At 48.3% G+C, this 143,077-nt stretch overlaps 1 protein-coding gene across 10 annotated transcripts; it reads right to left on the bottom strand.

Annotated features, from left to right (window-relative positions):
- Window positions 1-31,427: 31,427 nt before the first annotated feature.
- Window positions 31,428-91,302, bottom strand: AMOT (angiomotin). Of its 10 annotated transcripts, none has more exons than XM_043974552.1 (16): window positions 91,087-91,302; window positions 84,938-85,042; window positions 75,909-76,058; window positions 73,510-74,482; window positions 72,068-72,142; window positions 67,257-67,701; window positions 61,932-62,076; window positions 60,211-60,303; window positions 55,742-55,887; window positions 44,692-44,841; window positions 43,722-43,915; window positions 40,985-41,053; window positions 37,364-37,480; window positions 36,467-36,699; window positions 33,427-33,912; window positions 31,428-32,925 (listed from the first exon to the last, which is right to left on the bottom strand). In XM_043974552.1, the coding sequence occupies exons 4-16, from the start codon at window positions 74,421-74,423 to the stop codon at window positions 32,828-32,830; spliced, it is 3,165 nt and encodes a 1,054-aa protein (XP_043830487.1). In that variant the 5' UTR covers window positions 74,424-74,482; window positions 75,909-76,058; window positions 84,938-85,042; window positions 91,087-91,302; the 3' UTR covers window positions 31,428-32,827. The 10 variants fall into 10 exon arrangements, with proteins under 10 accessions (XP_043830487.1, XP_043830488.1, XP_043830493.1 ...); XM_043974553.1 differs by having other exon boundaries at window positions 73,543-74,482; window positions 84,938-85,045; XM_043974558.1 differs by having other exon boundaries at window positions 33,427-33,651; window positions 36,551-36,699; window positions 84,938-85,045.
- Between the last annotated feature and the right edge of the window lie 51,775 nt (window positions 91,303-143,077).

Raw genomic sequence — 143,077 nt, forward strand, 5'->3', positions numbered from 1 at the left:
ATTGCCTACTCTGCAAGAGCAAAATCCTCCAATTGTCTTCAAAACAGTCAACTTCCCCCAAACAAGATGGAGGAGGTGGAAGTCTGGGCAGAGCACAGGTTTCCCCTGAAAGCCAATGCTGTGATCTTGGGGGGCATTGGAAGGGTCATGGATAAGCAGGCAACCATTGACAATGGTGATTAGGATAGTGAAAGCCTCCAGATCAGGCCATAGGAGGATTGTTTGAAGGACTAGGGATAAGAAGATGGAGTGGTGACTTAAGAGCTCTCCTCTAAGATTACAAGAGGGATTAGATTGTTCTGCTTGGGCCCAGAGTGTGAGGGAAGGGGAAAGGAGGGGAGGGGAGGGGGAAGTCACAGAGTAGCAGATTTAGGCTGGCTTTCAAGGAACACTTCTTATCCCGAAGAGCTGACTTAAAGTGGAAGGGGCCGCATGGGGGCTTCGAGGGGGGTCAAGGAGGATTATGGAACCAAGGACCACTTGCATTTCCACTGACTAGAAATCTTTCCTTCTTCCCTCCCTCCCTCCCTTCCTTCCTTTCTCCCTCTCTCCCTCCCTCCTTTCCTTCCTTCCTTCTTCTCTCCCTCCCTTTCTCCTTCCCTCCCTCCCTCCCTTCCTTCCTCCCTTCCCCCTTCCCTCTCTCCCTCTCTCCCTTCCTTCCTCCCTCTCTCCCTCCCTCCTTTCTTTCCTTCCTTCTTCTCTCCCTCCTTTCCTTCCCCCTTCCCTTCCTCCCTCCCTTCCTTCCTTCCTTCCTTCCTTCCTTCTTTCCTTCCTTCCCCCTTCCTCCCTCTCTCCCTCCCTCCCTTCCTTCCTCCCTCTCTCCCTCCTTTCCTTCCTTCCTTTCTTCCTTCCTTCCTTCCTTCCTTCCTTCCTTCCTTCCTTCCTTCCTCTAGGTCCTCTTCATCCCCCAGTGACAGGGCATCTGTTATCTCTTGCTCTGGCTCTCCCCCACCCTGATTTCTGGTCCAGAGACAGAAGGTAGGCCTCATATTCAGATTGGGCAGGCTTGGGGGGCAGCTAGGTGGCACAGTGGATAAAGCACCGACCCTGGATTCAGGAGTACCTGAGTTCAAATCCAGCCTCAGACACTTGATACTTACTAGCTGTGTGACCCTGGGCAAGTCACTTAACCCTCATTGCCCTGACAAAAAACAAAACAAAACAAAACAAAACAAAAAAACAGATTGGGCAGGCCAACTAAACCTCAAGAAAATGGTCAGTTCCAATAAGGGAAGCACCAAGGAAAGACCTGCCTAGCCTGCTCTGGTGCTGCCCTGGGAGCATAGTGAGGGGAAGGTAATGGATTTAGTCTACCCTCTTCATTTTACAGAGAATGAAACTGAGGCCAAGTGATTTATACAAGGTGATACAGGGAGTAAGTTGTAGGATAAGGATTTGAACCAAGACAAACTTTATTTTCCTAACAAGTTTGCTTAATAGCATTTCCTCCTAACTGGTCTCTCTGCCTCAAGCCTCTCCCCTATTCAATATACCCTCCACACAGCTGCCAAAGTCATATGCCTAAAGCATAGATCTAACTATGTCACTCTCATGCTGAAGTAAGTCCAATGGCTCCCTATTACCTCTCTTTTCAGACTCATTGCACATTTACCTTCTCACACTCTAGGCTGTGGCCAGATTGACCTACTTATGGATCCCTGTTTACAACATCCCATCTCCAGCCTGTGGGCCTTTGTACAAGCAGTTCCTCATGCTAGGAGTGCCCTTCCTCCTCAGCTTCATCCACAGGCCCTCCCAGCTGTCAATGTTGCCTTGCCTTTGTATTTACTCTCTGTATAGTGGCTGTGCACCTCTTGTTTTCCTTAAGAGGATCTAAGAGGGAGACTTGCCACGTTTTGATCGCCCCGAGCACTGTAGTAAAACACCTGCCCTAGAGCATACATAACTTCATAGAGTCTGGTGGAAATGAGGCGTCCCATCCTAAGTTCTTCAAGGTAGCTCTAAGCTAGGCATGGTCCTGGGGCTACCCAGCTTCCTTTCAAGGCTTAGAAGAATAAGGGGGTAGATGGAAGCTGACTAGCCCCAGAGAGTTGACCTTGTGTAAGTCTGAGAGATGACCCTCCTGTGTCTGAGTCTGTGTCCGTCCCACGCTGCCTTTGAGACACCCAGCCATGGGCAGACTCCTAGAGAAGGGGTTACTGGGTAATAACTGCTCCTAGCACACTCAGGGAAGGTAATAAACCCTGGATAATGGAACTTCTAGTACAGACTCATTCTATGACTCTGGGTAAATCATTCGCCCTTTACCTATTGCAGATCTTCCATCTAGAAAATGTAGATGCTAATCTCTATCCAGTTTTCCTTCAAAGGAGCCAAGTTAAAGGAACCAGAAGAACAAATAGATTATAGAGTGATAGGAAGGAAAGAGGCCTTGTTAAACATTGTCAGACCTACCTACAGCTGCTAGCACTGCGCACCAGAGATTTCAGTCAGGAAAAAACAGGTAAATGACACTTACTAGCTGTATGACCCTGGGCAAGTCACTTAACCCTCATTGCCCTGCAAAAAAAGAAAAAGAGAAACAAGGAAAGACAGAATGTCACAGTGAAAAGAGGACTTGATCTGGATAACGATGGCCAGAGTTGGCATCTCACTGCTGCTACTTACTCCAGTGGCCTTAGGTAAGGTCCTCTGGACTCAGTTTCCTTCTTTGTAAAATGAGAGAGTTGGATTCCATGACTTCTCTTTCATTTTTTTCTTTTAATCAAGTTTTCTTGTACAAAATGACAAATACAGTAATGTTTTACATAATCATACATGTATAACTCATATCTGACCGTTTGCTGCCTCAGGGAGGGGGAAGGAGAGGGAGAGAAAGAGAGGGATCACAATTGGAACCCAAAATTATAAATAAAAATGTTTATTTTTTTAAAAAGAGAAAGAATTTTGTCTTCTAAGGACACAGGATTGGATTCCATGACTTCTCATGACTTCTCTTCCACCTCGAAACTGCAGAGGATGAGTGTTAGTCCTATGTGGGTAGGCCCATCGTTGTCCATTTCTTTCCCTCTCTTGTCCACCCTCCACAAAGTACCTCCAACATCCAATACAAACTTGTCATAACCCTAACCCTAACCTTTCCACATGACCTTTCTTCTCTGCCTCTAAAACTATTTTATATTTCCTTTGATACTAGCATGTAAGCCCAGTGAAGGCAGGGGCTGCTCTGTTGGGGCTTTGTCTCGCCAGGAATGAATTCAATCGAACAACTCTTGGAGAGCAGTTCTATAATGGGTCATGACCCCTACTTGAAGGTGGGCAGATTTGGGAAGGGAAGCAACCTGCCATGGGGCACACAGAGCTAGGAAGTGGGGAAGCTGGATACAAAGCTAGGGTTCCAGACTCCATATCCATTGTATCAGGTTCCTTCCCGTGCTATCCAGTTGATGCTGTCATGATCAGGGAAAGGTAGAGACTAGCACATGGGAGATCACCAATCTTACCTCAGTCACTGGGCAGCCAAGATCACAAAGCTAAGTGTCAGAGGTCGAACTTGAACCCAGGTCTCTTCACTTTAAACCCAGTGCTCTTTCTATTACACCACACTTCAGACAATGTTGATGATGAATAATCATGGGATCTGAGGACCTTAAAGATCATCCTATCTGACCTCCTGTCCAGTATAGCCCTGACAAGTGTGCTATCTAGCCTCTGCTTGCATACCTTCAGTGACAGGGACCTCATTACCTCACAAGGCAGCTCACTCAATTTGTAGATTGCTCTTCTTGTTAGTGATTTCTTCTACGAAGCCAAAAACTACCTCCTTGCAACTTCAATCCAATCTCACAAATATTTATTAAGCTCAACTGAATGTTAGAGGAAAAATTAAGGCCACCCATTTTCTGTCCTCTGTGACCAAACAGAATGAGTCATACCCATTATTCACAGGACAGCTCTTCACACATTTGGGGGTAGCCATCTGCCCCCCTCCACACTTCTTCAGTTGAAACATTCTCAGCTCCTTGAGTTGTTCACATTAAAGAATTTCAGAAAGTCAGACTTAGAAAAGGCCTCAGGTGTAGCCAAAGTACCATCGTGATGGCTATCCAAGAAGAAGGCCAAGTTTGGGGCTAGAAAGCCTGGAAACAGCTCCATTTGTTAACTGTCACTAACTAGTCATTGCCTTGGGGTACTGAGGGCTGCTCGTTGGGGATCCCCAGTAGCAGAGAAAGCCACAGCAGGGTAGGTAGCTGGCCAGGAGAGCTGTGGCCATCTTTGAGAGGCTGAGCTCATGACACCATGGGAACCTTTGAGGACCATCAAGGGTTGGGCCATGCAGAGCCATGAAGAAGAGTCTCGGTGGGGTGTGGCTAGGTGGCACAGTGGATAAAGCACGAGCCCTGGATTCAGGAGGACCTAAGTTCAAATCCAGCCTCAGACACTTGACACTTACTAGCTGTGTGACCCTGGGCAAGTCACTTAACTCCCATTGCCCCGCAAAAAAAAAAAAAAAGAGTCTCGGTGGAATGCAATCAACGCTATCAATCAACCACCCAACAAGCATTTATTAAATATTTATTATGTGGTAAGGGCTGGGGATACGAAGAAAGGCAAAAGCTCAGTCTTCACCCTTGGAGAGTGTAACTTCTAATGGTGCTAGGGGAAAACATGTGCGTAATTCAGTAAGTACAAGCTATGTAGAGACCAGATGGAAGGAAATCCAAGAGGGCACAGTCTTAGCATTGAGAAGGACCACGAAAGGCCTCCTGTAGAAGGTGGGATTAGAGGCAAGTCTTGGGCAAGTTTCTGAAGAAGCTGAGACTCTCCACTCAGCATCTTAGATGGCTGGAATCTCTGAACTAGCAGAGGCTTAACAGTCTAACCTGCACCTCAGGGGGGAATCCCTGCTAGACCTACAGGATGAGAGGTCATCCAGATTCATGCTTGCAGACATCCACAGAGGGGCAGTCCACTGCTTCCCAAGGTCATTCTTCTTTACTTCCATCCTGAACCTGCAGCCCTGTACCGCCCCCCTCCCCCCATTGCTGTTCCTAGGTTTGCTCTCTGGGAACAGATGGGACAACTCTGTCCCCTCCACATGACAATTCTTCAAATCTTTGAGCACAGTCATCATGCCCCACAACACTTGAGTTTTCTGTCCTCCAGGCTAAACATCAATGTTCCTTCAACCCATCTGCACATGTCATGATCCTAAGGCCAAGATGGAAGAGCACTGTTGAACCCTTTCAGAACATCTAGTCCATCTTTAACCCATATAATGAAAGCACTATGAATATAAACCAAGAAAAGCAAATCCACTCTCTTTTTGCTCATGGAAACCATTCCCTGTTTCTTGAAGTCTTGCCCCAACTGGGTCTCATCTTCATAGCATCAGGTCAGAGGCAGATCTCCCAATGACAACCCCCCCCCCATCCCTCAGGCTGGTGGGTTGCTGACTTCCCCTGACAACGTCCGGGGCTGGATGTGTGCCTTGTGGGTTTTGACATAAGCAAAAGGCTAAGAATAGAGCAGAGGATTGTGTGAAAGTAGAGAGCTAAACCAATATCTCCACACAATCGTGGAGTACTGCTGATGAATGGACCAGCTGTTCTTAAGGAAGGTCATCCACTCTGACTGAAGCCTTAGGATATCAGACTGGGTGTTCAATTCTCAGCAGCTCCTTCCTAACCCGTTTCATCTCAGGGCAAGGGCTCAGTATGCTAGCTGAGCATATGTGGTACCTTGGAGGGTCTGGAAATGGGAGATGATAAATAGGCACCACCCAGGGGGTCCCCAAACTCAGAGTCCCATGGCCTAAATCCAAGTGTGGAGTGAATGCCACACTTTTCCCAGGTTTCCAGGCAGCCCCGACACCCCTGGGTTTTGTAATGTTTCTCATTTCTTCCACACAAAGCAGAAGGTGCTGAGAGAGAAATGAGACAGAGAAGGCCCAGAGTAACACCCTAGCCCCCAAGAGAGGTGCTGTTCTTCCTCAAAAATGCTTTCTGCATCTATTCATCATCACGGCAAGTCGCTTGACCTCATGTTAGGTGTCAGTGTCCTCCCCTGTAAAATGAGTAGGATTTGACTCAGTGACATCAGAGGTGACTTCCAGTTCTGAGGCGGTCAGACCTTGTCAGCCAGGAATCTAGAGAAAGGACCTAGGGCTCAAAGAAGACAAGGTAGAACAAGGACAGTTGGGGTGAGAAGGTAGGTTTCCAGTCCCAGATCTGACATTTGTGAATTAAGATACTGGGCAAATACCTTCCTCTCTCTGGATCTCAATTTCTTCATCTGTAATTTGGATTAAATTATCTCAGTGATCCCTTATAGCAATAAATCTTAGGATTGCCTTTTTAAGGCCCATTAATAAGGAATTTGTATTCTTAAGAGATAGATAATTTTGTGCCACCTTCAATTCCTGAAACATCTGGGCCACAGCTGGGACCTTGGTGGTACTATCAGGATTCTTCAAAGTAGATATCTGCTAGGGAAATGGAGTAATAGATACTTTTTGGTCCTGTCAGTCTCGTAGACAGCCTCTTAGAAAAGGCAGCAAGGGAGATCAGGGGGACCCCTGATTTGATGGACTGGGACACATCCCATGGAACTGGATGTGTCCTCTGGCTTCTTGCTAAGCAACAACACCCCATTTTCTAGTATCCACCAAAGATGATGGGTAACTGAGTACCAAGATAATGGACTCATTGGGGCCTTTCCAGTCTCCCCCTAGATAGTGTCTGCTCTCCCAGATTACCTACAATTTACTTGCATACATTGTCCATGTATGTAGTCGTTTACATGTTGTTTCTCTTATTAGATTGTGAACTCCTTGAGGATATGGACAGTTGTTGTCTTTCTCTGTAATTCCAGTGTTTAACACAGTGCATGGCACATGGTAGGGGTTTAATAAGTGCATATTGACTTGACCTATTGAGTGTAGCAAGGGGGTGCTCAGGGTAACTTGCTGGTTTCCCCCAGACAGAAGGGTAGATTAATTTCCCCAACTCTTATGATTCAGAGAGGGGATGGTTGCTTCTGTCAAGGATCCATTTTCTTCCAACCCTCTTTGATGCAGTCCCTAGTCACTAGGGACCAAAAAGGACTTCCCTGTTCTTTCATCATTCTTTATTCATCTCTGCCTTAAGTCCCTCAGTTTTTTCCCAGGCCATTCCCCTGCACTGGAGAAAAAAGGCCCCAGGACAGGACCTTGAGGCACACTCATGGTTAATAGGCATGGCATGGATAAAGAACCAGAAAAGGAAACTGAAAAAAATGGTCAGACAAGTATGGGGAGAACCAAGAGAGTGTCACTAAAGACTGGAGAAGAGACAGTCCCCAGGAGGAGGTGGTGATTGCCAGTGTCAAGAAGGATGAGGACTGAGAAAGGGGCATTAGGTTTGGCAGTTTCTTCATTGGTAGGTACTGATTGTCATCTTCATTCTCCTCCAAGCTGCACTTAACTTTCTGGACTCTTTCTTCCATGCCTGAAATCTCTCTCTACCCCTGGACTTCACACAGTGGAGCTGCCTCTGAAGCTTGTCCCTCTAATTGATTGGTTCCTCCCAGAACTTCCATTTTAAGGAGGGTACCCAGGCCAACAACTTTAAAACACACAATTTCACATTAAAATAGAAATTCTGAAAATCAAAGAAAATATGTTTAAAATTGAAAGCAAAATAAGTTGATTGAACTAATAAATAAAACTAAGGATTCTTTTTAAAAAGACAACCCATTATTTAAAATTTGATTTTCAAAAAGAAAGATGAAAAGAAAAATTTTAGAATTAAAACTAAAAAAGGAGAATTCACATAAACTAATAAGAAAAAAATTAAAATATTAGAAATTATTTTTCTTGGACTCTTGGGTCACATGTACAACAAGATAGTGGATTTGACATTTTCTCTGATCCCCATGACCTATCAAACCTCTTCCAAATGGAAATTAGGAACCAGAGATAAAGCAAATTCAGTAATTTCCATGATCAAGGACATTAGAATCCAGAAGAATGTTAAAAAATCTAAGCCCAGGAACTGACACTAACTGACCCTGAGCTCACTCAGCATCCCTCTCCCCACCTCCCACGCTATTGGCATCACAGTCAATAACCCAGGAACACAATGCAGGCTTACATCAAAACCAAGCCCCTGCACCCTGTTCCTCTCTCCTTCTTTCTAGTGCCATAGAAGCATGGGCTTTATGCTTCAGAAGTTTGCTTGAACTAAAACAGCCAGCTTGGCCATAGCTCTTCAAGAGCAAAAGCCTGTTGGGGCTGCAACCCAGAAGCACTAGCACTGCAAAGCTCTGAACTGCTCATGCTGAGGAAAGCAGGCTCTAAACTTCTGGTACCAGGCCAAAGAACTAAGGAACAAAGGGAAGTTGGGCAGGTCATGGGGACAGAATGCCATGCATGTGGGTATCACTGCATCACTTCACCAAGCCTGAGGGAAAGAGCACAGCATCCAGCTGGGGCCATTTCTGGCCACCCAAAAGTCAGGTCAGGCAGAGACTTAGGCTGGTGAACCATGAATTGCTGAGTGTGAAATTCAGCCCCTAAGGGAAAAACAAACAGAGGGAGAGAGACAGGAAGTGAGTAATAAGGAAAACAAGGGAGTGGGGAGTCGAGACTGAAATTACCAAAGATTTCAAGAAGAAATCTCTAAGACCTTAAACATAAACAGATAAATCAACAGGGAAAACAGTAACAGAAAGAAATATAGCCACCAGATCTAGTAAATGAGTTCAAGCATCTACAAATAAATACTATAAAATGAAGGAAAATGATCAAACATTTGATGAGGGCAGAGCCTAGGATGGATACCTTGGAAGCTTTGATTGTATAAAGAATACATAGAAAAGAGAGAGGCCAGATGATTATAGGTGTCATGAATCAGAGAATGAGGTTCTAGAGTAAATTTTTTAAAAGATGGATAATGAAAAGAGTGAGAGAAATCCTTTTTGGAAAAGGGTACAAAAATGAAATTGGAAGACTAATGAACAGGACTGGCTAAAAGGGAGAAGATGAAGCGGGAACCTACTTGACTAACTGAGAGAAAGAAGAGGAGGAAGAAATCTGTAACCAGATAAAAGCAGGAGAGGGGGAAAAATGAGGAGGGGAAGAGAGCCAGTGAGAACAGGGCCACCTTAAAAAAAAGATTAAAGGAAAATAATTAAAGGAACATAATACCATGTTTATAGCCAAAGAGGGGAGAAATAATAATTTCAAAAACAATTTTAGAAATGGAGGAAAATATAAACTCAACTCATAACACTTTAAATGTGAATGGATTAAACAATTCAATGAAATGAAAAAGAGTGACAGATTGGTTAAGAAAACAAAACCCTACAATCTGTTGCTTACAGGAAACACATTTAAAAAACAAAGACATACACAAAATAAAACTAAACTGAGAATGGAAAAAATATTTACTATGTATCAAATGAATCAAAAAAAAATCAGGAGTTTTCTTTATGGAAAACAAACATTCAAAAAATAAAAAGGGACAAACAAGGAAACTATATTGTTTCCTGAAAGAAACAATAGACAACAAACAACTATCAGTAACAAATTTATATGCTCTGGATGCCTTAGCACTCAAATTCATAAATGTTATGGGCCCAGAGCACCCCAGAAGCTCTCTGGGGTACATCAAAGAAACTTCTCCTTGAGAAACTAATCCAAAGGACAGAGATAAGTGGAACCAGATTGCTGCAGAGTTAGCTCCTGGACCCCCACCCTTCATTCTAGTCTCCCTCACCCCTGGGGAGATAAGATTAGGTGTGGCTGCTGCCTTTGTGGCCTGAGGAGCAGAGAGATGGCTTGAGAGATCCCAACCACCCCATACCCAACTCCTCCAAGCCACCACCAGTGGGAGAGGGTCCTTGCTCAATAAGGGAACTTTCCACAGTCAGACTATCACCTTATCAGACCCCCATCAGTCCTCTATAAAAGTATCTGCCTGTCTCCTGCTCAAGGAGATTGGTATCTCAGAACCACACTCTGTGCCATGCCTTTCTCCCCATGAGAAGTCCAAGGATTTCTCTCTTGGTTTCCTTTCCCCTGCCCCTAAATAAGCTGCTATCTTATTCCATTGGTTTTATGTGCAAGAGGGTGTAATTCTTTAAAGAGGAATTCCTAAGAACCCCAAACCCCCTCCCCTTATTTTCCATACATCATAATGATGGGGGTAAAAAAAGATATAGTGGGGAAAGATGCCCGAGTGATGTGAGATAAAGAGGAGGGGAGAAGGAACTCTCAGTAAATAACCTTATTTTTTTGTTTGAGAGGGCACAGTGGGAGTCTTGAGGAGACACGAGGTTTGGAACAGTCACTGTGGGGAATGGGAAAGTGTACTGATTAGAGAAGGATTGGCTTGCTGCGATGAGGGCCTACTTGGTGTTATATAACATAAATTTGTAGTGGACCCTGTGGTAAAAAAGTGAAAGGTTTTTTAAACAGTCGGTTAGTGATAACTGAAAGACGCCAGTTATCGAAAAACTTTCACTTTTTTACCACAACCCCATCAGCATGATTTCATGATTTCCTCTAGTTCCACTTAGCAGCATGTGAATAGGATCAAAGGAAGAGCCTGGTGGAAGTAACCCATGGTTGAGATTTGGCAAGGCAGGGTTGGTGATTGAACTAGGGGGCAAGGGATTTGAGTATTCACTAGAATAGAGATGAACTGGTTTACCAAGAGGTCAAGAAAGAAAGAAAAAGGAGAAAAAGGAGTAGCCTGCACAGTGTAATGGCCTGTGTGGGTGGAGGAATATTGGAGGTCATACTGATGACAAAGACCAGGGTTAGGAGTCTTAAGGTGGACATGAATAAAGAATGATAAAAGCCCAGGGAAGTCCTGCTTGGTCTCTAGTGACTAGGGAGTCAGAAGAATGGGTAGAAAAGGAGCCCAATAGTACCATATTTCAAACTATACTACTAAAAGAGGTCATCAAAATGACTTGGTAATTGCACATATATAACCTATATCAGATTGTTTTCCATCTTGGGGAGGGGGGAGGGAAGGGAGGGTGGGAGAAAAATTTGGAACTAAAAATCCTATGAAAACAAATGTTGAAAACTATCCTTATATGTAATTGGAAAATAATACAATACTTTATTAAAAACAACCCCCCCAAAAAAAACCAAAACCAAAATGACTTGGTATGGTTAAAAAAACACAGCAGTCAATCAGTGGACTAAATCAGATATATAACATACAGAAATAAATGAGCAGTCACTTAGTGTTCAATAAACCAAAAGACCCTAGCTCTTGGGGTAAGACTCACTATCTGACAAAAACTACTAGGAAAACTGGAAAGCTATGTGGCAAAAATTAGAATTAGCCCACCATCTCTCACCATATGTCAAGATAAATTCAAAATGGAGATATGATTTAGAAAAAACAGGTTACATTATTACCAAAATATAGAACCAAGTAAGAAATTTTCTGTTGGATTTATGGATAGGGGAAGAGTTCATGACCAAACAAGAGATAGAGAGGATTACAGAAGATAATTGAACAATTTTGATTACATAAAATTTAGAAGTTCTTACACAAACAAAACCAATGCAGCTAAAATTAGAACAGAAGCAAGTAACTGCAGAAAGAATCTCTGCAGTAAGTTTTGCTAATAAAGGTCTAATATAAAAGATTTATAAATAGCCAATTCAAATGTATAAGAAGAATAAGAGCCATCATTTGAGTATTTATTTGATCAATGGTCAAAATGTGCAAAATCCAGAGAATAATTATACAATAACAACATTGTAAAGGCATTGCAAGCCTTGATAACTATGATCAATGCAGTGAGCATCCATAATTCCAATGAGGCAAATGATGAGGCAGGCTACTTACCTCCTGAGAAAGAAAGGTGATGGACTCAAGCTGCAGAATGAGGTACACACTTTTAGACCTGAATCTGAGAATTTGTTTTGCTTAACCTTTCATATTTGTTACAAGATTTTGTTTTTCTATGCTAGGGATGGGGCAGGGAAAGATGGAAGAAAGTGGAAAATGAAAAGTAATTTTAAAAACAAAAATAAATGTTAATTTAAAGCAAAGTTTCAAAAAGGGAGTTATCTAGCCCACAGACTACCAAGGACAAAAGTTATCTTAGAATATAGAATTTGGAGCACAGAACATAGGATGTCAAGGCTGGAAGGGCTTTAAAATATCACTTAGCTCAACCTCCTCATTTCATAAGTGGGTCAACTGAGCCCCAGAGAGGAGAATGGGTTTGTCCAAGGTCCCAAAATGAATTAGTGACACATCTAACACTTAGACTCAAGGCTGATTGTCAGTATAAAGGTCTTCAAGAATGATTGTCAATGTGAAATCCAAGGCTACATTAAATCTATAACATTTGTCAACTCCTGAGGTCACTTTATTTGGCTTTCTTTCCAACTTTTACAAAGGAAACTGTTCCACAGCAAGAGAAATGAATTCTTCAAAGCCTTCTCTCAATCATAGTCCAGTGGGGGTTGTGGAGACAGGCAGGACAAGGCTAGGCTGGGGGTCTAATTCATCTCTAGTGACTGAAGCCTCTTCCTGTTGTGAGAACCCACACTTGTCTGCCACTTGGTCCCTTGGCACGGGAGGAGGGGCTCACCCCAATTGATGCCTTTGGAGTTCCTCTTTGCCTCATTGCCTTATTTTCTTCTGGGATTAATTAGAAGTAGGGGAAATAGTTGTGATATTAACCCAAGTTAAGGATCCCCAAATCCTCCCTTCTCTAGCTCTGCTTCTATAGGACCTTGCATTCTGGGACACTTTCTTGCCTTAATTTGTCCTTTGGTGGCTCACCAAAGGCTGAACTAGCTTATCCCCATCTATACCAGATAGTTTGTTGATATTCTATGATCTAAGGGCCTTCCCCCTTTGTGGGTTTCAGTCTCCTGTTCTGTAGAATGAAGGGATTGAACTAGATGGTTTCAGAGGACCCTTTCATCTCTGACATTCTCTGACCATTGCTTCATAGGACCATAGAGTTGGACATGGGAGAGATGTTAAAGATCATTGAGTCCAACCCCCTCATTTTATAGAGGAGCAAACTGAGTCCCAGAGAAGGGGATTTACCCCAAATCACAAATAGTAAACAGCTGAGATAGGATTTGAAGCCAGATCCTCTGAGTCCAGCCCCAGTTTTCCTTTTCCCAATGAGCCCCTTCTACCACCAAGAGAAGGCTTATAATGTTAATATTATTTAGTTGGAAATTTTTTGGGGGGAAAAGGGAAAAATGGAAAGCCTTACATGAAACCATAGGGATTTTTATTTTAGCAAATGGCTCCCTCTTGTGACCAAAGGGAGGATGACTTGGTAGTGAGAAGGAAGGAAGGCTTGGTAATATACCCGGACTCTCCTAGACTCAGAGCTACATTGCAAAGACCCAACTAGACAAATGAACAAAGCTTAGGCCTTCACTGATCCATGAAGTTCCCAACTGAGTGTCCTAGCTACTCATCAAGTCTCAAAACCCAGATAAACAAGGAATTGTGTGTGATGCCCTCATGGGACAAGCCAAGGCCTTTCACCATTATAGTCAGTATCTTCAAATATGGCACCCAAAACTGAACATGATACTCTCCCTGGGGGTTAAGGAAGGCAGGAAAGCAGAACTCTTCCCTTCCTGGTTTTGGACACTAGACCTCTATTAATTCATTCAAAGTTCACATTTACCCTTTTTGAAGCCACATCACCCCACTGGGCCGCATTGAGCTTCCACTACACTGAGACCCTTGAAACTTTTTCATATACGCTGCTTTCTAGCCACCTTCCCATTATCTCATATTGATGCAGTTGATTAGTGAACTTGATAAGAATGACAATATCTCACATTTATCTAGAGTTTTAAGATTTTCATAGTGTTTTTACTCCATTATCTGTTCTGACATTCACAACAACCCTATATTCTCCTAATTTTGCTGATGAAGAAACCAAGGCCCAGACGGGTAAAGCGACTTGCTCAGGGTCACAAAGCTAGTCAGTATCAGGGAATTTGAGCCCAGGTCTATCTGATTCCAAGTGGAACACTTAATTCCACGCTCTTTTGTTAAGAACTTTGTAAGCTTATTAGACTGGTCCTATGTGCAAAGTGGAATATTGGAACTAAAATTTTTGAGAGAAGCTCATGATCCTAAATTGGAAATTCCTTGGAGGCAAGAATGATTTTGGTTTTGTCTTTGTAACCCCAGTGCCTGCCCAGAAGAAGGTCTGGCCTATAATGGGTATAATAAATATAATAAATCTTCATTGATTTATTGACAGATTAAAATAACTTTGTGAACAAGATAGAGAATTAGACATTTTATCTGAGCTTTGTGACCTTTCCAAAATGGGAATTTTTGCCAGACATATAAGTAATTTCAGCTGTCTCTAAAATCTAGGAAATCAAGAACCCCAAATTAGGTAAAATCTTGAACTAGCGACAGAGAAGGCTGGCCCTTAATCCCTACTGGTTTATTCATCACCCCTTTATCCACCACCTACCATGATCTTGGTAACAGGATTGCAATACCAATTCAAGAGAATGTAAAAGAATTGAAGTCTGCGCCCCCCATCTTCCCTACTCTCAGTGTTGAGGAGAGGCAAATGGCAGAAATGTGTTCAGGCTGCAATAGCAGTGAAAAGAACAACAAAACAAGAGGACTGCCACAAGCGAACATGGTCAGAAGGCAGTGGAACAGAGGGAACTCAGATCTATACCCTGACCCACCCCCAGTTTTCCCAGTGTCACAGAGATCCAAAATCTAAAACGCATAAATTTGCTCAGGCTACAAAAGCAGCATAGCAGCACGATGTGTCTCCCAGCCAGAGAGCTGAGGAACAGAAGGAACTAGGACAGGACACTGTGTGTGGGACTGTGTGGGACTCCAATAAGCCTAAGGGAAAGTTCTCAGCGTCCAGCTGGGACCAGTTCTGTCCTTCCAGAAATCACCTGTGACAGACATAGAGGGAGGGGAACTATGTACCACCCAGCATGGGAGGATGCTGAGACTGAGATCTAGCCCCAAGGGAAACACCAATCAAAGGGAAGGGGGTGAAAGTGAGCAGCAGGAGAACAATAAAGAAAAAAGTTCGAAATTACCAAAGATCTCAGGAAATGAAAACTCAATTAAAGAACATGAATATAAGTAGATAAGCCAGTTGGGAGGCTATAAACAACACAAAGAAATATGGCCTCTAAATCTGGGATAAGAATCCAAGCATCTAGAGTAAATATTACAAAACAAAGGCAAATGAATCAACATCAGAAAAGGCAGAGAACCCATGGATTCCAAAGAGAGCATGGAATGACAGCAGGATGTTCCTGAATAATTCAAGAGGAAAATCAGAATTGTGAAAGCAGAATTTATGGCCTGCAAGGCAGAAATAACAGGTAGAATAGAAAAACTTTGATGTAGCAAGTCTCACCAAAGAACCAAAAAGAGAATAATTTATTTGGAATGCAAATCCATGGAAGTGAAGGACAATTCAGAAGAAGAGAAACAAACAATAATAATGTAAAAAGAAAGCATGTTCTTCATGCAAGAAAAATATATTGATTTCACAGAGGTAACTTTAAGATTCTGTTTTCCAGAAGAACATGACAAGTCAAAAAGCCCAAACACAATAATGTAAGAAATAATGCAATAAAATTGCCCAGAACTTCTGAACACAAAAAAACAAAGTACCAACTGAAAGAATCTATATATTTCCTCCAGAAAACAAACAAATACCTTATTCTGAATGGAAACTCTAAGATACATGTTGGTTAAATTGAACAATTGCATCAACAAACAACAAATTCTGCAAATGACCAGGAAAAAGGCCTTCAAAAATAAAGGAAAGGAAATTGGAGTAATGCAAGATTATTCCGCACCCATCAGAAACCTCAGGAGGGAATGGAATAATGTGTTCTAAAGAGCAATGGAGCTCAAGATGCAACCCAAGGTAATATAACTTGCAAATCTGAGCTTAACTATAAATGTAAAAATGATACATTCAATAAAAAAGAGGTGTTTAGAAGCATTCCTAGAAAGAAAACCAGACCTGAGGAAATTTTGAACACCTCAGACAAAAGAAATACAAGAAGGATAAACAAATACAGCAACCAAAGATGACGTTGACGACAACAACAAAATAATACCAGAGAAATGATTAAGAGACTTCTTTCTACATGTACATAAAAAGACAAGGGTTAAAGCAGGAATCTTATAGAAATGATAGTGGAGAAACAAGTCTGAAGCATCATGGACTAAACACCCTGCCTACAGATGACTCAATGTGTGTTGCAGGACTAAATTATAGAATGGGAGGGCACATAAAAAGGAGAGGGGAGGAGGAAGAGTTAGGGAAATATGTGGTATACCCTAATTGAGTCAAAGACTGGACAATGAAGGGAAAATAACTTTGCTAATCTCTTAGCAATAAATCCTACTCGAGAATGACAAGGAAGTAAAAGGAAGGATGGAAAAAGGGGGGGATATTTTGTTTTAGTGGTTAGAGGGGGTACCACTGATGAATGCTCCTATGGGAGAAGAGAGATAAACTATAAAGGCAGCTAGAGATTTTACAATGGGTATTATCTGAAAGAATTTGGGTACTTAGAAACTACTCATCCTACCTCAGAAGAAAGAGAATCAGAGCTCCTGGGGGCAACTGACACCCAGAAGAGTGGGAGGGCATAGACCCAAGAAAGAGATTTTAAAACAAATGGAAAAATACAAAGGAGAGAGCAAAGGTCATAAATGAATTGCACAATCAGGGATATAGGAAGATTCCTACCATCAGACAATATCCTCTCTGTAGGAATAGTTATTTATAAGAGTGAGAGAAAACAGAGAAAGGGGGAGGAAAGATCTATAAGGCAAAAAATAGAAACTTTAGAAGAGGGAACCCAAAACAGGTAGCTCAAAAGTTATAATTCCATGAGGAATATAGAGACTTTAAAAAGTAAATAAATATAAAGACCACGAATCAAAGAATATAAGTCTAGACTAAACAGAAAGTGAATAGAAATAATGAAGAGAATGAGGAAAGAAATCCTTTTTAGAAAAAGGAACAGAAAATTAAAATTTTAAAACTAAAGAACAAAGAAGTTGAAGGAGAGAAGAAGAAAAGAGATTCTACTTGACTAGTTAACTGAGAAGGGGGAAAAGGGAAGAATGAATACCTAGACAAAAAACAAGTTTAAAAAAGGAACAAATAAGCAAAACTCCAAAACTAAGGAAAGGAGTAAGAAACAGGAGAGAGTGAGGTTTAAGAGTAAGGGGAAGAGAGCTGGTGGAAATAAAGTTCTTTAAAATAGATTAAGATAAAACGATTGAAGAAGCAAAATACTGTATTTACAGAGGAAGAAAGGAAACGAACATAATTTGGAAAAACAAAACAATAGAGACAAATGGAGGAAATATAAACCTAACTATCTTTAAATATGAATGGATTAAACAATCCAATAAAATGGAAAAGAGTGTCAGATTGGATAGGAAAATACCCCCCTACATGATCTATTACTTATAAGAAATACATTTAAAAAATAAAGACATACATGGAATAAAAATGTGGGACTAGAAAAAATGTATTATGCATCAAATGGATCCAAAAAAGCAAGTGTTGCAATCATGCTATCAGAAAAATAAAAAACAATTATTAAAAAGGGATAAACAAGAAAACTAAATTATGCTGAAAGGAACCACAAACAACAAATCAATATCAATATTAAATGTATATGCTCCAAGTGTCTTAGCATGTAAATTCCTAAAGGAAATATTAACGGAGCTAAAAGAAGATACAGACATTAATAGTAGACAATAGACAGTAGACATAGACGATAATAAGAGATTTCAATGTCCCTTTCTTAGTTTTGGACAAGTCTAGTAGAAAGATAAACAAGATAAAAAACAAACAAACAAAAACATGGTTTGCATTATATGCATTAAATAAATGTAAGAGCCTTTCCCCCAAAATATGGGAGTAAGGTAAGGATATCCACCCTCCCCACCATTATTTGATATAGTTATGGAAATAGTAGTAATAGCAATAAGAAAAAAGAAAGAAATGATATGTGTTAAGATAGGTAAAGAGTAGGAAAACACTATCCATGTTTGCCTACATTACTTATTGCTTTACTTTGCAAATCATAGGGAATCAGCAAAGATACTAAGACAATAGCTTCATCAAAGTTGCAGGTTACAATATAAAACCACAAAAATCAACTGCATTTGTATATAATAACAAAATCCAAGAAGCAATAATAGGGAAATCCCATTCCAGATTAGTACAAAATGCATAAAGTTATCTAGGGATCAAAGTACACAATAGACATAAAAATCCAATTGCAAAGTGCTCTGTAATGAAATAAAGAACAATATAAATAGCTGAAGGAATATTCAGTGCTCATGGTTAGGCTGTGCTGCAATAATAAAAATGATACTATCAAAATTAAGTTACATTTTAATGATATACCAATCAAATTATGAAAGGGATACTTTTCAGAAGTTGATAAATAATAACAAAATTTATTTGGGAAAAAAAGTTCTAGGGAAATTTTGAAAAGAAATAGGGACAAATGAAGAATAGCACTTCTATACCTCAAACTATATTATAAAAAAACAGTCAGCAAAGCCATCTGGTATAGGTTAAAAAAATAGAGAAGTAGATCAATGAAACAGACTAAACAAAAAAGAATGACAAGCAATGGAACTCAATAACCTAATGTTCAATAAACCAGAAAACATATACTTAGGAAAGAACTCCCTATTTGATTAAAAAACTGCTGGGAAACCTAGAAAGCAGAAACTAGAATTTTTTTTGGGGGGGGGGCAGAAATCAGATTTAGACCAATATGCTACATGATATTATACAATGTAGCCTTACTATTGAAGATCATACTTTTAAAAAAATTCAAAGAGAAGCACTGATCTGAGTAGAAGATGTATTCTTTTTGGGGGGTTGGTGGGGCAATGGGGGTTAAGTGACTTGCCTAGGGTCACACAGCTAGTAAGTGTTAAGTGTCTGAGGCCAGATTTGAACTCAGGTACTTCTGAATCCAGGGATGATGCTTTATCCACTGTGCCACCTAGCTGCCCCTAGAAGATGTATTCTTAACCAAATTAGGGGTAGAATCAATTACAAAAGATAAAATAGATAACTGATTATATAAAATTGAAAATCTTCTATGCAGACAATTTTAATGTATATAGGATAAGACAGAAAGTTGTTGAATGGGAAAAAACAAATTTGTATCAAATTTCTCCAGTAAGGGTTTGGTATCTAAGTTATATTAACAATTAACATATATATATATATACATATATGTATTTATTCATACATATACAAATGCATGGACATATGCCAATAGTCATTCCCCAATATATAAGTGGTTAAAGGATATGAACAGTTGGATATGAACCAACAACTATGTGAAAGAATGCTATAATAATAATAATTATAATAATAATGTAAATTAAAACAACCCTTAAGTTTCACCTCACATTCTACAAATTGGAAAAGATGACAAAAGATGACAAAAGATGGCAATAGTCAATTGTGGAGGAACTGCTGAAGATGGGCACACTGGTGCATTGTTGGTGGAGCTGTGAATTTTGGAAAGGAACTTGGAACTGTATAAATACAATGACTCAAATGTCTATACTCTTTGACCCAGAAATTTTGCTACTAGGCATAAATATACACCAAAAATATTTATTTCAGCACTTTTTTCATAGTGGCAAAAAATTGAAAATAAAGTAGATGAAAATCAATTACATTACAGGCAACCAGATTGGAGTACACAAATGTAATGGAGTGCTGTAAGAAACAACAAATATGATGAATGTGGAGAAGCGTGAAAAGATTTACATGATCTGATGAAGAGTAAAACATACCAAGCTTAAAAAAGAAACCAATATACACAATGACTATCTAATGTAAATAGAAAGGATAGCCACCAGAAAAAAAAAATCAGAAGTGAATGTTACAAATTCCAAGTTTTTAAGGCAACAAGCATTTAAGTGCTAAAGACAAAAGACAATCCCTGCCCTCAAGAAGCTTACAGTCTAATGTAGGAGTCAACAACTGTACAAACCAGATATAGACAGGATAAATTGGAAATAATCTCCAGAGGGAAGGAACTAGCAGGAAAGGCTTTTCGCACAAGGTGAGATTTTAGTTGGGATGTGAAGGAAGCCAGGAGGCAGAGATGAGGAAGGAGACCATTCAGCCATCAGACTGATCTACCTAAAGCACAGGTCTGATGGACCATGTAGCTCCTTACTATCTCTAAGTTCAGATAGAAAATCTTCTCTCGTCCCTTATGATCAGCCACTGCTTTTAGGAACTTAATCACAAAGGTGATGAAGAGTTGTTGCTCTGCCACATTTTCTCACAAAATGTAATTGAAGGGGCAGCTAGGTGGCACTGCAGTGGATAAAGCACTGGCCTTGGATTCAGAAGGACCTGAGTTCAAATCCAGCCTCAGACACTTGACACTTGCTAGCTGTGTGACACTGTGTGACACTTAACCCTCATGGCCCCACACACAAAAAAAACAAAAACAAAAAACCCCAAAATGTAATTGAAGGCTTGACAGGAGGACTCAAAGTGAGGGCCATCAATTAAAATTTCACAGGTAAAGCTAGAAAGGCAAGAAGATGTGCTGGATTGGGGAGAGACTGGAGGCAGGGAGACTGGCCAACAGGCTATTGCAATAGTCCAAGGGGGTGGGTGGGTGGCATGGCCCCAAAACGAGATATTAGAAGACCCCCCTACTCCTTTGTAGGAGGGGTGCACCAGCATGTGTGTGGGTAGATGTCTCTGTGTATATGTTTTGGGGAGGAGTCCATGGATGTGAAATATTGCATATATTTTCAGACCTTTTCTATGTATTTATTGGTTTTGCTGATTTTTTCTCTCCTTCCTCTTTTTTTTCTTTAAAAATATTCTCTGTTATAGCAGATGTAGCTGGAAAGGAACAGGAGAGAGAATTGGGGGGAAATGTAGATGATATATAAACCAAAGATATCAATAGAAATTCATTTTTGAAAAGAAAAGAAAAGCAGAATGTCTGGCCACTTTCAGCACCCCTGTCTTTTGCCAGGATTACCCAGAGATTCCAGAGAGCAGCAGATGTGGGGGATGTAGTGCTTAGCCTAAAGTGACCTCAGAGACTCTTGTTAGCCAAGTGACCTTGGGCAGATCACACTTCCTATCTGTGACCCTTGCTTTCTTTCCTCAGCTAGGAACTGGGAATAATGGCACCGAATGGATTTCCCAGGGCTGCCATGAGGATTCAATCTGACCATGTGTGAGTCACGTTGCAAACCTCAAAGCTCTATATAAATGTCAGGCATTAGAATTAAACAGAAAAAAAAAAGAATTAAACAGAGACTTCAGATCATTTGCCTCATCTGGCCCAATCCCTTCATTCTACTGATGAGGAAACTGAAGTCAGGAGAGAAGGGACTTGTCCAAGGTCACACAGCAGTACATGCTAGAGTTTGAGCCCTCTGAATCCCAAAGAAAGCAGGGCTCATTCACATTACAAGGAGCCTAGCAGGGGTCAGATAGGTGTCGCAGTGGATAGAGCACCGGCCCTGGATTCAGGAGGACCTGAATTCAAATCCGACCTCAGACACTTGACACTTACTAGCTGTGTGACCCTGGGCAAGTCACTTAACCCCAATTGCCTCACCAAAAACAAAACAAAACAAACAAGTAGCCTAGCAGTCTCAGTACTCCCACAGAGGGAAAAGAACACTGGACTTGACCTCAGGAGACTGGGGTTCAAGCCCTAAATATAACACCTACTAGCTGTGAGACCCTAGGAATGGCATTTATGCCTGGAAACCTCAGTTTCCTCTTCTGGCAATTGGGTATGGAAAATATTTGCACTCCTTAACTCCCAGGGCTTTTGTGAGGGGGGTTCTTTGGAAAGCTTCAAGCACCATAGGAATGTAAATGATCATAAGGTCTCTGTCTATCCTGCACCTTAAATTATGGAATTGAATGGCATCTACTCCTCCACCGTGACCTTTCCCTTCCATCAGGAAGTGACCTTTCCCTCCTCTGCCCATAGTTTCCATGGCCATAAGGCGTTCAATTGGAAAAAAGAACTGATGCGGATGTCTTTTGTTTTGGCATTACAGCCATTGCTGATATACTCTCAATTCCAGGGAGCCTTCGCTCTTAACAAAGCAAAAGAAGGACAAGAAAGTGATGGATGGAGTTTACCAGAGAATGTGCTCTTTGCTCACACCTCTCAGGAGAAAGGAGTGCAGTGATGGCCTCTCTCCTCAGGATTGTAGACATGGTTCTTCCCCAAATGGCGGCACCAGTTCCGCTGACCCAGATGAATGTCTCTCAGTGCCAACTGCCTTACTCTCCTGAGAGCCAACTCCAGTGCCCTATGCAGCTTTCTTCAGAGCATCCTCTTTTCCTTGACTTTGCCTAGGATGAAGTGGATTAAGGCAGCTAGTCAGGCCCTCCTGCTGAATGGAGGCCAAGTCTAGGGGAAGCAGCTGAATTCGCCTCCAAGCTGGTCAATGGAATTGGCCTTTGGAGCCAGACCCCCGGCACTGGGGTCTAGGAACCATCAGGAGAGAAATGCGATGCCTGGAGGGTTCAGCCACCACAGTCCCTCAGGAGCCAGGCCAGCATTCAAGGCACGTCCCACCAACTCAGGAGAGCTTCTGGGCATCGACTGTGATCAGCGTGGGCCATGCTGGAATCAGCGGAGGGGTACCAACATCCCCATTCCTTTTTCTTTGTCTCATGTGCCCTTGTGTGCCAAGAAAAGGCCAACAAAAGCCTGAAAAGCTGGCTTTCAATGAACCAGGCACCATTTCAGTGGGAGCTGCCAGCCCTAGCCTCAGAGGAGACATGAAGCCAACGCTGTCGGAGTTTATATTGACTTCAGTGTTCCAGGCTCAAGAGAGCCGGAAGAGACACCCCCCCATACACTCCCCCCTCCCCAGTCCTAACCAGTTCAAGAGATCGTGCCCAGAGGGTGGAAATGATGGGCAGAGGAGAAAAGTTTACTTCCTGATGGAAGGGAAAAGTCAGGGTGGAGGAGGTATATATTCAATTCAATTCCATGATTCATTAAGAGCCCAATTCTAGGCGGGAGATACAAAGACAAAATCCAAATCTCTGCTCTCAGGAAACTTACATTCTTTTTGTTGTTGTTGTTGTTGTGTTTGCGGGGAAATGGGGGTTAAGTGACTTGCCCAGGGTCACACAGCTAGCAAGTGTCAAGTGTCTGAGGCTGGAGTTGAACTCAGGTCCTCCTGAATCCAGGGCCGGTGCTTTATCCACTGCGCCATCTAGCTGCCCAGGAAGCTTACATTCTAATTGGATGTTGGATAGGATCATGGGATCACAGATGGAGAAAGGGGAGCCACCTCAAAGATCATCTAGTCCAACCTCTCATTTTATATGGTAAGGGGAAACAGAGTCCAAGAGGAATAAAGTGATTTGCCCAAGGTCACACCAATCCAAGGTTTGAACCCAGGTCCTCTGACTCCAAGTGGAGGATTGTATCTACTACACTATGTAGGGGGAGAGAAAGGGGGGGGTTGCCTTGGAGTTCCCCTTTCTTCCTGGGCCACTGCTCTTCCTCACCCCCATCTCTTCTTGGTATTGGTGTAGACCGTGTCCACACCCTCATCAGCTCTCCTGGAAGCTCTACCTGAGCCAAGGTTCTTTCTCCCACCTACTCCTGCAGCTGTTCCCCATTCCCAGTAGGACTTCACGAGTTCCCATCCTGACCCCCATCTGACTCCCTTGAATTCCTTGGGTGAATCCCTAAAGTTTGCAGGAGCCTGTCAAAGGAAGGGGAGGTGACCAGTGGCCATAGAGGAGCATGTTCCGAGAAGGGCCTGGGTGCGCTCATTTCCCAAAATCTGATGGGCTACCATCTGGGTTTGGTCAGACCCCAGTCTGAGCCACCAGGCACAATATCAAGTGTCTGCAAATGGCTTTGAGCCCCTGCTATTGGGTCCCAGGAGTGATGAATGGTTGTCTAAGTCCCCTCTGTTTTATAGACAGGGAAAACAGCTGGCCAGAAAGAGGAGACTGGCTCAAGGTGTCTGACTGAGTTCAGAGGAGGAGGGGGGTGCGACCTCACTCCTGAGCCCCACCCAGCCCTTGGGTCGCTCCCCTCCAGACGCAACTCCAAAACTTCTCTTGGGGACCCTGTCCTTTCTTAGGCAATGGAAGAGAAGTCCAATGCCTGACCAAGCTCCCCCACTCCCCAGGGACCAGGAAAGGCCAGATTGAGACCTGAATGGAGAGGGTGAAGAGGGTGAGGGGCAAGGACACCTTCCCAGAACAGAACCCAGCCTCCTGTGTCTGGCATTCAAAGCTCTCACCATTGTCCAATACCTCCTGTGCCCTCTTGCCCCCTCTTCCTCACCATCCCTGCCACTTTGAATGGCCTCTCCCCCATCCTTCCACCAGAGGAAATCCAGATCCAGTTTAGGACCCACCTCCTCCAAGAAGCCCTCTCTGATTCCCCACACCCTCCATGAAACCTGGGAATGATTTCCTTCTTCCACCTCCCACCCTCACCCCAGACACTCGAAGGTTCCTTGAGGGCATCTACCACTTGCTTTGTCTGGCATGAATCTGGGCACTTGATATGGGGACTGCAAACATCTTGAAGGCCCACCAGTCAGCTGAGTGCTCTGCATCCAGGTGTAGATGGCAGAACCTTCGGTCTCATTCTTTGGACTGGGGACTCTAGAGCTTGTCAGATGTCTCTCAGCTCTCCCATCCTAGGAGCCTTTATATGGGAGGGGGCTCCGTTTTGAAGCGGTGAATGCACGACACGGGTATTAGTATTCTGCTGCCCCTCACAATGGGCATCCTGCCACCCTTGTACATCCACTGCCCAGAACCCTAGCCTGGATTGCTGGAGAGGAAGGGCGCTCTGCACGAACCTCTGAAACTGCACATCCCCTTTTCATCAGATGAGGGGAAACTGAGGCTCCACAAGGGCAAGTCCCACAGTGAGTCCCCCGGGGAGCAGGGCCTGAGGCCCCGGGGTTCTGCCCTGGAAGTCTGTGCCTGCGGACATGTTAGTGGGCCCACATGAGACAGGAGCTCAGCCTTAGGACCACTGCTCCCAGCTGTCTATCCGCGGAGCAGGGACTGCTATTGAAACCATATGAGCTGAGGGTTTTTTCAAGGAGGGGAACTGAAACCAGATGCCCTGGGAAGGAGCCCAGGGAAAAATCTCCGGAAAGTCTTGTTTTCAGTTAACTTGAAATATTTTATTGGCACAGTTCCTGTTCTTCCCTCCGCAGCCTTCCCCTCCTCCATCCCCTGCATCTGCGTGACCCCCCCATCCCAGCCAAGCCTAGTTGGGGGGGGGTGGGAGGATGGCTTGTCTTGGCCTGGGGGGTGGGGCACCAGACAGGCTGGTAGCCTACAGATGTTCTGAGTCTCTGGGGCTTCCTCCCCCCCTGCCCCCCAGCAGTCTTGGCCCCTAGGAAGGACAGTGCTTCTATCTGAATAGGCAGCCACATGACCTCCTCCCCTTCAGAAAGCAAAGCCTGCTTTAAATCGTCCATGATTTCATTTACTCATCCATTCATTCAACAAACTCTGATTGAGGGAGGCCCCTCACCTCAGCTGGAGATGATACCCCCTTGCCTCACCATTCCCCCCACAGGGCAGTGCATGAGCTCAGTTCCATGTCCACCCCTGATATTTACCACCTGCGTGACCTTGGCTGACTCTGAGAAAAGCTCCCTGGGCCTCAGTTTCCCCTGCTGTGAGGTGCCTGCCTGCTTGCCTCCTGGGCTGTTGGAAGGGGAGCAAATTGTGGGGAGATGCTGTGAGGCCTGGGTCCAGCTATTCTGCCCAATGCTGGGCAGTACCTGTTCTCTAGCCCAGGAAGCTAGCCTCCCACTGCCTGCCCAACTGCAGGCTGTGCCGATAGGGCTGGGGGTCGATCTGGGGGGCTTCTGAGTCCATGCATTAGAAGTCCGAAGGCATTTTCCCATAGAAAAAGGGTCATAAATGGGGGTTAAGTTACCAGGCTAGTAATGAACCTGTAACAAGCCTGAAGTCGTAAATACTAGATTTCAGTCTTCTTTGTGATCGGCTCTCTCTGAAAAAATACATTTGGAATTCCTACTCTGGATCCCAGGAACAAATCTCCCACTCGAGGTGGGGGCTGGACAGAGTGGGTAGTGTGGTACAGCAGGAAGGTGGCCAGTCTGGAGTCCCAGGTCCTGGGTTCCAATCTTCACTTTGCCTTACTAGGTAGGTGACCTTGGGCAAGTCATCTACTATTATTCTCAGTTTCCTCATCTGAAAATTGTAGGGATTGGACCAGATGAACTTCAAGGTGCCTTCCAATTTTAGGTCCTTTGGGAAAAAAATATCAATGTGAGTCTACCATGATAGGCAGAGGGCCCTAAGAGACTTTGGCAACAAGGTGCATTGAAATCCTTAGAAAGCAGATACAAGATAATATGCTTTGTGGCTAATCCATGTGGCATTGGGAGAACAGTGCCCATGCTACTTCCCAGCATGGCCACTTCCCTTCTCCCCCTCCCTGCCATGTTTAGTGACTAGAGAGTTAGTGGGAGCCAAATAGCTCCATTGGGAAGCCCAACTCAATAGTCATGTACCCTAAGAAGTCTTTTCTTATCTATCAGGCACCGTGTAGGACTCAGACAGGACTAGGCTAAAAGTCTAATAATCCCTGCCCTCAAGAAGTTTATATTCTGTCAAGGGAAACACTATATGTGTATGCATATGTGATATATACATACATGTATATATATAATACACACATGTATGTATATATGTAAACACATACATACACATACATACATATGTGTGTGTATATCGACCACACGTATATGTGTGTATACACATGGGCAGGTATACAAAGGAAACAAAACGGATCCAAAGCAATGTAGAAGTGGAGTATGTACCAGGCAAAGAGATGGGAAGAAATGGAGGGCTGTATGAGGAACCATATGGTGACCAAAATGACTGGATTATAAAGTGAATGAAGGGGAGCAGGTGATAGGGAGCCACTAGAGTTTCATGAGCAGAGGATGGATTGGAGTGGGGATCCACCAGCAGCTAGTGCAACAATCCAGATGGGAGGAGGTGATAAGGGGTCATAGTCTGGAGACACTGTGGAGGCATTAACCCACAGTTCCTCCAGCACCTTAGAGCCTGGGCCATCGATTGGGGCCCCTTAGGTAGTCTGTCTGGGGAAGCCTATGGAACCCCTTCTTTTTTTTCTTTTTTGGAGGGGCAATGAGGGTTAAGTGACTTGCCCAGGGTCACACAGCTAGTAAGTGTCAAGTGTCTGATGCTGGATTTGAACTCAGGTCCTCCTGAATCCAGGGCCAGTGTTTTATCCACTGCACCACCTAGCTGCCCCCAGACCCCCTTCTCAGAATCAGGTTTGTAAATGCATAAAATTAAAGGATTCCAAAGGAAACCAAAGGCTGGTGAAAATAAAGATAGCATTTTCCCCCATCCAAGGTCACAGAACCTCTGAAAGCTGCCCTAAGAGCCCTGGCCTCTAAGGCCCACCATCCCAGGACTTCCTCCCTCCTTCCTTCCCTGACACCTCCAGAGATGGATGCTTCCTCCCCTCCACACAGGTGCAGATGGGCTGGGCAGGGTGGGGGCAGGCAATACCAAGCACTTCTCACTCTCAAATAAATGTCATGATGAATGCAGACAAAAGTCCCTATTAAGTCGTTTAGGAGCTCGGGGGTGGAGTCGTGGGGAGGTGGCAGATCTCCACATCCCCAGCCAGTTGTTGCCAGCATTAAGGACCTTCAGGGCCTGCGTTTGTGGTGAGTTCAGTAGGTCACAAGGTTTCCAGGACCTTAGAGATCATCCAATCCAAACCCTCATTTCAAAGGGGGAAACTGAGGCCCAGAGAGTGGAAGCTATTCGGGGTCACAGGCTGGATGGGACTTTTAGGACCACTGAGTCCAACCCCTTTCTGTAGCAGAGGGTAAAAACTGAGGCCCAAGGAGAGGAATGTGACTTAGAATCATGGGATGTTCAAGAGTTGAGAGGGACTTTAGAGGCCACTGAGTCCAATCCCCCCATTTTATAGATGCAAAACTGAGGCCAAGAGAGGGGAGGTGCTTTAGGATTACAAGTTATCATGGGTGGAAGGTATCTTATTAAAAAGGATACAAAGAGGGGCAGCTAGGTGGCGCAGTGGATAGAGCACCAGCCCTGGGGTCAGGAGTACCTGAGTTCAAATCCGGCCTCAGACACTTAGCACTTACTAGCTGTGTGACCCTGGGCAAGTCACTTAACCCCAATTGCCTCACTAAAAAAAAAAAAAGAAAAAAAAGAATAGAAAGGAGGGCAGCTAGGTGGCACAGTGGATAAAGCACTAGCCTTGGATTCAGGAGGACTTGAGTTCAAATCCGGACTCAAGACACTTGAAACTTACTGGCTGTGTGACCCTGGGCAAGTCACTTAACCCCAATTGCCCTGAAAAAAAATAGAAAGGAACTTTAGAGCCTATCTGGTTTCCCCCTTCATTTTACAGGGAGGGAGCACAGGTTGAGTGGGAGCTTAGAGACACTGAGTGCAAACCTCTTATGTGTCTGAGAGGGACACAAGACCCAGAGATGGGGAAGTCCTTAGAAGTGTCTGGGATATTGTTGTTGTCCTTTGATCTCAAAGAGGACTCAATACCATGACTTGCCGTGGATTTAAGGGAGCGCTGTGCAAGGTCATCAGCCTTACTCTCTCCTCAAAAGTCATCTGGGTCCTGTGGCAATATATACATCAGGACGACTGGAGATGTCCCAGGATTTTTGAGACAATTAGGGTTAAGTGACTTGCCCAGAGTCACACAGCTAGCATCTGAGGTCAGATTTGAAGTCAGGTCCTCCTGACTTCAGGGCCAGTGCGATATCCATTGCACCACCTACCTGCCCCGGGATATTATGGGTAGGACATTTGAGATCAGCTACTCTAACACCCCCATTTTAATTTTTGATATGGAATGGCTAGATTCTCTTGCCCCTGTTTATAAATAAGGGAGTCAAGGCTCCCAGAGGGGATGAGACTTGCCTAAGGCCATGCAGGTAGAGAGGAGTGGATCTGGAATTTGGCCTTAGGCTCTGTCGGTCTGGACCGTCCAGCCTTTCCCCCACCAGCTCCAGTGACAAATGAGAACATACATCCAAGCGTTGTTCTGTGGACATTGGCGATGTGAATTGTCATTCGCGCGGAATTCCGTTGGGTTCTTTGCTCACAGGCTGCCCACTCAGCTTGTTTTCACAAGGAGAAAGCCTCACAGTGTGAAGAGCTAACTTGCTCTGTGAGTGTGGGAGGAGGGCACACTGATTTGCTTTGTATAATGACCTCCTTCAGCCCAAACTTCTGGACTGGCATGAGAACAAGGGCATCGAAGGGCTCCTCCAAAACGCATCCTTCTCCATTTATCTCATCGGGTCACCAAACAAACCAGTTGGCCATGCCCTATGTTAGAATGGCCTACGGGGCTTCCTCATGCTGGAGCCACAGTGTGGATGAAATTGGGAAGGCACAGGCCACTGAGGCCTTTTTGAAGGAGGCAGTCGGGTCACTGAAGAAAGAACTCACCAGTTAGCAGAGATGCACAAATTAGACCCCAAGCAAATTTCTAGAGAGCTTTTATTGGGTGGTGTTACCAGGACAGAACAGGATGGCGTTAGAACTAGAGATGGTGAAGGATGGCTTGGGACGGGAACAGGTGTTAGGGGTCAGCCCACCGCCCAACTCCCTCCTTCAGAAAACACTGGCAGTAAGAAGGCAGACGTTTTAAATAAACATCCTCAACACACACACACACACACAAAATCACAATTTTTTTAATTTGAGATTTTATGACTACTAGATAGGATGATATAATTTATAAACTAGTGCATATGTACACACTTTCAGAATTAAAGCTGCCTCATTCATTCGCAGAGTTTCTAAGGGCCCTTTAGAAAGCAAAAGCAAAAAGACCCCCCCTCCCCCCTTCCCTCCCCCTTCCCCTCTCCCTCCCCCCTCCCCTCTCCCTTCCCCTCTTTCCCCTCCCCCCACCCAAAGGGCAGCCAACATCCACCCCAAACTTTCTCAACAAGACTTAACCCTTGGGTTGCATCCAGTGGTGCTTCCCACGATCCCTTGGCTTTGTGCCCCCCTCCCTCCCTCCCCTCCCATCCCCTTACCCCGAAACTCAAAAAAGCAGCATTAAAAGTAAAGCCTTCATTAACACGATACCAAATTCAAAAATATGCACTTTGCTTAAAACAAGAAAAGAAAAAGAAAAGCCCAAACCCTAAAATACATCTATTGGATAGAAGTCGATTGGAGAGAAACATTACTGATAAGCGTTTTGTATTGAGCTACTCCGGACCAGTGAAGATGCTTGGTCCATGGGTTAGCATTGCCTCCAAGCTTCCCTGATGCCCCCTCCCCCCCACCCGCCCCGCCAAGCCCCAGTCCCCAGGAAGTCCTAGTGAAGGTGCCAGAGAAATGCATAGATAGGTAGGGGCCAGAGAGAGGGCCCCGAAGTGGCCACTAACAAGAAACTTGAGGTTTCTCCCATACACCTGAAATCAGAAGAAACAAGACCCATTTCAAGATCTTTTGAAAGAGAAGTATTTAGGTTCATATAGACAGCTGCTGGTGACAAACTGGGGCATGGGGGGCGGGGAGTCGTGGAGGCCCCACTGAAATTCTGAGAAATGCCCTCCCTGATCACCCAGGTGTCCAAGCCAGCAGAACCCCTCTGCAATTCTGGGACCTTCCGAGAAAATGTAGGAAAAGAAAAGAAGCTGACTTTGTGTGGAGGGCTGGGGGGCGGGAGAAGCTGACTGTCCTGGGAAGCTTTTCCTTGAACTGCTGTCACATTAGGAACAAGAAGAACAGCTACATTCTGGCGGTTAATGGAGCACATGACCCAGAGCTGCTGAAAAGCTGTAACCAATGCTGGGGTTCCACTAGGAACTCAGAGAAGAGCCCAGGAAGTACATGGAGGCGCCCCTAGCCTAAAGCTTTTACTTGGAGGAGGTTCGGGGTGAAGGTGGAGAGAGGAAACAGGAAGTGAAGGAGACATGGCAATTCCAGCAAACCCATGGGGAAGGCCGGCAGCCGGCCGCTTCCCCCCACCTTCCCTTCCAGCCCTGGCTCATTAAAAGGGGAATCCTTGCAGAAGACCCCCGCCAACAAATAGAGCAGTGCAGTCCAGTGGAAAGAGCACTGGCCTCCGTTCCAGTTTCTGCTCTGCCCTGGGCTCTCTATTATGACCCTGGGCACATCACTGCTCCTCCTCTCAATGTCTCCTCCACCATTAACAAAAAGCGAGGGGGGGCAGCTAGGTGGCACAGTGGATGGAGCACTGGCCCTGGATTCAGGAGGACCTCAGTTCAAATCCAGCCTCAGACACTTTACACACTTACTAGCTGTGTGAGCCTGGGCAAGTCACTTAACCCCAATTGCCTCACAAAAAACCCCAAAAAAACAAAAAAACAAAAAGCGAGGGATGAACTACTATGGAAGGTCTCTCCTGGCTCTAAGGTTATCGTATGTATGAATAGATGCATGAACGTTATAATTATTACGGTGTCCGGAGCATGCCTATTCTTCCAGCTGTCTGGATTGGAAACCCAAACCCCTTTGCCCACCCCCACCCCCCACCCCTCCCCACTGCAATGACTGGGAAAGACATTGCTCCTAATGAGTCCACCTCTTCATTCACAGGGCAGGGACCTGCTGTGGGGAACAGGGAGGCCCTCTACCAACTCACAGTTCTAGGATGCTTTACAATGGATGAAGCACCTGCCCCACCAGAAGCCTGTGAGGTAGGTCGTGCGGATGAGAAAACGGGCTCAGAGAGGAACAGCAGTTTGCTCACAGTCATACAGCTAGTAAGTGTGGGAGCTGGAATTTGAGTCCTGTCTCCCACTTTCAAGTCTCCCATAGCGCTTCTATCTGGGGAGAATGTCTTTGGTTCCTACCCTCACACCCATCTCCCTGCTGCTTTCTAAAAGGTCTGGTAAGGCTGCCCCCTCAAGTGGTATAATTGGTGATGAGAAGAAGTGGCTGGGGACTGCCATCTCCCCTCTCTGCACCTTAGGGCTCTGGGCTTTCAATGCCATCCCAGCTAGGGTCACAACCATACAGGCCTCGAGAGGCAGAGCTGAGGAAGGTGGGAGATGAAACAGGTTGTTTCTAGGCCATGACTAGCATTGCAAAGGATACCATCTGCCACCAGACACATCCTTTGGTCTTTGGAAAGAGCCCAGGGGAGGCAATATTCCTCTTGGACCTTGCAGGAGATGCAAGAGGATATGAATCCCTCTCTAAGCGATTTTCTGGTATCTAACCTGTTCTGGAGGACAGATGTTTTTGGAAATCTGCATGCAAAAAGCCAGTGGCCAGATCCCCAACAATCAAGGTGGGTAAACTGAGGGAAGGGGGCTGTGGGCAGAGGGCCAGAGTCCCAGCCCCCAGGCCCCTGGCCGTCAAATAGCACTTCCTCTGCATGACTGATGGTCTAGATGATGGCTAGGTGGTCCAAGCCTCTCATCTTCACGGTACAAATAAATGTGTCACTGGCAGTATTAAACGGCTGAAATTGACAACCAAACTTGGTGCATTTAAGACAGTGGTTTTCTATCCGGACAGGAGCACTTCCAGTATTCAAACAAGCAAAAAAAAAAAATCCAACCCTAATTTCAAGCGCATTCTAATTACTCTGCCTTTTAAGGTTTTATCACTAAAGTGGGAGGGAATGACTATTCCTCAAACTCAAGGACTGCCCTTTTTCTAAACAAAAAGACTTTCTGGAAAAAACAAAAGATAAAGTATGATCTTGGTGACTGGCGGCATCTCTATGTTGGCCTGTTCAGATGAGATATTCCACAATTTCCACATCTGGATGGTCTTGTCCTGAAGAACGAATGCTCACTTTTCTTTCCACACCAGAGCGGACAGCCGGCCCATCTGAATGGAAGCAGAGATGACAACACACACACACACACACACACACACACACACACACACACACGTACATGCACACACATGCACATATACACGCACGCGCGCACACACACACACAGATTCAAATCAGTTTCTTGGGACAGAAAGACAAGTTCAGGGAACCCTTTAAGCCACTAGTGGGATGGTAGGGACTCAGTACAGAGGTAGCCCTTCCCTGTTTTTACTCCCCATTGCTATGTTGGGGGCCCAGTCCCTTCTTAGATTCTTTGCAAACCTGATGCTCGCGACAATATTTGCAAACTTTCCTCCCCATCCATTCCACTTGGAAGATCTCATGAGAGATGCCTTCATCGTTATTGACAATCTCCCTAACAACACCCACCTAGGGTCACCCTGAGTCACTTGAGGCCCACCGGAGACTAAGCAGACACCGAAGGACAAGGCGATAGGGACCAGAAGCTCCCAAGGGAGCATTTGGGCTAATGCAGAGAATGGGTCACCTACCTGTCTTGTCGGAATTATAGGTCAAGTTTGGAGCAGGGAAATGAGCCGGTCCAGGGCTGGTGGCTGGGTGGAGAGAAGAGGGAGCAGCGGCCCCAGCAGCAGCCCCGGCAGTGGCCCCGGTGGCAGCGGCCCCAGCGGCGGCCCCGACAGCAGCGGGAGCAGCGACAGCGGTGCTGGCAGTGGCGGCAGCGGCAGCAGCGGCAAGAGCAGGAGCAGGAGCAGGAGCTGCAGGAGAGACAAGAGCTGCGACTGTGGCTGCAGCTACGGCCTCAGGCCCGGGCCCAGTGGCAGTGGCGGTACTGGTAGTGGTAGTAGCAGCGGCGGCAGTGGCATTGGCGGCAGTGGCAGTTTTGGCTGGGTCGGTTCCACGATCTGTCTGGGTGCTGCAGTCACGGCTGCCTGTCTTGGAGTGAGCTGAAAGTGGTGGGGAAGATGGGGTAGAAGGGATGGATGACTCAGAGTGGCATTCTGTGCCCAGGAGGACACCTGTGAAGGGAAGAGGAGAAGATGAGGGCACAGTGGAAGGCATGGGAGGCCAGCTGGTGACTACAGAGGTGTCTGAATTCTGAATTCTTCCTGTGACCCCAATGTGCTTTGCCAATGCCCCGGCCTGGGTCTCTGGCCTATTCCCAATGATGACTGTCACCACCAAGGATGGGGACCAAAGATAAGGCAGGGACACTCAAGGGACAGAAAGAGGGAGGTTCAACCAAATTGGAGAACAAGGCACTTCACTGGGCGTTGTCCACCTGATCCAGGGCCGAGCGGACACTCACAACAACGATGCTATTAACTGCCATTCTTCCTGCGCTTGAAGGCCACCTTATCTGCTTGTGGCCATTCTCTCCTTTGGGCCTCACAACTCCAGAAGGCAGGTGCTATTAGCCCCATTTTACAGAGGAGGAAACCGAGGCAACCTGAGGTGAAGTGATTTGCCCAGGGTCTTATTTAAGATCTTCCTGGCTCCAAGGCCAGCATCATCCACTGAGGCACACTGCCTCTTCCCTTAGTGTTCTCACAAGCAAAGCCAAGCCACTGAAGCTCTCAGGAACAAGCTGAAGGACCCTCTGGATGGATAAAAGTCTCCCTTTAGAACTCAAACAAGTCCATTTTCTCAAAGGGTAAAGCAACAGCCTGTCCAGCAAATAAAATGGAGAACCGCATCTCAGCTGGAGAAGTCTCTCTATCCAAATACTTGTGGCTTAAACCATCGCATGGATATTCAGGCAATATGAGTCTTCTCTTCCACTCTGGCAAACCATTCTCTACCAACTCTGGGAGGGAGAGGCGGAGAAGGAAGGAGAAAAAGATGAAGGGAGAGTAGGAAGGAGGAAGGGAGAGGGGGGATGAAGGGACAGTGAGAAGGAGGGAATAAAGAAAGGAAGGAGGAAGGGAAGAAGGGAGGGAGAGGCAGACAGATGAAGACAGAGATAGACACAGAGCAGGTTTAATGTGCTATATAGAAGGGCTTCATTTTGCTCATCTATACATACCTTCCTCTCATAAATGAAAAAAAGACTATCTTCTGTATATGCAAGAGGAAGGGAAGGAAATGGAGAAAAAGGGGAGGGGAGGCAAAGAAAAGAGGGAAAAGAAGAGGGGGAGAGAGAGAGAGAGAGAGTTCACTCATGCTCCTGAGTGGGTCTGAGCCTGCACCTGGGTTTCAGTCTTGCCTGACACATACATACTAGCTGTATAAACCTCTCCATGCTCCGGACCAGTATAGATGAGCTGCTGGTCTGCACGAATGGAGGGACCTTCCACATCAAGAGGTTCTCCCCACCAAGGAGATCCTGTAATTGGACAAGACCAAAATGCCCTTGGCCAGTGGGCCAAGGGAGATGGCTCACTTGAAAGAACAACCTAGGTCTTCTTGAGTTGCATCTGCCCTTCACACGGGCACCTACAAATCCTGCTCTTTAATTTCAAAAAAGAGAATAAATGCCCTTGACTTCAGGCCAGTTGAAAAGGAAGTAACCCAGGAGGGCAAAGGTGGCTCCTCTTGCTGAGCTCAGAGCTCTGGCCACTAAAAAACTGACCCATCCCACCAGCCGTGCACAAGCAGAGCTCATCCGATGGAGGACAATGTCCAGAACCATTTCCAAGACTTAGTCTCAGGTGGTCACCTAGATTGGAGGTAATTTCATTGACTCTGGGAATAGTGGAGAGTCGGGAGCAATCTGCCCTCACGTTGTTGCCATGTGATCCTTCACAATGCCCTGGGCAAGCCTCTAACACTACAAGTTCCAAATGAGTCACCAATTGCCATCTGCCAATAGAAATGATGGTTCCTTTCTCCCGCCCCCGAGGCTATTTGAAATCACCAAGATGCAGGGAAACAATGGCAATGCAGTACTTATTGGGTGACCAGAGTCGAATATACTATTGTAATTAAATCCTGAAACTTCTAAAAGCTGAGATTCGGCTGGGTTCCAATCAATGTTATGTGACTGTTACTATGTCAAAGGCCCTGAGATCACAAAGACAAGATAACAAAACAGGCCCTGCCTTCAAGAGGCTTTCCTACAGAGTCCAATGGAATCATGGATATCTTCCTAGTCACTGAGCTGGGGGAGGTGGGCCAGAGGGCCTCTCATCTTCTACTCCTGACCTCAGAAGGAGCACATGCCCTACCTGTCCCATGGATCAAAGAGAACTCATAAGGACCATCAATGCTTCCTGGCGCATGGGAGTAAGCTGCAAAGCCCTCAGTTCAGGGAAAACTACATTGAAGAGGCCAGGAAAGGCCCCCATAGCTAAAGTAGGGTCAGGCCTTGGCTGGATGGCAGCGACTATGGAAGACCCAATTCTCATCCCTCCCCCTTCCCAGCAGGCCCAGCATCCTGACCCAGGCTGTGGCCTCAACTACTGAGAGATACCAACATGTGCCTCAGCCACAGGAGGCATTGCTGCAAGACCTTCCTTTGCTGAGGGTGTAGCTTGCTACTAGCTGCTGGACAGCTCCCCTCCCCTTGCTGGGTGGCTGGCCTCACTGAGGAACATCAATGCCTGTTTCTCCCAGCAGCTCCCTATTCATTACCTAAACTCCCCTTCCAGCTCTTGTTCTCACGCTTGTCTTCCAGGATGGGGGTGCTGCTGAGGGTGGAGGAGTGAGGGATCAAACCTGAGCCGGCGTTAGAAATGGACATCAGGGACTTTGCCGGGCGCATGGGTGCCAGCTGCTCGGTCTTGCTGGGCTCCTTTCGGGAACGCTGCTGGAGAACCTTAATCATGGCATCCTTTTCAATGATCTGGGCATGGAGGGTCTTAATCCTGTTAGAGAAAACAAGGGAAAGCAGCCTTTGGGCCTTGGGCAGCACCTTGGGGTGCGGGAGGGGGTGGAAACATCACCCCAAGGGCATGTGGCTATGCAGGGCAGTGCAGAGGAAGACTGAGTCCAGGCCAGGAAGAAATGCCCTGTTGCCTGGGAAAACCATGGACAGATTGGGAATTAGCAACTGTGGGCCATTTTGGAGGGTAACAGCAAAGAGACAGTGATAGTAGTGACAGAGGACTGAGGATCTCTTGCCACCAAGCCAGGAATCTTCAGGTAGAGACAACTAACTGAGAGCGGACAGTGTCTGAAGAGGGACACCAACTCAGAATCTGCTTGAGGAGGAGGGATGGGCTCAGCCTCTCATGTCCAATGGACAACTTTCTTACCTCTCTAACTGCAATGACCAGAGAACAGTGGGAGAAGAAAAAAGGCTCGCACCCTGGCTGAAGCCACGGAAAAGGCAGCAACCAAATCTAAAGGCATGGCCCAGGTCACTTTGCCTAGTTTTCAGATCTTGAGGTTCAGGGAGCCTCATGGCCTTGGGGGGGGGGGGGTGGAGGATGGGAGAGAGAAAAACATTTCTGATTTCCCAGCTGTGGGGAATTCGATGTCTCCACCAGGCATTCCATTGGAATCCAGACCGCTGCCGCCCCCAATTACCTGCCCTCCATATCAAGGCATCTCCTATTGGCCAGTAGGATCTCTTCCTCCTCCTTCTGAATACGTGCTTCCAGGGACTTGTCATAGCTGGTGTTAGGAGAGTTGCCAGTCGTGTCCCTAGATAAGGAAATGAGAAAAGGATGTTGGGAGGGCTGCCAAGGCAAAGGTGGGCTCTCTTCCTTCGGAAGAATTTCTGGAAAGGGCTAAACTGGGGCCCACCTGTGACTCCAGGCTCCACACCCAAGTTCTCACATCTATGAATCTCAGGAAAGGGTCATAGGCACAGGAACTTGGAGCAGATCGCTGAGGGATGTTTCTGAGACCCGGGACCAATCCTCGGGGAATAAGTCAAGGAGCCTCTGCCTCAGTCCCCTCAGATGGTAGCTCTCCTCCCCATCCCAACTGCTCAGATCATCAGCTCGGGCCTAGGTGCCCAGTGGAGCACCTTTTCCCTTCCTCTGCTGGCCTCCATGCTAAGGCTCCTGCTCACCTGACTTCCCTTCCTCCCTGCTCCTCTCTCTCCTCCTCCCCTCCAGGACATCCATTCTACAGCCAAACTAGTGGTAACCGTGCCAGACTGCTAGCTGGGTACGAGTCAGGCAAGATCTGAAAGCTTGAGGAGTGAGGGGGAGCAAAGCAACAAAGCCCAAAGAGGACATGGGCCCCTAACGCCCCACAAAAGGCAATCTGTGCCCGACCCCAAACTAAGAAAGGGGCAGCACGTTCCCACTGCTCTGGCCAGCCTAGCCTAGCAAGCCCCCGGAACCCCGACTCAGCCTGATTCGCTGGAAGCAAAGCAGTATGGGCTCCAGGCCTGAAACCCCCATCTGGCCACAGGCTGTTAAGGGAAGAGCTTGGGGAATCAGCCACTCACAGGCTCCAGGATGGGCTTGAAGTACGTACGTGTACACACACATACACACACACACACACACACACACACACACACACACACACACACACCAGCCATGACTGCTACTGTCACTGAATAGGGCTTTGGCTTTCGCTCCTGACAAAGGTGGCCTCCACTGCCAATGCCTGAGGCCCATGCTGTTAACAATCCCTGGTGTGTTTGGGCCCCAGGAAGCGGGGAAGGCAAAAGCAGGGGAGAGAAACTAGGCCCGGCACCCATAAGCACTCAAGAGATCTGAAAGTTTCCACATGCTCACTCACTATCATGGCCACTAATTCTCTCCTCTTCTCTGCTCTGGGCACCTAAGGAAATGGGCATCTGTGTGTGGGGAGCAGGGCAGCACTGGCAACCCTGTCTGCTTGGCCTAGAGATGTGGCACCACCCTGTGGGAATGGCCTGGGGCACCATGGCTAGTGTCACAAAGGCGATCCATCATGGTCCTAGGCTGCTTTACCAAGCCCCTTATATGTACGCTGTCACTGCAGGAGTGTCACACTATTCGGCTAGGTGCCTGATCCACGGCTAACATGTCTCTGAGGTGTGTTTGAAACCCCTGATTTCCTAACCCCAGCTCCAGATCTCTAGCCATGGGGTCAGGCTCATTTACAGTGTGTCTGACTGTGGGGAAGTTCCAGAAGCTCTTTGATCAGACTCAGTTTCTCTACCCGTGAGACAGGAATCCAGAAGAAGGAGAAATGCCCCACTGCCTGGGCAGGCCATGGGCTTTGGGTTAGGTAGTCTCTATGGTCCTCTGAGCCCCAGAATGCATTCTGATACTTCCTCATTCATATCTGGGGACTGCCTGTCCTAACTTTCATAATACGACCAACATGCATTTTTCCAGCACATGAAGGTTTATAAAGTACCTTTGTGAGTATTTTCCTGGTACCCAGCCTGGGCTCTCTCAGCCTCACTTCTCTTCCTCCCCCACTTTCCCCTTCTCCTATTGCCTGGTTTCCTTCTCCAGGCCCATGGAGGCCCAAGTACCTTTGCTCATAATAAGTCTCTAAAGTAGGCAGTTATGAGTTCTGTGCAGATGAGGAAACTGACAGAAGTTAGGTGACATACTCATGGGGACAGAGCTGGTAAGTGTCTCAGGTTGGATTTAGACCCAGCATTCTGTTCACTAAGCCACTTATGTCTGTGGCCAGCATCTCATCAAGATACAGTTAATTGGCCAGAGCAACTTCAAGGACCCTTCATTAGGAGTCCTGCCAGGTGCCTCACCTGTAGGAAACACTGGGCGAGCTTTTGGGGGCCATGCCACAGTAAGCCAAGCTCTTGCAAGGACCTATGCCAAGGGTAGAGGTTTTGAGGGCTGCTGTGGCACCCATGGCCTGCTGACCAGCCCTACAAAGTTAGTCAGGGCTTGGCAGTGGGGGACCCCCCTTCCAGACTGCCTCCCAAGGGGCTACAGTGGAAGTTACAGATTGTGCCCCAGCAATGTCAACTTCTGTTTCCTAGTAGAGGTCATGTCCTAGGCTCCTCTGGGAGTGTCTGTGGTATAGCAGAGGTCCTGAGGAGGAAAAGGGCACCTCCAGCAGCAGAGCCTGGACTGCCAAGGTGTCTTGCACCAGCTGACTGGGTGCCTCAAACAAGGCAGCAAATGAAAGGACTGCAGGAGGTGACCTCTAAGGGTCCTCCCAGCTTAATCCATGCTCCATGATCTAGAGCAAATGGGCAAAGGCTAATTTTACGGGACAAGGGGGGCAGCTGGGGCCAAGGCAGGGCCAGCTTCCACTGGCATTGAGTAAGAGCCTACTTTAGTGGCCCTGAGCCCTGCCAGCTAATTGGGATGGATAATCTGAGAACCTCAGGCATAGGGCCTCCAAATGTGGGGCAATTGGAAGAATTCTTGGGAGGAAACAGGCAGAGAAGCCCCACCCTGGCACAAGAAGGGGGCCCTTAGCAGCTTGGGTTTAGAGTTAGATCATCTATTCCAACCTCTTCATTTTATAGAGGGGAAATAGAGGCCCTGGGGAGGGGGGAAGAGGCCTAATGAAGGTGACCCAGCAAGACTGGAGTCCTTCATCTCCCCCAATCCAGTGCTCTTTTGCCCTATATCACACTACTTTTAAGTCAATTCAACCAGCACTCATAAAGTACCTACTATGTGCCGGACAGAGTATTAGGCCCCAAATGGAGCAGTTCTTACCCTCAAGCAATATTTGTTTTCTACTGGGAGTGGCTGCCCAAGTGGCAGGGCGGCCAAAATGCTCCAGACTGGTCCTGTGACATACAACTCCTTCTATGTTGTTGAGACCTTTCAAAGTTTGGTGCTGGGAGGTCCTAGGGACAGTGACTGAACCTTGTAGTACAAGGAGGAGGAAAATGACCTCACCAGATGAAAACCAACCAACCAACCAACATTCCACCCAATGGTAGTCAGTGTTTAGGCTAGAAGAAATTACTTGGGATATGAGATACTTCGTTTTTGCTCTCAAACTGAATTTGTCTCCTCTTAATACCAACATATGAAACTAAGTGAGGAGACCGGATTAGCTAGCTCTTCAAAATCCTATGGTTCTAATTTGGCTCTACTCTATATTCTTTTGTGTACACTGGATCAAGCCCTTACCTCTCTCTAAAAATGTCATGTTTCAATACAACTACTCTAGACAGATTTGAAGAGTATGGAATGATTCTGGGAAAAGGGGAAATATGGAGCTTAATCAAAGGAAAGGGCAGCATCCAGACATGAGAGAAACCTTTTGTGAAGAATATTCCACCAGTCTTGAGGTAGACCTTTCTGAGTGGAGCTTCCACTGATGTGCGATCTAGTGAGGGAAGGAAGGTATATGAGAAGAAAAAACTTAGAATGGCAGCAGAGAAAATGGAAACCCAGTTAGGGAATGGAGTCCTCACTCTTTAGATGGGGTTTTCTTGACTGGCCATTTAGATGGACACGCACTGATTGGATCAAGCACATTGGTAGAAGTCATCGGAATGGCAGGCTTTTCCAAGGCTTTGGCCAATATCTCAACTTGAGGCCATTTTCCTTCTATGAGTCTCCGAATGAACATGGCCTAGGCACCCCCTAGAACTGGCCTAGAACCCTCACGTGTCTGTTCCCCCCAGCATGGAAGGGAAACCTGGCACTTCCAATGCTCAGAGCCACCCTTTGGAATGACTCCTTCACACACGAGGGCCACGCAGAGGAAACAGTGGCTTAGATTCTGAGATGACTTATTGTCCCTAGCATTCCCTAAGGATGTTTTCAAACCAAAGTTTGTATGAGCCACCACTGAATGTGACAGACAGCTGTCAAAGGAGCTCTAGATTTGGGAGTCCCAGGACTTGAGTTCAAATCCCAGCTCTTCCATATGTGGAACCCTGGGCAAATCCCTTTGCCTAATTTCTCTCTGTAAAGCAAGGGAATTGGACTAGAAAACCTGTAAGGCCCCTTGCAGCTCCTAGACTCAAACATTTCCTGGGTTCTAGCACTAAAAATTAAATGTATGGGGGCAGCTAGGTGGCGCAGTGGATAGAGCACTGGCCCTGGAGTCAGGAGGACCTGAGTTCAAATTCGACCTCAGACACTTAACACTTACTAGCTGTGTGACCCTGGGCAAGTCACTTAACCCCAATTGCCTCACTAAAAAAAAAACAAAATTAAATGTATGGTCAAAGGATATGAGCAGGCACAGTTTCAACCACAATAAGAAAGAATGTGCTAAGTAACTAATAATAAGAGAAATGCAATTTTAAACATCTTTGAGGTTTTACCTCACATCCCTCAGACTATAAAAATTGAATGAGCTCAAGACAGGTAATTGTTGGAGGGGCTGAGGAAAAACAGGCACTAGAACGCACTTTTGGTAGGACTGTTAATTGCTCCAACCATTCTGGCAAATAATTTGAAATTATACCAGAAATATCACTAACTAAGCCATACCCTTTGACCTAAAAACACCAGTACAAGGCAACCCCCCCACCCAAAGAGTGGGAAAGGCTCCACATATACCAAATTATTTATAGCAGCACTTTCCATGGTAGCAAAGAAAGTGAAGCCAAGTGCCCAGGGATTGGAGACTAGTTCAACAAATTTTCCATAAGGGCCAGTTTTGTTTTCATTTCTGCACATAGTAGGTTTTTAGTCAATGCTTCTTGAATTACTGAATTTGAATTGATTCACCTATTCCATCTGAGAGACAGACAGCCTAACCATCTGGGTGGGGATGTTGGGTCTTCTTTCAGATGTCTCTAGCTAAGGGGGGGGACACATTATCTGCCAGGATTTGACTGCCCCTTACCTTTGACCTCTAACCTGCCAAAAGGACAACCAATAAGGGAAAAGAAAAAGAAAATTCTCTTGCACTTTTCCCTTCTCCTCACCCTGCCCCTGAGAGGGGGATGGGCATGTGTCCATCGGGCCTGCTCACTTACTTGTGGCCAGGAACACGGCCTTCAAATATTTCCCAAAGGGCAAGAATGGCCTCATGTTCTGTGCAGCCCCACGGCATGCCTCAGACGCTACTCAGCTATCAGATGGCAATGGCCCATTCCGAGTGACATTTTGAGACTATCCAGGCAACTGTTCCCTGCCCCACCCCCCATGGGCCTGAAAGACCTGAGCAGCCCTGAGAGGGGAGCCAGACAAACTCCCCTCTGAGCCCCCTGGCTTTTCTTTGAAAGCTGAGCGTGGATTACTATGGTCTAAAATCCCCTTGGTTCTGAATTTCCTACCTGCTGCCACAGGGTCTACAGTGGAGTCGAGTCAACAAGCATCTAAAACCCCTGTGGGTTCTAGGCACTAGAGATACAGAGGGAAAAAAGAGAACATTCCTGACCTCAAGGAGCATCTAGGTGGCACTAGGCCTAGAGTCAGGAGTTCATACCCAGCCTCAGACACTCACTAGCTGTATGACCTTGGGCAAATCACATAATCTCTATTTGTCTCAGTTTCTTCAACTGTAAAATGATGGTAATAACAGTACCTACCCTCCCAGGGTTATTGTGAGGATGAAATAAAGTAATAATTGTAAAGCACTTAGCCATGTTCCAGGAACACTGTAGGTGCTTAATCGATGCTTATTTTTCTCTCCTCTCACCCAATTACACAAAGTACTGAAAAGTAATCTCAAGAGGGTGCAAACACTAACAACTTAGAAGCTCAAGAAAAACCTAATGTAGGAGGTATCTGAGCTGTGCTAAGGAAGGAAGGAAGCTAAGGCTTCTGGGAGGTGGAGGTGAGAACAGAGGGCATTCCAGGCACAAGGCCCAGCCTGAGGTAAGAAGCAGAATGTCCAAGTGGAATGGATTAGAACAGCCAGCCGGCCAGTTTGATGGGAATAGGCAGAGAGGAGAGGAGCCAGATTGGAGGCCCAGGATGGATAGCTGATGGGAAGGGGTGGGAACAGGGTGCAAACCAGCATTACTGGGTGGAAAGCACCCACTGAAACATCCTCCTGGCCCCTTGGAGCCCGGGGCCCCTCGCTTTCTTACCTCTGCGCAGCCACTGTGGCGGCCGTCTCCAGTGCAAACTGCCTCATCACTGTCTCCTCTAAGTACTTCTGCTCCCACTTGGTCATGTCAGCCTCCAGAGCCAGGATACGTTCTTCCTTCTCCCGCAGAAGCTCCATGAGCGCTGCAGCGCTGTACTCGGACAGGTTGGCCGCAGCCTGCGAGGTGCCTTGACGCTGGCGGCACAAATCCCCCAGGTGAGGGAGGGCCAGCCCTTGTTTGGCAAAGGCGCCTCTTCTCCGGGTGCCAGAGATGACCCGAGGCCGCCTCCCCGTGACACGGAAGAAGAACAGCCCCAAGGTCCAGAGCTGCAAGGGCTGTTCGAGGCCATCTGTCCCAACCCCCTTGTTTTAGAGAGAAAACCGAGGCCCACAGAAGGGAAGGGACTTGCCCAAGGTCACACAAGGCAGGATTTAACCCTGGGTCCTCTGACTCTTTCCATCACCCAATGCCACCATTTGGTGGTGTTTCCACTATGGTGAGATAGTAGGGAAACAACGACAGGAGGGATGGCCAGAGGGCGGCAGTTGGTGGGTATCAAGAGATTTGGGGCCTAGATCCAGCTTTGCCGTAATTCACTGTATGACCTTGGGGAAAGCCCTTTATTCTCTGGGCTTCTACAAAGTGCAGGGGTTAAGCCCAGATGCCCTCAAAGGGCCCTGATGGGCAGTCATCTTTCCTTGGAAGGCTTCTAGGGGTTGGATGGCATGGAAAGGCACAGAGCCGTACAGCCCTGTCACCAAAGGGGCTCTCTTGCCCTGCTCCTTGGTACCAGCTGGTGCCCGGGTATCCATTACTGAGGAAGCTCTGGGCATGCAGCAGGAGTAAGGGAGCGTGGCCCAGTAACCCAGATAGCAGGAGGGAAGAAGCTCAGTGGTGCCTCGGGCCTCACCTCTCCTGGAGAAGACAGCCTCGGCTCAGAGAGAGCCCAGGGGCCCTGGCTCGCTCTTACCTGCTGCATGCGCAGAGACTCCAGCTCTCTCTCCAGCCGGGCCCGGAGACGGTTCTCCAGCTGTTCTCGCTTCTCGCAGGCAGCCTGCAGCTGCATCAGAGCCTGCTGCATCTTCTCCACCTTCTCCACATACACTTGTTTCTTCTTAAGCTAAAGGAGGATGGGAGGGGGCAGGGAGGGAAGAGGCTGAGTTGGGCACTGAACCTAAGCCGGCTCTGCCTCTGGGGTTCTGTGGCTGTGCCAAGGGTACAGCTAGAAGCTGCTAGAGCAGCTCCTAAGTGCCCGAGTGCCCCCGTTTCCCACAGTCCAATCTCAGTTAGTGTTGTTTGTGAAATGCTTGGGGACAGATCGATCACTAGGGAAGAGGTGCCACATCCGTACGCAGAATCCTGACTCTTGTTCCCAAAAGTTTATGACAGCTAGTCAGTCAATAAACAGTTCTTAAGTACCTACTATGTGATGGGCACTGTGCCAAATGCTGGAGATAGAAAAAGAGGCCCAAACCAGTCTCTTTTCTCAAGGAGCTTATAGTCTAATGGGAGAGATAACAAGCAGACAGATACCTACAAACAAGCTCCCAACTACCAGATAAAGAGGAAATAATTAACAGAAGGAAGCCACCAGAATTGAGAAGGGCTGGAAAAAGCTTCCTGTACAAGATGGGATTTCAGTTGGGACTTAAAGGAAGCCATGAGTTTATACTGAGAGGCAATGAAACACAGGCAGCACCCACGTCTAGCTTCCGTGGACAAAAAATATGGCATTTGGGGTTTATAAAGAAAAAAGCACTAGCCCACGGCCATTGGGATTGTTCCACGACCTGTCTTTGGTGGAAGCAGTCAACTGGCTGTGCTGGCTGGGCCTCCAACTGATTGGGAAGGAAGAGCAGCAAGAGACCTCAAGGGAAATTTGAGCAAACACTAAGCTCTATGATGGGCAGCCCCAAAGTGCTCCACCAAGAGGGGCAGAGGGGCGGAACCAGGCAGGCAGCCAGCCATCCCTCTGACCTCGGCCCTGGTCAGGTCCCATTGGGAAGACTGCAGCCATTTGAAGGTGAGCCCATGGCTGGTCCCCACATGCACCAGACTCTGGGTGAAGGGCTTGCACATCATGCCATTGGTCTGCTTAAATCCCTGCTCTGCACTGCCCTGTGCTAGGTGCTGGGCCCTCAGGGGCCTTACTCTTTCAGAGGTTGAAGGAAATGGGGGAGGTTGAGCCTAGAATTGGAAGGGCTCTCTCACTGCCAAAGGATGGCACATGGTGCTCTCTGACCCAAGGACATTCTATCCGCTCATGCCCAATGAGAAGGAGCCAATCGTTCCTTCAGGCAAGGAGCCGAAGCCCCCCACCCCACCCCCCACCCCCGAGAAGGAGTCAGGCTTTGCTGCCCAAAGGCCCTGGTGGTGGCCTGGGTTCTAGCTGAGCTTCTCTGACAACTTGGGATAAATTCATTCCCTGTGCTGGACCTCAGTTTGCTCTGTAAAATCTGGGGGCTGGGCTAGATTCAGTAAAAGTACGAGCACAATAAAGAGATAAGTAGAATCTATAGAGCAGATAAAAGCAAAGGAATTTGAAGGAGGAATCAGGAAAGGCCTCACCTAAGAAGAAAGATACCTGAGCAGAGCTTTGAAGAAATAGATCTCAAGGGCTGAGGGCAAGGAAGCAGAACATTCCAGGGATGGTGGAGGAGGGGGACGGAGGGGGGGTGGGGGAGGTTGTTGTCCATACAAAGACAAAAAGGAGAGAGACAGAATGTTGTGTAAAGGGAGGGGGGATGATGGGAAGTCAGTCTGGAAAGCTGGCCTCCAAATTCCCTTCTGCCTATGACTTTCCACGATCCTAAGTCCCTTCCCCTCTCTGGGGCTTAGTTTTTTCCTCAGTAGAATCAGGAGGTTGGACTAGATGATTTTGAAGCTCCCTTCCACATGTACTAACTATATTCTATCCCAGCCTTATCCTTGACCAAGTCCTAGTTCTTGGCATACTAACTCCCTAGCCCCTCCCATCATTCCCATGAGACTCCACCACAAGGAAGGGGCTTCTTCATGATGTAGCAGCCAGAAAGCCCAGACCAAGCCCTGCCTCTGACACAAGTCACTCCACCTTTTAGACCAAAGGCATCATCAAGTCAAACTCAGGCCCTGAATAATGGGGAGCCAGTTTCAAATGTCAAATGGGAAATGTTTAACAAAATAAACACACACTGTAGCATAGATAATGTTAATTTGTGGTTTTCTAAGTCAACATGTGGCCACTGGGGTTTGATACCACAGCTCTAGGCAACTCTCCCTAAGACTAGAAGTAGCAGAGGCCATGTCTGGGGAGAGGGAGTTCTCATGTCCACTGAGGCAATCACAGGCCCAGTCCCTATCTGTGTGCATGCATGGAAGAGAGAGAGAGACAGACAGACAGACAGACAGACAGACAGACACCAACCAACCCCGGGGCCTCTTCTCCCATCTTCTCCCTTCATTTCAATCTCCATGGACTCTGTTTCTTCTTATTTCTCAGACCAACCCCTCCACCCTGCATCCTTGCTTCTGTCCTCTCAGCAGCTTCTGTCTCTTGTATCTTTAAATCCATATTCCTACCCCAGTCCTCCTTTAAGTCCTTCTCTCCCTCTATCTTAGAGAGGCAAAAGCTTGTCCTGTCCTTCAGAAACAAACCCACCCGAAACCCACCCCTCTGCCACTTAGTTCTGTTGCCTTTTCTAGTTCCTGTTGCCCTTCCTTGTGTTGCCCAAAGCTCTTGAACCGGCAGCCAGCCTCCCCGCCTCGCTGCTCCACATACCCCAGCTCTCTCCTGAGCCCCATTCCATCTGGCTCCTGCCCCCACCTCTCCACTGAAATCTATTTCTGGCCACACTCAGTAATGGCCTCCCTAATCAGTCCAATGGCATTTTGTCCCTCCTTAATGTGCTCGAACCCTTTGTCCCTCTTGAGCTCTGCTGTCCTGGTGATTCTCTCCCTTCCTTTGGCTTTCTCCCACCCTCAATCTCTTCTGCTTCCCCAGGACCTCAGGCCTCTGTCCTTGGCCTCCTTCTCTCTATGTACTCACTCCCACAGAATGCATTCCAGAGAGCCTCCTAAATCACTCTCTAGATTCCAGCTTCTCTTCTTGGCTCTAATGCAGACGGGCCAGAACCTCAAACATTCTGGGGACCAAACTTTCCCTGTGAGCCCCCAAGCCGGCTGCCTGACTCTGATTTCTGCCCACACTCTCCTCCGGGACAGCATCAGATCTAGCTTTGCCTCTTGCCCCCAATCCAATTGCTAAAAGGACCACTCGCTCTTCCTCTGTAATCAGTCTTCTATCCGTCCCTCTTTTTTTGCTCACACATGACTATTTAGGCCTCATGCCTGGACTGTTGCGACAGCCTCCTAGCTGACCTCCCTGTTTCCAGTCTCCCCTGTACAGAAGGCCAAGGTAATCTTCCCAAAGTCTCCCTTTCCTCCTGTCACTCCCCCACTCAACAACCTTCAGCCACTTCCTGTTGTATACAGAACGAAGTCCAAACTCCTCAGCTGGCCCACTCAAGGCTCTCCATAGTCTGGCCTTGGCCAATATCTCTGAAATTATCCTCACCTCCCCAGATCAATCTCCCATCTGCTTCAGCAGACCTGGGCTACACATCTCCAGGAAGACAGGTTTGCTGCCTTCTGCACTCAGCCATGCCTTCACACGAGCGACCAGACCTCATCCTTTGCTACTCACCTTCGCTGACAGCTCTTCCCATCTCCCCATGCCTGGCTCAATGCACCTGCTCCCACAGCCACATCCCACTTGACTTCCAATGTTGTTAAGTCTACATTTATTGACTAGAGTCATTCTCCTATGTACTGTGAATGCCACGCTTTCCCAGGGGTTGGGGCTGGGCCCCAAGACCATGTAGCTCTCCCGTCAGCACCTACTTAGCATCCTGGGATTCCCCATCTGAAGTTGGAGGGGCCCTCAGGGGGCTGCTAGTCCCATCTCCTCAATTTACACTGGAGGGGGAGCCATTTTCCCAAGGCCACACCCAAAGCAAATATCAAAGGCAGGATGTGAACCCAGGTCCTTCGAGTCACTGTGCTCTTTCCACCATATTATCCTGTCACCCTTCAAAACTCAGCATGTGAATGCTAACTGGCTGAAAAAAAAATCAGAAATAACAACTGACGCTCATATAGCATTTTTCAAAAATTCTTCCCATCCTCCTTTGAGTCTTGTGACAACCCTATGAGGTAGCTATTATTAACCCCATTTTACAGAGGAAAAAACTGAGGCAGAACACAGTGCCTTGGGCAACTCGCTTAACTTTTCTGGGCATCAGTTTCCTCCAGTGTAAGATGAAATGATTGGAATGTGTGACTTCCACGGGTCATTGCCATGCTCCATCCATGATCCTAGGAAACCTGGCACTCTTTTCCATAGCTATCAGGGTGGGCAGAGTGGGCATCAGGCTTTCAAAAGTGGGGTTGGGGATGAAGGCTCAGCACATGGCCAGGCAGACACTCAGACCAGTCAATCAGATCTTTCCCTTGCTCTTCTGAAATCATTGGAATAGGGTCTCAAGTATTTGGCAGCCCTCTGGCTCCCTTCTGAGTCAGGAAAATTTGATCTCTGAAAATGAATATGTGGTGGCATCTCTTCTCTCCACCTAACAACTGTGAGTGTCTTTCAAACTCTGTGTGTGCATGTGTGTGTGTGTGTGGGGGGGCGGGCAGTACACTCACCCTCCTTAAACTCCGCTTCTCTTTTTAGAACCTCAAGAATAGAGAAACTTCCTAAGTCACCTTCTGGGTCTGTTCTCTGGTTTGTGGGATAAGCACAGAGTCTTGGAGGGCAGTAGCATGGGATTTCAAGTCAGTGGCTCAGCTCTGCTCCTTGCTAACACATGCCCTTGAGGAAGTCTTCCCTTGAGTTAGACTCTCAGTTAAGCTCAATGGAGAATGAGGGGCCAGCTCAGGGGGGTTCTAAGGCCAGGGGTCCTTGGTACCACAAACTCCTTTGGCAATTAGACTGCTGAAACCTAGACACCCCTGGTCAGAATCTGGTTTTTAAAGGGGCCATTCACCATTGGGCTACATCTTCCCCCCTTCTCTTCTTCCCTTCTGGCCACCCCAACCCCAAGCCATTTCTCAGCTGTCCCCAAAGGAGCCCTCAGATGCCTCCGTGGCCCTCTTCAGTCCCCTGGGGAATGTAGGCCCTCGGGAGCCTTCTGCAACTTCAGTCAGCTGGGTTGGATTTAGCCCCTGGCTCCAAAAAAAGAGCTCTGCCTAGGTAATCCCAGGAACACTATCCTGGTATTAGTAAGTGCCTGAGCCCCCTGCCAGGACACTGTCCTGCCCTGTCCTTTCCTGTCCTGGCGTAGCCTGAAAGAAATCTCGAGTGGAGGAGCAATCACCTCGAGAAAATGGCCACCCAAGGACCCAAGAGCAGCAGTGAGGAGTCTGGGGACAGCCCTCAATCTAAGGATTTTAAACAGGTTTTCCAAGGCCAGCATCAGAGGCAGAAGTCAGATCCTACAGTCAGAGACAACTAACTGTAGCTGGAACTGGTTGGTTGTTCTGGCTTGTGGAAGGATCCAAACCACGTCCAGATATTCAAGCCAAACTCACAATCCCTTTAAAATGGTTGCTTTGTTCATCTGAACTTGTAAAGCTCTGGCATTCTTTGAAGTCATTCTAGGTGGTCATCAGATCGAGAGCTGTCTATACCTCGAACATCTTACAAGATCTCTCATAAATCAGCATGGCTGGACGGTACAAAGGGCACAGCAAGTCAAAAGCACAGGCTATCAGAGCTGGGAGACACTTTGGAGGGCATCCAGTGCAACCCAGTGCATCCCTGATCAGGAATTCCTGCTCCACCACATGGGAAGAGATGGGTATCCAGCTTACAAAGCACTAACAATGGAGGACCCAAGCTTTGTAAGACAGTTCACTGCATTTGGGAAGAGGAAAAACAGCAAGTCAAAGGCTCTCTCCTTCTCCTGGTGCTCCAGGGCCAAGCATGGCAAGACTCACCCCCTTCCCTGGGAGAGCCTATAAGGACTGCAGACAACTACTCTGTTCTCCTCACGTCTTTTCTTCATCAGCCTAAACAGTTCCAGTTCCTTTATATGATCTTTCTCAGACCTGACCATAAACCCCTCTCTCCATTTTATAGAGGACAAAAATGATGTCCAGAAAGGGCAATGGACTCAGGATCACACAATGTCTGAGCTGCTAGGAGACTGTAGAGATCAACTGGTTCAAGCCCTCCATTTTAGAGAGAAAAGAGGAGGCCCTGGCTGGGGTAAATATGCCCAAGGTTATAGAGCTATTGCCCATCAGAGCCAGGGCTTAAAAAGCCAAGTCAATTCCTGCCTCATCAAAGGCCCCTTTGGGGAAAGGAAGCAGTTGGCCATGGCAGGAGTCACCCACCCTCATGGAAATCACATACCCTACAAACTAGGCTCAAAAGAAGCCATATGGAAATAGGGTAGAGCAAGTAGCAGCCAGGGGTGGAGGAACAGGCAGGGAGAGACCCTTTGAGTCAGGCCACCGAGGAAGGGAAAAACCCAATCCCTGAAGATTCAAGCCCGAATCTGAGTCAATTCAACCTCAATTACCCTCCTCAGCCCCCAACAGCCAAAAAGGAACCAGCTCAGAAAAGGTTAAGGTAGTTCCCTCTGCCCATATTCTCCCTGGCTATCATGCCAGCCTGAATCTGGCTAATGGGAATAGCTGGCACTCTCTGCCAGCCCTCCCACAGTCAATTCTGCCCTTTCCTGTTGAACTCTACACACAGTCAAAAGGCCCACCCGCAGCATCTCCCTCTTCGTTCCTGCCAAGGCCTTTTTTCCCACCATCCCAGTGACAATTACCCAAGCATCGGCCGGGCTCTGGATCCTCTTGACAGCAGCCGGCCAGAAGCCTGGGCAGCCTGAGCCTTGTGGGCAGAGATGCCAGGCATCTGTTGAATCTCTGCTTTGAGGTCGGCTGGGGGCTGGTTCTGGGGGGCTATTTGGACAGGAGCGCCATGGCCGATGCAGAAGACAAAGTTCCTCAGAGCCGGCTCGAATGAGCCCCTACCCCTCTTCGTTTGTACCGCCATGACCCAAAAGACAAAGCTGAGTCTCGGAAGTCACCAGCTCCCCGTGGTGCAAACTGCTCACTAGTGACAAGGCCTCCAAGATAAAATCCCCATGTGTCTTAGCCACAGTACTATGCCACCTCCTCCCTGGGCAAGCATCCACAGAGGAGGGCTGGCAACAGTCTCTGGACTGGACTCGGAAAGAGGCAACAGAACGATTCTGGAAGGGCTGTGTCAGCCCCTAGTACCATCCCCTTCTAGGGCTCCAAGCCAGTCTTTTGCCTGGAACACAGAACGTGAGGAGCCTAATGGGGTGAGGAAGAAGGAACTGGTTTTAGGGAAGCGAGAAAGCCTCCTCCATGCCCCTGATGGTTTATCCCCCAAAAAGGGGCAAGGCAGTCAGAAAGTGAAGCTGATCACTGGGCTGGACCCCAAGGTCCCCACTTCTACCCAAGCAAGCTGTGGCCTTGGCTTGGCTTGCCCTTAACTCAATGCTGCAGGAATCTGTGATTTCATTCCCCTGTGCTGATCATTACACACATACACACACACACCCCACATACACATACACACAGAGCCAGCTGAGTGGATGGTCTCAGACTGTCAGGACTTGGGCGAGTCACAATGAGGCAATGGAGGAGGAAGGAGCAAACTCACAGAAAGCATCCCAGTGAAATGAACAAAGTCGACTGGAAGCTCTCACGGGACAGGCGCAATTGTCCTCCAATCTCTCATGCCTGTCACAATACCCAGAACATAAGGCGGTACTTGAGAAATGTTTACCGAATTGAAGCAAATGTCATTTCCTTGCAAATCTTTCCCTACAAAGCCTGGCTTTGGGCTCAGGTGGGCCAAACTCCTAAGATTGGACTTCGCAGGAGAAGAAAGTCAATCTTTTGGTGCCTGTTTCCCTATGAAATACTGCTTAGTTAAGGTAGAAAGGAAGGTGTCTGAGGCTAAAATGCCACGTCCATCATCTGTTTGAAACCTTCCCATTTTGACTCAACCCTCAAGGGCCCCCCATCCCCTGCCCCTACTGGCAACTACTCTGATGAAGGTAATATTCTTGGCTGCCATCGCTCCAGTACTTTCAATGTGTTCACCTCACTTGATCTGGACCAAGAAGACTCAAGTTACCCACTGGTCATGAACTTGCTTCTGTCCCCCTCAGTCGGTTCCTTTCCTGTTCTCCCCTCCTTTGTCCCTTTGCTCTGGGCAGAACTAAACCATCTCCTAAGGGCCTCCATCCCTCCCTTCTGGGAGCCTGTCCTGCCCACCATTCCCCTCTTTTCTCCTCTTCAATCCCTTCTCCACTGGGCCCTGCACCTCATGTGTACCAACCACCCAGTTCAGGACTCAGCAGCCTGGACACATTGTAACAAAAACCCTTTGCTCACCTTGCTCTCTGCTCAGGCCGTCATCCCAGACCCATCACTGTTCAGCAAGCTCCTCAAAAGGGAAGTGTCTACTTGCTGCCTTGCTTTCCTCCCTAGCCTTTGGAGCTCCCATTCCAATAGCACTACTCTCTCCGGTTGGCACTGCCGATGGTATCTTCATGGCTAAGCCCTGTGGTCTTAGCTCAGTCCCCCTTGTCTCCTGGGGATTTCTAGAGCCCCGGCCACTGTTGGATCCTCTCTCCCTGCTGGGCTGCTATGACGTTGCTTTCTGCAAATTCTCTGGTCTGTCTAGATGCTCCTTCACTAGTTCATCTTCTACCTCCCTCTCACTGAGCTTCCCCAAAAGTCCTCGCCACATACACTCCTACTCTCATCTGTCCTCCACACACTAATCTGATCAGTTAAGTCCCAGATCTATAGCCTTCAGTGGCTCCCTATTGCCTCGAGGGTAAAACGCAAAGTCCTGGGCCTGGGATTCATTCAGAATTCTCTACAATGTGCAAACTTGGTTTCTCTGACCCTCCCCTTTAAGTGTTTCCCATCATTCCCAAAGCCCCAGCCTGAATCATGATCAGACTGCAGGGGGCTTGTGGGGTTGGGGAGGGGCTCTCTGCCCACCACTCACTTCTAGCACTCACCCAAATAGGAAAGGCCAGCCCCCGGCGCCCCCAGCAAGCCCCTCAGGCCAAAGGAGAAGCTTAGAGTTGGTGTTAGACGCAGCAGCACCAGGGCAAGGGAGACAGGGGTTGCCTCCCTTCCACCGCACAAGGGAGACAGAGCAGGCCTAGGTCTCAGCTGCTGGAGGGTGGGGGGACCGGGAGAGGGAAGTCAGTTGGATTTCACTAAGCTGTGGTTTCAAGGCTGCACATACGCTAGCGGCCATCAGATCTGAGAATCTGGAAGAAATTATGGGGCCTTGGAGATTTTGCTGAGTAGGAAGTACAGCAAAGACAGGATGTAAAACACACACACACACACACACACACACACACACGTGCGCGCGCACACACACTCACACGAGTGTGCACACACACACAAACACAAACACACATATGCACACACACGCATGCACGCACACCATAACCCCTCAGGCCCTGGGCTGACTCTCCCAGCCAAAAGCTGGCCTTGTCAACTCCACCCCCTTTCACAACAGAAACTTGGACAATTAGAGAGCTGAGGTCCGGCTGAGGAAAGCCACCCTAAGCCAATTCATGCAGCATCATTCAGCCAGCGGGAGTGCAATGGGTCCTGGGAAGGGTGCCAGGAGACTTCAGGTCGAAGCCTCCCTGTAGGACTTGGAAAGGGCCCCTCCCCTCTCCTCTCGAAGGGCCCTCCTGGCTCGGACAATGGAAGTCCGTTACCTTGACATCTTGAGGCCCCCTCGTTGAAGTGATTGCTCTGAGAATTCAGCCCTCAGAAACTGTAAGCATGCTATATACAACCCTGGACAGGCTGAAGCCAGGAACAAAGAAATGAGTTCATGACATTCTTTTACCAAAGCAAAGCAGTGGGAAATACAGATGCTCACCTCTTCTACTCCACACTCCTTTTTGCCATGAGGCACTGGGGCAGGGAGGCTAAACCCCCTCTGGACCAGGAAAACGGGAGGGCAAGAAGGGACTGAGGAAGAGAATGATCCCAGAAAGCAAAGCGGAGCAAGGACCTGAAAGGCCCAAGTCTCCCTGCAGGACCCTTAGTGTGCTGTGGGAGCCCCTACTTTATCTTCTACCGTCTACCCCTCAGCAGGGGGACTTGGGTCCCAGGGGGTCATCCACATATATAACCCAGGCCAAGACCTGGTGTCAGGAAGGAATTCCAAGCACAGACAACCTGGAGATGCTTCTCTCTACAAAGCGATGCTGCCCATGCTTCCCTCCTACCAACATCCCCTCTCGAGTCCCTTGGACCCCTGCTTAGCACCCTGCTACCAATCACCCCATATCTGTGCAGGTCATTTCAGCAGCACACAACTCAGAGTGCTAGAGCAGCCACCAGCAGCAGACCCTGCCTCCCTCTGCAACTCAAAAGGTAAAGCACCGTCTGCCCTCCACACCACGACGTTCTAGCTGTGTGGCCCAGAGAATAAGTCCACAGGCAGGGAGCAGCCCTTGGGTGCCATGTGGCCCTAGGAATTCTCCCCTTTGCCCACCTTTGCCCTAACCTGCGGGGTCAAACCAAGCCACCAGGGGGATGGGCAGCCCAACTGCTAGCCCACCAGGCATGGGCAGACAAGAAGGAAGCCTTAGCTTGCCAGGGTCCTAACCCCTTACCAGCCCCAATGGAACATAAACTCCCTGATGGCAGGGACTGTCGGTTTGGGTATTTGGCTCCCCAGTACTTAGTACAGCGTAAGAGCTTAACAGATACTTTATTGAGCTGCCTAACCCAGGAGTGGCCACATTCCAAGATGTTCTTTGCATGGACATGTTGTATCCCTCAGCCAAAGGGCAAGGCCCACATGTCCTCTGGAGTCCCTTAGAAGCTGCACACCCAATGGGGCCATCCTTTTGGGTGGGGAATCAGGCCCCGGAGCCACAGACATGGGAAATAGACTTCCCAATCCCATCCTGCCCCACCCCCACACCAAACCATACCTCATCCTCCAGTTTCACCACCTTGGCTTGGGCATTGTTCAGGGCCTGGTCCCGAATTTCAATATGGCGCCGCTGGTCCTCATTCGTGGAACGCACAGCAGCCAACTCCATCTCCAGCTTCTCCTTCTCCCTCTGGGTCTCTTTATCTGGCAGGACAAGAGAGAGTCACAACCACCACCACTACCCTGGGCCAGACCCAACTTCTTGCCTGACCCAAATCACAACTGGCTCTTGTGACCATTGTTTCTGTTGGGGAATGGATGGTGACTCGGGCTCTGCCAATCTCGTGGGGTCATGAGGACTCAATGAGATCAGGCACTTTGTGAACCTTAAAGCTCTGTAGAAATATGGGCTGCAAGGGGCAGCTAGGTGGCGCAGTGGATAGAGCACTGGCCCTGGAGTCAGGAGGACCTGAGTTCAAATCCGGCCTCAGACACTTAACACTTACTAGCTGTGTGACCCTGGGCAAGTCACTTAACCCCAATTGCCTCACTAAAAAATAAAATAAAATAAAATAAATAAAAATAAAAAAGAAATATGGGCTGCTGCTCTGTATCCTAAAAGACCAGAGGTTGGAGGCAGAGCATTGAGCAGTAGAGAAGGTGGCTTAAGGCTCCTGCATCTCACTTCCTGAATGCACCAAGCCAGCAAAAGAGGTCGCACCCCCAAGCTTTTCCATCTGATAGACCAGTAAATATGATACCCAAGAAAAAGTCCTTGAACCCCCAATCCCACCCTTTCAACTGGAACATCATTTCTGAGCTGTGAGCAAGGCTGAAATTAGGTTTTCCCTGGAGACCAGATGTTGCTGGGCCTGACCGCCCGCCCCTCCTCTCCGCCCCCCAGTCTCTGCATCTGTTTCTCTCCTGGGAGCACATTCATCTTTCCAAGGCCTGGTGGCAAAATTAGAAGATGCCCTCCTGCCTTCTGGGGGAAGAGAGGAGACAGCCAAAGCAGGGCTAGGGAAAGCCATTACGGTGCCCCTCCCCTTCTTGGCCCCCAACTAGGCTGAAGTAGATAGAGAAACAGAGCTCTCCCAGGAAAAATTGGAACTAAAAAGCAAGCAAGCAAACAAACAAGCATTTCCTGCTTCCGTGCCCAATGCCCTCCCTCGTTTTCTGTGGCCCAAGGCTCTGAAGCGCCAGCTCCCAATGGGCCAAGATGGGGGTGGGGGAGGGAAGAGGGTACCAGGGTTCTGGCTCTTCCCTTTAAACCCACTCGGAAGCATGTGGACAGAAGATACTCCCATGTCTGGTGGGTGAATTCCTTCTGCTGCTTACTCCCCCAACTAGGAGGGTAGAGGTGAGGGCATCGGGGTGGCAAGGGAAGGTGCCCCCAGACTGGCCCAAGGGTGCGAAGGAGAAGGTAGCCTTTTCAGATGGACTTTGCCCATAGAGTCTCTGAACGGAGCTTTAGAGGATTGGGCCACAGAGTCACTGGGACATTATCTGGTTTGCATTTCATCTAGCTAAATGAAAACAGTCACAACCCAAGGTTTAATGGTCAAACCGATGTTCAAAATCACTTCTGGTAAATTGATTAAAAAGTAGAATGAAATACCAAGTCAACACCACTCTCTCTGTCCCCATTTGGCAAGATGTTGCCACCCTTTGAACATGAATCCCGCCCCCCCATCAGCCTGCCTGCCTGCCCCAGGGGCCAATGACAGCAGGCACATCTTTGCCAGTCTAACTATCTCCCAGTTTAGCTCCTTGGCCCTATCTTGAAGTGACCATTTTAGGGAGGTGGCTTCATGATCATTTACAAGTCTGTTTTATGAGCTTATTTGTGGGTCAAGTGGGCACACACTCACACACACAGATACATACATAGACAGACACACACACACACACACACACACAGAGCAAGCCCTGTCCAGGATGGAAAATTCTTTTGGAGGCACGAGCTCTTAGAGCCCTAAGACCTTTTCCAAGCAGGTTAATAAAAACCTGGTGTGAACAGGTGGGAAGCGGGCAGTTGTCTAAGTTGAGGTCTGAGCTCAGCTCTTTGGATTCAGGCCCCTATCAAGTTCAGGCTGGCACGGAGGGCCCTGTGCTTGGGTGCTCAGCATCCTGTGAGGGCTTAATGAGCGCCACAGCCTTGTCCTGTCCCCTTGGAGGGTCCAAAATATTGGCTCAAGGCAGCATGGGCAGAAAGGCAAGACCACCCAGGCGCGGCCCACCTAGGTGGCCTGTCTCTACTCTCCTCTGCTGCTTCTGACAGGGGGCTGGAATGAGGTGGGGCTGGGATGAAGGGGAGCAGGGACACAGGAGGCTGGGGAGCAGGGACTTGAGGGGCTGAGATGAGGGGGAGCAGGGACAAGGGGGGCTGAGGTAAGGGGGCAGGGATATGGAGGGTTGGATAAGGGGGGACAGGGATGAGGGGGGATGGAATGAGGGGGGCAGGGATGAGGGAAGGCTGAGATGAGGTGGGGCTGGGATGGGGCAGACACATGGGGGGCTAGGGAGGAGGGACAAGGGGGAGCAGGTACATAGGGGGGCAGGAATGGGGGGCAAGGACGGGGGGACAGGAATGAGGCGGGGCTAGGACAAGTGGGGGCAGGGCTTTACCCTTCTCCTTCCTTACAGCTCTGGCCAGGGAGAGCAAGCAGCCCCGACTGGTTGTGCAGAGGAGACTATACAGTGTGTAGAAGAGGTTTCTGTCCTGGCCTCTTGCTTCTCACCGTGACTCCTAGTACCCAGCTTTGTGTCTGTGCCCAGATCTGGCTGGGCCCAGCTTGAGCACCCAGTTCAGTCCCAACCAAGCTAGCTCATGCTCTGCCTCTGGCCACCCCCAGGTCCTCCCCCATTCTATGATGAACCCTCCCAAGGGCCTCTCTTCCCAAGGGCCTCTCTTCCCTAGGGCTTCCCCCTAACAGGGAGGCAGCCCTGTGCTTTAGTCTGGTTTTATTCTGGGGCAGGATGGCTATGGTAGAAAGGATGCTAGGCAGAAAGTCAGGGTCCCAGGCTCCCATTCAGCTCTGCTCTGACTTGCCGGGTGGGCTGGGGCAGCAGAGGCTCCATGGGACCAGGCTTTCCCTCTCTCTGGGCCTCAGCCATCCTCACCTTCAAGCAAAAGTGGTTCTTGCCCTGTTCACCTCACAGAGCCAGAAGGGACCTTAAATGCCTCTCATCTTGCAGATGGGGAAACTGAGGCCAGAGAGTAAGTAACTCCATTCATAGGGAGTATTGGAAGCCAGCTCTTCTGACTCCAAAGTCCATTGGTTCTACCTGGAGGCCTCTCTCCCATTGGCAGACATTCTCTTCTCCCTGTTTCACAATTCTCTTAAAATGAGACCTCCTCAGCCAGAGGGGCACAGCACCTCAGGGTGCAAGTGCCCACTTGTCCACCTGCCAATGGACCGAGTCAAGCTGAGATCCCAAAGGATCCCTTACTTTCCATCCCACAATGGTAGGGTTTGACAAGCTCACTTGGTCCCATTTTTAAACAAGGCAAATGCTCCTTGCCAAACAATTCATTTTGCAGACTTGGGAGCATATTCCTGGATCAGGAATGTTGATGGCCCCCATGCTCTTGGCTCCAACCCCTTTATCTGGCCAACAACGGCGGGCTCCATGAACCTACAGCAACCTCACCCCTGGTGGAGGAGAGCCATTCATTTTCCAATGCTCTCTCCATCAGTGAGCCAGCCTGGATCCCAAGCCAGGAGAGAGCAAGAGCAACCTCTCACCTGATGACACCAGAAAAACAGCATTCCTTTGGGGGAGATTACTGACAAAGGAATAAGTGACTGGGGAAGAGCTGGGTGTGGAGGGGAGGGGGATCCCAGCTTTGCAGCCCTAGAAGAAACCGAGAGCAGCCGGATCCAAGGCCCAGAAGGCAAGGCTCAGGACTGGTTCTGAGGCGTTCCCAGGCCCGAGGCCCAGAGGGCATCTCTGGGAGCATCTGCAGAGAGGGGAGCAGCTGGGGCCACACCGGGAGGCTCCACACGCGGGCTTCTCTCTTCCTCTGCACCTCCCCCCATGTGATTAAGGCAATTGGAAGGAATTAAGCCCATGATAGACTCCCAGAGAGGAGGGTGAATTCCCGGTTACCAACCAAAGGGCATTTCAGAGACAATGACAGGCTATCTCTTAGAAGGCAGGTCCCGCTCCTCCCTCCCCAACCACAGGCCAGTTCTGGCCACAGCAGGGCCTGCCTCCAGTCAGGACAAGGCTCTGGTGTCATCCGGCCCAGCTCGAGGGCCCTTGCTCCTGAAGGAACCCTTCTTAGGATCCCCCACTTCAACAGGACCAGTGAGTGGGATAAAGGGGGCAGGAGCCTCCTCTGCCATACCCTCAGCCCAACCCCCCTTCCCACCAGGGCCCTGTCCTCGCTAGCCCATGTGGCTCTTCTGAGGGTGGGCCACGGCAGGGTGACTGGGCCAGTCCGCTTTCAGGTCACCTTGGGGGAAACTCCTCAGTCTCGGCGCCAGTTCCAACCCACTAGGGGCCTGCTCGCCCACTCACTCTGTGCAAAGAGCTGGGAGATGGTCTTCCGGGTGTCCTCTGACCCCTCATGCTCCTTCTCAGCAAGCTGCTTGTTGGCTGTCTCCATTCGCTCTGTGGGATCAGAGAGTCACTGAGCAGGGACAGGCACACAGCCTTCCGACCAAATATACTTCTTGCCCCTTAGACACAGACCCTGGCCCGAGACCAGCCAAACCCAGGAACAGGGGACTAGAAATATATGACCCCAAACCTGAACCCCCAGAGGAAGCTGGCCCACCAGGGAGGGAGAGGGGGAAAGCCACATGATGCCGTCGTCTTCTTCATGTTGTGAAAACAACCAAAAGCCACTTGGGTCCCTAGCTTCCATGACCTAAAAGGAGGGGCCTCAGGAAGCTCATCCCCAGGGCAGCCCAGAGACTTTGGAATGTCAGAACTGGCGGCAGCCTGTTCAGCTTGGCCCCAGGGGGCAGAACCAGCAACAGCAGGGGGAAGGTGTGGGGAGCCGAATTCAACCTCCATGGACGGGAAAACTTGCTGACAATGAGAACAGCCCAGTGTGGTCCGGGCTGCTGGCGTTCGGAAGCCCTCAGTGGGTTCACCTACAAGGGTGGCTTTAGGAGGCTGGATGGCCAGCCACTCATTGGGGCTGTTATCTGGGGGCTGCCAAAGGTGGTGACTAAAGCAGACCCAGGTTCTGATGCTAACTTTGCCACTTACTGTTTAAGTAAAGGCACTTGGCATGGTGCCTGGCACATAGCGGGCACTTAAGGATGTTGACTTACTGATTAAGAGTGACCCTGGGCAAAGTACTGTGCCTTTTCCAGCCTCAGTTTCCTCCTCTGTAAAATAAGGGAAGTTGGCCTTCACGGCCTCTGAGCTCTCTTCCAGCTCTCACCCTGTGAGATCATCTGGCCACATTACAGAGGAAGAAACAAGGTGGAAAGGCAACCGGGACAGAAGGACTGAACTTCAGCGTTGGAAGGTTTTGTGGCCGCATGACCTCAGGTAAGCTCCCTGGGGCTTGGCTACAGGATCTGTACCGTCCCCTCTAGCCTATAACCTGGGAGCTGCCCGGTGGGTGCCCAGCCTCTCTGGGGCCAAGTAGAAGGGGCATGAGGCCAGGCCTCTTCTCTGGGGCAGCCCTTTGATGCTTGAGAACAGCTCAAATACTCCCAGGGTCCTCCAACCCCCCCTCACGTGACTCAATTTTCAAGAAGACAGGATTCTAAGGAAGCCTGCTTCCCCCTCCCTCTTGTTCCTGACTTTTATGTTCTTGTTGTTTGTCCTTTCTTCTCAAAGGGGACCATGACATCAGGGTGATGTCATGACTGGCCGGGAATTGGATTTAAGTGAGGGAGGGCTGTGTAAGGTCCACTTGGAGATGGCCCCAGATGTTTAAGACAATTGGGGTTGAGATTTACCCAGGGTCACACAGCTAGTAAGTGTCTAAGGTGAGATGTGAACTCAGGTCCGCTAGCTTGGTCCACTTACTACTTGTGTGACCTTGGGTAAGTCTCTGTCCCTCTCTGGGCCTTTGATGATTCTGAAGTCTTGTATTCATCAATCATGAATCTAAACTTCTCTCATCTCACCCCTGGATTTTCATGCCCTAGAACTGACCCCCCCCCCACCAGATGTTCCATATTTCAACTGTCCAGGGCCCATTCTTCAGCTATTTCCACAAATTCCCTGGTGCCCTATGACCTGTCCTGGCTGTGCCAGCCTGCAGGAGACCTCACCTCGAAGATCCCGGTTAAAGTCATGGAGTCTCCGGATCTCCCCTTCCAGCTTGTTTCTCATGGCCTTCTCCAGGGTCTCCCGCTTGGAAGACGTCTTCACCAGGTTTTCATAGGCCTCTGAGACACGCTGGATTTCTGTCTCCAGCTAAAAAGGGTATCAAGGTCCAATACAGATATTCAGGGAACAAGCATAAGTACTAACAAAACCATTGCTGGGTCTGTAGTCCAAGAAGATCAAAGAAAAGGGAAAAGGACCCACGTGTACAAAAATATTTCGAGCTGCTCTTTCTGTGGTGGCAAAGACTTGGAAATCAAAGGGATGCCCATCAAGTGGAAGATGGTTGAATAAGTTGCGGTATACGAATGTAATGGAATACTATTGTGCTGTAAGAAATGATGAGCAGTGGGAAGATAATATTCCTAACTCATAAGATCTTTTTCAGTATTAAGGCAGCTGAAAGGAATATACTTAGACAGAGGGCACAGGTGTGAATTGAATATGAAGGGATGATATCAGTAAAGCATTTTTTTGTTTATCCTTGGTTTTTTTGTGGAGCAGGCAGGGTGGGGTGGCTTATGTCTGGGGATGGATGTGGGCTCAGGGCCTCCTGGGTCCGGGGCTGGTGCTTTGTCCACTGTGTCACCTAGCTGACCCATAATGACATTTTCAAAATAAAGTTAAGGGGTAAGAGGAATGCACTGGAAGAAAAGGAAAGGGAGAGGCAGATTGGGGAACATTAGTTCACATAAAAGATAAAAGAAAAAGCTTATGGAATAGAGGGGAAGATAGGGAAGGAGCGGGGGAGTGAGTGAGCCTAACTCTCATCAGAATTGGCTCAAAGAGGGAATAATTTACACATTCAAGAGGGGATAGTATTACATCTTGCCCTGTGGGGAAGTGGGAAGGGAAGGGGATAAGGGGGGGAGAGGCAATGGAAGGAAGAGCAGATTGGGGGAGGGGGCAATAAGAAGCAAAACACTTTCAAGGAGGGATAGAGTGAAGGAAGATAAATAATAGAGTAAATATCAAGGGGAGGGATTAAGATGGAGGGTAATATAGTTAACAATAGTAACCATGAAAGAAATGATGAGCAGGATGCTATCAGAAGGATGTATGGAAAATGCAAACCATCAACAGAGATAGAACTGATGGTATCTGAATATAGATTGAAGTATAATTTCATTTGTTATCTCCTCTTTCTAAAGGTATTTTGTCTATTTTCTTTCACAACCTGACTAACGAGAAGATGTTTTGCATAAACAGCACATGTATGACTTATATTGAATTGCTGGATTTCATAGGGAGGTGAAAAGTAATGTGAAAAGTAATGATGAGCAGGGGGAGTTCGGAAAGACCTGGAAGGACTTACATGAACTGATGCTGACTTAGAGGAGCAGAACCAGGAGAACATTGTATACAGTAACAGCAGCATTGTGTGATGAACAAGGGTGACAGACTTGGCTCTTTTTAGCAATGCAATGATACAGAACAATTTCAAAGAACTTCATAATAGAAAATGTTCTCAACATCCAGAAAAAATAACTGTGGTTTAGGAATGCAGATTGAACCATGCTATTTCTACTTTGGGGCTGATTTTTTTATTCTTTTTTTTGAGGTATTTCCCTTGTGCTCTGACTCTTCTGTCACAATATGACGAATGTAGAAATATGTTTTTTTTTGTTTTGTTTTGTTTTTGTTTTTAGTGAGGCAATTGGGGTTAAGTGACTTGCCCAGGGTCACACAGCTAGTAAGTGTTAAGTGTCTGAAGCCGGATTTGAACTCAGTTCCTCCTGAATCCAGGGCTGGTGCTCTATCCATTGTGCCACCTAGCTGCCCCACCCAGAAATATGTTTAATGTGATTGCACATATATAACCTATTGATTGCTTTCTGTCCTGGGGAAGAGGGAGGGAAGGGAGGATGGGAGAAAAAATTGGAATGGAAAATCCTATGAAAACAAATGTTGAAAACTATCCTTATATGTAACTGGAAAATAATAAAATACTGAACAAAAAAAAAGAAATGACGAGCAGGCAGATTTCAGAAAAACCTGGAAAGACTTACATGAACTGATACAAAGTGAAGTGAGCAGAACCAGGAGACCATTGTACACAGTAACAGTGATATTGTATGATGAAGAACTGTGAATGATTTAGCTATTCTTAACAGTACTATGACCTAAGACAATCCCAAAGGCCTCATGATGAAAAATGCTATCCACCTCCAGAGAAAGAACTGATGGAGTCTGAATGTAGATCAAAGCAGACTTTTAAAAAACTTTCTTTCCTGGGGCAGCTAGGTGGTGCAGTGGATAGAGCACTGGCCCTGGAGTCAGGAAGACCTGAGTTCAAATCCAGCCTCAGACACTTGACACTTACTAGCTGTGTAACCGTGGGCAAGTCACTTAACCCCCATTGCCTCACTAAAAAAACCAAAAACCAAAAAAACCCAAATAAAACCAACTTTCTTTCCTTCTTTCATTTTTTTTTGGTTTGTGTTTTCTTCCATAAAACAATTAATATGAGATGCAGCTAGGTGGTGCAGTGGATAAAGCACCAGCCCTGGATTCAGGAGGACCTGAGTTCAAATCTGACCTCAGACACTTGACACTAGCTGTGTGACCCTGGGCAAGTCATTTAACCCTCATTGCCCCGCAAAAAAACAAACAAACAAAAAACAAAAAACCAAAAAACACAAAACATAAAACGAATAATATGGAAATAGGTTTTACATGACTGCATATGTATAACCTATATCAGACTGCTTACCATCATAAGGAGGGGGGAGGGGAGGGAGGGAAAAAAGAATTTGGAACTCAAAACATTTTTTTTTAAAAAAAAGAATGTTCAACTCATGATAGAAGAGGATCTCCAAATCCAAGAAAAAAAAAAAGAACTGTGGAGTATAGATGCTGATTGAACCATACTATTTCTTTTGTTTTGGGTGCTGTGGTTTTTTTTTTTTTTTCTATTTTGAGGTTTTGCATCACTGCTCTGATTTTTTCGCTTGTAACAGGATTAATGCAGAAATAGGATTAAGGTTATTATGTGTATATATATGTGTGTGTGTGTATATATATATATCTATATGTATATGTATAGAGATATATAGATATATAAAGATAACCTATATCAGATTACCTGCTGTCTAGGGGAGGGGGGAGGGAGGGGAGGGAGGGAGAAAAATCTGAAATTGTAAAGCTCGTATAAACAAAAGTTGAGAACTATCTTTACATGTAACGGAAAAAATAAAATACCTTATATGTAAAAAAAAAAAAGAATGTTCAAAATTGTTTTACATGTAATTGGGTGGAAAACATGATTAAAAAATAAGAGTAAGTGCTAATGTCCTCCCCCACCCCCCAGGAGAAGGTTCAGGGTCAGGGTAACTTAGGAATTCACCATGACCTTGGTTTGGCCCAGCTGAGAAAACGGCCCCAATTTGTCCTACACAGAGACTCTCAGAGCTGAAAGGGGGCTTGAAAGCTGTCTGGTTAACAAGTTACCAGGCCTCAGTTAAGTGCCTACTATGTGCCAGGTACTGGTCTGCCCTAAGGAAGGTGGGGCCCCGAGTGACCGGCACAGGTTAAGTAAGGGCTGGTCTATGTTATTATGTCATTCCTGTTTACAAGATCCCTGTCACAGGGATGGGGCACAGATGATTTTCTCCATTTTACCAGAGAGACCGAGTGACCTGCCTGAGGTCACACAGCACCCCAGAGATGGGACCCAAGAACCTAGCCTTGAGCTCCAGCCATTGGGTTGGGGTATTCTTTCAACCCTCAGAAAATGAACTGGAAGCTTAGGTGACAAATCTGTGTCTTACCTGGAGACATCCAGAGTCTGGCTGGATGAACCAAGGAAGAGAGCCCTGGCCGAGCCCCTCCAGTCAGGTTCACTTGGCCCAGTTCAGAACCACTTTCCTTATCAAGAATCACAATCCGATAGAATCAAGGCCCCTAGAGGTTTTCACCATACCCATGGGGCTTCCATGAGCATATATAAGAGAAAGATGAGGGATGGGGAGTGGGGAAGGGCTTGGCCCCTCGGCCCAACCTTTGCTGGGGATCTGAGGTGAGACGTTCTCAAAGCATCAGAAGCCTTGTGTAATAGCCAGTGGAGCAGCTAGGTGGCCGTATGGGCTGCTGGCCAGGGCCCCACCCACAAGCTACACTGGGCAGTGCATGAGTCCCACACAAGCATCTCTCCCTTAACTTCTGTTCTTCCCCATCTTACCAGCCCTTGAAGTAATAGGACCTGGGTCTGCAACTAACTCTGTCTTTGGCCAAGTCACAGCCCTCACTGGGCTCCCTCAGCTTCCTCCCTTGAGTAACGAGGGGGTTAGAATAGGTGGTCTCTATGACTAAGGTCCCATGATAGATACAGAAGCAGGTCTATGCCCATCATATACCTCCTCATAGCCCTTTAATTCCTCCCCTTGGGCCCCCGGTCAAACTTGAGCCTGGCTATACCTCTGGAAAAGAGATCGAGAACATGGAATGACTGGGGAGGGGGGTTGGGAGTGGACACAGGCCCCTGCTTTGGTGACTCCCTACCCCCCTCCACCGCCAGATGTAGGGCAACCTCTCCCTAGCACATTCTCGTTTTACCAACCCCTAGCAGGGAGCTCACTTCCTCCTGGAGGCAAGGCGTCTTGGCAGCTCAAGAAAGATGTCAACCATTAACCAGCTCGGCCAAGTCGAGGATGAACTAGACATTGTGGGTTTAATAGGAGAGGCTACGGATGGCAACCTCAGTGGAGTGCTGAAAGACCTGAGAGCCAGCCCCCGTGTGCTGTCTTTAAGACCCTGATTTGGTGGTAAACAATCAGGCCCCTGCACCTTCTCCCCTTGAGAGTCTCCTCCAGATGCAGGCAGTGAACAACAGCCTGGGGCCTCCCTCCTATACATGCACACGACCCTCCCTCCAAACAGTTCACATGGGAGGTAGGAACAGTGAGCCATAGGAGTTGTTCAGTGCCCAAAGAGGAGAGAGGGAGAAGCTGGCAAAGGTCTGACTGCTGGGAGCGTTTAAGAGCACTGGGCTTCACGTGCAGAGACTACTGGCCCCAAGTTATCACCAGTCACACAGCTTTGGAGAAACCAAGGCTCCTGCCCCTGCCCCCGCCATGCCTCTAAGTTGGGCTGAAGGGATTGTGGCAGGAAATACTCTCCCAGCTTTAAAAAAAATCATATTAGAACTGGAGCTGTAGGAAAAAAAGGTCTTGAGCAAACATCTAAGGAATTCTATTTCATTTCCCACTGTCAAGGCTTCATCTAAACTGTCCCTCATGCCTAGCATGCTATTCCCAATGAGAACTCCTTACCTTCTGCAGCTTTGTAACTTTCTCATAGCAGGTGTCTAGCTCCTGCCGTAGGGACCGGTTTTCCTCAGAGAGAACCTCCACCATCTGCTGGGCTCTGAAGACGATGGTGTATGGGTCAGATGGCATGGGCTGGTAAGGTGAGGGCAGCTGCTGAGCTCGAGGCATAGCTGAATAGCTTTCTCCTGGCTGCTGCTGGCTTGGATTGGGTTGGCCCTGGCGGTAGGAATCCCCCTGGTGGCCCTGACTAGGCAGGAAGAGCTGCTGGGGCCTGGACAGGAGAGAGTTGGGCTCTCCCTGGTTTGGGTTCAAGGGGTGCTGCTGTGCAGGGGATGGCCTGCTGGCTGGTGGAGACTGGAGCAGGTTCAAGGACCCCAGTGATGTCACGGAAGATGTAGGGCTATGATGGTGAGGGGTCCTTGGCTGCAGTGAGATGTCCTGGGCTGGTCTGAAAGGAATGAAGAACACATTTGGTAAGTTGTGCAACCAAGAGGTCTGGGAGGGGGATGGGGAGCAGTAGGGGGGGGGCGGGCTACAGGGAAGGGTTGCAATCCATGCACTTTAAGCATCAATTTCTCTGTCTGTGAGGACAGGGCTTGGAATTAGGGTTAGAGTCAGAATAAGTGTCAGACCCACTGTCCAAGTACAAATGAAAACAGAAGAGCCTTCTCCCATAAGCCCTCGGCGGGGGTGGGGGGGGGTTATACAAGTAGCAGCAATTGAGGAAACCAAAACTTGGAGGGGTTCAGTGGGAATAGTTAATAGTGGCAGAAGCAGATTTTGAACACGGGTCCTTTCTAGGTTCCAAATTCAGGTCTCTTTCAACTATTGCATAGTATCTCTCCACTTCTCCTCACCGTCCCTTCTCCCCAAAGCTCAGGCCCACTCTCTGCCACAGCCCCAGATCTAGAAAAGGCCCCAATCCTGCTCCATGCTTGGGTCTCTTTGTGAATGGGAATGAGTTTTCACCAGAGGGGCTGCACAATGCCGTCCCTACTGCTAGGCCTCCATTCTGACTGATGAGTCACCCAACCCTGCCATCTACTTGGCACTCACCCTTCTCACGCTTGTTCTCAACCCAAGGATCTGAATCTGGGTCCTGCCTAACACGATGGATGGGCATCAAACCACCGAGAGCATCACATTAGAAGGCATGGCCCGAGTCCACTCATTTGCCCACCAAACATTTATTTCTACTGCATCGGGGAAGAGAGCCTACGCCAATCCCCAGCAGTCCCCCTGGGGCCAGAACTGAAGCCTACTCCAGAGAATAAGGGCACCAAACAGCTGCTGTCCAGCATTTTCCCAAATACCGCCACATAGGAGGGCCACGTTGTAGGCCCGGAAGGGCACTTCAACATCAGTTAGATCAAGTCCGTCACTTTACAAAATGGGAAACTGAGGTCCAGAGAGAAGTGACTCAGGCCAAGCGTTCCACGGTGAGTTGCTGGCAGGGCTGAGACTAGGCTGACTGCCAGCTCCAAGGGCCTTTGCCCATATCCCCACTGGCAGCCAACCTGACGGGCATCTGTATTGCTGAGAATTCTGAGCTATGCTGTCATACAGGGCAAGTCCTAACGATAGAGCCACTGTCCATTCTTTCACGTGGGGCTTGGGGCCACCTGACTAGGAGAACATAATGTCCTTGAGGGCAGGACGGTTTTGCGTTTACCTTCAGCATGCCCAGTGCCTAGCACAGAACTTGGAATATTCAAGGCCCTTGTCAGCCATGGGCAGATTAAGGGCACTGCTTCCAGCATCCAAGAAGTATTATTTCCTTGGAAAGTCATGCACTGTATAAGAGGAGACAAAAATGACTGCATCTGGAGGCCTGAGCACCCACTCCGACTCACAGACACTTGGTTTCCATGGGATTCATCAGGAAGGGCCCTGATGATGGCTCATCTTCCTTCTCCCCAGACCCAGGGCTCAGGAGTAGTCTAGGAGCACACCCCTCCAATTCTCTCCCCTGGCTCCTAAGAAGCAGAGCACAAATGTAGAGTAAAAATGGAACGGACAAGAGGTACGCCCTTGTGGCCAGAAGCACTGCAGAAGTGTGAAGAGCATGTCCAACTTGCCCGGTAAGGCCAGCGGTCAGCCTGGGACACGCCCTAGTGAGTGGGCACCAAACGGACCTTTTCGATGTAGCCAAGGGTAAATAAGGGGAGCACAGATAAATGCTTTTGAATCTACTTCCTAAAGAACTCCAGCCCCATTTTTTAGCAGAAAGACTCCTTCCAGGGGCAGCCCCCTAATTCCAGACGTGCCTTTGTAAGAAAAGCTTGTCCAATCTGTGTTGAGTGCCTAACCTTCCCTGAACTCTCCTGGATACTAAGAGGGAGAATCACAACAGTTCCCCTGTACTAGCCTTCCTGTGAACTCCAAGCATTTAGCCCAGTCAAAGCCTGGGAGCCCCGTCACCAGTTAAGGAGTTGGTGGCTAGCTTAACTTCCTCCTTAGAATCTGACCACCTTTTCCTCTGCTCTCCTCCCCTCACTAGCTGGGCTTGGGAGTTTCTGCAGTGAAATCTCTATCTGCTTTGAGAAAACAAAAGGCTCCATCCACCAAACAAAGTCAACAGAAGAACAGCCTTGGGTAAGTAAGGTTGTCCGCCGCTCCTACCTTACAGCAGAGAATGCCCCTGAATGGAAAATTGGAGAAGGGCGGCTCTGTGCATTTCTGTATGGAGACAAAACAGGCCACAACCCGGCATGGGATTTAACAAGTGGTGCCCAGTGTTTGCTCTGCCAGGCCCTGCCAACTTAGGGGGGGGGTCAGCTAAGCCCCTGCCCTCAGGAAGCTTAGAGCGGAGTCATAATAACCTGGCAGCTGGAAGGGGAGGGGAGGGAGCCCAGCCACACCTGGGACATTCTTCAAAAGCTCCCTCAGCCTTGCCTAAGGAAGCAGATGGTAGCTATGGCCCTTGGGCCAAGGAGCTGCTGCCTCATTGGCAGGCTCAGCCACTCAAGGGCTACCCCAACTCTGTGCGGGGTTCATGCTGCTGGTGAAGCAGTTGGGGAACTTGTGACCTATGGGGGGGTTCTCTTTCAGGCCTGTAGCCTGAGAGCAGAACCAGGCTTCCCTCTGGCTCTCCTGGGCCCAATCAGGCAACGTTCACTGTACAACTGCTGCTGGGTTTCTGGCGCCTTTGCCTCACACCCCCCCCCAGCCCCCAGCCCCCAGCCCCGCCGGCCAGACCACACAGTCTGGCCGATCCAGCACTCAGCCGAGGAGTCTGGTCTCTCCCCAGAGACAAACTGAGAGGAAGCAGCTGCGCCTCAGTTTCTCCAGGCTGTAAACAGAAGGGAAGAGTACTATAACACTGATCTCCATTTACTGACTCTTGTGAAAGGGAACGGACTTCCTTGCCAAATTCCATCTGGATCCCAGCAGCCACCCAGATGAGAAAAGCTGAACAGCATTAACACAGCTTTGTGGCTAGCCGGAGCCCTGAAATCCCCCCTTCCCCCTCCTGCCTCCCCCTCCCCGGCCCAGCAGCCCACCTGGGTAAGCTCCCCAGGCACCTCATTGAAGCCAATAGAGCTGAATTGCTCCCCCCATGCAAACCAAGCAGACACAGACAATAGCATCACATGACCCCAGGGGCCAGGCCCTGACCTCAGAGGTCCCCCTGTCCCCTAGCAGCCAGAGCCGGGATGGCTCCATCCAGGTACCCCGGGTGCCCGGCCGGGAGCCCCAGCTACCCTCCCTCGGTCCCGCTCACACACTCACAGCCCTATCTGTCCGGGCAGGCACACACTGGCACCAGCGCCTAGGTGAAGCCACCAGCCTGGAACCCAACTGTGGTCCTTTCTTTCCCAGCCTCTCCAGTGGTGAGGCAGAGAGGGCCGGGCCTTCTCTTGCACAAGCTGTACTGTAAGCTCTCTTAAATTCCAGCGAACAATGATTGAAAGAAACCTCAGACCTGGGCAGGAGTTCAACAATTGAAAGGAGGTGGCTGCTTTCTTTATAAACAAAAATAATCTTTTTTTTCAAAAGGTTTTCTTCTTTTCTTTGCTTAACAAAGCATTCAATCAATGTATAACCCTAGTGTGCAGAAAGAGGCCGGCCATCGGCAATCAGGGCGGACAAAGGTTTGGCCGTCTTCCGGCGCTCTGGCCCGCACTCCCATCTGGAGGGCTATGTCACTGAGCCAGGCTCCCGTGTGCCGCCTTTCTTCTCTCCCTCCCGGCTCATGGGGGGACTCTGCGGCGGACCTCAGACTAAATGGCCACTGAGGGGCTTCCCGACTCTAAAGTTTCCTCATTCTGATTCTTCCTCTTTCTTTTCTTTTCTTTTTTTTTTGGGGGGGGGAGGAGGAGAGGGGGAGAAGGGAAATAAAAGGATTCTTTTTTCTCTCAAGCTCCCAGCTAATCTCCAGACCTTCTCCCAGCCTCCCTAGCCGAGAAGGATTTAGCAGCAATTTGCTCAAGGGTTCCTCCCGCCCGCCCGCCCGGGCTCTGTCATTTGTGGATTAAGTACCAAATTTCCACTTCTAATTGTCGGGCTTCCTTGCAAAGCTAACTGGGCTACAGGAAGCAGCCACCCTCGAGGCAGCACAGCCCGGCCTCCTTAAGCGCTGCTTGCTTGGCCAGAGCTGGCCTGGCAGCCCCGTTTACTTACCCACCACACCCTGCCTGCTCTCCTAGACCCTGCAAACCAGCGCCTTTTCTCACACACATTCCGAGTCCACTCAGAACAAAGCCAACCCCAATTCTCCACCCCAAAGAGGGCCTATTCCTCAGCGCTGTGCAGCCCCCAGTGACAGAAGCGGAGCCCCCAGCCAGCAGCACACAGGGCCACGCGAGGCATACCCACGGAAAGAAATCTTGCTAAGAGGCCGATTTTCCCGGATTGGCTTTTTCCGGGATGGAGAGATCAGCAGATAACTGAGGGGGGAAGAGACAATGAAAAGTTATTCTCCTGGAATTTCTGCAGCTCAATTTCCCCAGTGGTTTAATCAGTAATGGAAGGGGGAAAATTTCCCTCTCTGGGCTCTTTATTATTTATTTAGGCAGATCAAAGGGCTTTTCCCCATCCAGATTCAAGTTTTAAATGCCGTGGGAGCCGGTTCAGATCACAAACAATACTGGTGAATGAGTTCTGGAAACAGCTTTCTGTGAGAAGCTGGGTGGGCTACTTAGCTGCACCCCCCCCCACCTCATCTCACCTCCAATCCCAGCCCAAGACCCGGGAGATTCTCTTCTAAAGCAACGCCAGCAAACTCCTCGAGCACCCCCAGCCCCAGCATCCCCTGAGCTGCACAGAACGCCTGCCTGCTCAGTGATGAAGCCGGCCTAGCCAGCGCTGCAGCCTCCTCCTGCTTCATCAGGCACAGTGTGCAATGCCTGGGCTCAATCTCCTCATTTAACTCAGATTGGGATACTGTCCAAGCCCCTTATCAAGACAGCAGCTCAAGAGGGACTTGATTTTTAAAAATCCTGCAGAAGAGGCTAGATGGGGGTTAAGGAAATGCACGGGCTGGTGTCTTACCTTTACCCTACTCTTCCCCTAAAGGGGCCTCTTCTCCAGAGGCACCTCAGGGACTTCAGGACAAAAGGCTCTTTTCCCGCTGCCAATCCAGTAAGAGGAGAAACATGGGACAAGAAGTAGAGCTCAATAGGATTTGGTCTAGAAGGGCCCTTGGGGAACCCCTAAGACATTGCCTTGATTTGGGAACAGAAAGACCTCGGGTCCACAGAGGGTAAAGTCATGGAGCTAATGAGCAGGAATAGAGCCCAGGTTCCTCTGATGTTCTCTCTACTGCACTACCGAGAGTAATACCCCAATAATTCTAGGTTGTTTGGGTCCTGAGCCTTCAAACCTACATTTGCAGGGAGTAGAAGCAAAGAAATACCAATGTACATCATTAGCAAGACTTGCACCAAGTCTTTCCAACTCCGAGGCTAGGTACAAGGATGAGTGGGAGGAGGGAACATTAGTGTATCCTCAGCAATCTATAAGATGGAAGAGATCTCTCCTGGAGCTATACGGTCCCCCTCACCATGGGCCTACAACTAAGAAACTGCTGAAATCCAGATCCAGAGTTTAGGAATGACTTACGTAGTAGGTATTTAACAAATAGTGCTTGAGCTAGAGGGTCAAGAATTGGGGGGTGGGCGACAAAAAGATAGCTGCTTTACTGAGCCACCCCCTCCCCACTGAGCTGCTTCCCCATCCCATCTGTTAAAGTACCCCCAAGCCCAGGGAGATAGTATGGACAGGCAGAGCTGTGCAGGGCAGACACACTGCTCACCTGCTTGCTCCATACTCAGGGGGATGCTGGTACCTCATCATGGGCCCTTCCATTCTCCCAGGCTGGCTCAGACGATGTTCACCGAAGAAGTGGCTGCCTTCCTGGGGCTTGCAGACCAAAGATGGGTTGGGCATGCCTTTGAAGGGATAGTCAGGAGGGGGGCCCCGATGCTCCATGACTTTCAGGTTGGGCTGAGCCTGGGCTTGTCCTGGGTTCTTGTAATAGTCACTGGGAGCAGCTGGGGTTTTATAGAGGTCGCCTGGCTGTGGTGGGGAGTGTGGCGAGCTTGTTACAGGGCCGTGAGCCTTGACCCCACTGGTAGCTAGTGAGAGCTGCATCAAGCGCTCGCTGAGGGAGCGGACGTGGCCTTGCTTCAGGTCTCTGAGCCCCTCATCCTGATGGACCTTTGCAGGGTTGAGTCGCTGCACCGCTGGCCGTCCCTCTGTTCTCATCTTTTGGTTAGTGACTCCTGTGACGTAGAAGGCGGCACCAACGCTGGCGTGCTGCTGGCCTCGGAAGTACTGTGATTGAACCTTGGCTTCCTCATAGGTGGGCAGGTCCTCGCTGTTCTGCCTACGGGAGGGCAGCTGCTTCTCCATGACGCTGTTGTCCACTGGGATCTCCTGCCCTTGCGGCTCCTGGCGGGCAGCGTGGGCCCCAAGTTGCTGTGCATGTGAGTGCGGGTGCACGTGGGGGTGCTGGTGCTGATGCTGGTGATCTTGGGGGGTCAGCCCATCCCCCTGAGATCCCGGGCTCCCGCCCCCACCACCTGGGAAAGGTGGAGCACTCCCAGTGGCTTGTTGGTGCAGGGCCAGGAGGTTGCGATTATCATTGGGATTCCCATAGCGCAGCTGCTCCTGTAGTAGGCGTTGCAGTACCGTGGGGGTGGCTGGGGGGTCTTCGGAATTCCTCATCTCCAAAGCTGAGGCCTTGTGGGAGGAGAGTGAAAGTGGCTGCTTGGGCTGCCCTTGACCTGCGAAGGGAAGCAGGAAAAATCTGAACGGGGTGCTGGCCTCCATCCACCCCCTCACGCCAAGCCGACTGGCTGGCAGCTGGCCCCCTGGGGGACCCATAGTCGAGAAGGCCCATCCACCACCAGTCCTCTGCTGGGGAATGCCTACCTCTTAACAGAGATGGCAATGCCAATCTGACCTTTGGGAATGAGTTCCTGAGAACAAAGGGGCACAAAGCAATTCACCCACGGAAGCGGCAACAGCAAAGTTAAAAAACACCCCAGAGAGAGGAAAGGCTGGGGGGTGAGGGGGGGAGATAAAGGAAAAGAAAGGGGAAGACAGGAGAGGACTGGCTTCCTAGACAGAAAAGAGCCCCAACACCCTGAGCAATGCCTTTTCATGGCTACATTAGGGAACACGCTGTTTTTCACCGATTCTGCATTACGGCATTGGCAGATGACTGCTGATGACCGGGGCTCCCAGGCTGCCTTCGGCAATGGTCTGACCACACCTATAATGTAGATATTTGTGCTTCACAACTCACTGGGGGTTGGAGGCAGAGACGATTCCAAGGCCAGCTCGGGTGCCTTGTGCATGCATTAGGGGCTCAGTAAGGCTTCCTCAAGCTGTCTTTGGCAAGAAGCAATGACAACAACCTCAAGAGTTAGCTAGCCTTGGGACTACAGTGCTGGGAGGCCTGGGGACCCAACATCTGAACCTTGGGGTCATCCCTGCTCCCTATCAGAAGCTAGGTCCCCCACAGTTGGGGGGGCATGCCTGGTCCAGTGTGGCTCACTCTGCTAGTTCCTCTCCTCACCAATTCTCCTTAGATAGTCCAAGACTTTCGACACTCATGTAGACAAGAGCAAGGCACCAGGGGTCAGGTTCCCGGATGGGGACCCAGGTACTTGGGTCCTCAGCCCCTTATCTATAACCACTGCCTTTCAATCCTACCCAGGGCTCTGCAAACACAAACCCCTTTGGGTCACCCTGGAAGGGCAAGCAGAAATCGGGGGGCTGCCCTGTCTCCCTGGCCCCAGCCACCTTCATGCTACTGGCTCCGTTCTCCCTTGAACCTCCAGGTCTCCTTAGCAGGAACTTTGTGGCCTCTGCCACTGACCCCTCCTACTCCAAGGTGGCAGACCCTGTTCCCACCCACTTCACTTTGCTCCATGCCCACCCCATCCCATCCCAGAAATCCCTGGTTGCTAATAATTGGGTTGGGCTTTTCGTAAGTCCTGACCACTTTAACATGCAGACAGACCCCTCTGAGTAAAACCCAAAAGAAAGCTGAAAGTACCTGTTTCTACCCTCTCAAAGAAAAAAAACACAAACAGCAAAGATCCATGGGTCAAACCAAGAATGCTAGAGAATCCAGAGCCCAGCTGCAGCTTTTCCTTCTCTGCCACGCCCCGCCCCCCCAAAGCAAATGGAAACTGTTCTTACCTATTTCTGCTCTCCTTTGGGAAACCTTGAAGAAGGAAGAGACTTCTTGCTCAAACACAGACCAACGGCCTGGTCTGTCTGCCTCTAGGTCTGTCTCTCTCTTCCCTAAAGGCCCTTTGCCGCTGGCTGGGTGTACGACCACTGGCCACTCTGAAACAATCAGAAGGGAGGGAGGAAAAAAAGAAGGCAGCCAACAGTCACCCAAAGCAGCTCTTTGGGCATCTGACTCCCCGCTTCCTCCCACACTCCAGACTTAATGAGTTACGGATTGCCTCCACTGGAGCAGAAAGGAACCTCAGGGTCCAACAGCCGTGTCCTAGCATTTGTGTCTGCCCCAGCTTGTGGGACTGAAGGAGCCTCCTTGTTCTGTCTGGGCCTCCAAGAGGTGGGCAGGGACAGGCTGTACCCACAGGTATCATTGGCAACAGTGTATTCAGCAGGACCCTCCAATGATGCCTGAGGCAGGGACAAGCAGTGCCCACAGGTATCTCTGGCACCAGTGAGCTCAGCAGGCCCCTCTAATGATGCCTAGGGACACAACCAGGGCAGCCCACCAGCAACTCATTAAGGCCTGCCATCAGCTGAGATGATGGTGGGCAGCATTCTCCCTCTCCAACCACGCCGGTCAGTTAGGCTGCATTGAACACTCAGCTAACCCCAATGTCACCACCTTACACTGGGGGGGGGGGGCTCACTCTGGATATTGGCAGCTTGCAGAAGCCAATAGGGCAAGGCTTCTTATCTGTCATTTGGCAGATGGGGAAACTGAGACCCAAGAAGGAGAGGGAAGGTGTTTCTCCAAGGTTATTCAGCTAGTAGTATGTAGCTTAGCTGAGACCTGGCCTCAACACTAGATGCTAGAGAAGACAAGAGGAGCCCAAAGCATCCCCAGTCCCCATAAAGGCCATGTTCCCCTGTAAGGACTAGGAGGAGTGATTTCTTTTAACCACTCAGGGTCTCCCCCACCCCATTCCAAGTAATGTGCACAGCCCTTATGACTCCCACCGGGCGAGTCCACATCCTGAAGACCAACCCTTTCTCTTTCTCAATCTGGCCTGACTGTGTCGTGGTCCTGTTTGGTCACTTCAAAGGCCACCCTTACCCAGAGGCGAGAGCAATGAAGATGTGTGTGTGTGTGGGGGGGTGTGAATGCGAGTGTGTATGAGTGTGTATGTGAGTGTGTGGTGAGACGCACACAAAGCATGTGACTGACAATTCCCACAGACCCAGCCTCAGTGGGTGACTCACGTCACTCCTGGAAAAAGTTGGAAGTGGAAACCGAGGGCAGAGCAGTGCGGGGGCTGTGCCAGGCAGCCCACATTTTAAAGGCACAACCCAAACAGCATCCTGCCTAAAACCAATACACCAAATCACACAGCCCAGTGACTAATGTAACACGGCTTCCCTGCAGGGCTGCCAACAGTCAAAAAAGAAGAAAAGATTCAAGAGGACTTGGCAAATGCACAGAGGTGTCTCTCCATCTCAACCTGGCCCTATGCATGACCACAGCCCGAGGCAAAATGGTGGCCTATTGGAGGGTAAATATCGCAGGGCATCAACCCCAGCTTGGGGGCAGCTTTGAAGGATGTCACCATCTGTACTGAGGGAATTCCCAAGGGGAAAGTGGCCACTGTCAAATCCTGACCCAAGGGCATGGAATCCCACAGCTGGTAAGTCCTGAGGGTAGGGCTGGGCCAGGCCCAGGAGGCAGCGCCCAAGACCAGGCTGGGAAGACAGTGCCCAGGGCCAAGCCCTACCTGGGGGGGGGAGCTCTACCTCAGGGCAGTGCTCATCTCTTCAGGCCAACCACCTCTCCGGTTTCCTAGCTGAGCAGCCTCCCTGTGGCTTTTCAGTGGGCAATGGCCACCATTGCTCTCCAGACTCGAGCACCTCGGTCAGGACATGGCAAATTCCTCCCCCTCCAGTCCCCCACTTGTTTTAAAAGAGGAAGAGAAATCAGCCTGAGGAAAAGCTTTCCATATCCCTTTCTAGTTGACAGAATTTTCTCAAAGACTCATGGGTCAGCTCCGTGTCAAGAGGCATAGATTGAGGGGGGAAAACATTGTTTATTTTGCTTTTCAGAGAAAAGAAAAGGAAAAGGAGTTCGGCCATGATCAGAAACTAAAATAGAACGAGCTTTGCAACCTTCAAACAGCTTGGAGGCGGCTCCAAGCCCGGCACAACTCCGGGTGCGCCATGGCTGGGGCTAAGGCCCGGGAGGGAAGGATATCCGGGGTTCTCTCTCTACAAGGACTCCTCAGTAAGAACAACAAGGTCTCCAGGCCAAGCTAAATGCTGACTGCTCCTCTCCAGGTCCCAAACCCTGATCTCTCCCAGCATACCTGGCGGAGGCCAAGGCCCAGAGCTGCCACAATACAAGGTGGGCAGGGGGCAGAAACCACATTCCCACCCTCATGATAAATCCTGGGAACATGACCCGGCCAGAGAGGCCCTCCCCCACTGACCATCAGGATGGCCGAGAGAACTCCTTGGCTCAGCCAGATGGACTCCCAGTTAAATTGCAGGAGGCCAGTTCAGTCAAGTTATGGAGATGCCTTACCCACCCCTGTCTACGGCACATGGGGCAAGTTGGTATCAATGTGTTTGTTCTACCCTTTCTTCTGGCCTTGGGCACATTCTGACCCAAGCTGTCCCACAGACAATATCCCTGAACGAGTCAAGAAAATTTCACCTTGGGGCAGCTAGGTGGCACAGTGGATAAAACACTGGCCCTGGATTCAGGAGGACCCGAGTTCAAATCTGACTTCAGACACTTGATACTTACTAGCTGTGTGACCCTGGGCAAGTCACTCAACCCTCGTTGCCCCACAAAAAAAAAAAGAAAAAGAAAAAGAAAGAAAAATTCACCTCTTTGGGCCTCAGTTTCCTGCTCCGTAAAATGAGGGAGGTCGACTAGATGACCTCAGAGGGCCCTTCTAGCTCAGAACCTACGAGCCAATGAACCTGGTTCATTTAACTTTGGGGAAGAAAACAAGGTCAAGCCTGGGCCTTAGTTTCCGATGGCTGCCTCCTCCAGGGTTCAGTGGCAATTCTGGAGTTTGGTGCCAGGCCTGGCTCATCACTCTCTCCCTCTGGACCAGAATCTACATCAAAATCATCTCATAGAACTTCGAGCCAGGAAGGACCTTGGAGATCATCATTACAGAAGAAGAGACCAAGGTCCAGAGAGGAGAAGCATGGTGTGGCAGAAAGAGCACTTGATTGGGATCAAAGGGCTGGGTTCGAGTGTCATCTCTGCTGCATACCACCTGTGGGTCTCAGGGCAAGTCCCTTCCCAGCTCTGGGCCTGTTTTCTCCTCTGTAAAATGAGTGTGTATGACTAAAGGCTGTCTGAGGCCTCTTCTAGCTCTAAATCTTTTTTTTTTCTTTTGGGGCAATGAGGGTTAAGTGACTTGCCCAGGGTCACACAGCTAATAAGTGTCAAGTGTCTGAGGCCAGATTTGAACTCAGATCCTCCTGAATCCAGGGCTGGTGCTTTATCCACTGTGCCACCTAGCTGCCCGCCCCCCCCCAGCTCTAAATCTTAGCAAAGCCCAGTCTTGATCAAGTGAGGTCCCTCCCCGATGGCCTGTCTACCTCCAAATCTCCAACATTATCAGGGAAGGGGGCTACAGACTCTACCCCTGAAACCGGGTTGGGAACCTGTGGGCTAGGGCTTCTTGGCATCTGCCAGAAAATTCCTCTGCCTTAAGCACTATGGCTCAGATAAGGGCACCAGCCTGGGTCCCAAGTCTCTGTTTGCACTCTCGGGCCTCATCGGCACAAGCACAGGGACGGCGGGTGGCAGCAGGCTCAAGGGTAGGCTGTCCCCTCTCTGGGAGGTGCTCACTCAGGGTCCCCCCTGCTTATTTAGTCCCGCAAAGCAAAGGAGTATGGGCCCTGTATATATCAGACCCAGGGAAGCTCAGCAGACCACCCCTGAGAGGTTCCCTTCCCCTGCTCCCAAGGAAGGAGGAAGGAATTGTTTCTGGCCACCTTGTTCCAACCCTTATCTCAGTCAAGACAGTAAATGATCTCTTGGCTAACTCTCAGGAAAAGAAGAGACCTCTGGGAATGTGGGCAGAAACTACGGAGCACTCTATCTTCCGCACCCCAGTCCACCTTTCCAAAGAAGCCATGTCATGTCACCCTCCCCCCGTCCCCCTCTACCAGCAACCCAAGGGTGTCACCTAGCAGGCTCTGCTGCCTCCTGGAAACAAAACCAGGCCCAGGGGATCTGGGTGGCATCCCCGGGGCTGGGGAGAGGGCACAGTGGAATTCAGGCTCCACGGGGAAGCCAGCTTGCAGATACTTGTCCCAAATTGCTAGCCAGCCAAGGCGCTAATTAGGAAAAACAGTAGGTAGGGGAGAACAGGTTCGTAACTGAAGCACCCTCTCGGGGGTTTCAGTTTCATCCTGGAAAAGCTCTTCTGGATAGCATGAAGACCCTGCTCATCTTTTATTTTTTGCAGGGCAGTAAGGGTTAAGTGACTTGCCCAGGGTCACACAGCTAGTAAATGTCAAGTGTTTGAGGTCAGATTTGAACTCAGGTACTCCTGAATTCAGGGCCAGGGCTTTATCCAGCGTACCCTTTCTCCTGAAGGGTTGGGGTCTTTATGTGTGTAACCTCATTCTCCCGTGCACCCATCTCATGAAGAAGAGGCAGGCACATTCTCCCCATCTGACGGGGGGTGCCAGGGAGGCCAGATTTGGAGGTACTGGGTTCGAGCCCCTATGCTGTTCCTTGTGTGACCTTGGGCAAAATGCCTTGCACTTTGGGCCCAGTTTCGTTCTCTGTATAACAAAGATGCTGGTCTGGAGACCCTCTGAGGGGGGTTTCTACCTGTAAAGCAGAGTCTGCCCCAGTTATCCCAGTGGGCTCCACCATCTCCCAGTTCTGGGTTACAGACCAAGCTTGCTCATCTCCTGTAGGACTGTCAAGAGGCTGGCCCACAGGGGCCGCCCAGCACACTGCCTGGGGGCCAAGTGAAGGCCAGTGCAGTGGCTGGGGGTGGGGATGTGGCACTGGGGGGATGTGGCAGGGTCGGGGGGGGGCGGGGGGGGGGAGAGGGCTGGCTCCACCACACTGAATCCTTGGCTCAGGTGCTAGGTGAGCACAGGTGTGTCATGGAGCAGGTGCAGGGCTGGCAGCCAAGCTTCCAGACGTTCATACCAAAGGGCCTGAGTCACTCCCCAAGGAGATGAGAGCAGAGCAGAAGAGAAGAGAGAGGAGCCAAGGGAAAGGAAGGTGGCTCCTCCCACACCTCCCCTTCCCTCCTGCTGCTCCCTGTCCTGACCCAACTCTCCGGCTCGCTGGGCTGAGCTGGGCTGGAATCAGCTAAAGCCCAGGGAAATTCTCCAGCCAACTTTCTCCTAAAACAGAGATTCCCAAGGAATTGTGGAACCAGGAGGAGCAGTACTGTCACTGCAGGCACTTGGCCACAGGCCTCAGGCTGTCTACTGTCCGTCCCCAAAAGGAGCGGAAGTTCAATAGTTCTGTAACAACCCCTCCTGTAGTTCATGATACAGAGCAGGGGAACAAAGGCCCAGGGACCTTAGCCGTGTTCAGCTAGTGAGAAAGTGACAAAGCTATGGCTAGAACTCCTTCCTCTTAGGCCCAATCTGCTCCCCAGTGGCCACCCCACCTCCCTTCCCAGGGAGGCTAGTTCCCCTGATGCCCCTGCAGGAAGAGGAAAGCTCACAGACCACAGTGCCATCGCAACCCCCTACCCTTAGAGCCCTGACTCAATTGGCTTCCAATACAGGTTGGGAATAGATGAGCAAAAGCCCTTCCCGAGTCTCTGGCTGCTACGACTCAGCGGTCACAAACATAAAGATCTTTTCCAAAGTTAATCTCAAACGTTATCTGGCTGACTGGATGCCTTCTGGCCAGCCAGGCCATAGTCTGGGCCACCGTGCACTGTCAGGTAGGAGGGGACAAGGAAGTCAGAAGAGAGGCCAGATGAAGGACAGGGAAGTCAGACTTGTTCCTAATAGATAACACTCAGTAGCTCATCTCTGCCACCAAGGGCACAACGCCGGGCCCCAAGGCTGACTCTTTGAAAAGAGCCCAAATGAGTGGAGCGGATTGGAGGGAGGAGGGCAAGGCCCATCAGAGCTTTGTAAGGGCCACACGGACTCTGCTTCATAAAAGCGTGTCTGACCCAGCCAACACTTCGATGGCTTCTTTCTTGTCTTTTTAAAAAGAAAGCAAAGGAGGAGGAAACCAATCACAGAACATCGGATTTCTCACCACTGCCCCTGTTAACACTCAGCCCGCTACATTCTGTGATGTCAGCAACCCCCTCCCCACAAATATGCCAGGCATGCTTTCCCCCCTCCCCCCAAGGCCTGGGCTTTCTCGGCTCCTTCTCTGATGGAGTCCAGGCCTCTGGGATAATGAGGACCATGTGCAGGGAAAATGGGCTTTGGGGGGACACCCCCCCAATGCCTCGGCCTCAGCTGCCTTAGGGAGAGTGAGCAAACCGCTTCTGGCAGATCATTTGTCCTTATCAGGGGGATCAGGCCCCAAGCTCTTGGGGCAGGGGGCTGTGTAATCAGAGCAGCCAAGGGGCCATGCCAGAGGCTGGGGGTGGGGCCCACAGACACCCCCCTCCCAGCTCATCCACCTTGACATTGTATGCTTTTTGTGACGTCTCTTTGGGGGGATTCTGGGCCTGCCACACATGGCAATGTGCGGGCTCAGGGGAGTCCAGCACACAGATACCCTAGCCCTGATAAAAGCCAGTCGGGGCTGGGCTGGCCTCGGTTCCTGGCTACCATCAATAGGTGACACAAGGCAAATCTGACTCCCCAAACTTGGCTTTTTGCTCCTCCCCACCACCCTTGGCAAGTCTCCCTCCCCTTCCACCCTCTCTTTAATCTTTTGGGCAAGGTCAAAAAGCTTTGAAACCTCCATTGGACACATTGAATTTCTCACTGTCTTGGTAGATGCTTGCTAAGGACCTCTCTTGTAGAGTGAGATATTCACCTAAAGGAAGAGGTCTCAGAGCCCCTGCCTACAATCACTTAGGGCTTCAAGCTGACATGGGGTGGGGGGTGGGGGCTGGGGGGAAGGGGCTGCACACCGGGTAGAAGGATCGGAAAAAAGCCAAGTTCATTAAAAAAGACCAATGGTCAGAGACCCTACTACAAGGAGGTGGTAAAGCTGAATAGGGCAGTTAAACAACTGCTGCCTTGTTCAGGGGCCCTAGGTTAGAATTCCAGCTACCTGTGTGACTGTGAGTAAGTCACTTTCTTCTGTCAGCCTCAGTTTTTTCCTCTGAGAAATGGGAGGGTAGGGCTTGAAAACCCCTGAGATCTGGCTCTAAATTTACAATCCTATTATTATTTTTTTAAAAAGCCTTTCACACAATGATCACTAAGTCTGACGTGTATCAGGGATCATAGATTCAGAGGCAGATGGGACCTTGGAAGTCATTAAATCCATCCCCTTCTTCCAGAGGAGAAAACAGAAGCCCAGAGATTCTCTATGAATCACTCTCCTTCTTTTTCTTGAAGGCTAATCCAGGGCTCAGAGACCTTGAGTCACCCCCCAGGTCATATGGCAAGCCAAGGTGGCTCTGGGAATGGACCCTCAAACCCTGCCCAGGCCCCACAGTGACACTATCTCAAAGCCAGCTATGTCAAAGTAATGGATTTCCAGATCTTTGCTTAATACTAACTCCCATTTATACCCATTCCATATATCGTCTCTCTTGATCTTCCTACCAATCCCAAAGAGGTCAATTGAAGTCCCACTGTACTTTTCTATTGTGCTACAACCAAATGCCATATTTTCTAAAATTCTAACTTTGAATAGTGTGAATTTGAACACATATGGCCATTACTTGCATTTATAATAAGGACCCAATTGTAGGTGCCATCATTAGCCTCACCTTACAAATGAAGAAACCAAAGTTGAGTGAGTTGTCCAGGATCACACAGTTAAAATAATTATCTGGGGTAGGATTTGAACTTGGCTCATCTTGACTCTAAACCTAGTATTTGACCCACTGGACTGCTAGCTGTCTCTGGGTCTGCATTCTGTAACCTCATCTACTCCAGTGATCACAAGACATAAAGGACCTTAGAGAATAGGGTTACCACCCCATATTTTCAGGAGGGGAAGGAAACAGGACCAGGGTGAGGAAGCGACTTGCCAAAGGTCATACAGGGGGCAACTGAAAGTATAGGGATTGGAACTAAGAGCCTCCAATTTCAGAGCCCCGGTGTCCCATCCCAGTAGTGGCAATCCCAGAATTCATTGCTACCGAGGTCTTATGAAGCCAAACCTAGAAGTGGGAATTCTTGGAAGGCTTGGCTATGCAGCCCATGAAGCCAGGAGCTTAGCCCTGATGGAACAGGTCACTCATTCAGTCACTCACTCACCTGGCTGAAGATGGCAAGCTCTACCCCCCTCCCTTGTGGAAACTCCTCCCATTTTTCCTCCTTTTGGCCAATCCCAGGGAGCCCAGTCACAGACACTTTACCTGTGCCGGTCAGGTATGTCCCAATCCAGGGAGGCAGGCCTCCCTGCCAGCTGCCCTCTGCCCCAACCTCCCAAGCAGACAGCCACAACCCAGGCTCTCGGCCAGAATCCCAGAAACAAATCTCATTCCTGAAAAGCAGCAATGAGTGGCAAAGGATGACAACACTGACCAGCCGGCCCTGGGCCTCCCCTCTCCGAGATGTGCCTGATGAAAGGCTCTCTGGACCTGCAGAGTTTTCCCTGAGTGCTTTGCTCACTGTCTCCTTCCTGTAGCTAAAGCTCATTTAGACAGGGCCCATTATTCTCAAGGTCATTAAAGAAAGTGATTTGTGTCTCCCCCTCTCTGCCTCCTGGGCCTCCCTCATTCCCCAAGCATTCCTGGCACACCCAGGCTGAGGTTGTCTTTACAGGGGTGTCGTGACACCCTGCCCCAAGCAGCACTGCCACATGATTTAGGAGAGAACCACAAACCTTGCCTTGGCCTGTGGCCGTCTGATGGTCTAGTGGGATGTGCAGAAAGGGAGCGGGGCTAACTCACCGAGGCTCCTGGGCTCGCTGAGCACTGCAGGAACGAACGATCGCACACGGGACGCACAGAACCCACTTCACCTGCACACGGGCACACGCAGGCCTTTGGGACCCGCTACTGAAAGGCAAGGGATACATAATGTTAGAGGCGATAGGCTTATCTCCCTCGAGCTGCCTGAGAAAGTGCACAAGGCCCAAGCAGAAGCCCATCTGGCAAGACACCTCCTGGAAGTGCAGTACCCCCCCATCCCCGGAGCCACAGAGGCTGAACTCCAAGGGGCCCCAAAAACCACCTGGTGCAACCCGCATCTGAAGAAGCCCCTTCATTACAGCCCAGGCAAGTGGGCAGCAGCCTCTCCTGGACCAACTCCAGGGAGGACAAACTTAATGATCCCCCTCGGCGGCCCAGGCCACCCTGGGGTAGTTCTCATCATTACTAGGCTTTTCTTGATATCAAGTCTAAATTCGTCTGTCTCTTTCTGCATATGTTTCTCCGTGTCTCTCTGTGTGTGTTTCTGTGTCTCTCTCTTTGTCTGTATCTCTCTGTTTCCCCCTCTGTCTTTCTCTGTCTCTGTTTCTGTGTCTATGTTTGTCTCTATCTGTATCTCTCTTTGTCTCTCTGTCTGTTTCTGTGTCTATGTGTGTCTCTGTGTCTGTCTCTTTGTATCTCTCTTTGTCTCTCTCTGTGTGTCTCTGGTTTTTTTTTGGTTTTTTTGCAGGGCAATGGGGGTTAAGTGACTTGCCCAGGGTCACACAGCTAGAAAGTGTCAAGTGTCTGAGGCCGGATTTGAACTCAGGTACTCCTGAATCCAGGGCTGGTGCTTTATCCACTGCGCCACCTAGCCACCCCCTGTGTGTCTCTGTCTGTATCTCTCTCTGTGTCTCTGTTTCTCCCTCTCTGTCTCTCTGTGTACGTCTCTCTCTTTTTGTATCTCTCTGTGTTTTTCTGTGTTGCTCTGTGTCTCTCTCTCTCTCTGTTTCCCCCTCTCTATGTGTCTCTGTGTGTTTCTCTCTGTCCCCCCCTTCCCCCGCAGTGCCTTTTCCTCTAAGATTACCTTATATCTATCTACTCTGGATTTCCTTGGAATCGATCTCTGTGTGTCCATGCTGCCCCCTCCCCCATTCCGACCCGAGCTCCGGAGCGCAGGGGCTGGCTTGTGCTTTCTCTGTATCTGCAGTATTTAGCAGGGTACCGGGCACGCAGTGAGCAGCATTTAAGAAATGCTCGCCAATTCATGGCCACCTTCCCATCCTCTCCTGTTCTTCCCTCTGGGGTCAAACAGACCAAGCCTAACCCTTCTCTGAGACAGCTAGCCCAGTAGAAAGATGCTGGAGCACTTCCTCCCTGACTCTCCCCCCCCCGCCCCCATCCCACCCCAGCTTCTTTACCAGGCTAAACAAGTTAGCCCTGCTCTGGTATGGGGGGAGAAGAGCACCACCAGAATTTCATAGCTCAGAATGGGATCCTCTGAGGTCACCTATCCTACGAAGGAAGAAACTGAGGCCCTGGGAGGGGAAGAGATTTGTACATGGTCACACAGGGCATCTGTGGCAGAAATGGGCTTTCTGATCACATCGCATATTGCCTAACAAGTTGTCCCTCTGTTCCTCAGTTTCTGTCCCGGTGGCCATGAAAACCCTGTCCTGTCTAGGATCACTGCCTGCAAAAACTTGGGGAAGAATGTCGGTTCAGAAGTGGGGGTGGGGGCGGCTAGGTGGCGCCGTGGATAGAGCACGGGCCCTGGAGTCAGGAGTATCTGAGTTCAAATCCGGCCCCAGACACTTAACACTTACTAGCTGTGTGACCCTGGGCAAGTCAGTTAACCCCAATTGCCTAACTAAAAAAAAAAAAAGTGGGAGTGGTGCTATGACCCATCAGCTACCATCCTAGGTGCTGAACCTACAAAGCTCTCACCTCCATGATGAAGGCCTGGACCAGGCACGCTGGCCCCCCACCCCCACCCACTCCTCCCCAGCTCTCAATCACCCGACCTATGGAGTCTCTTTTCTTGCTAGAAAAGGCAAGGGAAGCTTCCTAGCTTCGCCTCACCAGGAGCCCCTGGTGCAAAGGTTATTCGTCCTTGACTTGGGAGTGGCAGGCCTGCCTCAAGATTGCCTGGGTCACCCAGACTGGGGCCCTAGGGCCAGGTATCACAAAAGGGCTGCTGAGCCAGAGACAGCCAACTTTTCCAAGTCCCCCCCATCCCAGGTGCCTCTCCCAGGCCCACAATAGGTGTGGCCCTGAAAAGGCAGCATTAGTGCCGCTGTGCCGCTGCCGCCCACCGCTGCTGCCCGCCGCTGCCCCAGCCACTGCTGCTGCTTAATTGAATCGGTGTAAAGCAAAGCCCTTTCAAATGGAGCTGACCATTTTAGACAAAGCCCCAGTGCATTCTTCCACAAAGCCAGGGGCCCCTCAGTGGTGATTTGGCGCATCTCAAGGGCCCCTCTATACAAAGGCCAGCTCCCGCTAGTGCGCTAATGGGCTTCACTTTAGCCCCTCTTCAGCATTCATCTTCACCATAACATAGGGGGAAGGGAAGCAGATAACTGCAGATCCCCAAAGAGAGACGGCTCCCCTCCTCTCTCAGGGTACAGAGGAATCAATAGGAATGGGGGGAGGAGGGGACTGCTCTGAGGCCTCAATAGTAGGGCTGGAAGGTTGGCATTGTCTCACTTGACCCTTAGGGCAGCCCTGGAAGATAGGTACTATTGTGATCTCCGCCTTACAGAAGAAGAAACTGAGGCTGAGTTGGAGGTGGGCTTCAAATCCAGGCATTCAGCTGCTCCAGCCGCTGACCCCGTTGCCACCCTGGCTATCTGGCTTTTACAATAATTACTGACCCTTCGACCTAAGAAGTTTGTCAAATGCTTTTCATCCAGTCTCTCTTACTTGGGCATCACAATGACCTTGGGGGAGAAATGTGTACCCCCTGACTGAAGAATGAAGCCTTTCATTCTGGAGAAAGGGATGCAACAGAGACATCCAGAAAGTAAAAGGAAAAGAGCCAAAAGTGGCGCGAACGCATGCACACACACACACACACACACACACATACACACACACACACACACACACACACACACACACACACACGGCCTCCACTCCCAATAGGCAGGAACTCGCTGTAACTTAGCAAGTTGCTTGTTTGGCACTGGATGGGGGGAAGAGGGAAGATGCCCAGCCCAGCAGCCTGGGCACATTTGCCCAGTCACCATTACTCCAGTGGGTTTCCAGGGGATTTCCAAGTGGGCTCGATGGGTGCAAAGGATGCTGTCTTCAGCAGGTGGCCCCCCCAGGAAGCCTGTTCTCATGCATTCCAAATACTCAGTCGCCATGGAGGAGGGTACCTGGCTTCAAACATTTCTCAAGCTTGAGCATTCCCTCTGTTCCTCAAGATCAGCCCCCCCCCCGCCCCCGCCAGCCAGAACTGCAGAACTTGGGGGGAAATCAAAGAGACGGGGGGGGGGGGCAGGGAGGGAAGAGTGTGAGAAACTCATCTTGAATCCAAATTGGGGGGGTATGGGGGAATGCCTTAAAAAGCTGGATCAAAGGAAGAATGACAGCAAGGAGAAGGGCCGACTAATTATAAAGCCACCCTTTTAAAGGATGAGCAGGCCCTGCACAGAGGAACAGAGGCTGATGGAGCTGCTCTAATTCAAGGAGTGGCCGAGATCAAGAGGTCAGCCAAGCCATGCCCCTGCCTTCGGCCCCAGCTAGAGCTCATCCCATTCTCGAAAAAGAATTTTCTAACTTACTCTTCAAAAACTTCCCAACCTGTAAGACAGCACCCCCCCCCCCCAACTTTGAACTAGGTTTTGTTTCAAAAACGTCAACTTTGCAGAATAGAGAAACAAGATGTCAAATGTTGAAAGAGCTAGATGCCGGGTCCCACGGACCTGGGCAGGCAGGACAGTCCCAGTACTCACAGGACATAGGAAAGTGTGCAACCCCTTCAGTGGGATGGCCCCAAAAGTTTTAAGGGAAGGGAGGTGGGAAAAAAGGCCAAGATCCTGAATGGACAGAGGGATTTCCAGAGTCAGTCAATCCTGATACAGACACATTCAGGTGTTTTTCCTACACCCCAGGCAATGACGCCCTGAATTTCTATACCAGGAATTCTTTACACTAAAAGACACTTAAAAAAAAAAAAAAGACAAAAACCTTGATGAAGGGCTGCAACCAGATGCTTCCATTGGATTCAAAGTTCTCCTAAGGGTGTGTATGTGCGTGTGAGTGTGTGTACTCCGGAGTGTATGTATTCGAGGGTGTGTTACAAGTGTGTGTGTGAGCGTCTGCATGAGTGCGTGTGAGTGTGTGTACTCCGGAGTGTATGTATTCGAGGGTGTGTTACAAGTGTGTGTGTGTGTGTGTGTGTGTGTGTGTGTGTGTGCGCGCTCACGCTCGAGTACTCGTGTTTGTTCCAGCAATAGTGGGTATACACTTAAAAGAAAACAGTTACTTTCTCCAGTGGGGCTTGGATGATGTAACCAAGAACTTACCCATTCATGGAAGTGCGACCTTGGCAAAATCTTGCCCTATCTTTGGGGCTCAGTGGTCTCTCTGTAAAGTGTGGAGGTTAGACTAAATGAAATTTGTGAGCCTTCCCATCCGTCCTCCAGTTTCTCCAAAGAAAGGGAATTGTAGCGGCAGAGGTACAGAAAATGGGAGTTAAGGTCACCGGGAAGGCATAGCACACAAAGCTCTTGATTTGGGCTGAAATAGGAGTTAGCAGCTGGAAAACGAAGGAGCCAGCCCAGAGAAGCACCTGGCCATGAATGAGCCCCAGGCTGCCCATAAAACGCACAATTTGGTCAGCCCAACTCTTCTCTTCCAGCTGATCTGAAATGCTATACCCTTTAAAATTGGCACCCAATAACCTCCCCTTTCCCCTGCCTGCCTGCTCACGGGCCAGCCCTCCCCTTCCCCCTCCCCTGCCCCAAGTCAACCAAAGAAAAACTCTAAAAGGCAATCCGACACATCTGGGGGGGGGGGGCTGGGACCACAACCCCGGCCATGGTCTGAACGAAGTCCTAAAAATAACAGAGAGGTGAAGAGCCCCTCCCCACCTCCCCTTTGCCCCAAATAAGATTTCCATGCACTCGGTAGCGACTTGAGGAGACCGGACAAGAGCATCTCTCAGCACCCTCAAACGCCTGTCCCCGAAATGTGTGCCACAAGCCTGACCTGACTGATGTAGCCCTGGTTCCGCAATGCCTAGACACGGCTGGACACAGCCTGGACACCAGCTAGTGGAAGCTGCCCAGCACACTCCCGGAAAGGCAGATAGATGTGAGGAGAAAAGATCCTCGGGTACTGTATGGGGAAATTTGAGGCACAAAGTGGGTGCATGACTTGTTCGATGTCCCAGAGTAAGGGAGTGTCGGACGTGGGATTCGAATCCACGGCTTTAGCCTGGGAGCCCCAGCCACACACTCCGCTCACAGTCCAGCCGCACTAGGAAGCCCCTCGCCCAGCCTTGAAGAATGACTGTGATTTATGGACGCGAGGTTGGGGTGGGGTGGGGGGCGCTCGATCCATGAACATCTGGAACAACTATACCATTCTGTTCCTCAGTCTCTCTCCCCCCCCCCCCAATCCAAGGGCCTTGGCTAAATCTCCAAGTTGAAAGCGCCTGCTAAGGAGAAGAAAGTGCCACACAAGCCAGGGTCCCTTTCTTCCCTCGGTCCCCTCAGACCGGGCCGCCCTTGCCTTTAAGGTCATTATCTGAGAGTGACAGTTAACTAGGAACTCGTGCCAGTCTATCCCGATTGTCACTGAAATCACAGTCCTCGAGTCCAGGATGGGGCGGGAGAGGCGCCCGGCGCCTGGGCCACATGCAGAGCAGGTTCCTCCTGCCCAGACAGTTAGGAGAGAGTGCGAGAGAGAGCGCTCCCCGGCCGCCCGCAGGGTGGGGATGGGGGGAGAGGGAGCGAAAGGGGCAAAGGGGACGAGTCCGAGGGGCCTGTCCAAGCGAGCGCCACCTGCCCCGGCCGTGGTGCCCAGCGGGCCGTGGTGCCCACGGGGCCCTGACAGGACTCGCGGGCTGCATCAGTAGATTTCTGCACGCGGATGCCCATCGCGGATGCCCATCGCGAGTCCCCCCCCGCCCCCCCCTCCAGTGACACCGCCCCTCCTGCCCGCCTTCCTGCCTTCCTTACCTCGGGCTCAGGTGGCTCGGGCCGTGGGCTGAGCGCCCGGCTCAGCGCCGCGCCTTCCCCAAGGCCGCCGCCTCCTGTGCCCTCGGGGCTGGCTCGGGCGCGGACGGCTGGACGGCTGGGCGGCAAGGATGCGGGAGCCGGGCAGGCGGGCGGCAGCGGGCGCGAGAGGCGAGCTCAGTGCGGGCGGCGGTGGCGGGCCGGAGATGCAGGGACTACCCCAGCCCTTGGAGAGGGAAGGGGCGTGCCTGCTCCGAGGGCGGCTGGAGCCGGGCAAAGGCGCTGACGGAGCGGACCGGGCACGGACGGACGGACGGACGGACGGAGCGAGCGAGCGAGCCACGGACACCCCGACACACCGAAGGTACGGAGTGACTGCGGACCACTGGGTGTCCGGCTATTATTCTCCTGGTGGGGAACGGCTCGGCCCGCCCCCGGGCAGGGGGGTGGGGCAGGGGGCGGCAGGGGGCAGGAGCTGGCGAGGAGGGAGGGGGAGGGGAGAGAAGGACCCAGTCCGGCCCGATCGGCCGCTCGGTGGGGGGGGGGGGGGCGGAGAGGGGAGGGGGGAGAGAGGGGAGGGGACAAGGGGAGGGGGGAGAGGGGGCGGAGAGGAGGCACGGAGGAGGGGCCAAGGGGCGGGGAAGTTTCAAACAATTGAGCGGCGGGGTCCCGGGGACCGGGAGAGGGTGGAGGGAGGAGGGCGGGGGCCGGTAGGCCTCCTAGGGGGGCCTCCCGGCGCACCCAGAAACGTGGCAGCTCGAGGTGCTGCGAGCCCCAATGCCATCCACGGGGTGGGCACCCGGGCCGGAGGCCAGCAACAGCCCAGGGGCCGGGGGGGGGGCAGGGGGAGGAGGAGGGGGGGAGGAGAGGGAGGGGGGAGGGGGAGAGGAAGAAAGGAGTGGAGCCGAGGCGCGGGGAAGCCGAGCCGAGCGCGCCGAGCGCGCCGCGCCGCTGTCCGATCCCGGCCCCCCGGCGTGCTCCTCGGCCGCTCGCTGCGCGGCGCTGTCGCGGCCGGTGCTGCGGCGCTGGGCTCCGGCCGGCGGCCCGGCCCCGCCGCGCTCCTCCTCGGGCAGTCCCCGCAGGGGAGTGGGGGCGGAGCGCCGCCCAGTGCCCACCTCCCAGGCGGGCCAGATCCCGGCCCGGCCCGGTCCGGCCCGGCCCAGGCTAGTACGCCGCCCGGCGGGGCAGCAGCGGAGGAGCCGCTGGGGCAGGGAGGGGGAGGGGGCCGTGGGGGACAGGGGACTGGGCACGGGGGAGGGGGGCGGGCAGGAGGGAGGAAACCCCGCCTCTCCGCCCGTTGCCGCCGCCCATTGGTGAGGCTTGGCCCGGGCGCCGCGGCCCATTGGCCCGCGCAGCCGTCTATCACCCCCCTCCCCCCTCCTCCCCAACCTACCTCCAAATTAATAAAGGCAAACAAGAGGCTATTGTCTTTCTCCCGGAGCTCGCTCGCTCGGCGCCCGGAGGGAAGCCCGGCCCGGGCTCCTGGGGCTGGCGGCTGAGGTGTGACAGCAGCATGGCCGCTGCTCCCTTCAGGCCTGGCCGAGGCGGCGACTCGCCCCCCCCCCCCCGCCCTCCTTTCTTGCCTCAGCGCTCGTGGGGGTGCCCCGTATAGCAGCTGCCCCAAACGGGCGACTTTGGGTTCTCGTGCCCTGCTCAGCCGCTCACGGAAAAGGGCAAGCAGCCTAGCCTCAGTTTCCTCGTCTGCCCTCGATCTGTGCAACGAGAACCTTGAAGCCATCGGGGCCGAGTGATCCTTGCAAAGCAGACCTCTCCATATTTTCAGAATGGGCAAACTGAGGCACAGAAAGGCAAAGGGGTCCCTCTTGGGGAACAGATACAACGTTGGTGCAAAAGATCACCCATGAAGGGGTCTCAAAAGCAATCACCCGAGCAGCATTTCAAAAGCACCTCGTGCGTTTGTGCCAGTGGGGATACAAATGTAGAAAAGAAAACGATCCCACCAGTCCAGCCTAGTCCAAGGGCCGCGTGCACACCTAAGGCCGGCTTCCTTTGCTTTACAGATGTGGAAGCCTGGGCCCCAGGGAGCTTAAGTAAGTGCCAAAGGTCCGGGCAGTTAGTAAGCATGAGAAAAGAAGCAGGATTTGAACCCCCATTCCCCACTCCCGGCCCTGGTGGACAAACCGAAACTAGTTTGCTAATTTCCCAGTCCTTGATTCTGAGCTCTCTCGTTCCCACTCAGAGGTTTTGTGACTTGTTAAAAGAAAGAAAGAAAATTGTGTGTGTTTGTGTGTCTATGTAAAACTGAGGATCATACACCTAGAGCTTCAGGGGCTCTCCAGTTCAGCTCCCTTCTTTTACAGAGGAGCAAACAGACCCAGCAGAAGGACTTGCCCCAAGTCCAGTGGTGTTCCCAAAGCACCACCTTGCCTCCTTCTCCCCAAATTTGCCCACTGCTTTTGGAAAAATCACTTCTGCCCCTTTTTTCTAACTGGGCTAATGAAGGCTCCTTTTTGAACCCTGACTTGCACAGACAGCAAGATGGAAAGACAGAGGAGCAGGCCTTCGGGTGGGGATTATGTGTGTCCTTCAAAGGGGACATGGGGAAACAAACACAGCTGAGACCATTTACCATGGAAACCACCCTTTTCTGCAGATCCCCCTCACCTGGAAAATTTCACATGTAACAGGAAAATCTAAACAGAAAGGCCTGCAAAGGGGCCTGCTGGGAGAGATTCCATAGCTGGTGTGCCTTGACCCCCAAGGCAGCAACAATCCCAATCAAGGGCTTGGCCCCCAGGGAGACATGCCAATGACCAGCTTCTTCCTGTACCAAGTGTCTGGCAGATGGAAGGGGCGATGCCCCCTAAAAAGGAGCATGCCTCTGAGCAGTGTGTAGAAAATGGAATTCAGGGCCTCAGGCACTCTGTTGGAAAGCAGACCCTGCTTAACCCACCATCCACACACCCACAAACAGGCCATGGCACTGGAAGAGAGGCCATTGGGCTGGGCCCGGCATTAGCCATGGAGGGGAGCCCGTGGGAAGATGTAGAGGGAAAACCTAAGCCTCTGATTGGCCTGCTGTAAAAATATCTTTGGGAGAAGGACATTTGCCATGATCCTGGCCCTGTCCTGAGAAGGCTTCAACAAGGAGGTGAGTTTTGAGTAGTTTCAAAGGCCCAGAGAGATCCAATTTCTTTCTATTTGATTTCACAAACCTTTGTTAGTGGAGAAGGAAGGAAGGAAAGGAAAGGAAAAAAGGAGGGAAGGAAGGAAGAAGCAAAGGAAGGGAATAAGCATCTATAGAGTGCAAGGTGGGAGGAAGAAAAAAGAATGAAGAGGAAGAAGGGGAAGGAAGAGAAAGAAAGTGGGGAAGAAGGAAAAAAGGGAAAGAGGGACTGAAGAAGGAAAGGAAGAAAGGACAGAGAGTATATTTTTGAGGTGGCCATCTTTGATGGATAAGATGGGGTAAGGGAAAGAGTGAAGGACCACAGTGAGTCTAAAACCTGCACTGTCCTCTATTCCTCCCACCCTCCCCTCTAGGCCTCTCTGGGTCTCCCTTGCCCCTCCCTACCTCCTGTCCTGCCCAGGGCTGAGGTACAGATGAAAGGAGATGCTCCCTGTCAATGGCAGTGAGCAGAAGCATTGTGGGAGTCAGAGAAACTGAAGCTTTCTGTGGCCTATACTTCACTTAGCCCCTCCTCCCCAGTTCAGGGTTTTCCAGCCAGCAACTAGGGTTCTAATTGGCCAGCCCCAGTCCCCATGCCTGGCTCTGGAGGTAGATGACCTAGCTTTCAATTCAGCTTCTAAATACTAACCATCTGTGTGACCCTGGGCAAGTCACTCCCCTTCTGGGGAGTTTCTTGCTGAGTATCTCAGCTGGTGCTAACAATCCCTGCTTCATCCTGTGAGGATCCCAAGAGGGCCCCCAGCACAAAGTAGAATCAGTCCCTGTGGCTTCCGAAACTTTCACTTGTGGCCTTCAGGCAAAGGATGGAGGGCCCCCCCACACACACACACCGCCCCTGCCGCCCTCCCCCACCTCCTCTTTGGGCACTCGGTTGCTGTGTTGGATGGAGACCTGGCCTGGAAGGCAGAAAGCCCTGGAGACCAGGACACAATGAAGCTTCTCTGGTCACTTTCCAGAATTCCTCCTTGATTGGCGGAAAGAGCACTTCCTAATGACCTATTATGTGCAGATCCCTATGCCCAGGGCAAAGCTAAGAACCCTGGTCTCCACTTAGTGTGAGGCCATTTCCCCTGGAGGCTGAATTCACTTGTGAGAGGAGGGCCCAGGTCTATAGGTGGGCATTTATGGAACTGCTACTGTGTGTCTGGTCCTGTGCTGGGATGGGAGCAGGAGATGGGCCAGCTGAGTTGGGCAGCTAAGAGGCCCGGGGTGGGGGTGGGAGAGAGTGAGACCCAATGTGGGTGAAGGCCCAAGGGGAAGGGATGGCTTGCTGAGGAGGCCAGTCTGACCGGCCCGAGAGGACTAGAAAGAAACTCCACAAGTCCGTGGGATCCAAGGGGCCCAGGCCCCATCTTCTGTCCTCCCAAGTCCCAGAAGCTCTCAAGGCCTTCCTTTCTTTGGCTCTGTCTGCCCAGGGACCCCAAGGCCCCTTCTTCCCTCTCAAAGCCCAACGTGTTGTTTCCCAGAGAAAACACTTGAGTCTATTTAAATTGCTGCTTGAATTTCGAGCTCCACTCAGCCTGCCCCTCGTCCAGGGGGCTCCTCTGCCTGCCTGTCCATCACCTGCACATACTTATTGAAGCCTCCGAGGGGCCAGGATGGAGCCAAAGCACAATCAGGCTTGGCCCTTGGCCTCCCTGAGCTCTCCACTTCATTAGGGGATGGGCCTGTCGTTCTCTCTTTGGAAGAGCTTAGGAGCAGGGCCCCATAGGAGCCTGAGAATTGGGCCTCCGTTTTCTTCTCTAGAAGACGCTGGGGCTGGATTCTCAGGGTCCTGTGATTCCAGGTGTTACGGGCCAGACAACATTGGAGATGTCAGGGCTGGAAGAGAGCTCAAAGACCATCTGTCTGACCCTCTCCTTTTACAGAGAGGAAGACTGGTCCAAGGTTGCTCAGGCCCCCTAAGGTGACAGATCTGATCCCCAAATGCAGTGTTCTTGCAGAAGGGGAGATCCCGGGTGGCCGAGGCAAACCCAGCATCCCTGGAAGCTTGTAGCCAGAAGCCAGCTTTAAGATGTGGCTGCCCCACTGGGGAATAGCAGCCCGCGGTCCAGCCAGGGCCGAGGACCTGCGCCCTCTAAGATGGCTGGCAGAGCTCTCCTTCCAAATCACCAGCCCTGTCTAATGTCCACGCAGCAACACACATCTATTAAATGCATAGTGTATACCAGGCAGCTCCTATGTGTTCTTAGAGAGGAGGACCAACGTCTGTCCCAGTACATGGGAAAAGGTGAAGAAGAGCCCCTGCATTGGGCTGGATTACTTCCTGTTTGAAGAAAGGCCCAAATCAGAGTGGCAGAGACTTAGTGGTACCCCCACCCCCAGCTGCCAGGGAACTCCAAATGAGTACATCTTCCTCCCATTGCCCGGTGAACAAAAGAATCTCGAATGCATTCCAGAGCTGAGGCAAAGGAATCAGACAGCAGTGGCGGGGAGGCATCCTCCCGGGCCTTGGCTTCCAGCAGGCCCCAGGAGAGGCATGAGCAGGACTTTTCCAGGACAGGTTATCCTTGGGTGGGCCAGGACACTAGCCCTGCACATGCTGAGACCAGCTGACCCGAAAATAACAGCTTTATCTAGCCGGGAAAAGGACAAAGGGACACACACGGGATCCCAGCACTGACTCAATTGGTCTTCCCTTTGCATCTCTCTCCCCAGCCCCAGCTCCCCTCCCCCTTTCCCACGAACACAAGCCTGGTCCAGACACAGGAAACTAGAAGCATGATCCATGTGTGGAAAATGGCAATGTGGGAATTCTATTGGTGTTTCCTGAGCCGGATTCCTTAGCCAAGTTCCTGGGGGGGGGGTCAGCCCCCCCTCTGGAAGCAAAACAGCTGCAGCTGCCTGCAGCCTGGTCCCCAAGCACCTGCTGGAGTAACCTGGGATCACCTCTGGGTGATGCAGGTCCCTGAGGGCTTGCCTGGGAAGAGGGCTCTGTCTTCAGTTGAATTAAATACCATGTCTGCTCGGGCAGCTTGAAGAGGCCCAGGCTAGCTGGGCTCTGGGGAAAGCTCATTTGCCCCAATCTGAGGTTAAGCAGAGCCAGTAGAAGAGTAGGGAAGGTAGCACACAGCCAAGCCTGTTGGCCCCGAGGTGGGAGGAGGAAAGGGGATGGACACCTCCAGGAAATAAATGATGATGAAAAAACCAAACAAATCCCTAAAAGGAGCTGCAGGTGGGAGAGGGGAAGGGCAGAATTCCTGCACTTCTCAGGGATGGGAATGCACACAGCTAGCCCAGGGGCTCTCATCCCAGGGCCTCCTGAAGGTTTTCTGCTCTCACCGACCCTGGGAGGGAAGGAGGGCACGTTTCTCTTGTCCATTTGACAGGTGGAGATAGTGGCTTTCAGAGAGGTCCCTTGCCTTTTCAAGGTCTTTCAGCTAATGAGCGCCACAGCCTAGACTGGTCAGCACTGGTGCTGATAAAAAGATTTATAGGATGGGAGGCGAGCACAGCCTGTCTTACATTGTTGCCAGTTCCCTTTCCCATAACTTGGATTCAAATCCGGTCTGATGATATGCTAGGTTAGAAAATCTTCAATGTTTGCATTTATGTCGCAAAGGCCGGAGCTGGGCAGCAGGAAGAAAGCAGAGAAGAAGGAAACATAGTCCCTGCTATCAGGGAGGCCAAGGTCATGAGCTCTTGAGCCACCATCTAGTCCAACAACCTCATTTTACAGAAAAGGAAACTGAGGTATATAGAGAGGAAGGAATTTAGAGTCAGAGCTAGGAGGACTTCAGAGATCATCTAGGAACTGGGTTATATAGACCTTCCAGGCCATCCCTCTCATTGTATAGCACAAGGAGAGAGACAGATTTCTGACTCTAGGGCTTTGAGTTAGAAATGTTCTAAGCTGACCACTCCATTACCCAGAGGGGCAGGGATTTATTCCAGCAAGCAGCAGAGACAGGCTTCAAACCTGGGGCCTCTGACTCCAGGCTCAGGGATAAGAGGGCACAGACAGAGGAAAAGTTAAGGTACACATAAGCAAGGGCCATACTAGGCCACGTGTGATGAGAGAACCTACCCTGAGATGAAGTCGACGACACCCTCACCCCTTCAGGATCCATAGAAACTGACCAGCGGGCCTGTTTGTCAGTCATAGTTCGGGTGAATGAGGACCCCATCTGCTTGAGACACCGAATGAGGCGTTTATTCTCCTCACGGAATAAGCAGGCCTTGGGTGGTCGTGTCAGGAGTCTCAAGGGTATCCACCACTCCTGGGCAAGTTCTTGGGGAGCTCTGTGCCCCTGGATCGTGATGCGCTCCACCCTACCTCCAGTCATTGAACTGGCCAGGGCTCTGGTTGGGAAGAGTGGCCCCAAACTCCCACTTAGCAGTCCTGTTCCAAGGCGACTCTTGGCAGGGGCTCCCAGGACATCCTGGTCCCATTTTCCAGAAGATAAAGTGTCCTTATCACACAGCTTTGCCAACAGCATATTCTCTGTTTAACCCTGGGGCCTGGCTTGGGGTTGAGAAAATAAGGCCTCTACTTGTTAGCTCCATTTTGTTGCTACTCATTCCAAGGCGTTACCTTGCATCTGGCTTTTACAGCCCCTCTCCAAGGTCACCAGTGACCTCTTCCTTGCTAAGTCCCCTGCCTTGCCACAACCTTTGGCTTTGACCTTCCCAACACATTCTTCCCTGTTGGCCATTCCCCTTCTCGGATGCTGTCTCCTCATGGACTTCCTGGAGGTTGCTTGCTCTCTTCTGTTTCTTTGTTTCTTCTCCCACTAAGTTCCCAGCCCTTTCCCAGTTTCCCTTGCTGGCTGAGGGCTCCCCCAAACTTTGCCCTGGCCCTCGTCTCTACCCTTCATTTTCCCTCTTGGTACCCCTATCACCTCCAATGGGTTCTATGACCTCTTCAATGCAGGTGCTCCCCAGTCTATGTATCTTCCTTCAACCTTTTCCTTCCCCGTTTGGAATCAGTTGCAAAGTCTTCTGGATTTGACTTCCACCATGCCCCCCAACCTTGTTCGGAGCCTCATGGCCTCTCAGTTAGACTATTGGAACCTAGGGCTGTTGAGTTGCATCGAATTGAATTGCTCTCCCTGCCTCCAGTCTCCCCTTGCCAATCAATTGCTGCCAAAATGCTCCTTCTAGGTCCTAGGGCTGCTCATGCCACTTCTCTGCTCAGAAATCAGCAGGGACATGCTGTTGAATCCAGGCTCCCCAGACATGTCAGGTGCCCCCCATCCCAAACGGGGTTTCAACCCGGCTTTCCAGGCTTTTGTCTTATACTCCCCTTCCCAGGGTCCACATTCTAGCAGAATTGGCCTAATTGCTGTTCCTTGAACTTGACCTTCCCTTGGCTGCCTTCATGCTTTTGCAGGGGTCCCACCCCCATGCCTGGAATGCCCTCCCTCCAAACCTCCTTTCTTTCCTTCTATGTGTAGCTCTGGGGCCTGGCCTCTGCTCCTCCATTCGTTGGTACCCCTGACGTGTTATCCCAAAGCCCACAGCCTCCATCTCCCTCTCAGTCTCTGCCTTGTCTTTGGAAATGCACAGTTTCGGTTTGGGCCAGGAGCTCAAGGTCTAACCCATCCACCCCTGGCAGGGGTCACCCAGTGTGTGCTTGAGGTTGCCCTTCTTCCTGCCCTTACATTGCCACCATGCAGCTGAAATCTGTGTCTTTGGTACCTTGCCCCATGGCTCCTGGTTCTTCCCTGGGGCTGAGCAGAAGGAGTCTGGCCCTCCATAGCACATCCTTTCAGATGCTTGGAGGCTGCTCTCTTCTCCTGGCCTAGCATGACCAGCCTGTGGGCCTCTGGGGAAGCTCTTCAGATGGCCAATGTCCTTCTCCAGCCATGATGACTCCCCTTTGGAATCTTCCTACCCTAGTGCCTAGGGCATGCCAGCACACAGTACACACCTAATGGGTCTTTGTGGAACTGAAATATTCTTAGGGGACCCAGTTTCTTCTAGCATTTGTTCTCTCTGCCTCCCCCCACCCTGTATTAGTCAGCCAGCTCCCCAGTTCCAATAGCTGAAGCTGTCCCCCTGGCTCCGGAACCTAGAACTGGGGAGTTCCTTAGAGAGAGAGAGCAATCACTTGATAGCTCTGAAAAGAGCTCATTGCCACCTTAGAGATTCTTCTATTCAATCCCTTCATTTTCTAGAAGAGGAAACAGGCTCTGAGAGAGAAGGGTCTAGAAGAGGCCTTGGACTTGGGGTGGAATGCCTGCTTTGCCACTTACTAGACTGGCTATGTGGCCTTTGGCAAAACCTTTGCCTGGCTGGGCCTCAGTTTCCTCCTCTATAAAAGGAAGGCTTCATTTCAGCTCTAAATGACCTCTTCAGACTCACACAGTCAACAGCCGAACTGCAGCCTGAACTCAGGTCTCTGGTACCAGTCTAGTATAACAAGCTTTCTACTCTGCCACCTCTGCCTATCTATCAGCTTAGAGATGTGCTAGGAACTGGAGGGAAAACTGCTGGATTCAGAACCAGCTTCCCATCTTAACTCATCTACCTTTTCCTGCCTGGGAGGCAAGTGCTTGAACCTCTCTGGGACTCAGTTTCTTTCTCTGTAACATAGCAAGGTGGGCTTAGATGAAAGTCCCCTTCAGTGCTAAGTCTCCACTTCTCTCTCATAGACCACCGGATTCCAAGGACCCATACTTGCAGCAGGACACAGCTGGCTGCAGCTGTGTGGGTGTGGTTGTCTGTTGACCTAGAGATTTGGGCAGAGGCGCCTTCTCTCCCCCAAACCCCCCCCCACCCCTCCACCCCCGTTTTTTTTCCAGCCGTCCAGCTCCCTTTGTTTCCTTTCTGCAAATGTACATTGTCAGGTATTGGGGTTTTCACCCTCGTGTTCCCAGACATCCAAGCCCCTCCACTCCCCACTCCTCCTTAAGCTCTTTCAGCAAAGTTCAAGGTAACAAGAGATTTCCATTTTTCCCAGTGCCCAGTCTGGGTCAAGGACGGGGCCCTTTCCCTCTTCTAAGGGTTTATCCCAGCCCCACCCGACCATTGAGAGGAGGAAAGAGGCCCCAGTGAATTCCATCCTCCCATGTCCCTTTACAAACCGCAGCTACCTCTTTAGGGCTCTAAACAATTTTAATTGATGTCTTTTGTTTCACATTGTCTACATTTCTCCCAGTATCTCTCCCCCTCCCCCGTAGGGGAATCATCCCACGGAATATTTTTAAAGAAAAAGGAAGAGGAAAAGCAACCAGCGAGACCAATCAATACTTCCAAAATAATCTGAAAATCTCTGCAGGGTTTCTTTACACCCAGGGATTGCCCCCTCCCCATCTCTGCAGAAGTATCTTCTCCTGGATCTCCTCCCCAAGCTCTGCTCGTTCTTTGTCATTTCACTGTTGATATTTGGTGGCTGTTCTTGCCATTCACATCATTGTCATCATGGCATTTCCCCCCCCCCCCCCAGCTCTGCTTGTTTCAGTATGTATCAATTCATGGAAGTTTTCCCATGCTTCTCTCTCTTTATCCCAGTGTCATTCACAGACCAATCAATGGGTCCCTACTTGGCTTCTAGTTCTTTTCTGTCACCAAAAGTGTATCTATCAATATCTTGGGCTATCTCTCTTCAGTGGTCCCCCCCCCAACCAGGTCTGGAGTTCCTGGGAATTCCTCTTCCCTACCTCAAAGGGCATATTCATTTTGAGCTGAAAAGGACTAATCCAACCCCTCTTTTTATATGGGAAGAAACTGAGGTGAAGTGCCTCCTCCCTGGATGTCAATGGCTGAATCTAGGCTCTGCCACTTAGCTGTGTACCACTGCCCTCCCTGCTCCCCCACCCCCATCAAACCCCGGTTTTGTCCTTCCCACTGTAGCTTCACTCATTCCCTTGGGTCCCGGGAGACTTTCCCATCTGGAAAAAGTCCATGTTTAAAAAGAAGTATCCTGGGGGATGGGTCAGATTTTAGGCTAATACCCAGTCACCTTCTAGGCAGGCCTAAGGTGGCAGCAAAAGGGAACAAGAGGTAGTCATCCTGCATGCCGTGTTAGGGGGCCACTAGAATGGCATTTCTGAAAGAAGTTGCAGGTTTTGTTTTTCTATCAGATTCATTCTGAATATATTCCGATTCATCCCCTCCTACCCAGGGAGTCCTCCCTGCTAACTGAGAGTTCAAAAGAAACAGAAAAACAAAACAGATCAGGAAAACCAGCCAGTGAGTGCCATATTCTGCACCCACAGTCCCCCTCCCCCACCTCCCTCCCTGCACTTTGGGGTAGGTGGCTGGCCCAGGGATTTGGGATCGCTTCCTCTTCTCTCAAATCTCTGGGCCTCCTTGTCTTAGGAATTTGACCCCCTTAGCTCTTTGTTCCCCCCAAACCCTTTTCTCTAGGTAGTGACCTGGGGCAAGTGCCTGTGGGATGTGTGTTGAAGGGAAAATAGAGACCATTTAGAGGGTGCCCATGTGCCCGGAAAAGCAGAGCAGGCCAAAGTTCCTGGAAGGGTCGCTACCTTTAGGGAGGGATGGCAGAGAACTGACTACCTTCTCCTTGAACTTGGGAGCTGTGGCTGGGAGGCATCTTAGAGATCCCCCAGTCTATTCAGTCCAGTGAACAAAGATGAATGTAAGGAATGTACTGGTAATGGCTAGGGGCATTTTGGCCAAATGGATAGAGCTGGGGACCTGGAGCTAGAAGTCCTGGGTTCAAATCCTGATTCTGTTGTTTACTGCCTCTGAGACAGAGAACAAGTCTCTTAACTGCTTCCAGCCTGTTTCCTAATCTATAAAATGGGAATAACACTAGATCATGGCTGCCTCTGAGGTTATTGTGAGGCCCAAAGGAGTGGGGTAAAGTACCTTGCTAATATTTAGGCTGAGAATACACAGAAATAAACTAATCCCTGCCCTCAAGCCCCTTATTGTGGAGGAGAGAGTGGGAATAAAAGGGAGGGTAGAAAAGAAAGGAAGAAAGGAAATAAGCATTCATTTATTTACTTATCTATTTATCTATCCATTCATCTATTCATTCATTTATTTATCTATTTATTTATTCGCTCATTTATTCAGTTATTTATCTATTCATCCATCCATTCATTCATCTATTTATTTAACTATTTATTCATTTATCTATCTACTTATTCATTAATTTATTTATTTAGTCATTCATTCATCCATTGATTTATTTATCTATTCATTCATTCATCTATTTATTCATTTATTTACTTATCTGTTTATTCATTTATCTATCATCTATCTATCTCATTTATTTGTTTGTTTATTTGTTTGGTGAGTCAACTTGCCCAGGGTCACATAGCTAATATGTGTCAAGTGTCTGAGGCCAGATTTGAACTCAGGTCTTTCGGACTCCAGGGCTGGGGCTCTATCCACTGCAGTGCCACCTAGCTGCCCGGGGAAATAAGTATTTATTAAGCACCTACTATGTGCCAGGCACTGTGGTAAGGGGTGTAGAAATATTATCTCACTTGATCTTCACAACTCTGGGAGGTAGGTGCTATTCTCTCCATTTTACAGATGAAGAAAGTCAGAGGTTAAGCAACTTGGAGTCACACAGCTAGTGTCTGAGGCTAGATTTGAACTTGGGTCTCCCTGACTCCAGGCCAAGTGCTCCATGCATGATCTATCCCATGTATCACCTAGCTGACTATAAGGGATTCTCCTTCAGTAGAAGGCTTTGACTCTCAACTTCTTGGGATGTCGAATATAGAGGGCATTATTGTTCATGTATACAAGTTGGCCTCTCTCTCTCTCTCTCTCTCTCTCTCTCTCTCTCTCTCTCTCTCTCCCTCCTCTCCTTTCCTTTCCTTTGTTCTCCCTTTTTCTCTCCCTCCTTGAAAGGAAACACCTTTATGTAGTCTTATATTGCATCTTTTCATTTCCCAGAAGCCTTCTAGGTATCTGGGCAGTAGACATTTTCAGGGGTTACTGATTGAGGCCTTTTGAGCCCAAATAGTTCTCCTATGGCCCTTGAATGATACCTTAGCCTGGACCATTAGATCTTCATTTCTTCAGGGTACCAAGCTCTTCTTCCTCCTCCCCTCCTCCCCCAGTCCCCTCCATCTATCTAATAGTTAAAAATAAGGAATATGGAAAAAGTTGGGGCAAATAGCCAGGCTGAGTAGTGTGGGAAGAGCAACCCTATGATGTGTGGAGGTCATGTGGATATGAGTGGGGGAATGTATCTAGTGAGAACACGCAGTGATCCAAGGATGCTTGGTTTCAAGGCTACAAGGGCACTTTGAGATCATCTTGTCCCAACTCCTTCATCTGACAAAAGAAGAAACCAAAGGGGGAGAGGAATGAAATGCTTGGTGGAAGGCCAATCAAGAGAACAGAAGCTGCAGAGCTGGAATGAGCCTCATTCTCATTCTCCCACGCTGGGAGATGAAAAGGAAGTTGAAAATGCCCAGAAATGACAAAGCCCAGGCACCTGAAGCAGACCCTTTTGTGCCCATTTGTTGTGGTGGGATGGGATGGGAGGCCCATTCAGCTCCTGCTCATCCAGCTTCCTTCTCATTTCAAAGGCCTGAAGAAGGCCCCCAAAGGCCTGGGGGCCTCTCATTTCTCTAGCTCATTGACTCCATCTAAATGGAACTGTGGCATTCCCCCAAGGGGAGCTACTGGTTCCCATTAGGAACTGCAAAGTTCCAAAAGAGAACAGTTTTATGTGCACCCATAAAGATGCCCAAAGGTCTTGCATCCAAGGCCAAAGGTCAAGAGACCGCAAAGACTTCCTGTGGGCCACCCGCCCCCAGAAACCTGTTATTTAGAGTACTGTCCTGAATGTTTGGTCCTCTTCCACATCAATGATCACGTAATTGCAGAATCTTCTGGTCTTTTTAATATCTCTACAGCGTGGGATGATCAAATATGTCACTGTGCTATTCAGTAAGTCCAATGGCTCCTTAGTATGCCCAGGATCAAGCATAGGTCCTGGGTTGGACATTTAAAGCACTTTCCTCCAATTCCAGTCTTCTTAAGTCATTTCCTCCTTCTCTATGTACTCTAGGATCCAGCTTTATGGACATTCTTGCTCCTCTTCACAGAGGGCACCCCATCTCTTGTCTTTGTGTCTTCCTTCGTATCAGGCTCATGCCTGGAAGACTCTCCCTCCTCACTTCAGTCTCCTGCCTCTTGGCTTCATTCAAGCCTCAGCTGAAATCCCACTTTCAGAAGGAGGCCTTTCCCAGTCTCTGTAGCTGTTAGTGCTCGCTCCTCTTTGTACTGATGGGTAACATGTATGTTGATTGGGACTTGTGTGCTCTCTCTCCCATGTGAGCACTGAAGGCAGAGACTGTGCTTTTGATAGCCCCAGAGAACTGTGATCAGGCTGACTGGAAGTGGTGCTATTAGTGATGGTGAAGAGTGTAGGGAGATGTGGGAAGGTCAAATGTGGTTTCAGGAGAGACCAGAAATACTGAGCCCAGGGAGCCGATGATATCACTGAGCCAGAGAGTACAGGGAGAAGGGAAGAAGGCCTAGGACCAAGCCTCACTGTTAGCAGGCATGGCATGGGGGAGGAGCCAACAGACAAGACAGAAAAGGAGTTGTCGGAGAGGTTGGAGGAGAAGCAAGAGAGAAGGTGAAGGGGTATTTGTGTTTGTGGCTACTCCAGTTCTATTTGATAGTATTTGCACTGGTTCCTTCCCTTTCCCCTTGCTCTGGATCACTATAATAAGGGGTGTTTCCCAGGGTTCCTTTTTGCTTGAGAATACTCTAGGGGAACTTTGGAGCCCAGTAATGGAAAACAAGGGGTTCTAGTCTCTTGAGGAATTGGAATATAATGGCTGGGGCAGCTAGGTGGTGCAGTGGCTAGAGTACCAGCCCTGAGTTGGGGAGGACCTGAGTTCAAATCCAGCCTCTTATACTTACTACCTGTGTGACCCTGGGCAAGTTACCTAGCCCAATGCCTCCCCACACCCCAAAGAATATAATGGCTAACATGGAAAAAAACCCCAACATATTGTCAAGCAACTGGAAGGTAGTATAATATGGAGAAAGCACAGGGCTGGACGTCAGGAGACCTGGCTTCAAGTTCTGTTCTCTGACAGACATTAACTATGTGGCCCTGGGCAAAACCCAGAGACTCAGTGTCCTTAGTAAAACAAAGACAACACTGCTGCCTCTGTCTCCCTCTTAGGATCTCTAGAGCTTGTGTGTGATTATGTACCTAGAATTGTAAGCTGGGAAAGGTCACCCAAATGTTTGAGTGGTCATCTAGAATTATTTTGACCTGAGGCCCAAATCATCCCCATATTATTGATAAGTAAACCAAAGCTCAGAGTCAGTTGGTAAACAGGCCTTGTCTCAAATAGCTACTAATCCCTGTCTTCCTGCCTCTGAGTCCAAGGCTGTCCTATTCCACCATACTGATGGATAGATCTCTGGAGCACTCCACTAGAGACCAGGCTCCAAACTGACACTGAATGATTACTGCCTATTCTCTGAGTCCATCATTCAACCCATTTTAAACTCATGCCAATCTCCTCTTGTCTAGTTCCCATCTCTCCAGGTGTTGGCTAACTACCCGCTTTTGAGCATTGCCCAAGTGTTCAGCCTGGGGGGGCAGGGATAGGGATCAGAAGGGAGACAAAGGCACACTTCTCTGTGGGCAGCTTGGCCAGTGTAGGCAGGTACTGTTGTGCTAATCCCATAGTCCTTCCCCAGCGCCCCCAATGAGAAGCAAGTCAAGCTGACATTGCCATTGGGATATTTTTTTGGTGGGGCAATGAGGGTTAAGTGACTTACCCAGGGTCACACAGGTAGTAAGCATCAAGTGTCTGAGACCGGGTTTGGACTCAGGTCCTCCTGAATCCAGGGCCAGTGCTTCATCTACTGCAGCACCACCTAGCTGCCCCTACCACTGGGAATTGTTTCCCAGCCCCCACCATGTGTTTGAAATTATCTGAATCCAGGCTTGATTGGCTTGGAAGTGAGTGTTTGCTGGAAGGGGAATACCCAAGGTCTGGCCATCAGCATTTCTGTCACACTTGGGCTGGCTGGTGGAGCTAGGGCTGCTGGGGAAATACTCCCGAGCTGGTTTTCCAATAAAAAGTCAAGGTCTGGGAAAGCCAAGGAGGCTTGACTGGCAGGATGTCATTAGTGCTTGACAAATTGTCTTCCATTTTCTGAATAGGAAAAAAAGTTTCCTCTTAAGGGTAGCTTGAACTTCTTGCTAAATTTTTGTAAAGACTTTTGCTCCAACTTCCTTCTGTTTTAGCGTCAGCAAGTGGAGCTGGCTCTTCTCAGAGCACACACGTTGACAGCAAAGTAATATCTTGTACTGTGGCCACTGGGACATGGGAAGGGGGCTAGCCAGAAATAATTGCTCTGACCATGTGGGCTTTTGGACGCATCTGTTTTTGTCCCAACAGTATGATGTATTTGCGGCATGTTTTTACCCTGATTACAAACCCTGATGGAAACCAGGGAGCAATTTTCATGCTCTGACCTTTTGGCCCTTAGAATGGTGTGTCCCTTTTGGCCAGCCCTTATGCAGTCTTGGGCAAGCCCTTCACCCATCTGGTCCTCTCTTCCTCACTTCATTGGTCTGCTTCCTGCCAGCGTAACTTTGGCCAAGCATCTTCCTCTCTCCCTCTCCTAGCTAATCTGTAGGAATGTAGGAATGAATGAATGAATGAAAAAAGGCATTGAAGTGCTCACTGTGGGCAAAACATTGTGCTAGGCAATGGGAATTTAAATACAAAAAAGCAAGATGGTTCCCATCCTTAATGAGGGAAGCCACACACAAAGGGGAATAGGACAGCTTCGATCCAGAAAGGAAAACTATTACACTGGTGAGTGGAGCTATTTGGGGCAGGAGGGAAAGATTGGCATGTTCCATGCAGGAACAATGGGAGAGTTGATTTCATCTTGATTCGTGGTTCTAGAACTGGGGGAAAGGAAAGGATGCCTGTGTGGCCACCGATTGCTAGAGCTGAGCCCTAGGGCAGAATCTAGATCTGGAAGCACCCTCAGAGGCCATTGAAATCCAGCTCTCTCATTTTACAGATGAAGAAACTGAGTCAGGGTGGTAAATTGACTCATCCAAGGTCCCAAAGATGATAAGTTTCAGAGGCAGGGCTTGAACTCAGTTTTTCTGACTGGAGCCTTAGCTTTTGGAAATGGAGATAACCTCCAAGATCCTTTCTAGCTCCAGACAAGGCAATCTCAGTGGATTTGGTGATGTGATCTGAATTGGGCAGTCTTGGGAGAGTCTCTTCATCTCCCAAAGCTTCCATTTCCTCATCTGTAAAATGGAGGGGTTGAATTAGATAACCTCTAAGATCCTTTCTAGCTCCAAATGGCCACATAAATTGCAGGTAGCAGAGAGCCCATTTTTAATCCACCCTGGAATTTCTGTGGATTATTGGATTCAATTGGAGGTATTTTGGAAATAAGAGTACTTCAGGAATGACTCAAGCCCCCACCCTAGTGTGAAACTGGTGGATAGAGTGCTGGGCTTGGAGTCTAAAAGACTGGAGTTCAAATCCAGCCTCAGGTGATTACTAGCCGTATGACCTTGGACAAGTCACTTAGCCTCTGTTTGCCGCAGTTTTCTCAAATGTGCAGTGGGCATAATAATAGCACCTATTTCACAGGGTTGTTGTGCGTGTGTGTGTGGGGGCAGTGAGGGTTAAGTGACTTGCCCAGGGTCACGAAGCTAGTAAGTGTCAAGTGTCTGAGGCTGGATTTGAACTCAGGTCCTCCTGAATCCAGGACCAGTGCTTTATCCACTGCAGCACCACCTAGCTGCCCCCTCACAGGGTTGTTGTAAAGATAAAATGAGATAATCTCTGTAAAAAGTGTTCAGTATGGTGCCTGACACATAGTAGGTGCTTACTTAATTCTTGTTTGCTTCACTTCCTCCCTTTTAAGTCATCTCCAGTCCAGATACTCAGTTATTACCATGCTAATAAAAAGCAAGGCAGGCCACAGTATAGAAATGGCCAAAGCATTTATTTAATTGAAGCTGAAAAGGAAATGAAACAAATGCTAGAAGCCTTCTCAGGATCCATTCCCTGACTGAGTGTGTTCCCATGTTACCTCTTCTCCAGCACAACCAGAGAGGAAGCTCCCCTTGATTCAGGTTCCTGCCTGCTAACTAGGGAAAACAAGCTTTTGGCAGCAATGAAGCCCATCACTTAAAGTTCTTGGCCATGACTCCAGTCCAGCTGCTGCTATAGCATTCTCGGCCTCTCTGTAGCCTCACCTTGGAGCAGGCAGGCTGCCCAGATGTTGATGCATGCTTTTGCTCAGGTTCAGTTCTTTACCCTTGACAACTCAAGACTCCTCACAAGCTGCATCCTGTCCCCTTGTTCCATACAGCTGCCCTCCTTACCCCCACTTAGCTTCACTCTTCTCTCTCTTCCCAGGATTCCCATCTTTTCCCCTATGATGAAATACCCCATCCTCAGACCCCAGTCTTTTGGGAAATGAAGGCTTGGCCACTTGGCCTTGTAGTTGCTACAGAGCACACTTAAGAGGGTTGGCTTGCCATTGTCCATTACACTGCCCCCCCACCCCTTGCATTACATGTACTAGTTACTAACAAAGGGGCAAGAAGTTGGATGGGGCTAAAAAGCTTCCATTCAATTCATGAGCCATTAATTCTTAAGCACCTTCCAAGTCCAGGACACTGTGCCGCTGATACACAAAGATTACATGGGAGATAATCTTTGTCTTCAGAAAACTTCACAAGCTAGTGGGTGCCTGCGGGGGAAGCTAGCTTTTTGACAACTGGAGTATGGCCAGAACTGTATGGTACACAACAAATGAGGAGGAGATGACTTTTTGACATTTGACATCTGAAGAGGGAAAGATTATTGCTGCCTGGGGCAGAAAAACTAGTTTTCGTCAGAAACCTCTTTTCTTTCCTATTTCCAGTAATGGTTGCACTTTCACTCAGGCTCCCTGGTTGAGGTAGTGGACTTGGATTACTGGCCCTTCTAAACTCTGGCCTTCATCACTCCCACCATCCACCATCTTTTGATTTTTGCTTCTATTCACCTCCTGCTGAATGGAGATGGAGAAGAATCATAAGATCAGGCTGACTGGGTCTGTTACAAGTTTATATTATGTAGCTTCAACTGGGCCCTCACTGCTGCAAGGCAATACTTTTCTAGTTCTTTAATTGATTCACTCTCCCACTCACCACAAAGACTTTTCCAAACCTTTCCATCTCTCCTCAATAGTCCCATGGTTCCCCCTCTTTCACCCTCTCACTTGAGAACCTAGTCTCCTATTTCACTGAAAAAATTGAGGGCCTTTTGCCAAAAGCGCCCTCTTTTCCCCTCCTCATCTGACATCTCCCAGATGCCATCTGCCACTCTCTCCTTTTCTTCTTGCCAAGTCAAACCCCACCATATGTACACATGATCCCAGTCTACCCCATCTTCTTCGACAGATTGGCTCTTTTCTCATTCCTACTCTTTCATTTATCTTCAGTCTCTCCCTGTCTACTGGTTCCTTCTCTCCTGCCTACAAACGTTCTCATTTCTCCCTCATCTTCAAAAACCCTCACTTGATCCTTTCATTCCTGTTATTATCCCATCTCTCTTCCCTTTTCTGGCTAAACTTCTTGAGAAAGCCATTGACAACTGCTGCCTTCACTTCTTTTTCTCTCACTCTCTTCTTAATCCTTTACAATTTGACTTCTGACATTATTCAAATGGAACTGTTCTCTCCAAAGCTCCAACTCATTCTCAATACTCATTCTCCTCAATGTCTCTGTAACCTTCCATACTGTTGATCACCTTTTCAAAGTTGATACTTCCTTTTCTCTAAGGTTTTCATGCTATTGCTCCCTCCTGGACATCTTCCTACACATCTTTCTACATCTGCTCCTTCTCTATCTCCTTTGTTGGATCTTTATCCAGATCATGGCTGCCAACAGTTGGGGGGGTCCCCCAAGGCTCTGTCCTTGGCCTTCTCACTCCATGGATTTAATTATCATCTCTAAGTAGATGACTCTCTACTGTAGAGTAGATCTCTCTCAGATCTACTTATCCAGCTTTGACCTTTCTCCTGACATTGAGTCTCACATCTCCAACTGCCTTTTAGACAACTGGAACTGGATGTCCATAGACATTTTAAACTCAACATGTCCAAAACTCATTATATCCCATCCCCCAACCCTTTCCTCTTTCTAATTTCCTTATTACTGTCAAGGCTACCACCATGGTCCCAATCACAATCAAAACATCTATGTCATCCTTGAGCCACTACTCTCTCTCTCTCTCTCTCTCTCTCTCTCTCTCTCTCTCTCTCTCTCAATGCCCCTCCTGCCCCCATATCCAATCAGTGTTGGGTTGAGTCCTGTGAGTCCCACCTTCATAACACTTCTGACATCGCTAACACCCTAGGTCAAGCACTCATCACTTTACACCAGGCCTGTTGCAACCTCCTCAAGTCTCTCCACTTCAGTTCATTTTCAGACCTCCAGGGCCAGAAGGAGCAGTTGGCATGTTTCTTTCTCCTCTCTTCCTTTTCCAGACCTCCCCCCTGCCACCATCACACAGCAAGGTCCACTCTCTCCTGGCCAAATCTTTGTTGCGGTCACCTCTGGACTTTCCATCCCAGTAAGATCAGTGTCTGGCACATAGTCTTCTTGCCTACCCCAGCCCCTGCCCTGGGCTGTCCCATTTCTCAACTTTATCAATTCCCCCTAGGCTACACATAAGAGTGGGCAAACCTTGGACCCTGCCCTCCCCTAAGGCTGGTTTTTTTTGTCTTTTTACTGAAAGCATCTTTCCTGGGCTTCCCCTCACCCCCTGCCCCCAGATCCTACTGCCTTCTCCAAGGTTTCCTTGAGTCTGTTTAACATAAACCTCTTGACCCATTGTTTCCCCTGGTAGATGGTAAGGGAAGGAGCAGCTTCATTCTGGTCTTTGCCCAGTTCCTGGCCCAGAGTTGGCACTTGATAGATGCTTATTGATTGGCTATTGCAGTTGGAAATATGAGTATAGGGTCCCTGCAGGAGGGCTAGGTTGAGAGTCAGAATCACAGTCAGAATAGCTAGCATTTATCCAGCAACAACTTTACAAATATTGCTTCACTTAATCCTCACAACCACCCTAGGAAGTAGGTGCTGTTATTATCCAGATATAGATATAGATATAGATATAGATATAGATATAGATATAGATATAGATATAGATATAGATATAGAGATATATTGGTGAGGCAGTTGGGGTTAAGTGACTTGCCCAGGGTCACACAGCTAGTAAGTGTTAAGTGTCTGAGGCCAGATTTGAACTCAGGTCCCCCTGACTCCAGGACCAGTGCTCTATCCACTGTGCCACCTAGCTGCCCCTATTGTCCATATTTTAAAGATGAGGAAACTGAAGCAGACAGCAGGTAAATGTTTGACCAGGGTCACACAGATGGTAATAATCCGAGGCTGAGATTTGAACTCCAGCCGTCCAGATGACAGATCCAGTGTCCTGCTCGGTGCACCAGCTAGCTGCCTCTCTGGAGACATCTCTATGGATGTCAGAGCCATAGGAGAGAGGGTTAAGAGGAGATGACCAAGGTCAGAGCCTTAAGGAGCTCCCACTTTCGCTAAACTGGGCCCTAATGGAAACTTGAGCAGGGTTGCCAACTTTAGATATATCACATTCAGGGAGGATGTCAGCACTCTCCCAACTAACTTTGGCTATGGGAAGAACACTGGCACTTGAAATATGTAGGTGGATCCCATAAGTGCTGACTATGTGGAACAGGGGCTTACTGAGGGGATGGGCTACCCCTTGTATAAAGGGCAGTTGGAGGAATCTTGGAGTACACAGGAGGCTATTTTCATAGTAGAAAAAAATGCCTCCCCCAAACAGGTTTTTGAAATCTAGATTTTAAAAATTATACATATTTTGGAAACATATTTTATATGTGTATATATATATATATATGTTGTCTATGGACCATTTGACAGGGTAAAATATTACCAGCACAAATGTTTTCTCAGAAAGTCCCTGCACCCACATTATACCAGTCACCCAGATGCCATACCATAGGCGGAAGAGTGCTGAGGCTGATCTGTTGGAGATGACTGTGATGCCAACTCATGCTTCCTTTATTACCATTCATCATCCATCAGTCGCCTCTAAGTTCCCAGTGCCATAGTGAAGGTGGTGTGCTATAGTCTGCCTACATTGAAAAAAGACAGAAATCCTTTGCTTCACTTGGCTGCCTATTTCCCAGGGAATCATTCTCCAGTATGGGGCTCCCTGGATTTTTCCTCATAAATTTTTTTTTATTTCCCCCAAATTTTATGAACTACCAATACACACATTACTAAAAAGTGCCTGTGTTACATGACCTTCCAGGTGTTGAGGCCTAGTATACAAGTGGTCATTTCTCAGTTCAATGATGAAGGACCTGGAAAGCAGATGTTCAGTTTGTTCACTTTGCCCTCTGTAAACTGATTTTTATTCTTTCTTTCACTCTGAGAGAAAGAATAATATCCAGAGTTCCTCCCTCTCATTGCTCTCTTTCTCTCTGTCTCTGTCTCTCTGCCTCTCTGTGTTTCTGTCTCTATCTCTCTGTGTCTCTCTTTCTCTCTCTCCCCCATGCCTCCTCATATCTGTCTCTTTGTCTCTGTCTCTTATTCTGCCTCTGTCTCTTTGTACCGCTCTATATCTCTGTCTCTGTCTGTTAATCTGTCAGATTCTCTAATGTTCTTACTCTCATTTTTTCTTTTTTTCTTGACATTCCTTTCTGTTTCTATAAGAGAAAAGGAAACAGTTTAATTATTTCTCTATGTTTCTTTCTGTTTCTTTTCCTTTATCTTTCTGGTACATTCTTTTCTAAGCATCAGGTGTCACAGTGTAGCCAAGTTGCCAAGACACTTGCTCTTACTTGCTCTTCTTATCAAGAAATGGAGGGAGAAAAAGAATCTTTCCTTCAGAGCCACTCCTTTCTCCTGACTCTGGGTCACCCAGAAACATAACCTTCCCTTTGGGTACTTCCTAGAGTCTCCCCTCCACCCCTTTCATATTGGAAGCTTAATTAAGTCTTGCCTGAGGCTCCTTGTTATGATTATTCTTGCTTCTAGGTTAGGGAGTAAATTATTAATAAAACCATAACAGGCTCAGAGCCCCCAGTAAGGAAAGTTCTGAATGTCCTATTAATCTCTGTCCCACCTTAATTCTTGGTATTGCTGCAAGCTAGCCACTCTCTTGGTCCATTTTCCTTTGCCCACCAAAGACTAATTATACTCTGACATACCACACACATTGGGCATGATTAAACATGGATTTCTCTGTAAGGGGAAGAACTTTCATAGACCAAGTTAGATAAAAAGTTATAATAAATTTAAATAATGTATTTAAATGTAGGAATGAAGTTTTCCCTATATGCAGGTAGAGATAAAACAGGAGAAAGGGAGAGAGCTAAAGTTCTTTTTCATCAGCCTCTCTGATAAAAATGAGTACTTCAGTCATGTTTCTTTCAATAGAATAGCAATAAAGGGAAGCCTTAGTTGCACAGAGCTCTGGGCCTGGAGACAGAAAGACCTGGGCTCAAATCTGGCCCCTAACACTAGCTGTGTGACTCTGGACATATCACTTCACCTCTACCTGCCTCAGTTTTCTCGACTTCAAAATGGAAATCACAATGCCAACTACTTCCCAGGGTTGTTGTGAGGAACCAATGACATAGTATTTGTAAAGCACTTAGCACAGTGCCTGGCACATAGTAGGTACTTAATAATTCCTTCCTTCCTTCCTTTCTTCCTTCCTCATTCCAATTGTCTACCATTATGGTGCTTTTGCTATCTTGGCTACATCTCCTTGCAGCTCCATCCTCTAATTGACTCCAGGGCAGACTGCTTGGCTTTCCTGTCCAATGGCAATTCAAAAGCTTTTACCACCATGAGAATACCACCAGTTGGTTCAACAATCATGGAAGCTCCAGTCCCTTCCTGGACTCTGAAGACTCCAAATATCAGTTTTAGTGCTTTTACTCTGCCCTCAGGGAAATCCTAATACCTGGTTTACTTTCTTTCATTTTCTCCTTTTCTTGATTTCTCCCTTTCTCTCATAATTTTGTCCCTCATGGGGTCCTGTCCTGTGGGATTCTGACTCTGGACTCAAGCAAAATCTGGATTCATCCGGAACATTTTGACCTTGAAAAGGGGGAGGCCATATTTTTCACACACTCTCTAGCTCTTTAAGCCCCCATCTGAGAGTAGAACTCTAGGGGAAAATCTCTTATGTTGAGATTCTCCCCTAAAGGATCAACAGTGATTCTGCTCAGTGGACAAAATAGATATCAGGTATTAGACAGTTATTTATTTCCTTCACCATAAAAGCAATGTTGAAAACACATACAATAGGGACTGGCATATGGCCTCTTCCCATGAAGAGAACCATCTGCTCAGAGGGTGACATCCCTCCATGAGAAAGAAGCTAGGGAGACTCCTTCCAGTAGAATCATGATGAGGTATACTAGAAATGCCTTGGAGAAGTAGATGAGTCCATGTAGATAGTCCATAACCAGTTCCAATCTGCCAACCATTTGGAGAATGGCAGCCTATTTGATTGGCTGTGGCTTATAAAAATGTAAACTGGGGGCACTTTCAAAAGGCTGTAGTTAGACCCCAACATTCTTTTCTGATGTTCTTCTATTTTGACTCCTTTGCCAATGGCTCCTATGAAGAGAGAAGCTTTGAGCCTTTTTGATCCTCTGAGGCTGACATGTGGCCTCATGGAAACAGGCTGTTGACTTTTGTCTTGGCCATTTATTTGCCCCTTCTCATGTTAGGTGAAAGAGATTAATCTGAAAGCTCTGATGTTGTGGGTTTTGAAAGGTTGGGAGAGTGAACCTCTAGGAATCCAAGAGCACTAGTCCATGCAGCCCAGCCTCGATGCCCTCAAGGAGGTCCAGCCCAGTGGTAGCTGAGATGAGGACATTTGGATATGAACTTGGTGGGACCACTGCTATATAGAAGCTGTGCGTGGTCTGAGCCCATTCTCCCCAGAGATGGAGGTGACATGGGGGGAGAGTGTGCCCCCTTAGGTATCATGGGAGAAATATTTGCTCTTTTGTCCTTACTATATCTTCAAAGTAAAAGCCCTTTGTAAAAAGCTAATTGATATTAAGTAGTTAAATGGAATTAAAGCTTAGTCCCTGGTAGCCAACAGAGGGAGAAATCTAACTGGTAGTGGCGTGAGACCCCGGCATTAGAGAAGAGACCCCCCCCCAACCTGAGAGAATCCCTAGAACCCTGAAGGACAGATATAGTCTCTGGGAGAGTAAGCCAGAGCAGGCTCCCTAGATCTAGAAGCCCTATGAATACATGTTAACAAATTGAGCCTCAAACAGTTGACCTTGGTTATGTACTGCTTGAGCCGCTCAGGATCTTGAGGCTTTTTTGAGCATCCAGGCTTGACTTTTGAAGCACATTGAGTTCAGGGTGATCCTCTCTATAGTCATCTTCTTCCTTCAGAACTGGCAGTGCTTCAGGAAGCCGCTCCTGTTGTGCAGAATGTTGTGGTCTCATCCTGGAATGTTTGACCACGTCCTCTTTCACTTTTGTCTTGGTAGCTCCAGAGGTTAGTATATAGTTCCCAGCACATAGTAGGCACTCAGGAAATGCTCGAAGTACTCTCTTTCTCTTTTTTTCTCAATCTCTCTTTTCCTGTCTCTCTTTATCTGTCTTGTGGTTCCTGTTACCTTTTCTCTTTTTCTTTCTCTCTCCGTGTTTCTCTGACCAATCAAACCATAAGCATTTATTAAGTCCCTCTTATATGCTGGGTACTATGCTAAGTACTGGGGACAGGGAGCATGAAAAGGCTAAAGTTTAAAAATCCCCTGCCCTCAGGGGGTTTCAATTCTAATATCAGAGAGCATAGACACAAGTACAAAATGAAGATGAAATCTTTTTTGTAAGGAAAGGCCCTAGATCAAGACCTCAAAGGAAGAGAAAAGAGGAAGCCCAGGACAGAGTGAAAAGAGAGAGAGAATAGATGAGATGTCTGTCTGCTTCTAGCCTTTCTTTCCCTTTCTCATTTGTTCTTCAATTCTTTTGTCTGTCCCTTTCCTCTCTTTTTCAACTCTTATACTTTTGTTCTTTCTGTAATTTTCATTATTTTTTCCTATCTCTGCCTCCCAGACACACCATTTCCCCTTTTCATTTTTTCTTTTCTTATTCTTCTTGCCTCTATCACTTATCATCTGTGTGACCTTGGACAAGTTAGTTAACCTCCCTGGGCCTCAGTTTCCCGAATCTGTCCATTGAAGGGACTGAACTAGATACCTCTAAGTCTGATTTCATATGTAAGAAGTCTATGGTTTACAGTGCCATCTAGTGGTGAAAAAAATCCTGTCTGTTGTTGGTAGGAATTAGCAATGAACTAGATTTGTGTGTATGTGTGGGGTAGGGAACTAGTAGTGAGGGACGATTGAGCGGTTGGTTTTGTTTTTTTGTTTTTTTGGGTTTTTTTTGCAGGGCAGTAAGGGTTGAGTGGCTTTCCCAGGGTCACACAGCTAGTAAGTGTCAAGTGTCTGAGGCTGGATTTGAACTCAGGTCCTCCTGAATCCAGGGCCGGTGCTTTATCTACTGCGCCACCTAGCTGCCCCTGTCTATTGTTAAAAGAGGAGGTATTCACATCTTGAATATAAGAAAAATGGGCATGCACAATGAAACAAAGCCTAAAATGTAAGATTGTAAATGATGGTGTGCATGCCCACAAACTGTTGCTATTGACTCATCTCTAGTCCTGTATGACCAATGGTTTTTGGCATGTCTTGAACTGGGTGCACCACAGGCATCTCAAACAAAGTATTCAAAATGGGCTTCATTCTCTTTCCCCCCAAACCCATCCCTATTTCTTTCAATGGCAACATGATTCTCCTACTCACCAAGTATTGGCACCTTTGTGTCATCCTTGATCCATCACTCTTACCCCCACATCCTTTGCCAAATCTTATCTATCTCCTTTTCTCCATTTACATCACCACAGCCTTACCTCAGGCTGGCAATTCTTAATTTTCACCAGAATTATTGCAATACCATTCTAATTGGTATCCCTGACTCAGGTTTCTCCCCACCCCAATCCATGCTCTATATAGTTGTCAAAATGATTCTTCCGAAGGAAAGGCATGACCCTTATCCACTAAACTTCAGTAGCTTCCTCTTACCTCCAGGAATAGATCTCAAATCTCTGGCAGTTACAAAGTCATTCATAGCCTGATCCTTTCCTGCTTTTCCAATCTTTTTTCACTCTATTCCCTTCTGAACGCTCTATGATCCATCGAAATGTAACACTACATCTCTTGTCTTTGCACTGGCTGTCTTCAACCTTAGCTGTCATAACCCCTGGCTTCATTAAGGACCAGGAGGCTATTTCCACCCCTCCAATACAGAAACTGAGGTGTGAATCCAGTCTGGCATAAATAATCAGTGCTTAGTTTGGTAGTCTGTTGTGGGATTCCATGTGGCTCATGTCCCCCAGCCAGGGGGTGGTGAGCCTTTGCTCCCCACCCTTCTTCTCTAAGACATCTTTCCTCTATTCTGGATGTGTCTTACAGATGCCCAGTTATTTGTACCTGGGCTTCACTACTACAAGCTTCTTGAGGTCAAGGTCTGTTTTTTCCACCTTTCTTTGTATCTCCAGCATTCAGCACAGTGGTTGGCACAGAGTGGATAATTAATACATGGTAGTTGAGTGATTGATGGATGGACCAAGAACAAGTAACCATTACTAAATGAGTTTGTGTTCAATGGAGAATGCCAAAAAAGGAGTAGTATGTAATAATACTGGAAAACAGGTGGTAGTAGGGGGGGGGTGGCTTTAAGTGCCAAGCTGAGGAGTTGGTATTTTGTTCCAGTGGCTCACAGCAAACTTATAGATTTAGAACTGCAAGGGACCTTAGAGGTTAATGAGCCTATTTTATTTTGTTTTCGAGCCTTTATTCTTTCCAGTTTGCAAAAAATATATTTTCTCTTTCCCCTTAATTGGAAAAAATGAAATAAAAATGAGTCCCTTGTAACAAATATGTTGAGTCAATCAAAAGAAATTCTCTTATTGGCCATGTCCAAAAATGATTTTTGGCATCTTGCGTCCATCACCTCCCATTGTTGGTCCTCTGGAATTCTGGTTAATCATTGCTTATGTCTTGTGGTTAAAATGTTATTATACAAATTGTTCTCCTGGTTCTGTTCATTTTACTCTTTATAAATCTTCTAAGGTTGCTCTGAAACTATATCTGTCCCCATTTATTATAGTGCAATAATATTTCTTTTTTGTGTGGTTTTTATTTTTTATTATTTTTTCCATATAAACATTTTATTATTTTCCAGTTACATTTAAAGATAGTTTTCGGGGGCAACTAGGTGACTCAGTAGATAAAGCACCGGCCCTGAATTCAGGAGATCCTGAGTTTAAATCTGGCCTCAGACACTTGACACTTACTAGCTGTGTGACCCTGAGCAAGTCACTTAACCCTCATTGACCCACTCAAAAAATCTAAAGATAGTTTTCAACATTTGTTTTTATAAGATTTCTAGTTTCACATTTTTCTCCCTCCTTCCCCTCCCTCCTCCCTCCCCAAGACTGCAAGTAATCTGATATAGGTTATGTATGTACAATCACATTAAACATATTCATGCATTAGTCATGCTGTGCAAGAAGAATCAGAGCAAAAAGGAAAAACCTCAAAAAAGAAAAACAATATCAACAACAAACAAGAGAAATAGTATGGTTCGATCTGCATCTAGATTCCATAGTTCTTTTTTCTGGATTTGGAGAACATTTTGGATTATGAGTCTTTTGGAACTATCTTGGATCATGGTATTGGTGAGAAGAATCAAGTCTATCACAGTTGATCCACACATAATGTTGGTTGGTACTGTGTACAATGTTCTCCTAGTTCTGCTCATCTCACTCATCATGAGTTCATGCAAGTCCTTCCAGGTTTCTCTGAAATCTGCCTGCTCGTCATTTCTTACAGCACAATAGTACTCCATTACATTCATATACCACAACTTGTTCAGCCATTCCCCAATTGATGGGCATTCCCTCAATTTCCAATTCCTTGCCACCACAAAAAGAGCAGCTATAAATATTTTTGTATATGTGGGTCCTTTTCCCTTTTTTATGATCTCTTTGGGAAAAAGACCTAATAGTGGTATTTCTGGGTCAGAGGGTATGCACAGCTTTATAGTCCTTTGAGCATAGTTCCAAATTGCTCTCCAGAATGGTTGGATCAGTTCACAGCTCCACCAACACTGCATTAGTGTTCCAATTTTTCCACAGCTTCTCCAACATTAATTATTTTCCTTTTTGTCATATTAGCCAATCTGATAGGTGCCAGGTGGTACCTCAGAGTTGTTTTAATTAGTGCAATAATATTTTATTACATCACTATACAATAGTTTGTGCAGTCATTCCACAGTAGACAGACATACCTTTATTTGTAGTTCTTTACCATTAAAAATGAGCTTTGATAAGTGTATCTTTATAAATGGGTCATTTTTCTCTTTTTTGATCTCTTTGGTGGTATAGGACTAGTAGTGGCATCAATGGTTCAGATGGTTTGGATACTTTAGTGACTTTGGGGGAATAATTCCAAATTGCTTTCCAGAATGACTGGACCAGTTCTCAGCTTTACCATTGGTGCATTGTTGTTGTTCAGTTGTTTTTTAGTCATGTCTGACTCTTTGTGACCCCATTTGGAGTTTTCTTGGCAAAGATACTGGAGTGGTTGGCCATTTTTTCCTCTAGTTCATTGTATAGATAGAAAATCAAGGCAAACAGAGTGAAGTGACTTGCCCAGGATCACACAGCTAGGAAGTATTTGAGTGCAGATTTGAACTCAATTCTTCTTGACTTCAGGCCTAGAACTTTAACCCATTGTGCCACCTACCTGCCCCTGTCAATGCATTAGAGTGATTTTCAACCACTTCTCCAACATTTGTCATTTTCCTTTTTTGTTACCTTTACCAAGCTCATGGAATCTGGGACCTGCTTTAATTTATATTTCTCTCATTATTAGTGATTTAAATCACCTTTTCATATGTCTATAGATCATTTAGCTATTTTTTTCTTTGAGAGCTGCCTATCCCTATCCTTTGACCATCCTTTATTTAGAAAAGGCTCTTTGAATCAGTCATAATATACTTATCTATCTATCTATCTATCTATCTATCTATCTATCTATCTATCTATCTATCTATCTATCTATCTATCCATCCATCCATCCATCTCTCTCCATCCATCTATCTATCTATCTAGGAAATGAGTCCTTTATCAGAGAAACTTATGGCAAAGTTTTTTTCTCTAGTTAACTGTTTCCTTTCTAATCTTAGCTGCTTTGATTTTGTTTGTGAAAATCTTTTCAATTCTGTATAATCCAGATTGTCCATTTTATCTCTTATAGTTCTCTCTATCCCTTGTTTGGTCATGAAGTTTTCCCCTCTCCATGGCTGTGAAAAGTAATATCTTTCTAGCTTCTCTAATTTGTTTATGATGTGACCTTCTATAACTAAGTCATATATCCAGCTGGAGCTTTTCTCTGCATATGGTATGAGGAGTTGACCTAATTGTTTTCTAGATTTCCTAGTAGTTTTTGTCATGTTAAGTCCTTACCCTAGTAGCTGGGGTCTTTGGGTGTCTTGAATACTAGGCTACCAGATTCATAGGTGTGTTGTGGACCTAATCTTTTCCATTGATCAACTTCTCTATTTTTTATCCAGTACCAAAACATTTTGATGATTCCTGCTTTGTGGTACAGTTTGAGATGGCAACCCCTTCATTTTACAGATGAGGGCTACATGTGTGGCAGGATATGTGTGTGTGTGTGTGTGTGTGTGTGTGTGTGTGTGCGCTTGTGTGCGCATGCGTGACAATTTCAGATCTCCGATTTGGGAGTATCCGTTTGGTAACCCTGTGGGGACTGGATCAGAGAGGTCAAAGGCTACAGTCCAGAGCCCAATCAGAATGCTTGGGACTCTTGATCCAAGGCCTCCATCAATGCAGCCAAATATGGCATTTTTTTACTGTAATATCTTTTGATAGAGTCCTATTGAGCTTGTAGTTCACTAAGCCCCTAAGATAACTTCCCTGTTTCATGGTCCTATTCCATCATTGGTCCCTTCTCTCTTGGCTAGAGGTGAGGTGGGGTGCCAAGTGAAACCTTCAGTAACAGGAAGAGCATCTTTCTCCCCATTCACTCATGGGCACCTGCTTCTGATACCTTTTATTTGTGTGACCCTGGCCAAGTCATTTATCTCTCTTGGCCTCATTTTCCTTATCTGTAAAATGGAGGGGTTGGACTAGATGTCTTCCAAGGTCACTCCCAGCTCTAGACATCTGATACCATGGTCTTATGACCTTAGGTCAACCTTTCTGGCCCTCAGTTTCCCATCTGTAAAGTTAGAGGGTCCAATTAGTTGACATCTGAAGTCCCTCCCTGCTTTAGTTCTATGAGTCTACAGTCCTCACTTAATTGTAGTCTCCACCATGCCCCCAATAGGAGACTATATTCCAGCCCCAAAAGGAACCCCCTTGGTTCTGCTTTCATGAGGGAGACTCCTACTTGAAGCAAGAGCTTCTTTAAAAAAGTATGCCTTCTCCCATATGTGTAACTGGGAATTTGGGAGTAGGATAGTGGCAAGGGAGGGCAGAAACAGAAACTGAGGTGTGAGTCCAGTCTGGCATAAATAATCAGTGCTTAGTTTGGTAGTCTGTTGTGGGATTCCATGTGGCTCATGTCTCCCAGCCAGGGGGTGGTGAGCCTTTGCTCACTAGGAGGTTGTGGTATCCATCATTCTTATCCCACACTGTGGGTCCATTAGACAGTAAGTTCCTTGAGGGCAGGGACTGTCTTTTGTCTTTCTTTGTATCCTCAGCACCTAGCATAGTGCCTGGCACATAGTAGGTGTGTAATCAGTGCTTATTGATTGATCACATCCTTCTGGGACCACAGGATCCTGGATCTAGAGCTGCCCCGATCCAGTCATTTCACAGGTGAGGGAACTAAGGCTCAGAAGTGAAGCGATTTGCCCAAGGTCCTGCAGGGATTAAGCATCAAAGGGGAACTGGGAAGCCAAGGCCCTTGACTTCAGAGCCCCGGCTACTCAGCTTCTTGGCAGTTTGGCTCCTTGCAATGTAGTAGGTTGCCTCCCTAAACTTATTTTAGGTGTTTGTTTTTGTGGGGCAATGAGGGTTAAGTGACTTGCCCAGGGTCACACTGCTAGTAAGTGTCAAGTGTCTGAAGCTGGATTTGAACTCAGGTCCTCCTGAATCCAAGGCCAGTGCTTTATCCATTGTGCCACCTAGCTGCCTCCCTAAACTTCTCTTAGGTGAAGACCTTGGTCTATGACCCCTTCCCTGCTCTGCCTCTTCTCTCCCACTCTGTTGCTTTGGGGCAGCACAGCTCAACTTCCTCCTGTAGGTAGGGCTTGACATGGGACTTGGGGATGGATTCAGAGCCTTCAAATGGTAGGGGCCGTACCTCTAGCCAGTTTGGATGCAAGTTCTGCTTGGAACTAGCCAGCAGAATGGCTCCAGAGAGACAGTTCTATTCCCTGGCCACCAGATGTCGTTGGAGGCTAAGGAATGAACGTCAGTTCCTGGCCACGCGAGAGCTGGGTGCCACGCGTGCTTGCTTACATAATGGCTCCTGTTGTAGCCACTGCAGGGAAAATAATCTGCGTCATAGCGGCTTGGCCTGGTCTAGCCAAAAAAAAAAAAAAAGAATTCTAATTCTTTGACTGCATTGACATGCACTGTCACTGTTAGCACCTTCTCATGTTGAATTTTTTTCCCTGTCAAACAACAATTTATTCAATAAATCATTAATTATGATGGCAATTATGGGCAGAACATTAATAAAATAATCAATATAATCAGTGTAAAAACAAAAATATCCCAAATCACATAATTTTCTCAATAGATGAAGAAAAGATGTTTGATAAAGTACAATATACATTTTTGCTATAAATAAAACATATTTTAAAAGGGGAATATTTCATGAATCTCAAATTCAGGCCTTAAGTGATGGAAGTCATAGGGACAAAGGATTTAAGATGGAACTGAGTAGGACCTCAGAGGCCATGGGATTCTCCGAGCCCCTTTTGTACTCTTGGGGAAACTGAGGTCCATGGAGGTGTCACTTGCCTAAGGTAACATAGTTAAGTAAGCATCAGAGATAGGATCTGAACCCAGATTCTCAAGAATTAGGAGTCTGGAGAGTTAGCCGGGCTTGGAGGTAGAGGGCTCCACTCTGCATTTACCTGTGTCACCCTGGCCAAGTCATTTCACCTCTCCATGCCTCAGTTTCCTTGGCTGTAAATGAGGAGATTGGTTCAAATGATCGTTACACCCTACTCCTTATAACATGTACATCTGTACAGACACATCTGTACATATACATATATGCATACACATATGTTCCATGTTAAGAATCCTTAGGGAAAAGGTGCGGCAAAGATTTCTTGTGAAACTTATAATTCAAATTCATCAAGCATTTATCTAACTCCAGCACAGTGCTAGGCATCATGGAGACAGGTAAAAATAAAACACTCCCTGCCCTCAAGGAGCTTATCATATCCTATTAGAAGAATACAACAGAAACACAACTTCCTGGCTATGTGACCCTGGTTAAGTTACGTAACCTGCTTGGTGCCTCAGTTTCCCCATCTGTAGAGTGGAGAAATAATAGCACCTACCTCTCCAGGTCATTGTGAGCACCAAGTGAGTTGTCATATGTAAAGCATTTTTTAAATCATAAAAGCATTTTATTATTTTCTATTTACACGTAGAGATAGTTTTCAACATTTGTTTTTATAAGATTTCTAGTTCCAAATTTTTCTCCCTCCATTTCTTCCCTCCCCCATGCCCAAGACAGCAAACAATCTGATATAGATTATATATGTACAATCACATTAAACATATTTCTGCATTAGTGATGTTGTGAAAGAATCAAAACAAAAGGGAAAAACCTAAAAAAAGAAAAAAAAGTAGAAACAGTATGGTTCAATCTGCATCTAGATTCCACAGTTCTTTTTTCTGGATGTTGAAAACATTTTCGATCATGAGTCCTTTGGAATTATCTTGGACCATTGTATTGCTGAGAAAAGTCAAGTCTATCAGAGTCGATCATCACACAATGTTGTTGATACAGTGTACAGTGTTCTCCTGGTTCTGCTTATCTCCCTCAGCATCAGTTCATGTAAGTCCTTTCAGGTTTCTCTGAACTCCTCCTGCTCATTGTTTCTTACAGAACAATAGAATTCCATTACATTCATATACCACAACTTGTTCAGCCATTCCCCAATTGATGGGCATCCCCTCAATTTCCAATTCCTTGCCACCACAAAAAGAGCAGCTATAAATATTTTTGTACATGTGGGTCCTTTACCCTTTTTTATGATCTCTTTGGGGAAAAGACCTAATAGTGGTATTGCTGGGTCAAAGGGTATGCCTGTGTAAAGCATTTTGCAAGCCTTAAAGCTCTATATAAATGCTGGTTGTAATATTAATTAATTAATATTAAGCAATACAAAGTCATTTTAAGAGTGAAAGTGCTAGCAACTTGCGGGGGGGGGGCGGTTAATCAGAAGAGGGCTCATGTAGGAAGTGGCTCCTGATCTCTGGTTTCAAGGGTACTGGAGAGTGTGAGAGAGAAGAGGAGGGATGGAATTCCTATACACATTTTACAAAAGAATTTCATCCAATAACTTGAGTTTCTATCCTAAGAGCCTAGACTAAGCTCCTTAAGGATAGGACTATACTTTTATCTCTATCAGCTCCGCCATCCTTCATCCCTACCCTGACCCAGGCCAGGGCCCTGAACATTGTAGGTGCTTGAGGAAGTATCTTTTGAATGAAAGAGTCAGTTTGGGCCTATTTTGCCTTCTCCACCTGCCCCAGTTGGCAGACCCAGCCTGGCCCAACCTCTCCAGGCCAATGGGCTCTTGGCTTGTTTGCCCTGCCTCCCCTATTCCTAGTCTATTGTTATTAAGGAAAGTGAAGAATGACAGGCAAACAATGAAGATGAGGTCACAATTCACAACAGGAAAGTTTATAGTCGTAATTGCACACAGAGCATATTCCTTAACCCCCTTACATGGGAGACATTGCCAATTACCTTTTAGAGTTCAAAAAGGGACCATTAGGTATGTATTCATATGCTAATAAGCGTTGCATTATTTAAACCTGTTTTTCTTTAAAACTAGGAAAATGAGAATTGAGTAGCGGCACTGGAGACATATAAAAGTAGCAATTACCTTCTTCAAGGTGCAGCCATTCCCATAAAGACATCTTAGCTACGGGCTCACTGCTATTGTTCCATTGGAGACAGTGGAGAAGGAGATGCTAGCCAGCTAGCTCACTAGTTCCCCTGACTACTAACCTTCAGAAGGTGAAATCCCCAACTGCCTTTCAACCTCTTTCAGGAGAGGAAAGTTTGACCACAGATGTGCTTAGTTTCTGAAGTTCCTTCTTTGTGAAAGAATGTGTTCAGTACATGGGGCTTCCTATGAGTTCCATTTCCTTTCTGGTTCCCTTTTGGAACAAAGGATGTCAGAGAGTCAAATAGAGGGGCAGGAGGCCTGCAGTTCCTTCCTCCCAGGCCCTCCAGAGTGAAGAGGCCCCGCTGAGGGCTTTGGCTGGAGTCCAGCTATCTGGATGGGTGGAGTGCAGGCCACCTCAGCAGGGTCTGTCTTCAAAATGCCTGCTGGAAGGGCCAATGCTGGCAGTGAGAGTTGGGCTGATTCAGGGTCTTTCTATCTTCATGAAGTTTGCACTTGCTTGCACTGGCTCAAGATACAAACTCAGATAATTATAGTTTAGTTCAACATTTATTAAGCATTTCCTTTAGTACTGAACAATGTGTAAGGTACTGGGGAAAACACCAAGTTGGGATGAACCATTCTTTCTGCTCCCATGGAGTTTATAGTCTAGGAGGGAGATAAGACACAGACACAAAGGAACAAGAATAAATAGTATTGCAGATGAGGGCCACTTGGTCTGGGTTCTTAAGCTGTGCACTCATTAGATAACTGTATTTCAGTTTAATGAGCTGCCTTTGTAACCCCATGTATTTTATTTGCTGTATTTAAAACCTTTGTACCCAGGACACAAGAAAGGTGAAGAAGAGGGCTAGGAAGCAGGGTCCCTGATGAGATCTGAAGAGACAAGAGTGTTTTCAGGTGTGTGCGTATATATGGGGATTCGGGGGATGCAGGGGTGTGGAGTGCAAACAGGATGCTAATTTAGTTATGGGAAGTTACAGCAACTGGTCAGAAGTGGGAAGATGTCCCAGATCAGTCCAATGGGCTGTCTTGGTGGTGGTCACTAGAACCTGGTAGGCTCAGGAGTAAGCTAAAGAGTCCAACTAGAAAGACAATAGAATGAGTGGAGGGGAGTCAAAGGATATCAGGTTGGAGGGGTGGTGGAGGCAGACAGGTAAGGGACTAAATGCCATGCTGAAGAGTTGGTATTTTACCTTAGAAGCAACTGAGACTGCTGGAAAAGGGAGTGGCATGGGCAGATTAACTTGGCACTTGTGTGGATGGGTTGGAGAGGGGTACGACCCAAAACTTGGAACACCAATTCTGTGCTTTTTTCCACACCATGACTAATATGGAAATAGATTTTGCATGACTACACATGTATAACCTATATCCAATGGCTTGTCTTCTCAAGGAGGGGGAGGGAAGGAAGGGAGAAAAGTGGGAACTCAAAATGTTTAAAAAAATATGTTAACAAATTGTTTTTACATGTCATTTGGAAAAAAAAGAAAAGATAACAATTTAAAAAGTAGGATGCTGTTATAATAGTCCAGGCAAGAAGTGATGAGGGTCTGAACTACTAATGATTATGTGAGTGGTTATGAGGGGGAGGATGCCAGAGACATGTGGAGGTAGAATTGACAGGGCTTGGCAACCAACTGAATATGGCGGATGAAGGAAAGGGTAAGGCCAAAGAGAACTCTGGAGATAGGAAGCTGAGTGACCTAAGCAATTGGCTGGTGGTGCTCTCAACTGTAATGGGAAGGGTTTGTCATAGGGGGTGGCTAGATAATGAATTCTCATTTGCATCACTTGGGTTTGAGATGCCCATTGGCCATCCCATGGAGCTGTCCTGCAGCTAGTTGGCGATCTGGGACTGTAGCGCAAGAAAGAGATTTAAGCGTGATATTGGGACTTTCCTATGGGGTGGGGCCAAGTGCTGGCCCTACAGGAGCCCCTGTTCTCAAGGAGCTTTCCTTCTAATGGGGCGAGACAAAACACAGAGCGGATGAATCTTTTTTGGGGGGCGGGAGGGCAATGAGGATTAAGTGACTTGCCCAGGGTCACACAGCTAGTAAGCGTCAAGTGTCTGAGGCTAGATTTGAACTCAGGTCCTCCTGAATCCAGGGCTGGTGCTTTATCCACTGCAGTGCCACCTAGCTGCCCCTTGAATCTTCTTTCATATCATTCTCATTGATGAAATCCTATTGGTCTCTGACACCAAGACATTTGATGGAATCAAGGATTTTGGTATCAGGAGCATTCTGGATCATCAGCAGCTGTGGCTGCTTCGGGGTTGGGGGGGTTAGGGGGGTTAGGGGATGGATGGTCTGGGATGACTGAAGCACTTGGAGAGACCATTTCTGGGTTGTATCACCACAAAGGTTGCTTCCCTGGACTATGGAAATGGAGGCCAGGGTCAGTGACCTGAAGGTGGTGGTGGTAGTGAGGTAAGGTGCCACTGCCATTCCCAACCCCTTGGTGGCTGTTGGTGGTGGTGGTAATAGTAGGCTCTTTCTCCACAAGATGATGACCATCCCAACTCCAGGTCAACCTCATCCACTTTGGTGCTTACATTTCTTACGGCTTCAGTGGAGGAGATGAGGCTCCCAAAGGCAGCATCAATTTATCTAGTTCTCTTTCTGCACTGGAGTTCATCAGTCTCCTATAAGCCCCATATCTTGAGCCATATAAGCTCACCCTGGCACCATGTTGAACCTGTGTCCAGCATGTGCAGTGTTCCCTAAGCCCCGGCAAGAGGAGGATTCTTATTTCCCTCTGCCCTGGGCATCTGGGTGTATGCATAAACCAGTAACTTTTGCTATTAATAATTAAATGAATGTGAGCTCTATCTAAGAAAGAGAAACTATATACCATACCAACTGTCATATCAAACAGGAGTTGCCTGGGCATAGGTGCCAATACATCTGTTCCCGGCCTGAAGACATGATTTACATCTTCTGAAATGGCCCCGTGTCTCCAGAGTGGAGGCAAGGGCTTAGGATGGCGGGGCATAGGAACCTCATCTCTAGGACTAGAAAAAAACTATTTCCTGAAAAATAGAAACTTGAATAGCAAAGTACAACTTAAAAAAACCATGATTACTCTTTTTAGAGTAGAGAATGGCAAGGGAGGCCAACATAAAGAGTACATGTCTCCTGTGATCTGCAGGTGGTTTCTGGATCTGGATTTCTCAGAGTTGATTCATCTGTCAGTAAGTCAACTGTTGTCCTCCACATAGTCAACCAAGGTGGGTAAAAGGTTTGCTGTGCAGTGGTGAGGGCCCATTTGAGACAGTAGGAGTTTGAATGTGGATGGTGAAAGTGATGGAGGCAGGAATGATGGGAGGTCAGAGCAGCATGAACTTCAGGGCTGGAGGCTGGGGCACATCATGTTTAGAAGATGCATGAATGTGCTGATTGACATAACTGGAAGTCAGCACAAGCACTTTGAAAATCGGAAAACGCTGTGTGGAAACACCAGGTTTTATTGCAATTGAAATGGGTATGATGTCTGTCCTGCTGCTACAGTGGCCAGCCCCCAACCTGATCTCCAGTGGGGTCTGTGCATTTCCCTGCCCAAATTCCTTTACAAACTTGAGGTGGTGATTGGATCTGGTCATCCCACACCAATTATACTCAGCTCTTTGGGGGCAAGTTGACCCTTTGATTCCTTGAAATGCCCACATTGTATCTTCCCATCTCTAGTGTTGGCCCCAGTGGGGCAGTGTTGTATACACAGGGCAGGCCAACAAGATCAAAGACAGCTGGGAAGATCTGCTCTGGGGGAATGTGGGTAGGTACTGTGGACTTGAGTCTCAGCCCTGCCATGAACTTTCTGGGTCCCCTCAGGCAGGCTCTTGATTTCTCTGGCTGTTGGGTGAGTTTTCTATAAAATGAAAGGCCTAGATTAGCTGCCCCTTAAGGTACTTTCCAGGGCTGACAGTCTATGCCTCTGTGTTTCTATGAGAAAAGCTTGAAAATTCACCAATTCCATTAAGAAACTCAGTTCACCAAGGAGAAACAACTGGGCATTTCCTGGCCAGAGCTCAGAGCACACCAGGGTGGCTTGTACAGGGAGGCCTCTGGCGAGGCTAATGCAAAGAGCTGAACCTGAAGGGATGAGATGTGGGGTGAGATCCCAGCTGCATGACTTTGGGCCGAGTCATTTAACCTCTATGGGCCCGTTTCCTTACCTCTCTTCCATATAAATATTTTATTATTTTCCAGTTACATTTAGAGATAGTTTTCAACATTTGTTTTTTTTTTAAGTGAGGCAATTGGGGTTAAGTGACTTGCTCAGGGTCAGTGTTAAGTTTCTGAGGCCGGATTTGAACTCAGGTACTCCTGACTCCAGGGCCGGTGCTCTATCTACTGAGCCACCTAGCTGCCCCAACATTTGTTTTTATAAGATTTCTAGTTTCAATTTTTTCTCTCTCCCTCCCTCCCTTCCCTCCCCCCTCCCCAAGACTGCAAGTAATCTGATATAGGTTATATATGTACAATCACATTAAACATATTTCTGCATTAATCATGCTGTGCAAGAAGAATCAGAGCAAAAAGGAAAAACCTCAAAAAAGAAAAAACAACAGCACCAAAAACAGTAGAAATAGTATGGTTCGATCTGCATCTAGATTCCACAGTTCTTTTTTCCTGGATTTGGAGAGCATTTTCCATCATGAGTCCTTTGGAACTATCTTGGGCCATTGTATTGCTTGAGAAGAGTCAAGTCTATCACAGTTGATCCACACATAATGTTGTTGATACTGTGTATAATGTTCTTCTGGTTCTGCACACCTCACTCATCATCAGTTCATGCAAGTCCTTCCAAGGTTTCTCTGAACTCCTCCTGCTCATTGTTTCTTACAGCACAATAGTATTCCATCATATTCATATACCACAACTTGTTCAGCCAATCCCCAATTGATGGGCAACCCCTCAAATTCCAATTCCTTGCTACCACAAAAAGAGCAGCTATAAATATTTTTGTACATGTGGGTCCTTTTCCCTTTGTTATGATCTCTTTGGGAAAAAGACCCAGTAGTGGTATTTCTGGGTAAAAGGGTATGCACAGCCTCATAGCCCTTTGGGCATAGTTCCAAACTGCTCTCCAGAATGGTTGGATCAGTTCACAGCTCCACCAACACTGCATTAGTGTTCCAATTTTTCCATAGCTTCTCCAACATTAATTATTTTCCTTTTTGTCATATTAGCCAATCTGATAGGTGCCAGGTGGTACCTCAGAGTTGTTTTAATTTGCATTTCTCTAATCAATAGTGATTTAGAGCATTTTTTCATATGGCAATATATAACTTGATTTCTTCATCAGAAAACTGCCTGTTCATATTGTTTCCCAGCTTCCTGTCTCCATAAATGACTTTAGTAATATACTGTTTGATAAACCCAAAGACTCCAGCTTCTAGGATAGGAACTCAGTATTTGACAAAAACTGCTGGGAAAACTGGAAGATAGTATGGCAGAAACTAGGCATAGACCAACATCTTACACCTTATACTAAAATAAGGTCAAAATGGGTACATGATTTAGATATAAAAGGTGATACCATAGGTAAATTAGGAGAGGAAGGAACAGTTTGCCTCTCAGATCTTTGAAAAGGAGAACAGTTCATGATCAAACAAGAGATAGAGAATGTTATGAAATGCAAAATGGATGATTTTAACTGGATTAAATATAAAAGTTTTTGAACAAATAGAAGCAATGCATCCAAAATTAGAAGGCTAAAAATTATTTTATAGAGCTAGAAAAAATAATAACAAAATCCATCTGGAAAAACAAAAGGTCTAGAATATCAAGGGATCTAATGAAAAAAAATGCACAAGAAGGTGGGCTAGCCATACCAAATCTAAAGCTCTACTATAAAGCAGAAATCATCGAAACTATTTGGTACTGGCTAAGAAATAGAGTGGAGGATCAATGGAATAGGGATTAAGAAATTGCCTTGGGGGCAGCTAGGTGGTGCTGCAGTGGATAAAGCATGGGCCCTGGATTCAGGAAGACCTGAGTTCAAATTTGGCCTCAGACACTTGAAGTAGCCTCAGTTTGCTCATCTGTAACATGGGAATGATAATAGCATCTGCTTCCCAGGGTTGTTGTGAGGCTCCATGAGATAATCATGGTAATGTACTTAACACATAGTAAACATCTGCTGACTGTTTTTAAAGCATAGCCTATGGGATAAAGGGTCAGCTTTAGAATCAGGAAGACCTGGGTCAAGTCTTGTCTCTAAGACTAATCTGTGGGTAAGTAGCTGATCTGTGTGATGGAGGGTGTTTTCACAATGGGAATCCCCTACATTGTTGAAAGCATAGGTCTTAATTTTAAAAAAATGGAGGGGGGGAGGGATTATCACACCTCAGAAATATTGTCATGACCTCTCAGAGGGAGGGAAGAGTTCCCCAGCCCTTTGTTCTCTTGTTCTCCTCCGCCCCCAATACCTTCTCTTCCCTGGCTGATAGTTCAAATTCCACTCTTAGAGCTTCATTCCTTCAGACTATCATCGTTGCAAAAGTGGAAATTTCCCTCTATGATAAGTAGATGCTCATATCCAAAACAACTTCTTTTAAAGAACAATGATGTGAGGAATGTTTAGAAGGTGACAGTCTGGGAGCAGAGCCACTCTTTGCCACTAGAGTGTTCCAGATCCTTCCTTTCCTGAGAGAAGGCTTTGTTAAGGGGGAATGGGTAGGGCGAGAGTGCAGGAAGGCACTGGGCACCTGAGGAGGCTGGGCCGGGGGGGGATGCAGCAGGGAGGAACATGGGGGCTGCCTTGGCTCCCAAAGGTCAGAGGGATCTGACATTTAGACCGGGAAGGGCCCTGAGCTGTCATTTGCACAACAGACACTTTTAAAAAATATGATTTTTCCAGTGAACAAGCCTATACTTTTTTTCCTTGCCTCCCCTCTCTCCCCATCACAACTCTGCAGAGAAATGCATTCCCACATCGGCGTGCCCAAAATGTCTTCGTGCCTCTGCATCATGAGTTTGTTAGCAGGTGGGGACTGTGGTTGGCCATGGCTTGGATTGGTCTCTGGAAGGTCTCATGCACTTTTTCTGCCCCTTGATTTTGCAGATGAGGACAGAGGACCGGAGAGGACAAGCGACTTCCTTTACCCCGTTCTGAGCCTAGGGCCTGGGAGGTCAAACCCGTGCCCTTAGACCCGCATCCCACTGCCTGCTCTACTTTTCGCTAGGCTGAGTCCCCTCCTGGCTTTGGCTGTGGGGCAGCCCTGCGGGTTGTGCCTTGTAGATCCTGGACGAAACAATATCTATCTTATGACCCCCTCCCTTGACAGTTGGGGCAACTGATTCCCTAATGTTTGGATGAACCCCTGGGTGGGCAGGCTCCTGGCCACATGTCACTCCTGGGGAGCTGGGATCCAGCAGGCATCGTGCTGGCTGCCAATAGAGAAGAGACTTCTGTGGGCACATCTGGAGAACACTCTCGCCTCTGAAGCAAGTGCATGCTAAGAAGATGCTTGGGGGCTCGCTTCCTCCCTCGCTCCCTCCTTCACTTGCTCCCTCCCTCTCTTCCCCCTCCCTCCCTCACATATCAGGCCTATCTTAATTAGACCAGGGCAGTTAGCATGCAGATGCCAAGCCCCTCATTGGCAAGCCAGTAGCAGGCTAACTTTGTGGAACCTGCATGCGTGGAAAGGCAAGGGCTCCTTGCTGCAAGGAGGTCTGCATCATCTCCGAGGGGGCTCAGCCCTCCCACCGCCCGCCTGCCTGCTGCCGAAGCCTCTGCTAGGCTGGCTTGCAGCATCATTATGCAAAGCTGCTCCCCCTCCCCTGCTCCTAGCTCAGCGGAGGCCCCTGACAATGGTGAGCACATGGTGGCCCTGGTGCCTGGCTCGCTTGGAGACAGCGCTGCCTTTGGTGGCTGCAATCTGAGAGGGAGAGAGGGCTGCGAGGAGCTGCCGCGCTTGCTGCTGAGGCTTCATCTAGAGGACAACTCTGTAACTAGCCCTGGGCTTTGAGTCTCCTTTCACCTCAGTGGCTGCTTTCTGGGCTACTCATTTCAAGGAGCTCCCGAGCTAGCTAGCTCGCCGGCTCGCTCGCTCTTCGTGCACCCCACTGGAGCTTTCTCCTGGTGGCTAGCCGCCGGAGCTCTGCATCAGGGTGGTTCAGCAAGGCACGCTGAGGCCTTCTTCAGAAGAACTGCTTCTAGAAGCTTCCCTAGCTGGCTCCCCAAAGTCCAGCCCCCTTTCTGAGATAGCTGTGGTGTGAGCAGGGGTGCCAAACTTGGGGATCAGAATCCCAGCCTTGGGCATCTGCCCCAGCCCTGGCAAGGAGGGAGCTGTGGATGCTGACCTAGGAGCATGCCACCTGGGAAGGGCAGGTGCCACACAGGATGCTGAGATGCATCTCCCAAAGAAGGTGCTCTGGTCGATGCTCTCGCTCACAAAAGAACCATTCCAAATGAGCGGCTTCGTTGCTCGGAGGAGACTGAACCACCTGCTGCATGGCCGGGCCACAGGAGGGTGAGTTGGAATGGGGACTGGGGTGGAGCCAAGCATGGGACAAGCTCACAGGCATGGGTGTGGCTGAGGGAGTAAGGCTTGGACAGTGGGGTGCAAGGAGCCTAGGGGCTGCCTCCCACTGCCTCTGCATCCTGAGCGAGTCCCTGGGACCTGTCTGGGCTTTAGTCTCTTCTTCTACTAGAAACAGGGCTTGGGCTAAAGATTCACTGACAACTCTCTCCCAGCTCTGCATCTTGTGACCTATGACCTGCATTGAGGCCCTTCAGACCTGATGTGTGCATGCAGGGTATACATACATGTGTGTGCATACGGTGCATGTTCATACACGTGTGTATGTGCAGGTGTGTTTGCGGGAGGCAAACATGTGCACATGTGTGTGACACACATGTCAATTCCATGTACCTGTGTGTGCTATGCATGTGTGCATGCTTATGTGTATAATTTGGGAAAACATGGCTAGGGGTTAAGGGGTGCAGGATGGTAGAACAAACAGGGCCAAGGAGGGGAGGGGGGTAGCGTCAGCAGGACTGAAGGCGCCTCCCCCCCCCCAAGAAAGATGAAAGGGAGAAAAGGAAGGTTGAACCCGAACCCAAGGGCAAGGGGAGGTCAGAAAGAGAAGCAGCAAATGCAGGAGGGAGGGAGGTGGAAAGAGAGATGGAGGAGAGGGATGGGGCCAGGGAGGGGACTGTGGGAAGAGCAGACCACCCGATGGCAGCGCTGGGATCAGGGCCCTGGGGATTGCTGGTCCCACTTGCTCATTGTGTAGAGACCCAGGGAGAGGATCACGCAGGGAGCCCGTGGTGGAGAAGCTAGGATTTGAGCCCCCTCAGGAGGCTGTTTTCAAATCTAGTGCTTTCCCTCCTCCCCTCCCTCCTCTCTCCATGTAGGCATAGTGTGGAGAATGTGAGAAGGCCTGAGAGCCACAGACACAAGGACAGGGGGCAGGGGCTGCAGGGGCATGGCTTTGGAGGGCTGGGGGGCCTCCCCCAGGCCAGTGCTGTGGCTCTAGCTCGCTGGCTGAGTTTGACCCAGGGATGGACACTGGTGGAAACTAGAGAGGTCAGATGGAGGTGGGGTGTTGTCTGTGTGTTCCCTCCTGGTGCACAAAGTAAGATGATGGGTGTGCAGAGGAGATGAAAGGCTGGGGATACTGTACAGATAGAAGCCGGCCTTAATGCAGAGTCTTGCTTGGCTACCCAGGGATCTTGACAGCTGAAACATGCTGGGCCAAATGGAAGAGGATAGCTCAGAAATAGAAGTCCTGCCCTCGGGGTCCAAACCCCCAGCTTCCTAGCTGCAGAATAGGCAGGCTTGGCTCACCCACAGTGAGCCCTGGGAAAACGAGCTGGGGGTTTGAGTGGACCAAAAGCTCTGTAACCAGCAGCCCTGGGAGTGAATGTTCACAGAAAGAAGGGGGATGCGAGGCTGACCACATCTGGAGAAGGTTTGGCAGGATGTACACAGGTCACGGCATTTTCCCAAGAGGTTGAGGAGAGTATGGGAGAATGTGTCAGGGAGGAGAGAGGATTTGGGACTTGGGGATACTCCCAGAAGGCTCAGGGAGCACACGGTCATTGTCTTTTAGTATCTGCTGTGCTGTTGCTGCCAGGTGGGAAAGACTGGACTTGTTCAACTTGGCCCTGGAGGGCACAACCAGCAGCAGTGGGGGATGAGAGGGAAGTTAGGCTGGGCACTGCCTTGGGAGGCATGAGAGAAGACTCTTGTTCAGCTTGCACTAGAGAACAGGAACAGCCGCCAATGGGGTGGCATTTACTCAACTCACTCTCCCAGGCTGGAGCTGGGAGCCACACCACAAAGAGGTGTTGCTTTTCCTTGGTTGGTCTGTACTATTGTTCTTGTGTTTGGTTGTTTTACATGTTGGGAAAGCTCTGGACTCATGGGAGGGAATTGTAGTCAGCCAGTCAATCAACTAGCATTGAGTAAGCACCTACTGTGTACCAAGCACAGTGTTAAGGACTGTTTTATGCCTAGTTCTCTTTCTGCTCATGTGCCCAAAGCACTTCTATTATTCTAGAGTTCAAAGGAAGCTCTGTGAGGCAGCTGGTGGCACAGGGCATAGAGCTCTGAGCCTGCAGTCAGGACGATGTGAGTTCAAATGTGGCATCAGACACTAGCTGTGTGACCCTGGGCAAGTCACTTAGCCTCTGTTTGCCTAAGTGGCTCAGTGGATAGAGCAGGAAGACTTGAGATGATATCTTCCTTCAGATATTTACTGGCTATGTGACCTTGGGCAAGTCACTTAACCTCTGTTTGCCTAGGAGGCAGCTGGATGGCACAGTAGATAGAGCACTGGGCCTGCAGTTAGGAAGACCTGAGTTCAAATGTGGCTTAAGACATTTAGTAGCTATGTCACCCTGGGCATGTTACTTAGCCTCTGTTTGCCTAGGAGGCAGCTGGGTGTCTCAGTGGATAGAACACAGAGCCTAGAGTACCCCTGGGCAAGTCACTTAACCTCTGGTTGCCTAGGAGGCAACTGAGTAGCTCAGTTCATAGAGCACTGGACCTGGAGTCAGGAAGACCTGAGTTCAGATCTGGGCTCAAACATTTAGTAGCTATGTGACCCTGGGCAAGTAACTTAGCTTCTCTTTGCCTAGGAGGCAGCTTTTCTTTGACTGGGGTAGGGGAGGACAACTCCAAAGAAAATCCGTTTTGGAGGTGGGCAGGGACATTAAGAGTCTTGGAGGCACTCAGGGACTCAGGAGGTGAAAGGGGGACATGTTGGACAAACAGCATAGAGGCTAGAGATGGTATGCCATGTGTGGCTGGAGTGTCTAGCACCTCACGGAGACTAATGGACAACAATCTGTGATCAGATAGTGAAGTGTTAGAAATGCTGAACAGAAGAGTTTGTATGTGACCCTGCTGGCAATAGGGAGCTAATGAAACTTCTTGAGCAGTAGAGTGGAACAGAAGTTCCCTTTGGTAGCTATGTGGAAGATGAACTGGAAATGGGGAGAGATGAGGCTAGAGGCCGAGAGATCATTTAGGAGGCTATTACAGCAGCCTAGGCAAGCCCTAAAACATTTTTAGCTTGAGAGCCTGGTTGGGTCCCAGGTCAGAGAAAATTCATTAGGTTTTTGATACATGAATATTGATGCTAATTTTTTACTAAGGGGTCAGTGGGACCTAGAAGATATGCTCAATACTACCCCGCCCCCTAGTGGAGCTGGGAGTGCTGGGATGTGATGGGAGAATATTTATGAAAAAAATTGAAGGTTCGAAAATATGGGGAGAGAACAAGCCATTATTTAATTAATTAGATGATCGATTGATTCATCCATCCATTTATTTATTTATTTGTTTATTCATTCACTCATTCATTTGTTTATTCATTTATTCATTCATTCATCAATTTGTTTATTCATTCATTTATTTGTTTGTTTTTTTTGTGGGGCAATGGGGGTTAAGTGACTTGCTCAGGGTCACACAGCTAAGAGGTGTCAAGTGTCTGAGGCCAGATTTGAACTCAGGTCCTCCTGAATCCAAGGCTGATGTTTTATCCACTGTGCCACTTAGTTGCCCCAGACACAGGATAATTTAAAGCAGAGGTGTGTAGTAGCCTAAACGAGATTAAAATATAATTGGGAAGTATTTAACAAAATAAATAAAATATGATTAAAAACTTAAGTAATATTACATTTTAAAACTAAATCAATATGTGGCCCATGTTGATGGGTCTTATGGTTCCTTATGTATGGTTTTAGTGGCCCCCATTTCTATATAAATTTGACATCACTGATTTTAAAGGGCTGCTTAATGAAAATCTAGAAAAGGAAGCAGTGATTCCAAAGAGCCAGCTAGTATCTTTGGACAGGTCATGCCTGATTGACCTCACCCCCCCTCCTTTTTTTTGCAACAAACATTTATTTTTTTTCCAGTTACATGTAAAGGTAGTTTTCAACATTCATTTTCATAAGATTTAGAGTTCCAATTCTTTTCTTCCTCCCTCCCTTTCCTCCCCCCTCTACAAGATAGTAACCAATCTGATATAGGTATATATACAATCCACAAGTGCTTTTGTTTAGTCTGTGTTCAGTCAATATCAGTTCTTACTCTGGGAGTGGATAGTATGCTTTATCATTAGTCTCTTGGGATTGTCTTGGATCATTGTATTGCTGAGAGTAGTTGTCATTCACAATTGCTTATAGAACAATACTTCTGTCACTGTGCACAATGTCCTCCCAGTTCTGCTCACTTCACTATACATCAGTTCATATGAGTCTTTCCAGGTTTTTCTGGAATCATACTGCTTGTCATTTCTTATAGTACAATAATATTCCATTACAATTATATACCACAGCTTCTTCAGTCATTCCCCAATTGATGGGAATTCCTTTAATTCCCAATTCTTAGCCTCCACAAAGAGTTGCTATAAATATTTTTGTACAATTTCCCCCCCTTTTCCCTTTTTTCACGATTACTATTTTTTTTTTGGTGAGGCAATTGGGGTTAAGTGACTTGCCCAGGGTCACACAGCTAGTAAGTGTCAAGTGTCTGAGGCCAGACCCGAACCCAGGTCCTCCTGACTCCAGGGCCGGTGCTCTATCCACTGCGCCACCTAGCTGCCCCTTCACGATTACTATTAACTATTTCCCTCCATCCTGTTCCCTTCCTCATTATATTTACTCCATTATCTTCTTTCACCCTATCCCTCTTCAAAAGCGATTTACTACTGTTTATCCCCTCTCCCAATCTGCCCTTCCTTTTTTTGCACCTCTCTCTCTCTCTTTATCCCCTTCCCCTCCTATTTTCCTGCAGGGTTAGAGAGATTATTCCACCCAATTGCTCACTTCCTTTTTGGACAGGATTATTGAACTAGTAGATGAGGAGAGTGTTGTGGATAGAGTTTATATAGATTTTAACAAAGTTTTTAAATAAGATATATTATATTTTTTGTGGAGAAGGTGGAGATATTGGGATTAGAAGATAATACATACAATTAGATGGAATCACAATAGGCTCAAAGACCTATCAATGGTACCAAGCAATGGTGCAATGGTAACTTGGGATCCCTTAAAGGACATCTGCTTCAACCCCCTCATTTCATGGAGCAGGAAACTAACCAATGTGGTTAGGTGACTTGCTGAAGGTCACACAAAGTAGCAAGTGGGAGATTGGGAATTCCAACCCAGGTACTTGACTCTAGAGTCATTGGTCTTTCCACTGCCTAAATTGCTTCTTTTTTTTTGGGGGGGGGGCAATGAGGGTTAAGTGACTTGCCCAGGGTCACATAGTAAGTGTTAAGTGTCTGAGGCCAGATTTGAACTCAGGTCCTCATGAATCTAGGGCCAGTGCTTTATCCACTGTGCCACCTAACTGCCTCTGGTCTTTCCACTGCCTCCCAGAAAACTGATCATCTTGAAATGGTGAAGAGATGTAGGCCACTGTCAGGCTAGGCCCTTGTGTTCCTTAGGTCTCAGTTTCCCATCTAGTTCAATTAGGGTTTTGGATAATTTAAATTTTCTTTTATTTTAAAAATATTTTGTAGAATTTCTGTGTATTACAAGTATTATGCATATGTAAAACATGCATATTGTGCATATTATGCACATGTAAATGTATGTGCATCATGGGCATGTAGAATCAATGTGCATGTAAATGTATGCACATGTAAAGGTGTTATGTACACTATTCATGGTATGTATACTATATGCAGGTAAGGATGGGTACTATGTGCATTCCATATGTTATGTGTGTGTGGATGGATGCACATTATGTGTACTATGCGTATTATACACATGATGCACCTGTAAATGCATGCACATGTAGAATGTATACATCTTGTGCATATCATGCACATTATGTACATGATGTGCATGTAAAGGTGTGAGAATTATGAGTATTATGAGAGAAGTAGATGTTGGTTCATGGCAAATCCCTGTAATCCTTGGGATGAGATCTCTAGTGGTGTATCCCCAGGGATCTGGGCTTGGCCCTGTGCTGTTTAACATGCTTATCATTGAATTAATTGATATCAACATAAAGTCCTTTACCATGTCTCAACAAATCAATTTCCCAGGTACAGGCTGCAGGAGGTATGGCCAGCCAACAGTTCATCTAAAAAGTTCTTGGAGTTTGAATGGATCAGGAGCTCATTATAAATTAGAGAGGGAGGATATTGATAATTGGGGTGATTAGGCAAAAATTTTATGCAAAAGGTGTTGCCTGAACTGTGTTTTGGAGAGAGAGAGAGAGAGAAAGCGAGCGAGCGAGCGAGAGCGAGTGAATGCAAGCTCAGAGTTGAAGAGGGAATGTGCTCCAGGCATGTGGGATTGTCAATGTAAGGGTGCAGAGATGAGAGATGGAGCATTGTTTGTGAGTAACCAAGAGAAGACCAGTTTGACTGAATCAAAGACTAGAATATGGGGAATAATGTACCAAGAGGCTAGAAACGGAGGAAGGAGCCAGGCTATGAAAAGGATTGAAGAGTGAAGTTGAGGAGTTCACATTTTTCTTGCAGGTACCAGGAAGGAGGAGAGAATACTACAGTCACGCCAGTAACTTGAAGGAATGGTCAAATCTAGTGAAGGTTTTCAGTTAGAAGTTTCCACAGATGGGGGAGATGGTAGTAAGCATATTTGAAGGCTGCCCATTTGCACGATCCTGGCTGTGTAGATATTGTGTTCCGAGATTCTTTTATTGTATTGGAACACTGCTGTGGTCAGGGGAGGGCTAGGGGCCTGGCCAGCCTGCTCAGCATCTTTGGGGTGTGTGCTTGCTTGGAGGTCCTCAGGTGGTAGCAGCAGTCTCCCACTCTCTAGAGGGTTCCAGGTGAGCATCTTGATTGCCAAATCTTTTCCTTTTCTCCAATAGAAACGTACCCAAGCTGGGAAAAGATTAGCTGACAAGCCTCTGAATTTTCCCTGCATAGCCTTTGCTTGAATGTAGCCCCCTCAAGAAATCAAAGCAGTGTGCATTTTTTTTTTGTGGGCAATGAGGGTGACTTGCCCAGGGTCACACAGCTAGTAAGTGTCAAGTGTCTGAGGCAGAATTTGAACTCAGGTCCTCCTGAATCCAGGGCCAGTGCTTTATCCACTGCAGTGCCACCTAGCTGCCCCAGCAGCATGCATTTCTAAAGCACCTGCTGTGTGCTGTGGGCTAGTCCTTGGGGAGGTAGGATTGGAGGGAGACGTAGAATTCTTCTTCTTTTGCCTAAGCCTCTGAGGCTTCCCCTTGAAGCTCTGGTATCCATCTGCTTTTGATCTACAGAGATCTACAGAGAGGGGCTCAGGGCTCTTTGAGTTTCCAAAGAATATATTTTGTTAAAATATCAGCTTTTCATGAGTTGGTTTATGATGTTAATTCGAAAGCTGGAGGAAGTAGATATCTCTTTTCTGAACTTAGAAGAAAAACATCAGAACTTTTCAAAAATGGTATAAAACCATTATACAATGATTCCCCCCTGTTATCAGCAGGTTGCTTTGGCAGAACTTAATTAAATTTATTTCATTATAATCTTTCAACCCTAAAGCAATAAAAATCCATATCTGGGGGAAGAGAGTGGATTAGTGTGTTCCCGACAATAATTCAAATGTATTAATTACTGTATATCAATATACACCTTGCACATTTGTGGAATCAAGATCTTGATTTTGCTTAGCTATTGTAATGTAAGTGAGTTCTCATTACCAGGCTCCTGCTTGCTGCAGCGTTTTCCATGCAGGGAGGGAACACTTGCTTTGTGGCTGCACGGGTGACACTTGGGCTACAGCTGAAGTCCCAAGGTTTATTTTACCCAGACATCCTTTCTGTACTATGATGTACCAGTCAACTGACAAACAAGCACTTGGGAAGTACCTATTGTGCGCCATGCCGCAGGTCCTCCTGGCAGGGAACTTGGGTTCAGTCTGGGGGACCCAACGAACGTAGTCTCAGAAAAGGAAGTATAGAATGGATGCTAAACAGATGCACAGTGATTGGAAGGAGTGCTAACAACTGGGGAATTGGGAAGGCCTCTTGAAGGAGATGAGCTTTGAAAAGAGCCAAAGGTTCTGGGAGTACAGAATGATGCAAAGACACAGAGGTGGGAGATGGGCACTTGCATATGTTTAGCTGGAGTCTAGACTGCGAGAGGGGCAGTAATGTGTAATCGGCTCGGAAAGGCACACTGGAACCACATTCAGAAGGGCTTTGACCATTAGAAGAGTTT

Source organism: Dromiciops gliroides, chromosome X (genome assembly GCF_019393635.1).
Source record: "Dromiciops gliroides isolate mDroGli1 chromosome X, mDroGli1.pri, whole genome shotgun sequence".
NCBI lineage: Eukaryota > Metazoa > Chordata > Mammalia > Microbiotheria > Microbiotheriidae > Dromiciops > Dromiciops gliroides.

What these genes read in the sequence shown, in the direction of transcription:
- AMOT (XM_043974552.1), bottom strand. Translation starts at nt 74,423, where the DNA reads ATGAGGAATTCCGAAGACCCCCCAGCCACCCCCACGGTACTGCAACGC. An exon ending in CCTGAGTATGGAGCAAGCAG is followed by an intron (nt 72,143 to 73,509) that starts GTGAGCAGTGTG and finishes TTCCCCCCTCAG; the next exon opens with TTATCTGCTGATCTCTCCAT. An exon ending in TGCCTTGATATGGAGGGCAG is followed by an intron (nt 36,700 to 37,363) that starts GTAATTGGGGGC and finishes TTTCTCTAACAG; the next exon opens with GATTAAGACCCTCCATGCCC.